This window comes from Tachypleus tridentatus, chromosome 10 (genome assembly GCF_004210375.1).
Source record: "Tachypleus tridentatus isolate NWPU-2018 chromosome 10, ASM421037v1, whole genome shotgun sequence".
Lineage (NCBI taxonomy): Eukaryota > Metazoa > Arthropoda > Merostomata > Xiphosura > Limulidae > Tachypleus > Tachypleus tridentatus.
Genome location: NC_134834.1, coordinates 112,583,527 through 112,715,421, shown reverse-complemented (window position 1 = coordinate 112,715,421; position 131,895 = coordinate 112,583,527). Strand labels below are relative to the sequence as shown.

At 32.2% G+C, this 131,895-nt stretch overlaps 1 protein-coding gene and 1 long non-coding RNA gene across 2 annotated transcripts; one reads left to right on the top strand and one right to left on the bottom strand.

Moving 5' to 3' along the window:
* Nucleotides 1-37,894: 37,894 nt before the first annotated feature.
* LOC143228447 (regulating synaptic membrane exocytosis protein 2-like) lies at nt 37,895-87,775 on the top strand. The gene is made up of 15 exons (XM_076459706.1): nt 37,895-37,982; nt 39,038-39,158; nt 39,376-39,473; nt 42,202-42,266; nt 47,047-47,216; nt 51,483-51,576; nt 57,446-57,707; nt 58,750-58,821; nt 69,195-69,341; nt 69,688-69,774; nt 79,005-79,109; nt 82,873-83,010; nt 83,597-83,707; nt 84,597-84,739; nt 86,560-87,775. Exons 1-15 carry the CDS (start codon nt 37,895-37,897, stop codon nt 86,716-86,718), a joined length of 1,860 nt encoding a protein of 619 aa, XP_076315821.1. The 3' UTR covers nt 86,719-87,775.
* A 90-nt stretch (nt 87,776-87,865) lies between these two features.
* On the bottom strand, nt 87,866-104,124 carry LOC143230106 (uncharacterized). Its single transcript, XR_013016240.1, has 3 exons — nt 103,059-104,124; nt 93,832-96,272; nt 87,866-88,806 (listed from the first exon to the last, which is right to left on the bottom strand). It is a non-coding gene; the product is annotated as an uncharacterized LOC143230106 (long non-coding RNA).
* Nucleotides 104,125-131,895: the final 27,771 nt, after the last annotated feature.

Sequence of the window (131,895 nt, the reverse complement as noted above, 5' to 3'; positions counted from 1 at the left end):
GATGTGTTACACATCATCAGAGTGAACTATTGAAGATATCTCCATCACGCACAACCTGAAATATTGAAGATGTAAGCTACATCATCAGATTGAACTATTAAGATATCTTACACGTTATCAAACTGAAATATTGAAGATGTGCGCACATCATCAGAGTGAACTATTGAAGATATCTTACACGTTATCAAACTGAAATATTGAGATGTTGTACATCATCAGAGTGAACTATTGAAGATATCTTACACGTTATCAACTGAAATATTGAGATGTGTTACACATCATCAGAGTGAACTATTGAAGATATCTTACACGTTATCAAACTGAAATATGAAGATGTGTTACACATCATCAGAGAAGTGAACTATTGAAGATATCTTTACACGTTATCAAACTGAAAAATATTGAGATGTGTTACACATCATCAGAGTGAACTATTGAAGATATCTTACACGTTATCAAACTGAAATATTTGAAGATGTGTTACACATCATCAGAGTGAACTATTGAAGATATCTTACACGTTATCAAACTGAAATATTGAAGATGTGTTACACATCATCAGAGTGAACTATTGAAGATATCTTACACGTTATCAAACTGAAATATTGAGATGTGTTACACATCATCAGAGTGAACTATTGAAGATATCTTACACGTTATCAAACTGAAATATTGAGATGTGTTACACATCATCAGAGTGAACTATTGAAGATATCTTACACGTTATCAAACTGAAATATTGAAGATGTGTTACACATCATCAGAGTGAACTATTGAAGATATCTTACACGTTATCAAACTGAAATATTGAAGATGTGTTACACATCATCAGAGTGAACTATTGAAGATATCTTACACGTTATCAAACTGAAATATTGAAGATGTGTTACATAATCATCAGAGTGAACTATTGAAGATATCTTACACGTTATCAAACTGAAATATTGAAGATGTGTTACACATCATCAGAGTGAACTATTGAAGATATCTTACACGTTATCAAACTGAAATATTGAAGATGTGTTACACATCATCAGAGTGAACTATTGAAGATATCTTACACGTTATCAAACTGAAATATTGAAGATGTGTTACACATCATCAGAGTGAACTATTGAAGATATCATACACGTTATCAAACTGAAATATTGAGATGTGTTACACATCATCAGAGTGAACTATTGAAGATATCTTACACGTTATCAAACTGAAATATTGAAGATGTGTTACACATCATCAGAGTGAACTATTGAAGATATCTTACACGTTATCAAACTGAAATATTGAAGATGTGTTACACATCATCAGAGTGAACTATTGAAGATATCTTACACGTTATCAAACTGAAATATTGAAGATGTGTTACACATCATCAGAGTGAACTATTGAAGATATCTTACACGTTATCAAACTGAAATATTGAAGATGTGTTACACATCATCAGAGTGAACTATTGAAGATATCTTACACGTTATCAAACTGAAATATTGAGATGTGTTACACATCATCAGAGTGAACTATTGAAGATATCTTACACGTTATCAAACTGAAATATTGAAGATGTGTTACACATCATCAGAGTGAACTATTGAAGATATCTTACACGTTATCAAACTGAAATATTGAAGATGTGTTACACATCATCAGAGTGAACTATTGAAGATATCTTACACGTTATCAAACTGAAATATTGAAGATGTGTTACACATCATCAGAGTGAACTATTGAAGATATCTTACACGTTATCAAACTGAAATATTGAAGATGTGTTACACATCATCAGAGTGAACTATTGAAGATATCTTACACGTTATCAAACTGAAATATTGAAGATGTGTTACACATCATCAGAGTGAACTATTGAAGATATCTTACACGTTATCAAACTGAAATATTGAAGATGTGTTACACATCATCAGAGTGAACTATTGAAGATATCTTACACGTTATCAAACTGAAATATTGAAGATGTGTTACACATCATCAGAGTGAACTATTGAAGATATCTTACACGTTATCAAACTGAAATATTGAAGATGTGTTACACATCATCAGAGTGAACTATTGAAGATATCTTACACGTTATCAAACTGAAATATTGAGATGTGTTACACATCATCAGAGTGAACTATTGAAGATATCTTACACGTTATCAAACTGAAATATTGAAGATGTGTTACACATCATCAGAGTGAACTATTGAAGATATCTTACACGTTATCAAACTGAAATATTGAAGATGTGTTACACATCATCAGAGTGAACTATTGAAGATATCTTACACGTTATCAAACTGAAATATTGAGATGTGTTACACATCATCAGAGTGAACTATTGAAGATATCTTACACGTTATCAAACTGAAATATTGAGATGTGTTACAACACCTCACAGATTGAACTATTTAAGATATCTTACACGTTATCAAACTGAAATATTGAAGATGTGTTACACATCATCAGAGTGAACTATTGAAGATATCTTACACGTTATCAAACTGAAATATTGAAGATGTGTTACACATCATCAGAGTGAACTATTGAAGATATCTTACACGTTATCAAACTGAAATATTGAGATGTGTTACACATCATCAGAGTGAACTATTGAAGATATCTTACACGTTATCAAACTGAAATATTGAAGATGTGTTACACATCATCAGAGTGAACTATTGAAGATATCTTACACGTTATCAAACTGAAATATTGAAGATGTGTTACACATCATCAGAGTGAACTATTGAAGATATCTTACACGTTATCAAACTGAAATATTGAAGATGTGTTACACATCATCAGAGTGAACTATTGAAGATATCTTACACGTTATCAAACTGAAATATTGAAGATGTGTTACACATCATCAGAGTGAACTATTGAAGATATCTTACACGTTATCAAACTGAAATATTGAAGATGTGTTACACATCATCAGAGTGAACTATTGAAGATATCTTACACGTTATCAAACTGAAATATTGAAGATGTGTTACATCATCAGAGTGAACTATTGAAGATATCTTACACGTTATCAAACTGAAATATTGAAGATGTGTTACACATCATCAGAGTGAACTATTGAAGATATCTTACACGTTATCAAACTGAAATATTGAAGATGTGTTACACATCATCAGAGTGAACTATTGAAGATATCTTACACGTTATCAAACTGAAATATTGAAGATGTGTTACACATCATCAGAGTGAACTATTGAAGATATCTTACACGTTATCAAACTGAAATATTGAAGATGTGTTACACATCATCAGAGTGAACTATTGAAGATATCTTACACGTTATCAAACTGAAATATTGAAGATGTGTTACACATCATCAGAGTGAACTATTGAAGATATCTTACACGTTATCAAACTGAAATATTGAAGATGTGTTACACATCATCAGAGTGAACTATTGAAGATATCTTACACGTTATGAAACTGAAATATTGAAGATGTGTTACACATCATCAGAGTGAACTATTGAAGATATCTTACACGTTATGAAACTGAAATATTGAAGATGTGTTACACATCATCAGAGTGAACTATTGAAGATATCTTACACGTTATCAAACTGAAATATTGAAGATGTGTTACACATCATCAGAGTGAACTATTGAAGATATCTTACACGTTATCAAACTGAAATATTGAGATGTGTTACACATCATCAGAGTGAACTATTGAAGATATCTTACACGTTATCAAACTGAAATATTGAAGATGTGTTACACATCATCAGAGTGAACTATTGAAGATATCTTACACGTTATCAAACTGAAATATTGAAGATGTGTTACACATCATCAGAGTGAACTATTGAAGATATCTTACACGTTATCAAACTGAAATATTGAGATGTGTTACACATCATCAGAGTGAACTATTGAAGATATCTTACACGTTATCAAACTGAAATATTGAAGATGTGTTACACATCATCAGAGTGAACTATTGAAGATATCTTACACGTTATCAAACTGAAATATTGAAGATGTGTTACACATCATCAGAGTGAACTATTGAAGATATCTTACACGTTATCAAACTGAAATATTGAAGATGTGTTACACATCATCAGAGTGAACTATTGAAGATATCTTACACGTTATCAAACTGAAATATTGAGATGTGTTACACATCATCAGAGTGAACTATTGAAGATATCTTACACGTTATCAAACTGAAATATTGAAGATGTGTTACACATCATCAGAGTGAACTATTGAAGATATCTTACACGTTATCAAACTGAAATATTGAGATGTGTTACACATCATCAGAGTGAACTATTGAAGATATCTTACACGTTATCAAACTGAAATATTGAGATGTGTTACACATCATCAGAGTGAACTATTGAAGATATCTTACACGTTATGAAACTGAAATATTGAAGATGTGTTACACATCATCAGAGTGAACTATTGAAGATATCTTACACGTTATCAAACTGAAATATTGAGATGTGTTACACATCATCAGAGTGAACTATTGAAGATATCTTACACGTTATCAAACTGAAATATTGAAGATGTGTTACACATCATCAGAGTGAACTATTGAAGATATCTTACACGTTATCAAACTGAAATATTGAAGATGTGTTACACATCATCAGAGTGAACTATTGAAGATATCTTACACGTTATCAAACTGAAATATTGAAGATGTGTTACACATCATCAGAGTGAACTATTGAAGATATCTTACACGTTATCAAACTGAAATATTGAGATGTGTTACACATCATCAGAGTGAACTATTGAAGATATCTTACACGTTATCAAACTGAAATATTGAAGATGTGTTACACATCATCAGAGTGAACTATTGAAGATATCTTACACGTTATCAAACTGAAATATTGAAGATGTGTTACACATCATCAGAGTGAACTATTGAAGATATCTTACACGTTATCAAACTGAAATATTGAGATGTGTTACACATCATCAGAGTGAACTATTGAAGATATCTTACACGTTATCAAACTGAAATATTGAAGATGTGTTACACATCATCAGAGTGAACTATTGAAGATATCTTACACGTTATCAAACTGAAATATTGAGATGTGTTACACATCATCAGAGTGAACTATTGAAGATATCTTACACGTTATCAAACTGAAATATTGAAGATGTGTTACACATCATCAGAGTGAACTATTGAAGATATCTTACACGTTATCAAACTGAAATATTGAAGATGTGTTACACATCATCAGAGTGAACTATTGAAGATATCTTACACGTTATCAAACTGAAATATTGAGATGTGTTACACATCATCAGAGTGAACTATTGAAGATATCTTACACGTTATCAAACTGAAATATTGAAGATGTGTTACACATCATCAGAGTGAACTATTGAAGATATCTTACACGTTATCAAACTGAAATATTGAAGATGTGTTACACATCATCAGAGTGAACTATTGAAGATATCTTACACGTTATCAAACTGAAATATTGAAGATGTGTTACACATCATCAGAGTGAACTATTGAAGATATCTTACACGTTATCAAACTGAAATATTGAGATGTGTTACACATCATCAGAGTGAACTATTGAAGATATCTTACACGTTATCAAACTGAAATATTGAGATGTGTTACACATCATCAGAGTGAACTATTGAAGATATCTTACACGTTATCAAACTGAAATATTGAAGATGTGTTACACATCATCAGAGTGAACTATTGAAGATATCTTACACGTTATCAAACTGAAATATTGAGATGTGTTACACATCATCAGAGTGAACTATTGAAGATATCTTACACGTTATCAAACTGAAATATTGAAGATGTGTTACACATCATCAGAGTGAACTATTGAAGATATCTTACACGTTATCAAACTGAAATATTGAAGATGTGTTACACATCATCAGAGTGAACTATTGAAGATATCTTACACGTTATCAAACTGAAATATTGAAGATGTGTTACACATCATCAGAGTGAACTATTGAAGATATCTTACACGTTATCAAACTGAAATATTGAGATGTGTTACACATCATCAGAGTGAACTATTGAAGATATCTTACACGTTATCAAACTGAAATATTGAGATGTGTTACACATCATCAGAGTGAACTATTGAAGATATCTTACACGTTATCAAACTGAAATATTGAAGATGTGTTACACATCATCAGAGTGAACTATTGAAGATATCTTACACGTTATCAAACTGAAATATTGAAGATGTGTTACACATCATCAGAGTGAACTATTGAAGATATCTTACACGTTATCAAACTGAAATATTGATGTGTTACACATCATCAGAGTGAACTATTGAAGATATCTTACACGTTATCAAACTGAAATATTGAAGATGTGTTACACATCATCAGAGTGAACTATTGAAGATATCTTACACGTTATCAAACTGAAATATTGAGATGTGTTACACATCATCAGAGTGAACTATTGAAGATATCTTACACGTTATCAAACTGAAATATTGAGATGTGTTACACATCATCAGAGTGAACTATTGAAGATATCTTACACGTTATCAAACTGAAATATTGAAGATGTGTTACACATCATCAGAGTGAACTATTGAAGATATCTTACACGTTATCAAACTGAAATATTGAAGATGTGTTACACATCATCAGAGTGAACTATTGAAGATATCTTACACGTTATCAAACTGAAATATTGAGATGTGTTACACATCATCAGAGTGAACTATTGAAGATATCTTACACGTTATCAAACTGAAATATTGAAGATGTGTTACACATCATCAGAGTGAACTATTGAAGATATCTTACACGTTATCAAACTGAAATATTGAAGATGTGTTACACATCATCAGAGTGAACTATTGAAGATATCTTACACGTTATCAAACTGAAATATTGAGATGTGTTACACATCATCAGAGTGAACTATTGAAGATATCTTACACGTTATCAAACTGAAATATTGAAGATGTGTTACACATCATCAGAGTGAACTATTGAAGATATCTTACACGTTATCAAACTGAAATATTGAAGATGTGTTACACATCATCAGAGTGAACTATTGAAGATATCTTACACGTTATCAAACTGAAATATTGAGATGTGTTACACATCATCAGAGTGAACTATTGAAGATATCTTACACGTTATCAAACTGAAATATTGAAGATGTGTTACACATCATCAGAGTGAACTATTGAAGATATCTTACACGTTATCAAACTGAAATATTGAAGATGTGTTACACATCATCAGAGTGAACTATTGAAGATATCTTACACGTTATCAAACTGAAATATTGAGATGTGTTACACATCATCAGAGTGAACTATTGAAGATATCTTACACGTTATCAAACTGAAATATTGAAGATGTGTTACACATCATCAGAGTGAACTATTGAAGATATCTTACACGTTATCAAACTGAAATATTGAGATGTGTTACACATCATCAGAGTGAACTATTGAAGATATCTTACACGTTATCAAACTGAAATATTGAAGATGTGTTACACATCATCAGAGTGAACTATTGAAGATATCTTACACGTTATCAAACTGAAATATTGAAGATGTGTTACACATCATCAGAGTGAACTATTGAAGATATCTTACACGTTATCAAACTGAAATATTGAAGATGTGTTACACATCATCAGAGTGAACTATTGAAGATATCTTACACGTTATCAAACTGAAATATTGAAGATGTGTTACACATCATCAGAGTGAACTATTGAAGATATCTTACACGTTATCAAACTGAAATATTGAGATGTGTTACACATCATCAGAGTGAACTATTGAAGATATCTTACACGTTATCAAACTGAAATATTGAAGATGTGTTACACATCATCAGAGTGAACTATTGAAGATATCTTACACGTTATCAAACTGAAATATTGAGATGTGTTACACATCATCAGAGTGAACTATTGAAGATATCTTACACGTTATCAAACTGAAATATTGAAGATGTGTTACACATCATCAGAGTGAACTATTGAAGATATCTTACACGTTATCAAACTGAAATATTGAAGATGTGTTACACATCATCAGAGTGAACTATTGAAGATATCTTACACGTTATCAAACTGAAATATTGAAGATGTGTTACACATCATCAGAGTGAACTATTGAAGATATCTTACACGTTATCAAACTGAAATATTGAGATGTGTTACACATCATCAGAGTGAACTATTGAAGATATCTTACACGTTATCAAACTGAAATATTGAAGATGTGTTACACATCATCAGAGTGAACTATTGAAGATATCTTACACGTTATCAAACTGAAATATTGAAGATGTGTTACACATCATCAGAGTGAACTATTGAAGATATCTTACACGTTATCAAACTGAAATATTGAGATGTGTTCATCATCAGAGTGAACTATTGAAGATATCTTACACGTTATCAAACTGAAATATTGAGATGTGTTACACATCATCAGAGTGAACTATTGAAGATATCTTACACGTTATCAAACTGAAATATTGAAGATGTGTTACACATCATCAGAGTGAACTATTGAAGATATCTTACACGTTATCAAACTGAAATATTGAAGATGTGTTACACATCATCAGAGTGAACTATTGAAGATATCTTACACGTTATCAAACTGAAATATTGAGATGTGTTACACATCATCAGAGTGAACTATTGAAGATATCTTACACGTTATCAAACTGAAATATTGAGATGTGTTACACATCATCAGAGTGAACTATTGAAGATATCTTACACGTTATCAAACTGAAATATTGAAGATGTGTTACACATCATCAGAGTGAACTATTGAAGATATCTTACACGTTATCAAACTGAAATATTGAAGATGTGTTACACATCATCAGAGTGAACTATTGAAGATATCTTACACGTTATCAAACTGAAATATTGAAGATGTGTTACACATCATCAGAGTGAACTATTGAAGATATCTTACACGTTATCAAACTGAAATATTGAGATGTGTTACACATCATCAGAGTGAACTATTGAAGATATCTTACACGTTATCAAACTGAAATATTGAAGATGTGTTACACATCATCAGAGTGAACTATTGAAGATATCTTACACGTTATCAAACTGAAATATTGAGATGTGTTACACATCATCAGAGTGAACTATTGAAGATATCTTACACGTTATCAAACTGAAATATTGAGATGTGTTACACATCATCAGAGTGAACTATTGAAGATATCTTACACGTTATCAAACTGAAATATTGAAGATGTGTTACACATCATCAGAGTGAACTATTGAAGATATCTTACACGTTATCAAACTGAAATATTGAGATGTGTTACACATCATCAGAGTGAACTATTGAAGATATCTTACACGTTATCAAACTGAAATATTGAAGATGTGTTACACATCATCAGAGTGAACTATTGAAGATATCTTACACGTTATCAAACTGAAATATTGAGATGTGTTACACATCATCAGAGTGAACTATTGAAGATATCTTACACGTTATCAAACTGAAATATTGAGATGTGTTACACATCATCAGAGTGAACTATTGAAGATATCTTACACGTTATCAAACTGAAATATTGAGATGTGTTACACATCATCAGAGTGAACTATTGAAGATATCTTACACGTTATCAAACTGAAATATTGAAGATGTGTTACACATCATCAGAGTGAACTATTGAAGATATCTTACACGTTATCAAACTGAAATATTGAGATGTGTTACATCATCAGAGTGAACTATTGAAGATATCTTACACGTTATCAAACTGAAATATTGAAGATGTGTTACACATCATCAGAGTGAACTATTGAAGATATCTTACACGTTATCAAACTGAAATATTGAAGATGTGTTACACATCATCAGAGTGAACTATTGAAGATATCTTACACGTTATCAAACTGAAATATTGAAGATGTGTTACACATCATCAGAGTGAACTATTGAAGATATCTTACACGTTATCAAACTGAAATATTGAGATGTGTTACACATCATCAGAGTGAACTATTGAAGATATCTTACACGTTATCAAACTGAAATATTGAAGATGTGTTACACATCATCAGAGTGAACTATTGAAGATATCTTACACGTTATCAAACTGAAATATTGAAGATGTGTTACACATCATCAGAGTGAACTATTGAAGATATCTTACACGTTATCAAACTGAAATATTGAAGATGTGTTACACATCATCAGAGTGAACTATTGAAGATATCTTACACGTTATCAAACTGAAATATTGAAGATGTGTTACACATCATCAGAGTGAACTATTGAAGATATCTTACACGTTATCAAACTGAAATATTGAGATGTGTTACACATCATCAGAGTGAACTATTGAAGATATCTTACACGTTATCAAACTGAAATATTGAGATGTGTTACACATCATCAGAGTGAACTATTGAAGATATCTTACACGTTATCAAACTGAAATATTGAGATGTGTTACACATCATCAGAGTGAACTATTGAAGATATCTTACACGTTATCAAACTGAAATATTGAAGATGTGTTACACATCATCAGAGTGAACTATTGAAGATATCTTACACGTTATCAAACTGAAATATTGAATGATGTGTTACACATCATCAGAGTGAACTATTGAAGATATCTTACACGTTATCAAACTGAAATATTGAGATGTGTTACACATCATCAGAGTGAACTATTGAAGATATCTTACACGTTATCAAACTGAAATATTGAAGATGTGTTACACATCATCAGAGTGAACTATTGAAGATATCTTACACGTTATCAAACTGAAATATTGAAGATGTGTTACACATCATCAGAGTGAACTATTGAAGATATCTTACACGTTATCAAACTGAAATATTGAAGATGTGTTACACATCATCAGAGTGAACTATTGAAGATATCTTACACGTTATCAAACTGAAATATTGAAGATGTGTTACACATCATCAGAGTGAACTATTGAAGATATCTTACACGTTATCAAACTGAAATATTGAGATGTGTTACACATCATCAGAGTGAACTATTGAAGATATCTTACACGTTATCAAACTGAAATATTGAAGATGTGTTACACATCATCAGAGTGAACTATTGAAGATATCTTACACGTTATCAAACTGAAATATTGAAGATGTGTTACACATCATCAGAGTGAACTATTGAAGATATCTTACACGTTATCAAACTGAAATATTGAGATGTGTTACACATCATCAGAGTGAACTATTGAAGATATCTTACACGTTATCAAACTGAAATATTGAGATGTGTTACACATCATCAGAGTGAACTATTGAAGATATCTTACACGTTATCAAACTGAAATATTGAAGATGTGTTACACATCATCAGAGTGAACTATTGAAGATATCTTACACGTTATCAAACTGAAATATTGAGATGTGTTACACATCATCAGAGTGAACTATTGAAGATATCTTACACGTTATCAAACTGAAATATTGAGATGTGTTACACATCATCAGAGTGAACTATTGAAGATATCTTACACGTTATCAAACTGAAATATTGAAGATGTGTTACACATCATCAGAGTGAACTATTGAAGATATCTTACACGTTATCAAACTGAAATATTGAGATGTGTTACACATCATCAGAGTGAACTATTGAAGATATCTTACACGTTATCAAACTGAAATATTGAGATGTGTTACACATCATCAGAGTGAACTATTGAAGATATCTTACACGTTATCAAACTGAAATATTGAAGATGTGTTACACATCATCAGAGTGAACTATTGAAGATATCTTACACGTTATCAAACTGAAATATTGAGATGTGTTACACATCATCAGAGTGAACTATTGAAGATATCTTACACGTTATCAAACTGAAATATTGAAGATGTGTTACACATCATCAGAGTGAACTATTGAAGATATCTTACACGTTATCAAACTGAAATATTGAGATGTGTTACACATCATCAGAGTGAACTATTGAAGATATCTTACACGTTATCAAACTGAAATATTGAAGATGTGTTACACATCATCAGAGTGAACTATTGAAGATATCTTACACGTTATCAAACTGAAATATTGAGATGTGTTACACATCATCAGAGTGAACTATTGAAGATATCTTACACGTTATCAAACTGAAATATTGAAGATGTGTTACACATCATCAGAGTGAACTATTGAAGATATCTTACACGTTATCAAACTGAAATATTGAAGATGTGTTACACATCATCAGAGTGAACTATTGAAGATATCTTACACGTTATCAAACTGAAATATTGAGATGTGTTACACATCATCAGAGTGAACTATTGAAGATATCTTACACGTTATCAAACTGAAATATTGAAGATGTGTTACACATCATCAGAGTGAACTATTGAAGATATCTTACACGTTATCAAACTGAAATATTGAGATGTGTTACACATCATCAGAGTGAACTATTGAAGATATCTTACACGTTATCAAACTGAAATATTGAAGATGTGTTACACATCATCAGAGTGAACTATTGAAGATATCTTACACGTTATCAAACTGAAATATTGAAGATGTGTTACACATCATCAGAGTGAACTATTGAAGATATCTTACACGTTATCAAACTGAAATATTGAGATGTGTTACACATCATCAGAGTGAACTATTGAAGATATCTTACACGTTATCAAACTGAAATATTGAGATGTGTTACACATCATCAGAGTGAACTATTGAAGATATCTTACACGTTATCAAACTGAAATATTGAAGATGTGTTACACATCATCAGAGTGAACTATTGAAGATATCTTACACGTTATCAAACTGAAATATTGAGATGTGTTACACATCATCAGAGTGAACTATTGAAGATATCTTACACGTTATCAAACTGAAATATTGAAGATGTGTTACACATCATCAGAGTGAACTATTGAAGATATCTTACACGTTATCAAACTGAAATATTGAAGATGTGTTACATCATCAGAGTGAACTATTGAAGATATCTTACACGTTATCAAACTGAAATATTGAAGATGTGTTACACATCATCAGAGTGAACTATTGAAGATATCTTACACGTTATCAAACTGAAATATTGAAGATGTGTTACACATCATCAGAGTGAACTATTGAAGATATCTTACACGTTATCAAACTGAAATATTGAAGATGTGTTACACATCATCAGAGTGAACTATTGAAGATATCTTACACGTTATCAAACTGAAATATTGAGATGTGTTACACATCATCAGAGTGAACTATTGAAGATATCTTACACGTTATCAAACTGAAATATTGAAGATGTGTTACACATCATCAGAGTGAACTATTGAAGATATCTTACACGTTATCAAACTGAAATATTGAGATGTGTTACACATCATCAGAGTGAACTATTGAAGATATCTTACACGTTATCAAACTGAAATATTGAGATGTGTTACACATCATCAGAGTGAACTATTGAAGATATCTTACACGTTATCAAACTGAAATATTGAGATGTGTTACACATCATCAGAGTGAACTATTGAAGATATCTTACACGTTATCAAACTGAAATATTGAGATGTGTTACACATCATCAGAGTGAACTATTGAAGATATCTTACACGTTATCAAACTGAAATATTGAAGATGTGTTACACATCATCAGAGTGAACTATTGAAGATATCTTACACGTTATCAAACTGAAATATTGAGATGTGTTACACATCATCAGAGTGAACTATTGAAGATATCTTACACGTTATCAAACTGAAATATTGAGATGTGTTACACATCATCAGAGTGAACTATTGAAGATATCTTACACGTTATCAAACTGAAATATTGAAGATGTGTTACACATCATCAGAGTGAACTATTGAAGATATCTTACACGTTATCAAACTGAAATATTGAGATGTGTTACACATCATCAGAGTGAACTATTGAAGATATCTTACACGTTATCAAACTGAAATATTGAAGATGTGTTACACATCATCAGAGTGAACTATTGAAGATATCTTACACGTTATCAAACTGAAATATTGAAGATGTGTTACACATCATCAGAGTGAACTATTGAAGATATCTTACACGTTATCAAACTGAAATATTGAGATGTGTTACACATCATCAGAGTGAACTATTGAAGATATCTTACACGTTATCAAACTGAAATATTGAGATGTGTTACACATCATCAGAGTGAACTATTGAAGATATCTTACACGTTATCAAACTGAAATATTGAAGATGTGTTACACATCATCAGAGTGAACTATTGAAGATATCTTACACGTTATCAAACTGAAATATTGAAGATGTGTTACACATCATCAGAGTGAACTATTGAAGATATCTTACACGTTATCAAACTGAAATATTGAAGATGTGTTACACATCATCAGAGTGAACTATTGAAGATATCTTACACGTTATCAAACTGAAATATTGAAGATGTGTTACACATCATCAGAGTGAACTATTGAAGATATCTTACACGTTATCAAACTGAAATATTGAGATGTGTTACACATCATCAGAGTGAACTATTGAAGATATCTTACACGTTATCAAACTGAAATATTGAGATGTGTTACACATCATCAGAGTGAACTATTGAAGATATCTTACACGTTATCAAACTGAAATATTGAGATGTGTTACACATCATCAGAGTGAACTATTGAAGATATCTTACACGTTATCAAACTGAAATATTGAAGATGTGTTACACATCATCAGAGTGAACTATTGAAGATATCTTACACGTTATCAAACTGAAATATTGAGATGTGTTACACATCATCAGAGTGAACTATTGAAGATATCTTACACGTTATCAAACTGAAATATTGAAGATGTGTTACACATCATCAGAGTGAACTATTGAAGATATCTTACACGTTATCAAACTGAAATATTGAGATGTGTTACACATCATCAGAGTGAACTATTGAAGATATCTTACACGTTATCAAACTGAAATATTGAGATGTGTTACACATCATCAGAGTGAACTATTGAAGATATCTTACACGTTATCAAACTGAAATATTGAGATGTGTTACACATCATCAGAGTGAACTATTGAAGATATCTTACACGTTATCAAACTGAAATATTGAGATGTGTTACACATCATCAGAGTGAACTATTGAAGATATCTTACACGTTATCAAACTGAAATATTGAAGATGTGTTACACATCATCAGAGTGAACTATTGAAGATATCTTACACGTTATCAAACTGAAATATTGAAGATGTGTTACACATCATCAGAGTGAACTATTGAAGATATCTTACACGTTATCAAACTGAAATATTGAAGATGTTTACACATCATCAGAGTGAACTATTGAAGATATCTTACACGTTATCAAACTGAAATATTGAGATGTGTTACACATCATCAGAGTGAACTATTGAAGATATCTTACACGTTATCAAACTGAAATATTGAGATGTGTTACACATCATCAGAGTGAACTATTGAAGATATCTTACACGTTATCAAACTGAAATATTGAAGATGTGTTACACATCATCAGAGTGAACTATTGAAGATATCTTACACGTTATCAAACTGAAATATTGAGATGTGTTACACATCATCAGAGTGAACTATTGAAGATATCTTACACGTTATCAAACTGAAATATTGAAGATGTGTTACACATCATCAGAGTGAACTATTGAAGATATCTTACACGTTATCAAACTGAAATATTGAAGATGTGTTACACATCATCAGAGTGAACTATTGAAGATATCTTACACGTTATCAAACTGAAATATTGAAGATGTGTTACACATCATCAGAGTGAACTATTGAAGATATCTTACACGTTATCAAACTGAAATATTGAAGATGTGTTACACATCATCAGAGTGAACTATTGAAGATATCTTACACGTTATCAAACTGAAATATTGAGATGTGTTACACATCATCAGAGTGAACTATTGAAGATATCTTACACGTTATCAAACTGAAATATTGAAGATGTGTTACACATCATCAGAGTGAACTATTGAAGATATCTTACACGTTATCAAACTGAAATATTGAAGATGTGTTACACATCATCAGAGTGAACTATTGAAGATATCTTACACGTTATCAAACTGAAATATTGAGATGTGTTACACATCATCAGAGTGAACTATTGAAGATATCTTACACGTTATCAAACTGAAATATTGAAGATGTGTTACACATCATCAGAGTGAACTATTGAAGATATCTTACACGTTATCAAACTGAAATATTGAAGATGTGTTACACATCATCAGAGTGAACTATTGAAGATATCTTACACGTTATCAAACTGAAATATTGAGATGTGTTACACATCATCAGAGTGAACTATTGAAGATATCTTACACGTTATCAAACTGAAATATTGAAGATGTGTTACACATCATCAGAGTGAACTATTGAAGATATCTTACACGTTATCAAACTGAAATATTGAAGATGTGTTACACATCATCAGAGTGAACTATTGAAGATATCTTACACGTTATCAAACTGAAATATTGAGATGTGTTACACATCATCAGAGTGAACTATTGAAGATATCTTACACGTTATCAAACTGAAATATTGAGATGTGTTACACATCATCAGAGTGAACTATTGAAGATATCTTACACGTTATCAAACTGAAATATTGAGATGTGTTACACATCATCAGAGTGAACTATTGAAGATATCTTACACGTTATCAAACTGAAATATTGAAGATGTGTTACACATCATCAGAGTGAACTATTGAAGATATCTTACACGTTATCAAACTGAAATATTGAAGATGTGTTACACATCATCAGAGTGAACTATTGAAGATATCTTACACGTTATCAAACTGAAATATTGAGATGTGTTACACATCATCAGAGTGAACTATTGAAGATATCTTACACGTTATCAAACTGAAATATTGAAGATGTGTTACACATCATCAGAGTGAACTATTGAAGATATCTTACACGTTATCAAACTGAAATATTGAGATGTGTTACACATCATCAGAGTGAACTATTGAAGATATCTTACACGTTATCAAACTGAAATATTGAAGATGTGTTACACATCATCAGAGTGAACTATTGAAGATATCTTACACGTTATCAAACTGAAATATTGAAGATGTGTTACACATCATCAGAGTGAACTATTGAAGATATCTTACACGTTATCAAACTGAAATATTGAAGATGTGTTACACATCATCAGAGTGAACTATTGAAGATATCTTACACGTTATCAAACTGAAATATTGAGATGTGTTACACATCATCAGAGTGAACTATTGAAGATATCTTACACGTTATCAAACTGAAATATTGAAGATGTGTTACACATCATCAGAGTGAACTATTGAAGATATCTTACACGTTATCAAACTGAAATATTGAAGATGTGTTACACATCATCAGAGTGAACTATTGAAGATATCTTACACGTTATCAAACTGAAATATTGAGATGTGTTACACATCATCAGAGTGAACTATTGAAGATATCTTACACGTTATCAAACTGAAATATTGAGATGTGTTACACATCATCAGAGTGAACTATTGAAGATATCTTACACGTTATCAAACTGAAATATTGAAGATGTGTTACACATCATCAGAGTGAACTATTGAAGATATCTTACACGTTATCAAACTGAAATATTGAAGATGTGTTACACATCATCAGAGTGAACTATTGAAGATATCTTACACGTTATCAAACTGAAATATTGAAGATGTGTTACACATCATCAGAGTGAACTATTGAAGATATCTTACACGTTATCAAACTGAAATATTGAAGATGTGTTACACATCATCAGAGTGAACTATTGAAGATATCTTACACGTTATCAAACTGAAATATTGAAGATGTGTTACACATCATCAGAGTGAACTATTGAAGATATCTTACACGTTATCAAACTGAAATATTGAGATGTGTTACACATCATCAGAGTGAACTATTGAAGATATCTTACACGTTATCAAACTGAAATATTGAAGATGTGTTACACATCATCAGAGTGAACTATTGAAGATATCTTACACGTTATCAAACTGAAATATTGAGATGTGTTACACATCATCAGAGTGAACTATTGAAGATATCTTACACGTTATCAAACTGAAATATTGAGATGTGTTACACATCATCAGAGTGAACTATTGAAGATATCTTACACGTTATCAAACTGAAATATTGAAGATGTGTTACACATCATCAGAGTGAACTATTGAAGATATCTTACACGTTATCAAACTGAAATATTGAAGATGTGTTACACATCATCAGAGTGAACTATTGAAGATATCTTACACGTTATCAAACTGAAATATTGAAGATGTGTTACACATCATCAGAGTGAACTATTGAAGATATCTTACACGTTATCAAACTGAAATATTGAGATGTGTTACACATCATCAGAGTGAACTATTGAAGATATCTTACACGTTATCAAACTGAAATATTGAGATGTGTTACACATCATCAGAGTGAACTATTGAAGATATCTTACACGTTATCAAACTGAAATATTGAAGATGTGTTACACATCATCAGAGTGAACTATTGAAGATATCTTACACGTTATCAAACTGAAATATTGAGATGTGTTACACATCATCAGAGTGAACTATTGAAGATATCTTACACGTTATCAAACTGAAATATTGAAGATGTGTTACACATCATCAGAGTGAACTATTGAAGATATCTTACACGTTATCAAACTGAAATATTGAAGATGTGTTACACATCATCAGAGTGAACTATTGAAGATATCTTACACGTTATCAAACTGAAATATTGAAGATGTGTTACACATCATCAGAGTGAACTATTGAAGATATCTTACACGTTATCAAACTGAAATATTGAGATGTGTTACACATCATCAGAGTGAACTATTGAAGATATCTTACACGTTATCAAACTGAAATATTGAGATGTGTTACACATCATCAGAGTGAACTATTGAAGATATCTTACACGTTATCAAACTGAAATATTGAAGATGTGTTACACATCATCAGAGTGAACTATTGAAGATATCTTACACGTTATCAAACTGAAATATTGAGATGTGTTACACATCATCAGAGTGAACTATTGAAGATATCTTACACGTTATCAAACTGAAATATTGAAGATGTGTTACACATCATCAGAGTGAACTATTGAAGATATCTTACACGTTATCAAACTGAAATATTGAAGATGTGTTACACATCATCAGAGTGAACTATTGAAGATATCTTACACGTTATCAAACTGAAATATTGAAGATGTGTTACACATCATCAGAGTGAACTATTGAAGATATCTTACACGTTATCAAACTGAAATATTGAAGATGTGTTACACATCATCAGAGTGAACTATTGAAGATATCTTACACGTTATCAAACTGAAATATTGAAGATGTGTTACACATCATCAGAGTGAACTATTGAAGATATCTTACACGTTATCAAACTGAAATATTGAAGATGTGTTACACATCATCAGAGTGAACTATTGAAGATATCTTACACGTTATCAAACTGAAATATTGAAGATGTGTTACACATCATCAGAGTGAACTATTGAAGATATCTTACACGTTATCAAACTGAAATATTGAAGATGTGTTACACATCATCAGAGTGAACTATTGAAGATATCTTACACGTTATCAAACTGAAATATTGAGATGTGTTACACATCATCAGAGTGAACTATTGAAGATATCTTACACGTTATCAAACTGAAATATTGAGATGTGTTACACATCATCAGAGTGAACTATTGAAGATATCTTACACGTTATCAAACTGAAATATTGAGATGTGTTACACATCATCAGAGTGAACTATTGAAGATATCTTACACGTTATCAAACTGAAATATTGAAGATGTGTTACACATCATCAGAGTGAACTATTGAAGATATCTTACACGTTATCAAACTGAAATATTGAAGATGTGTTACACATCATCAGAGTGAACTATTGAAGATATCTTACACGTTATCAAACTGAAATATTGAGATGTGTTACACATCATCAGAGTGAACTATTGAAGATATCTTACACGTTATCAAACTGAAATATTGAGATGTGTTACACATCATCAGAGTGAACTATTGAAGATATCTTACACGTTATCAAACTGAAATATTGAGATGTGTTACACATCATCAGAGTGAACTATTGAAGATATCTTACACGTTATCAAACTGAAATATTGAGATGTGTTACACATCATCAGAGTGAACTATTGAAGATATCTTACACGTTATCAAACTGAAATATTGAGATGTGTTACACATCATCAGAGTGAACTATTGAAGATATCTTACACGTTATCAAACTGAAATATTGAGATGTGTTACACATCATCAGAGTGAACTATTGAAGATATCTTACACGTTATCAAACTGAAATATTGAGATGTGTTACACATCATCAGAGTGAACTATTGAAGATATCTTACACGTTATCAAACTGAAATATTGAAGATGTGTTACACATCATCAGAGTGAACTATTGAAGATATCTTACACGTTATCAAACTGAAATATTGAGATGTGTTACACATCATCAGAGTGAACTATTGAAGATATCTTACACGTTATCAAACTGAAATATTGAGATGTGTTACACATCATCAGAGTGAACTATTGAAGATATCTTACACGTTATCAAACTGAAATATTGAAGATGTGTTACACATCATCAGAGTGAACTATTGAAGATATCTTACACGTTATCAAACTGAAATATTGAAGATGTGTTACACATCATCAGAGTGAACTATTGAAGATATCTTACACGTTATCAAACTGAAATATTGAGATGTGTTACACATCATCAGAGTGAACTATTGAAGATATCTTACACGTTATCAAACTGAAATATTGAAGATGTGTTACACATCATCAGAGTGAACTATTGAAGATATCTTACACGTTATCAAACTGAAATATTGAAGATGTGTTACACATCATCAGAGTGAACTATTGAAGATATCTTACACGTTATCAAACTGAAATATTGAGATGTGTTACACATCATCAGAGTGAACTATTGAAGATATCTTACACGTTATCAAACTGAAATATTGAGATGTGTTACACATCATCAGAGTGAACTATTGAAGATATCTTACACGTTATCAAACTGAAATATTGAAGATGTGTTACACATCATCAGAGTGAACTATTGAAGATATCTTACACGTTATCAAACTGAAATATTGAGATGTGTTACACATCATCAGAGTGAACTATTGAAGATATCTTACACGTTATCAAACTGAAATATTGAGATGTGTTACACATCATCAGAGTGAACTATTGAAGATATCTTACACGTTATCAAACTGAAATATTGAGATGTGTTACACATCATCAGAGTGAACTATTGAAGATATCTTACACGTTATCAAACTGAAATGTTGAAGATGTGTTACACATCATCAGAGTGAACTATTGAAGATATCTTACACGTTATCAAACTGAAATATTGAGATGTGTTACACATCATCAGAGTGAACTATTGAAGATATCTTACACGTTATCAAACTGAAATATTGAAGATGTGTTACACATCATCAGAGTGAACTATTGAAGATATCTTACACGTTATCAAACTGAAATATTGAGATGTGTTACACATCATCAGAGTGAACTATTGAAGATATCTTACACGTTATCAAACTGAAATATTGAGATGTGTTACACATCATCAGAGTGAACTATTGAAGATATCTTACACGTTATCAAACTGAAATATTGAAGATGTGTTACACATCATCAGAGTGAACTATTGAAGATATCTTACACGTTATCAAACTGAAATATTGAAGATGTGTTACACATCATCAGAGTGAACTATTGAAGATATCTTACACGTTATCAAACTGAAATATTGAAGATGTGTTACACATCATCAGAGTGAACTATTGAAGATATCTTACACGTTATCAAACTGAAATATTGAAGATGTGTTACACATCATCAGAGTGAACTATTGAAGATATCTTACACGTTATCAAACTGAAATATTGAGATGTGTTACACATCATCAGAGTGAACTATTGAAGATATCTTACACGTTATCAAACTGAAATATTGAGATGTGTTACACATCATCAGAGTGAACTATTGAAGATATCTTACACGTTATCAAACTGAAATATTGAAGATGTGTTACACATCATCAGAGTGAACTATTGAAGATATCTTACACGTTATCAAACTGAAATATTGAGATGTGTTACACATCATCAGAGTGAACTATTGAAGATATCTTACACGTTATCAAACTGAAATATTGAAGATGTGTTACACATCATCAGAGTGAACTATTGAAGATATCTTACACGTTATCAAACTGAAATATTGAAGATGTGTTACACATCATCAGAGTGAACTATTGAAGATATCTTACACGTTATCAAACTGAAATATTGAAGATGTGTTACACATCATCAGAGTGAACTATTGAAGATATCTTACACGTTATCAAACTGAAATATTGAAGATGTGTTACACATCATCAGAGTGAACTATTGAAGATATCTTACACGTTATCAAACTGAAATATTGAAGATGTGTTACACATCATCAGAGTGAACTATTGAAGATATCTTACACGTTATCAAACTGAAATATTGAGATGTGTTACACATCATCAGAGTGAACTATTGAAGATATCTTACACGTTATCAAACTGAAATATTGAAGATGTGTTACACATCATCAGAGTGAACTATTGAAGATATCTTACACGTTATCAAACTGAAATATTGAAGATGTGTTACACATCATCAGAGTGAACTATTGAAGATATCTTACACGTTATCAAACTGAAATATTGAGATGTGTTACACATCATCAGAGTGAACTATTGAAGATATCTTACACGTTATCAAACTGAAATATTGAGATGTGTTACACATCATCAGAGTGAACTATTGAAGATATCTTACACGTTATCAAACTGAAATATTGAGATGTGTTACACATCATCAGAGTGAACTATTGAAGATATCTTACACGTTATCAAACTGAAATATTGAAGATGTGTTACACATCATCAGAGTGAACTATTGAAGATATCTTACACGTTATCAAACTGAAATATTGAAGATGTGTTACACATCATCAGAGTGAACTATTGAAGATATCTTACACGTTATCAAACTGAAATATTGAAGATGTGTTACACATCATCAGAGTGAACTATTGAAGATATCTTACACGTTATCAAACTGAAATATTGAAGATGTGTTACACATCATCAGAGTGAACTATTGAAGATATCTTACACGTTATCAAACTGAAATATTGAGATGTGTTACACATCATCAGAGTGAACTATTGAAGATATCTTACACGTTATCAAACTGAAATATTGAAGATGTGTTACACATCATCAGAGTGAACTATTGAAGATATCTTACACGTTATCAAACTGAAATATTGAAGATGTGTTACACATCATCAGAGTGAACTATTGAAGATATCTTACACGTTATCAAACTGAAATATTGAGATGTGTTACACATCATCAGAGTGAACTATTGAAGATATCTTACACGTTATCAAACTGAAATATTGAAGATGTGTTACACATCATCAGAGTGAACTATTGAAGATATCTTACACGTTATCAAACTGAAATATTGAGATGTGTTACACATCATCAGAGTGAACTATTGAAGATATCTTACACGTTATCAAACTGAAATATTGAGATGTGTTACACATCATCAGAGTGAACTATTGAAGATATCTTACACGTTATCAAACTGAAATATTGAAGATGTGTTACACATCATCAGAGTGAACTATTGAAGATATCTTACACGTTATCAAACTGAAATATTGAAGATGTGTTACACATCATCAGAGTGAACTATTGAAGATATCTTACACGTTATCAAACTGAAATATTGAGATGTGTTACACATCATCAGAGTGAACTATTGAAGATATCTTACACGTTATCAAACTGAAATATTGAAGATGTGTTACACATCATCAGAGTGAACTATTGAAGATATCTTACACGTTATCAAACTGAAATATTGAAGATGTGTTACACATCATCAGAGTGAACTATTGAAGATATCTTACACGTTATCAAACTGAAATATTGAGATGTGTTACACATCATCAGAGTGAACTATTGAAGATATCTTACACGTTATCAAACTGAAATATTGAGATGTGTTACACATCATCAGAGTGAACTATTGAAGATATCTTACACGTTATGAAACTGAAATGTTGAAGATGTGTTACACATCATCAGAGTGAACTATTGAAGATATCTTACACGTTATCAAACTGAAATATTGAGATGTGTTACACATCATCAGAGTGAACTATTGAAGATATCTTACACGTTATCAAACTGAAATTTTGAGATGTGTTACACATCATCAGAGTGAACTATTGAAGATATCTTACACGTTATCAAACTGAAATATTGAGATGTGTTACACATCATCAGAGTGAACTATTGAAGATATCTTACACGTTATGAAACTGAAATGTTGAAGATGTGTTACACATCATCAGAGTGAACTATTGAAGATATCTTACACGTTATCAAACTGAAATATTGAGATGTGTTACACATCATCAGAGTGAACTATTGAAGATATCTTACACATTATGAAACTGAAATGTTGAAGATGTGTTACACATCATCAGAGTGAACTATTGAAGATATCTTACACGTTATCAAACTGAAATATTGAGATGTGTTACACATCATCAGAGTGAACTATTGAAGATATCTTACACGTTATCAAACTGAAATTTTGAGATGTGTTACACATCATCAGAGTGAACTATTGAAGATATCTTACACGTTATCAAACTGAAATATTGAAGATGTGTTACACATCATCAGAGTGAACTATTGAAGATATCTTACACGTTATCAAACTGAAATATTGAAGATGTGTTACACATCATCAGAGTGAACTATTGAAGATATCTTACACGTTATCAAACTGAAATTTTGAAGATGTGTTACACATCATCAGAGTGAATTATTGAAGATATCATACACGTTATCAAACTGAAATATTGAACATGTGTTACACATCATCATAGTGAACTATTGAAGATATCATACACGTTATCAAACTGAAATATTGAGATGTGTTACACATCATCAAAGTGAACTATTGAAGATATCTTACACGTTATCAAACTGAAATATTGAGATGTGTTACACTTCACAGATTGAACTATTTAAGATATCTTACACGTTATCAAACTGAAATATTGAAGATGTGTTACACATCATCAGAGTGAACTATTGAAGAAATCTTTCACGTTATCAAACTGAAATATTGAGATGTGTTACACATCATCAGAGTGAACTATTGAAGATGTCTTACACGTTATCAAACTGAAATATTGAAGATGTGTTACACATCATCAGAGTGAACTATTGAAGATGTCTTACACGTTATCAAACTGAAATATTGAAGATGTGTTACACATCATCAGAGTGAACTATTGAAGATATCTTACACGTTATGAAACTGAAATGTTGAAGATGTGTTACACTTCACAGAGTGAACTATTGAAGATATCTTACACGTTATGAAACTGAAATATTGAAGATGTGTTACACATCATCAGAGTGAACTATTGAAGATATCATACACGTTATCAAACTGAAATATTGAAGATGTGTTACACATCATCAGAGTGAACTATTGAAGATATCATACACGTTATCAAACTGAAATATTGAGATGTGTTACACATCATCAGAGTGAACTATTGAAGATATCATACATGTTATCAAACTGAAATATTGAAGATGTGTTATACATCAACAGAGTGAACTATTGAAGATATCTTACACGTTATGAAACTGAAATGTTGAAGATGTGTTACACATCATCAGAGTGAACTATTGAAGATATCTTACACGTTATCAAACTGAAATATTGAGATGTGTTACACATCATCAGAGTGAACTATTGAAGATATCTTACACGTTATCAAACTGAAATATTGAGATGTGTTATACATCATCAGAGTGAACTATTGAAGATATCTTACACGTTATGAAACTGAAATATTGAGATGTGTTACACATCATCAGAGTAAACTATTGAAGATATCTTACACGTTATGAAACTGAAATGTTGAAGATGTGTTACACATCATCAGAGTGAACTATTGAAGATATCTTACACGTTATGAAACTGAAATGTTGAAGATGTGTTACACATCATCAGAGTGAACTATTGAAGATATCTTACACGTTATCAAACTGAAATATTGAGATGTGTTACACATCATCAGAGTGAACTATTGAAGATATCTTACACGTTATCAAACTGAAATATTGAAGATGTGTTACACATCATCAGAGTGAACTATTGAAGATATCTTACACGTTATCAAACTGAAATATTGAGATGTGTTACACATCATCAGAGTGAACTATTGAAGATTTCTTACACGTTATCAAACTGAAATATTGAAGATGTGTTACACATCATCAGAGTGAACTATTGAAGATATCTTACACGTTATCAAACTGAAATATTGAAGATGTGTTACACATCATCAGAGTGAATTATTGAAGATATCATACACGTTATCAAACTGAAATATTGAGATGTGTTACACATCATCAGAGTGAACTATTGAAGATATCTTACACGTTATCAAACTGAAATATTGAGATGTGTTACACATCATCAGAGTGAACTATTGAAGATATCTTACACGTTATGAAACTGAAATGTTGAAGATGTGTTACACATCATCAGAGTGAACTATTGAAGATATCTTACACGTTATCAAAGTGAAATATTGAGATGTGTTACACATCATAAGAGTGAACTATTGAAGATATCTTACACGTTATCAAACTGAAATTTTGAGATGTGTTACACATCATCAGAGTGAACTATTGAAGATATCTTACACGTTATCAAACTGAAATATTGAGATGTGTTACACATCATCAGAGTGAACTATTGAAGATATCTTACACGTTATCAAACTGAAATATTGAGATGTGTTACACATCATCAGAGTGAACTATTGAAGATATCTTACACGTTATCAAACTGAAATATTGAAGATGTGTTACACATCATCAGAGTGAACTATTGAAGATATCTTACACGTTATCAAACTGAAATATTGAGATGTGTTACACATCATCAGAGTGAACTATTGAAGATTTCTTACACGTTATCAAACTGAAATATTGAAGATGTGTTACACATCATCAGAGTGAACTATTGAAGATATCTTACTTGTTATCAAACTGAAATATTGATGATGTGTTACACATCATCAGAGTGAATTATTGAAGATATCATACACGTTATCAAACTGAAATATTGAGATGTGTTACACATCATCAGAGTGAACTATTGAAGATATCTTACACGTTATCAAACTGAAATATTGAGATGTGTTACACATCATCAGAGTGAACTATTGAAGATATCTTACACGTTATGAAACTGAAATGTTGAAGATGTGTTACACATCATCAGAGTGAACTATTGAAGATATCTTACACGTTATCAAACTGAAATATTGAGATGTGTTACACATCATCAGAGTGAACTATTGAAGATATCTTACACGTTATCAAACTGAAATATTGAGATGTGTTACACATCATCAGAGTGAACTATTGAAGATATCTTACACGTTATCAAACTGAAATATTGAGATGTGTTACACATCATCAGAGTGAACTATTGAAGATATCTTACACGTTATCAAACTGAAATATTGAGATGTGTTACACATCATCAGAGTGAACTATTGAAGATATCTTACACGTTATCAAACTGAAATATTGAGATGTGTTACACATCATCAGAGTGAACTATTGAAGATATCTTACACGTTATCAAACTGAAATATTGAAGATGTGTTACACATCATCAGAGTGAACTATTGAAGATATCTTACACGTTATCAAACTGAAATATTGAAGATGTGTTACACATCATCAGAGTGAACTATTGAAGATATCTTACACGTTATCAAACTGAAATATTGAAGATGTGTTACACATCATCAGAGTGAACTATTGAAGATATCATACACGTTATCAAACTGAAATATTGAAGATGTGTTACACATCATCAGAGTGAACTATTGAAGATATCATACACGTTATCAAACTGAAATATTGAGATGTGTTACACATCATCAGAGTGAACTATTGAAGATATCTTACACGTTATCAAACTGAAATATTGAGATGTGTTACACATCATCAGAGTGAACTATTGAAGATATCTTACACGTTATCAAACTGAAATATTGAGATGTGTTACACATCATCAGAGTGAACTATTGAAGATATCTTACACGTTATCAAACTGAAATATTGAGATGTGTTACACATCATCAGAGTGAACTATTGAAGATATCTTACACGTTATCAAACTGAAATATTGAAGATGTGTTACACATCATCAGAGTGAACTATTGAAGATATCTTACACGTTATCAAACTGAAATATTGAGATGTGTTACACATCATCAGAGTGAACTATTGAAGATGTCTTACACATCATCAGTAAAATGTTTAAAATGTATCACACATCAGTTGTGTACCTTTAAAGATCTGTTACACATTATTAGAATGAAGTATTGAAGATTGTTATACATCATAAGATTGAACTATTGAAGATATGAATTGTATAACATTTTCTGTTAGATTTGATAAATGTGGTCAACCATTAGGGTATGAGCTACCTTTTGGTTCTGTTGGTTTGTCAGTTTCTTGAACCATTAGTGTATTAACTATTTTTGTACTTCGAACCATATGCATGTCAAAACTACAGTTTACATTAATATTTTATATCTTACAAAATCTCTTGGCTAGAGTACCTTTTATTAAATCGCCTTAATCAGCCATATGTATAAGGTAAACATTTTTCATCTGCTTTAAAACAAATAAAGAGGATAATATGTGTCGATACTGAAGATATTATACACTTGATTTGTGTAATTATGCTCTAGGAACAGTTTTTATTTGTGAAAATGTCCAAACAGACACCAGGTGTCGGTATACATACCAGACTGTTATATTATTTAACTCTCAAGAGATATAAACAACTTTTGTAACGTTAGGTAAATACGTGTTATACAAACTATAAAACAACTGGAATAATGTTAAGGAATTACATTTATTTCATGTTCATGTTTCCTTTGTGTGAATGATATTATTTATTAGTTTTATTTAGTTTTGTATCTTATCAGTGAGAATGTTATATTAATTTTATTTAGTTTTCGTGTCTTATCAGTAAGAATGATATATATATTAGTTTTACTTAGTTTTTGTGTCTTTTCAGTAAGAATGGTGTTGTACATTAGTTTTATTTAGTTTCGGTGTGTTATCAGTAAGAATGATGTTATATACCAGTTTTTATTTAGTATTTGTGTCTTAGATGTAAGGACGATATATATATTAGTTTTATTTAGTTTCCTGTCTTATCAATAAGAATGATATATATATTAGTTTTATTTAGTTTCCGTGTCTTATCAGTAAGAATGATGTCATATATTAGTTTTATTTAGTTTCCGTGTCTTATCAGTAAGAATGATATATATATTAGTTATATTTAGTTTCCGTGTCTTATCAGTAAGAATGATATATATATCAGTTTTATTTAGTTTCCTTGTCATATCAGAAGAATTACGTCATATATTAGTTTTATTTAGTTTTCGTGTCTTTTAGTAAGAATGGTGTTGTACATTAGTTTTATTTAGTTTCGGTGTGTTATCAGTAGGAATGATGTTATATACTAGTTTTATTTAGTTTTTTGTGTCTTAGCGGTAAGAATGATACTATGGATTAGTTTTTATTTAGTTTTCGTGTATTAGCGGTAAGATTGATCTTATAGCTTAGTTTTTATTTTGTGTTTGTGTTTTAGCGGTACAAATGATATTATGGATTAGCGTTTATTTGATGTTTGTGTGTCAATGGTGAGAAAGGTATTACGGGTTAACCCTCATTTACTGTTTGTGTTTTTGAATGATGCACTTGTGAAACGTTAAGGTAACTGGTGCCCTTGTTCATATATTATCTTATTGTACTATATGTATGTATCACACTGTCTTTGTTTGTTTATTTGTTTGAGATCAAAGCCACAGTTGACTCCTTGCTGTGTCCACCGTGAGGAATCGAACACCTGATTTTAGCGCTTTAAGTTCGTAAATTTACCGCTGCCCGGCCGGTAGACGTTATACAAGACAACGTACGAGTTAATGCAAAGTTCATGTTGCGCTCAGTTTCTGACTTGAATCTTATTCCATCTACCAGAATTCATCGAAACTGTCTCAGCCATTTCTTCATAACAATTTTCCCCCCAGTGGCATAGTCGTATGTCTGCGGACTTACAACGCTACAATGCGGGTTTCGATACCCTTGGTGGGCAGAGCACAAAAACTCATCATGTAGCTTTGTGCTTAACTTCAAACAAACAAATGTAACAACTTATAACACTCGGCAAACAGACAACTCTGCTTTGTAGACATTGATAAAATTATTGGATACATTGTTCTTAGAAGAAACTTTTGTCAAATGTCAGATTGATTGATCTATGGAGAATATACGATATTGTTTAATAAACATTTGTAACTTGGAGTTCCAATTTGATCTGACTCCTAATTTGATCTAAATTCACTTCTACATTGGTCTCGATAAGAAATAATTTTAATTTGGTAACTGCTGGTTTCTCTTCTAGTTCAGCATAGTTACAACTTTCACATTGTATTTCCTGTCTGTTTTATTGTTAGTGGTGGAAATGCAGTTTCTGTCGACGACGCCAGGGTCAGGATCGTTTAGGTTTAGAACCACCACCAGGGTCTGGAATGCAGCGTGTTCCATCTGTTCGGAGAATGGTAAACGAAATATTATAATTTACGTTATGTTGTGAAGTAAAATAAATAAATCAAGTTTCTTTTGTTTTACTAATTTAATAACAAGATAAAGTCTATCGAACTAGTCAATTGCAGATTTAAAGGTTGTTTAGAATTGTTATTATTTAAGTCACTGGAGTGACTTCTCTATCCAGTTGGCTCGCTATGACCTGTCTCTCACCCAGATTCTTTATACATTACATGAAACAGTTTGTATTTTGTGACACTTCTGACTCTTTTAGACTCAGAGAATGGGACAGTTGAGAAGAGAGGAATCAGTTCTTGTTCCGGAACTGTCAGTTGATCTGGAAGAAAAAATTGACTTAGAAGGTGGGCCTCCAAGGAGCCTGAAGAAAGGGCAAAGTGGTAAAATTGTTGGCGAATCAGAGAGGAGCTTTAGTTTGAGGGACATCATTCTATTGGAATAAAACCAAATGATAAGAACAGAGAAAAGAACCACGTAATCCATCTGAGAACTTGTCACGACTCCAGGTCGCCAGTCGATAGACAGAAGTCTCTTGAAAGTTCCAGCAAAATCCGAAAATCATCAACACCTGAAAGAAGTGTTAGCTCTCATGAGGATGAACACCTGTCTTTGGACGCTGCTTCAGAAAGAAGATATTCCTTTGAATATCGAAGAAATCCAACTGGACAGGGGCTGTACAGCAACACCTACAGTGGTAACCCTCACCAACACAGAAATAACTTCCATTATTCTTCCGTGTCTCTAGATGAATGTGTTCATGATGACCTTGAAATAAAACAAAACAAGTTAGGATCACAAAGCGATCGCGATTTCAGAGACAGAAATACTGTATAGAAGAGCCAGATTCAGGTCCTACTATAAACAGGCCCGGTATTCAAACTCAAAGGGATGTAAAACCTACCTTAACGTCCCGGAGAATCTTTGGTGGCTCAGTAGAAGCAATAAATAAGTGTACTAGTTATGTAACTGATTACTCAAACGAAACACCCACATCTACAGGTGTTTCTAGTGTACCTGGACAACAGAACTCAGACAGTTCACATCCTGATGGCATCGGTGCAAAACTTTCACCTCTGAATAACCGTGAACCCGAAGATTATGACCCCTATTACGCTTTTGAGCGGCTTACAGAGCGTAAAACTACGAAGAAAATACAGAAGTCCAGAAGACACACCATAGATCTTGATAAGAACTATGAAGTAAACCCAACCAGAACTCCAAATAGTTCTTCTGATGAATACGTGTACGTGAATAAACCTCACTCGCTAGATGACCATGAAGTGTACTCTTATTCGACCCTAAGAAGAAGCATTCCGAGTGTCTTTGTGCACACTGTGCCCGACATCGACCCACCGTCACAACCTTACCTTCAAAGTAAAGATCCTCCCAGACGAAACAGCACAGGTAGAGCCTTGCCTCATGTACCCGCGCCCGATAACCTTCTGGGGATCCATTCGTTCCCTTCGGAGTGCAACTTCACCATCCATTCTCTAGATCTTCCACGTGACGAGAAGGGTAGAACTGAACGTCGAGCTTCGGCGCCAGAGAGAGACAACATTGAACTTGTTACTGCCGACGTAAACTGTGAATGTAAGACTATTTTCATTCTGAAGACAAAAACAAAGAGTCAAACATGTTATTTAAAGATTAACAATAATCCAAATAGTTACATACAATTAAGTAATACAGCGTTAACATCAATACGCAATAAACAGGTATTACAAGCATGAAAATGTACGAGAAAGATAGAAAATAAATAAATCTGTAGAAGTTTGGTTTCTTTTGAATTTTGTACAAAGCTACTCGAGGGCTATCTGTGCGCGCTATCCCTAATTTAGTAGTGTAAGACTAGAGGGAAGGCAGCTCGCCATCACCACCAACTCTTGGGCTACTCTTTTACCATCAAATAGTGCGATTGACCGTCACATTATAACGCTCCCACTGCTATAAGGGCGAGCATGTTTGGTGCGACGGAGATTCGAACCCGCGACCCTCAGATTACGAGTCGAACGCCTTAACCCACCTAGCCATGCTGGGCCAAATCGGTAGGTGGCAGAAGATGAGGGGGGAACACCACATGTCGTAGATTGTAGTTACACTAACTTCGTGTATAATTTAAAACTGAACTAAATATCAGAGAAACAATTGGAAACAAAATAACAAAGGTATCATATTAAATAAGTCCAGCTCTAGCAATAATAAAGTATAAAATATGTAACTATAGTGTAATTACAAATAGTTTAACTATAGTGTAATTATAAGTAGTTTAACTATAGTGTAATTATATGTAGTTTAACCATAGTGTAATTATATGTAGTTTAACCATAATGTAATTATATGTAGTTAAACTATAGTGTAATTATATGTAGTTCAACCATAGTGTAATTATATGTAGTTTAACCATAGTGTAATTATATGTAGTTTAACCATAATGTAATTATACGTAGTTAAACTATAGTGTAATTATATGTAGTTTAACCATAGTGTAATTATATGTAGTTTAACCATAGTGTAATTATATGTAGTTAAACCGTAGTGTAATTATATGTAGTTTAACTATAGTGTAATTATATGTAGTTAAACCGTAGTGTAATTATATGTAGTTCAACCATAGTGTAATTATATGTAGTTTAACTATAGTGTAATTATATGTAGTTTAACCGTAGTGTAATTATATGTAGTTTAACCGTAGTGTAATTATATGTAGTTTAACTGCAGTGTAATCATATGTAGTTAAACTATGGTGTAATTATATGTAGTTCAACCATAGTGTAATTATATGTAGTTTAACTATAGTGTAATTATATGTAGTTTAACCATAGCGTAATTATATGTAGTGTAACCATAGTGTAATTATATGTAGTTTAACTATAGTGTAATTATATGTAGTTTAAACATAGCGTAATTATATGTAGTTTAACTATAGTGTAATTATATGTAGTTAAACCGTAGTGTAATTATATGTAGTTTAACCATAGTGTAATTATATGTAGTTTAACCATAATGTAATTATATGTAGTTAAACTATAGTGTAATTATATGTAGTTCAACCATAGTGTAATTATATGTAGTTTAACCATAGTGTAATTATATGTAGTTTAACCATAATGTAATTATACGTAGTTAAACTATGGTGTAATTATATGTAGTTCAACCATAGTGTAATTATATGTAGTTTAACTATAGTGTAATTATATGTAGTTTAACCGTAGTGTAATTATATGTAGTTTAACCGTAGTGTAATTATATGTAGTTTAACCGCAGTGTAATCATATGTAGTTAAACTATGGTGTAATTATATGTAGTTCAACCATAGTGTAATTATATGTAGTTTAACTATAGTGTAATTATATGTAGTTTAACCATAGGGTAATTATATGTAGTGTAACCATAGTGTAATTATATGTAGTTTAACTATAGTGTAATTATATGTAGTTTAAACATAGCGTAATTATATGTAGTTTAACCGTAGTGTAATTATATGTAGTTTAACCGCAGTGTAATCATATGTAGTTAAACTATAGTGTAATTACACGTAGTTTAACTATAGTGTAATTATAGGTAGTTTAAGCCCAGATTAGATTATTGGTATGTAAATAATTAACCAGGTATTCCATTCCTCTTGGTGGGCGCAGCAGATAGTCCGATGAGCCATTGCTATAAGAAAACACACAAACACAGATATAAATAATTATGTGGGTGCATAAATCCTAAACACTATTTTTGTTACTTTGGAAGATGTCGCCTCAAACATATATTGAGATTGTTTTTAGAGTAATTCCCTGTTTTTAATAACTCTTTACTATGCAAAATTTTAACTATTTATCCATTTTAATTGTAAATAGATCTTTTATATAAATTATTGTGCTTATTTTATAATTAACAGATGTTTTTGATTAACCTGGTGGAGAACGTCCTGTATTACTGCAATATACTTAAATAGGAAGGTTTTTCATTATCACTGGTTACTGTGTTCTGCAATATTATGGAATATGGAAGAATTGCATTAGTTCCAGTTAGTGTTTTATTCTGGAATTTAGGAAAGTTTTCATTATATCAAGTTAGTTTGTCCTGTTTTATTCTGGAATTTAGGAAAGTTTTTATTATCTCAAGTTAGTTTGTCCTGTTTTATTCTGAAATTTAGGAAAGTTTTCATTATCTCAAGTTAGTTTGTCCTGTTTTATTCTGGAATTTAGGAAAGTTTTCATTATCGTTGGTTAGTGTTTATTTATTATTATTTAGAAATATAGGAAGGTTTTTTATCTCTGTTTAGTGTGTTCTGTGTTATTTAGGAGTATAAGAAGGTTTTCTTTATATCTTTAGTGTATTATGTATTATGCAGGAATATAGGAAGATTTTCTTTATATCTTTAATGTATTCTGTATTATGCAGGAATATAGGAAGGTTTTCTTTATATCTTTAGTGTATTCTGTATTATGCAGGAATATAGGAAGGTTTTCTTTGTATCTTTAGTGTATTTTGTATTATGCAGGAATATAGGAAGGTTTTCTTTGTATCTTTAGTGTATTCTGTATTATGTAGGAATATAGGAAGGCTTTCTTTGTATCATTTTAAAGTGTTCTGTGTTATCTGGGAATATAGGAAGGTTTTCTTTAAATCTGTATATTTAGGAATATAGGAAGGTATTATATAAACGTTTGTGTGTTCTGTATTACTTTAGTATGCAGAGGGATCTGAAACCTAATAAATCGAATATTTAACGTATTGCTGGATCTCTGTTTGGAGTGTATTTCACAACAACCAATATGTTTGTTTTCAGCACAGCATGTATTTCGACAGAAGAAAGTTCTTCTTAACAGAGATCAGAGAGATACCGAAGCAGGAAGTAAGTTTATTGATAGATCTATCTTAGTTCATCAATACACTTAATATATACATTACTTCTCACTTTAGTAACCAGTATATAATCATTGCTTTTTATGTCTTGTATTGTCTACTTTGAAATTTCCATTTTAATTCATGCTGAAAACATTTACTTTATTTCAGAACACCATAAACAATATATTAATTGTCTCTCCAGCTACCGTAAACAATATATTAATTGTCTCTCCAGCTACCGTAAACAATATATTAATTGTCTCTTCAGCTACCATAAACAATATATTAATTGTCTCTCCAGCTACCGTAAACAAGATATTAATTCTCTCTCCAGCTATAGTGAACAATATATTAATTGTCTCTTCAGCTACCATAAACAATATGTTAATTGTCTCTCCAGCTACCATAAACAATATATTAATTGTCTCTTCAGCTACCATAAACAATATATTAATTGTCTCTCCAGCTACCATAAACAATATATTAATTGTCTCTCCAGCTATAGTAAATAATATATTAATTGTGTCTCCAGCTATAGTGAACAATATATTAATTCTCTCTCCAGCTATATTGAACAATATATTAATTGTCTCTTCAGCTACCGTGAACAATATATTAATTGTCTCTTCAGCTACCGTAAACAATATATTAATTGTCTCTTCAGCTACCGTAATCAATATATTAATTGTCTCTCCAGCTACCGTAAACAATATGTTAATTGTCTCTCCAGCTACCGTAAACAATATATTAATTGTCTCTTCAGCTACCGTAAACAATATATTAATTGTCTCTTCAGCTACCATAAACAATATGTTAATTGTCTCTCCAGCTACCATAAACAATATATTAATTGTCTCTCCAGCTACCGTAAACAATATATTAATTGTCTCTTCAGCTACCATAAACAATATATTAATTTTCTCTCCAGCTACCATAAACAATATATTAATTGTCTCTCCAGCTATAGTGAACAATATATTAATTGTCTCTTCAGCTACCATAAACAATATGTTAATTGTCTCTCCAGCTACCATAAACAATATATTAATTGTCTCTTCAGCTACCATAAACAATATGTTAATTGTCTCTCCAGCTACCGTAAACAAGATATTAATTCTCTCTCCAGCTATAGTGAACAATATATTAATTGTCTCTCCAGCTACCATAAACAATATATTAATTCTCTCTCCAGCTATATTGAACAATATATTAATTGTCTCTTCAGCTACCGTAAACAAGATATTAATTCTCTCTCCAGCTATAGTGAACAATATATTAATTATCTCTCCCTTTTTGTAATTTCTTCTCTTCATGTTTTATAAATGGCGATTATAATGAATTCAGTTTTAATTTGTTGTGACTTTCTCTTTTTGTGTTTTTTTTCCACTTCTTCGCTGATTTTGTACACCATCTTAGTGTATGTATTCAGCTGTGTGTTGTAAACCTAGTACACCTGATCTATGTTTAACATTTCACTTACCTTGTCTGCCCGACGTAAAGGTCGTGGTTTTGGAATGAGTTTGACAGGTGGGAAGTCTACTGACAGTGCTAGAAAGTATCCCACCGTAGCTTGGACACGACCTGGAGGTCTTGCTGACCTAAAAGGGATATACAAAGGTTAGCATAAAACAAAGCGACTAAGTTTTTATTTTCGATTTCTTGAAAATAGACTTAAATTTAAACTATTTCATAGAGCTACTGTTCGTTTTATTTAGAAGAATAGAAATTTTTAAAGATGTGTATTATTTTACTTTCGTGACAAAATACGTAACTCTCACTAGTATTTTGTATGTGACTTCCGAAAATTTTAACGTTTTTGTGAAGGTTAAAGCATAGGATAGTGTTTTTGCTAGTTAATAATTATTAATATAAACCATTCGGATATTTGTCACTCATCAACTCGACAGCAAATCTATTAAGTTGTCCAGAAATAAATGTCGGTATTCTCACGATGACATTTAGAAGCAGAATATTGAGTAACTTATCGTTGGTTGGTTGGTTGGTTTAATCAGATATTTTTCGCTTACAAGGTGTCTTAATTGTCTACTGTTTCAACTCTACTCCGAGTAAGTTTCGTAACCCCTATGGCATCATGGATATGAAGGACTTACGTCTGATTTTCCTCTACGACTTCAAACTTGGACGAAAAACTACCAAAACTACAGAGGAACATCAAACAAGTATTCGGCCATGGATCTGTTACTGAACTCAACATGGAGATGAAAGTCTTGAAGACCACGAAAGTTGTGGACGGAAGCCATCCTTAGATAAAAACACGTTAAGGGAAGTAGTTGAGACAAACTCCTCGCACAACAGTACGTGAGCTTGGAGAAACGCTAGGCACGTGCAAATCAAACATTGTCAACCATCTTAGTGCGACTGCAAAGATGGAAAAGCTGGATGTATGGGTTCTGCTAACTGAATATTAACAAAATCAGCGTTATGAGGCTTCTGTGCTATTACAGAACCGAAACGATACATTTTCTAAACGCATGTGCGATGAAAAGTGGATTCAGTACGACAATCAGAAACGATCCTTAACAAAATTAGCGTTATGAGACTTAACCGAAACGATCCAATTTTTAAACGCATGTGCGATGAAAAGTGGATTCAGTGGATTCAGTACGACAATCAGAAACGATCTGCACAATGACGCGATCGCAAAACAGCCCCAATCCCCAGGTTTTACCAAAAAAGCTCATGGACTGCGGCTGGCATCGTTTACTACAACGTTTTGAATCCATGGGAAACAATCACAGCAAACAAATACTGTTAAGAACTGATTGAAATGAATTGAAAGTTGTGTAAGAAACAACCAGATCTGGTTAATCCCTATTCTTCCTCATGACAATGATCCTCCTCACGTGTCAAGGATGACGCTCCAAAGATTGAACGAATCGAGGTTCTGCCTCATCCACCTTACTCTCCAAATCTTTTTACCATACAGATTTTCATTTTTTCAAGTACTTCGACAAATTATTGAGCTTTAAAAACCAGGCAGCTGCAGAAGAAGCTTTTAGGGAGTTCATTGACCATAGAAACTCTGATTTTTACAGCAGAGGCATAAACAACATTATTGGCAAAAGTGGGTTGAAGCAAATGGTGCTTAGTTTGATTAAAGCATGTTTTAAAACATCGCAGTTCAAAAACAACACTTATTTCTGGACAACCTGATAGTATTACAAAAATAAATAACAATTTTTCGTAGTATCTATTCAATTTTATTTGCCCATAGGAGACAGGATATTGGAATGGGGTGGAGTCACTTTGGTAGACAGGACATTTGAGGAAGTGTCGGACATTATCGAAAGAACCGGTGATAATGTGGAAGTGGTAATTGAACAGGATAATGGAAAGTAAGATTATTTGTAGACTAAGAAGGTAATTTTCTGACAAGTAATAATGATCACTAGACAGTTTCTGGTCCATTGATGTTCCTACACGTGATACGTTTTGTTATAATAATTAAGCTGTTTGTATATAGATGTTTCTTTGTTGAACTAGTTTGTTATTTCAAAGGCTCTTTAAGATGGGCAGTATCACAGAATCTCAGTTGCAACATACTCATTTCAGAGCCAATGAAAATCAAAGTCGTTCACCCCATTCTTCCCATCACACTGTCACTTGGAGCTCCATTTCTCCAAGGAGTCCAACTCTTTCTCTTCTACCAGGTATGTTCTAACATTTTCCCTTTTCATAGATGTGTAATTATGTGAAACATTATCTCATTAGGTGAAAGAACGTGTGTTATGCTCACTAATTTGAAAAGAAAGTTATTATGCTGTAGATGAAACAAAATTTCGGTAATGTTCTTGAAGAAATGGCATGACAGATAAGAATGTACTTGTGCCTATCACAAGCCAGGGTGCCATCAATATTGTATGGATTTCCAACAACACTATTGACTGAGATGCAGTTTAATGGTCCCTGACATGCTTCACTGTAGATATTATAAGTTGCTAATGGTGTTATTCTCTCATCTACCTTTGAAGAAACTATATGATTGTTACCAAACAATTTAAATTTAGTTTCATCTGTAAAAACACCCACCTCAGGCTTTGCTAGTCGTGTTTTGGGACTCTATTTTGGTTTGATTATTTCTGTTAAAAAGTTAATTTTACATACAAGACCATTTAAATATTATTAAAACTGATCTAATATTTAATTGTTATTTACGTATCATAACAAAAGTGTTAACAGTTAATTATTTTAAAAGTAATAGTTATGACAAATTTCCATACGTAACGTTATGTATGGAGTTCAATTTTTGTAGTTTGGTTTCAATTTCGTGCAAAGCTACTCGAGGGCTATCTGTGCTAGCCGTCCCTAATTTAGCAGTGTAAGATTAGATGGAAGGCAGCTAGTCACTAGCTCCCACCACCAACTCTTGGGCTACTCTTTTACCAACGAATAGTGGGATTGACCGTCACATTATAACGCCCCCATGCCTGAAAGTGCAAGTATGTTTGGTGTGACTGAGAATCAAACCCGCGACCCCCTGATTACTTGTCGAGTGACTTAACCACCTAGCCATGCCGGGCCAATTTTTGTAGTACCGTTGATGTAATTTTTCTCATAACCCCGACACGTGGATTGTTACGTAATAGCGCCTGATGGTTTGCAGAAAGTTCAAGGCCTCAGTTGAACACACTATATATACAGGTCATTAATTAAGCGCAAAAATAAAATTAATTCAGAAAACGTGAAGTTAGTGAAAGTGGACTCAGACAGTGCGATTGTTTGTTTAGCCATACATGGCAATATTTTAAAGTAAGTTTCATATTTTGAAACAGATAAGTAAAATAATTTGTTTTATCAAAAGATGTTTTAAAGTAACTTAACTCACCTGTGTGAACTTTGATGAAAATGAGACAATTCTTTAAAGTACTAGATACAATTGTGGTAACCCATGGGGTAGCATAAATGAATTTATCGCAGATCACGTGGTAAGAAACAGAATAGAGAAATATAATTTTTGTTGTCAGTTGCACTCTAAACTTATTTAATCAGCCTGTGTGGACTGTTGATGATAAAAGAGAATTATTTATTGTTTTATGTAAAACTGTGTTATTCCATAGAGTAAATCATTTTTGTTCGTACATTTGGCTTGTTTTGAATATGTTATTTCGAAGAAAAGTTGATTGTATGCTGTCCGATTTTTTTTCGAATATGTCACCAACAAATCATATGCACCTACTTTTTGTTTTTTTAATTTCGCGCAAAGTTACTTAAGGGCTATCTGCGCTAGCCGTCCTTAATTATGTAGTGTAAGACTAGAGGGAAAGCAGCTAGTCATCACCACCTACTAACTCTTGGGCTACTCTTTGAACAACAAATAATGGGATTGATCGTCACCTTATAACACTTCCACGTCTGATAGGGCGAACATGTTTGGTGTGACGGGGATTCGAACCCTCGATCCCCAGATTGGGAGTCCAGCGCGTTAACCATTTGGCCATGCCTGGCATACTGAATGTGGCCTTGTTATAACATTAACATGTTTATATTAAACTTTTACATGGTGTAAACCACATGACTTTATCTCACCTTAACATGGTACAAACCACATGACTTTATCTCACCTTAACATTGTGCAAACCACATGACTTTATCTCACCTTAACATGGTGTAAACCACATGACTTTATCTCACCTTAACATGGTACAAACCACATGACTTTATCTCACCTTAACATGGTGTAAACCACATGACTTTATCTCACCTTAACATGGTGTAAACCACATGACTTTATCTCACCTTAACATTGTGCAAACCACATGACTTTATCTCACCTTACTCTCATTAATAACGTTGAAAGAATTATTCAAGAAACCAGATAACCGAAACGTTTTAAGTGATTCATATTCCAGCTTCAGAGATAAAGATTGTTTGAAGTGCCATATAACCGAAGGTCGCCTATATCGGTATGTGTATATGTATGATTAGTCCAATATCCAGGAAAGTTTCTGTGTGCTTAGTCTTAGAATTGTGTAGGTTTGAAAGAACTACAGAGGTGCAGGTGTAAAATTAGTTGAGGTTTTTTAACCATCTAAAAATGTTTTTTTCGTTTGTAATTTGAATTGTACTTTATAAGTAGCACCACTAATTTCTTTAAGTATTTTTAGAAACTGTTTGCACAATTGTGACTTTAACACCTTTTTCTGAAAGTTACAAGATCTCTTATACGTAATAATTATTGATATATTTAATTATATGTACTCATATATAATTCATTGGTAGATCCCAGTAATATCCCGGATGTACAACCTAACTCATATATAATTCATTGGTAGATCCCAGTAATATCCCGGATGTACAACCTAACTCATATATAATTCATTGGTAGATCCCAGTAATATCCCGGATGTACAACCTAACTCATATATAATTCATTGGTAGATCCCAGTAATATCCCGGATGTACAACCTATATCTCCGACCCGACGAAAGCTGCCAAGGACACCGGTGGGTATCAAATTATATATCTTCCATTTTCTATATTGCTACCAGTCAATAAATGATATTTTATTCATACCTTGACAAGGTTATTAGGATTCAAAATCTCCCCCCTCCCTCCCCTAAACGGGAGTCACGAGACTGTCACTGCTAATTTCTTGAGGTTTACCTCACAGGATATTCAGTAGTCCAGGATCTAGCCACAGCTTGTGTTTGGAGTTATTGGAAGTTATTTTGTTATGCATAAAAATCACCGTACATTGAAACCTCGTTAAGTATGTCAAATAAAAAGAATAGTTGCTGTTGGCGGACTGTCTTCTTCCTGTCAGTACCTTAATCCTAGGTTTCCTGCATCTGACCGTTTAGTCCACGTGTCCAAACGATATCTCTCAGGTTCAAAAGTTCGGTTTACATTTCAGTCTTTTATCTTGAGTAACCCATAAAATACACAAACAGATAATACCGTATAGCCTCTAAGTTAAATCCACTTGTGTCTTTAGGTGACAAACAAGGACATAAGTGGATAGTTAGGTGACCCTATTCGGTACAGGTGAACTACATTTATTTCCATACGTGAGAATCGTTGGCTAACAGATACCAATCAGAAAAGGTTTTTCCATGGCAGTAAAGTAATTCATACTATAGATCCTGTTGTATGTACGTCGTCTGCACTGATAACCAGTTGGTGTTGTATGTACATGTCCTCCACTGTTAGCCAGAAAACCTACACATTAGAGGGCACTATAGCCCTTGGGCAAATAACTTATATCTTCTTAAAACTGGGGCAGTACTAGGAGTTCCAAAATATATTACATAATTTATAGAATTAGCAATGAACAGCTGTAACAGTTTTGAAGCACGTGTACTATTTTATAATCAATAAATAGTGAAGACAATGGTGTACTTTACAGAATTAAACATTTCTACTGAGACCTATCTATTAATTAAACACTGTTTACTGAATCCAATCCATTATTAAACTGTTTACTGAGATCGATCCACTAATTAAACACTGTTTACTGAGACAAATCCACGAATTAATCTATGTTTACTGAGAGTGATCCACCAATTAAACTGTTTACTGAGACTGATACATAAAATACTGTTTAAAGAGACCAATCCACAAATTAATCTATGTTTACTGAGAGTGTTCCACTAATTAAACACTCTTTACTGAGACAAATTCACAAATTAAACTGTTTACTGATACTGAGCCACGAATTAAACACTCGCTACTGAGAGTGATCCACCAATTAAACTGTCTACTAAGAGTGATCCACTGACTAAATACTGTTTACTGAGTCCATTTCATTAATTAAACACTGTTTCCTGAGCCTGGTCCACAAATTAAACTGTTTACGGAAACAAATCCACTAATTAAACTGTTTACTAAGAAAAATCCACTAAACTGTTTACTGTGAGTAATCCAATAATAAAACACTGTTTACTGAGAGTGATCCACTAATTAAATATTGTTTACTGAGACTAATCCACTAATTAAACACTGTTTACTGAGACTAATCCACAAATTAACCACTCTTTCATGAGACCGATCCACTAATTAAACATTGTTTACTGAGACTGATTTACTAATTACATGCTGTTTACTGAGCCCGATCCACTAATTAAACATTGTTTACTGAGACTGATTTACTAATTACATGCTGTTTACTGAGCCCGATCCACTAATTAAACACTGTTTACTGAGACTAATCCACAAATTAACCACTCTTTCATGAGACCGATCCACTAATTAAACATTGTTCACTGAGACTGATTTACTAATTACATGCTGTTTACTGAGCCCGATCCACTAATTAAACATTGTTTACTGAGACTGATTTACTAATTACATGCTGTTTACTGAGCCCGATCCACTAATTAAACATTGTTTACTGAGACTAATCCACTAATTAACCACTGTTTACTGAGACTAATCCACTAATTAAACACTGTTTACTGAAACTAATCCACAAATTAACCACTCTTTCATGAGACCGATCCACTAATTAAACATTGTTTACTGAGACTGATTTACTAATTACACGCTGTTTACTGAGCCCGATCCACTAATTGAACACTGTTTACTGAGACCAATCCACTAATTGAACACTGTTTACTGAGACCAATCCACTCTTCTCATTATAAACCAATGTCAACGTTTTCTAGGTCTTTTTTGTACGTATATAGATGAATTTAAAACTGAAACTTTATGTAAAGCTGACTAAAACCCGGGAGTGAGAATCATTTATGTGGGTCAGGTATGTGATTTGCATAGTTATGCTGTAGCAACATGGATCAGATATTTGATTGATATATTTATGATGTGGCAACATGGATAAGGTATGTGTATGAAACACTTTATTTGTGGCTCATCGTATAAGGTATGTTGGTGAAACATGTTTGATGTGGCTACGTGGATTAGATATTGTCGTACATAGCCTGGTACTCATAGCAAATTGGATAACTCTGTTGACCAACATAGCCTAGAAGTCAGTACAACTTGGATAACTCTGTTGACAAACATAGCCTACACTTGTATATTTATCTTGACCGATATAACCTGCAAGTCTGTACAACTTGTTTATCTGTGTTGACGAACCTGGTCTAGGAGTTAATATAACTTGGATGACTCAATTGACCAACATGGCCTAGAAGTCAGTGCAACTTGGACACATCTATAAACGAGCATAGATTAGAAGTCAGTACATCTTAGATACTTATATTGACCAACATAACCCAGAATTCAGTAATACTTGGACACTTCCGTTGATCAACCTAGTCTAAAAATTAGTACGACTTGAATACGTCTGTTCAAATCATTGACTGATTCGAGTTTTAGTGGACAAAGAGATAATAATACCCTCTATTAAGAATGTCAAGGATCGAATCCCGATCATGTCAACACATATAATTTCATTGAGATTACATGAGATCTGCTAATGTATAAAGTAACACAGTTACAACAGAAAGTGTTCGTACCACTGCGTCGTGATTAGTTTTTCCTCATAACTTGAAAAGAATCACGATTAGGATAATGAAAGTATAGTATATTATAAATATTATACTAACACACATCTACATAAATTTTTATGTAAATTGAACGACAAATAAACTGCTTATAAACAAATAACCAAACATAGGAGGAGCAGAAAGTGTTCGTGCGTCTACTTTAATGGTCAGTTGTGTAGCCTTTCAGGTGAATTACTTGGCACAATTTCTCCTTATAGCCCTCTATCATCGTTTTACAGTACTAGAATGGTATTTTCTTCCATTCTTCTTTACAGAAGGCCTCTAACTCTTGCAAGTTTTTCGGATGATGCTAATGAACCCTGGTCTTCAACTCATGCCAAACGTTTACAATTGGGTTGAGATCGGGTGACTGCGATGGCCACTCCAGAACGCTTATATGGTTCCTCTGCAACCAGAATTGCACATATTTCGATGTGTGCTTAGGGTCATTGTCGTGCTGGAAGATCCAACGACACCCAAGCCACAAGTTCCGAGCATCATTCTTGATATAAGTGCCTAATATATCAACGTACTCTTCTTTTTTAATGATTCTGTTGACGCGGTGAAGGCTGCCTACACCAGAAGAGCTGAAGGAACCCCACAGCATAATCAAGCCACCTCCGTGTTTATCTGTAGGGACGGTGTTCTTTGGAAGATTTCGTTCCCCCTTCTTACGGAAAATATAGCGAACATCATTATGACCGTAAAACTCGATTTTGGCCTCGTCTGATCAAAGAATACTCTTCCAATAGGTAAAGGGTTTATCTACATGCTTTCTTACATACCTCGATTGTGCTTCTAAATATGGAGTTTTACAAGGACGGCATGCTTTGAACCCAGAAGAGCGTAACATGTTCGTAACTGTAGAGGTGCTTACTTCAACCCCAGTTTCCCTTACCAGTTTCTGTATGTCATTACGGGTTAAACGAGGGTTCCTACTAACTTTTGTGAGAACCTTCCTGTTGGTTCTCTCTGGAATTTTGGTGGGGCGTCCGGAACGAGGGAGGTTAGCAGTTGATCCTGTAAGCTTAAACTTGGAAATTATGCTTTGAACAGTATATTTCGGCACATTAAGTTGTGTAGCAATACCGGAAAGAGACACACGAGACTTATATTTTACAATAATTCGGTTTTTTAAATCACTGGGCAGTCGTTTCCTGTTCGCCATGATGACCAAGCACATAATCACGGAGACAACGCTAAGTTGCTGGAAGTACATTTTTTGCTGTTTAAATTCCAATAATTATGAACCCAGTGTCTAGTTCTGGAATGGTACAATGTAGCTTATTTGCCAAACTAAACAAACTTTTTACGGGAATATCAGTTTTTTTACACGTTCTGAACTGTACGAACACTTTCTGCTCCTCCTATTTTTGGTTATTTGTTTATAAACAGTTTATTTGTCTTTTAATTTACATAAAAGTTTATGTAGATGTGTGTTAGTGTAATATTTATAATATAGTGTACGTCTATTAGCCTAATCATGATACTTTTTAAGTTATAAGCAAAAAGCCGCTCTGTACGCAGGGGTACGAACACTTCCTGTCGTAAATGTAGGTGTCAGTAATAACTTTAATGGTAATTATATTTATGTTATCGTGTATGTTACTAACTACAACAAATGAAGTTCCGAATATATTATATCCTGCTAAGTTTGTATCTTTATGTCATCCGGGTAACCTTTGTTATGTTTTTATTTTGTTATTCAATTGGTGATTAATATTTCCTTATTGTATGATTCTGGTTTTCGTTCTACTAATTCTTCTTCGCACCTTAGACTCAAACTCCAAAACCACTTTCATTGGGAGAAATAGCGATTCGTCTGTGGTTTGATCACAGCCGAACTGATCTGCAAGTTACCTTACTCTCCGCTAAAGGTCTTCGTCGCAGGAAAACGCCTGGAAACTTAGCCAGTACTTTTGCCAAGTTGAGACTTGTTCCGCAGTCGTATGTCTTCTTTTTCATGTTTTAGTGTTGTATTCTCAGCTAAAGTTTGATGTTTCACATAAAGCAGAGTTTAATGTAGTAAGCAGAGAGAAATACTTTCATTACATCAACAATTGTCCACTCTGATCCGCAGTATTAGGCTTAACGTCCGATCAAAATTAAGTTCCATGATGATCAGCGTCAGGTAGCATTACATATAAAATATAGCGAGGTTATAACTACATGCAAACTAGAGCAAGAATATATCTAGAACTAAAGTAAGGAAAGGTTGTTACCACACGTAAACTGTAGCAAGATTATAACCAAACCTAAAGTAAGGAAAGGTTATTACCACACGTAAACTGTAGCAAGATTATAACCAAACCTAAAGTGAGGAAAGGTTATTACCACACATAAACTGTAGCAAGATTATAACCAAACCTAAATTAGAGAAGATCATAAAACATATAAACCATAGCAAGGATGTAAATACAAATAAACTATAACAAAGATATAACCACAAATAAATTATAACAAAGAGAGAAATACAAATAAACTATAACAAAGATATAACCACAAATAAATTATAACAAAGAGGGAAATACAAATAAACTATAGCAAAGATATAACCACAAATAAATTATAACAAAGAGAGAAATACAAATAAACTATGCAAAGATATAACCACAAATAAATTATAACAAAGAGAGAAATACAAATAAACTATAGCAAAGATATAACCACAAATAAATTATAACAAAGAGAGAAATACAAATAAACTATAGCAAAGATATAACCACAAATAAATTATAACAAAGAGAGAAATACAAATAAACTACAGCAAAGATATAACCACAAATAAATTATAACAAAGAGAGAAATACAAATAAACTATAGCAAAGATATAACCACAAATAAATTATAACAAAGAGAGAAATACAAATAAACTATAGCAAAGATATAACCACAAATAAATTATGACAAGGAAATAACTACAAATAAACTGTAGCAAGGATATAGTCACAAATTAACTAAAGCAAGGGTACAACTACAAATAAAGTATAACAAGTACATAACTACAAATAAACTACAGCTAACTTACGCTTATTTGGAATAGTAATACATTAACGTATGTAACATAATAAATTGGAGACTTGTTTGAAATAACAGTAATACGTGATCGTCTTAAGAATGAAGGATGTTTTTTATTTATATTTGATTACATAAAGTTTAGTCTACGTTTCTTATTTGTTCGTTAAGGTAATATTCTGAAGCTGTTACTATAGTACTGGTTTTGTATTGTAATGTTCATTAAGTATCCCCACCAGGTGAGAGACTTACAACATAAACTTTTGGACTTGTTCTATTTGTTATTAACAGAAGTACTCATCTATTGGACGGGAGAAATAAAAACTCTTTTGTAAAAAAGAATCGAAAATTATGCTTTATTTTTTAGCACAATCAACATTAAAAGTGCAGTAAAAACAGATAATGACAGCAGTACTGTAAAGAATGACGTATTGTTTTAATGACAGCAGTACTGTAAAGAATGACGTATTGTTTTAATGACAGCAGTACTGTAAAGAATGACGTATTGTTTTAATGACAGCAGTACTGAAAAGAATGACGTATTGTTTTAATGGCAGCAGTACTGTAAAAATGACGTATTGTTTTAATGACAGCAGTACTGTAAAGAATGACGTATTGTTTTAATGACAGCAGTACTGTAAAGAATGACGTATTGTTTTAATGACAGCAGTACTGAAAAGAATGACGTATTGTTTTAATGGCAGCAGTACTGTAAAAATGACGTATTGTTTTAATGACAGCAGTACTGTAAAGAATGACGTATTGTTTTAATGACAGCAGTACTGTAAAGAATGACGTATTGTTTTAATGACAGCAGTACTGTAAAGAATGACGTATTGTTTTAATGACAGCAGTACTGTAAAGAATGACGTATTGTTTTAATGACAGCAGTACTGTAAAGAATGACGTATTGTTTTAATGACAGCAGTACTGTAAAGAATGACGTATTGTTTTAATGACAGCAGTACTGTAAAGAATGACGTATTGTTTTAATGACAGCAGTACTGTAAAGAATGACGTATTGTTTTAATGACAGCAGTACTGTAAAGAATGACGTATTGTTTTAATGACAGCAGTACTGTAAAGAATGACGTATTGTTTTAATGACAGCAGTACTGTAAAGAATGACGTATTGTTTTAATGACAGCAGTACTGAAAAGAATGACGTATTGTTTTAATGGCAGCAGTACTGTAAAAATGACGTATTGTTTTAATGACAGCAGTACTGTAAAGAATGACGTATTGTTTTAATGACAGCAGTACTGTAAAGAATGACGTATTGTTTTAATGACAGCAGTACTGAAAAGAATGACGTATTGTTTTAATGGCAGCAGTACTGTAAAAATGACGTATTGTTTTTAATAATTCTATCAATATAAAGTAAATAGGATGAAGTCTGGTGCTGGTTGATTAATAAAGGTAGATGATACAAGGAACACATATTGACGTTTAGTTATATAGATAGTTCTATAATTTTACTGTACTACAATAATAAAGTGTTTCAGTTTTTAATACAGCTTACTTGTTTATTTGTACAGATAAGCTCACTCAAGTGAGAATATGGAATATTGTATTAAATTTGGGTTTGTTTAAATTGTTTAAATTTGTTTAAATTGTTTAAAATTGGTTAAATTTGTTTAAAATTGGTTAAATTTGTTTAAAGTTGTTTAAAATTGTTTAAATTATTTAAAATTGTTTAAATTGTTTAAATTTGTTTAATTTGTTTAAAATTGTTTAGATTTAAAATTGTTTAAATTTGTTTAAAATTGCTTAAGTTGTTTAAAATTGTTTAAATTTGTTTAAATTGTTTAAATTTGTTTAAATTGTTTAATTTGTTTAAATTTGTTTAATTTGTTTAAATTTGTTTAAATTGTTTAAAATTGTTTAAATTGTTTAAATTAGTAAACAAGCTCATTCAATTTAATTTTCTGGAATTTGGGATCAGTCATAGACTTCTCTGGAAGTTAGGAATCATGTCCATCTTGCTAAATTGTCACCTGTTTATCGTAAATAAAGCAAAGGTTGATTTGTTCATTTTCTTAGAGCATCAGTTCTTCGCCTGGAATAAGAAGTGATTACAGTGTTTGATTTGAGGGACAATGTCCATACCTTGTTGTTTGTCAGACAAATATTTAACTAGTGACAAAGACTTCAGACTTATGTGTCTTTCACCCAATCGTCTTATTTTCTTTTGTGTATATATATAATTGTAATAAATGTCTAAAATAGTTTAGGCGTGCGACTCGTAATCTGAGGGTCGCAGGTTCGCATCCCCGTCGCGCCAAACGTGCTCGCCCTTTCAGCCATGGGGCCGTTATAATGTGACGGTGAATCCCACTATTCGTTGGTAAAAGAGTAGCCCAAGAGTTGACGGTTGGTGGTGATGACTAGCTGCCTTCCCTCTAGTGTTACACTGCTACATTAGGGACGGCTTGCACAGATAGCCCTCGAGTAGGTTTGTGCGAAATTCAAAAACAAACAAACACAACAGTAATGTGTCATTCACGTTTTTAAAATGGCTGTTCTGTTCCTTGGTGTTTCGAACAAGCTCTGACTCAGTAACAAGATCCTACAGCTATACTTGAATAACCGATGACTCAGTAACAAGATCCTACAGCTATACTTGAATAACCGATGACTCAGTAACAAGATCCTACAGCTATACTTGAATAACCGATATTTTCATCGGTTTAACAATAGCCTTATCGTCTTTGTCATCCAAGTTGAAACTATAGTAGGCCTAGTGTGACAACCACGTTCTTTAATACGACACAAAGAGTACTTTTTCCAATGTGTGTTGACAACGATTAAATCCTTGTTATTTATTTTTCATGAAAATTAAAATGTTCAAATGTGCGAATTTCTTGGTAAAAGGCTTATATGTACGCTACTAGTTGTTTTTTTGTTCTGATAAATATTAGTTTAATGGTGTTCCGTAGTCCTCCGCTATTACAGCGTTAAGTCTACTGATTTACAACGCCAAAATCAGCTGTTCGATTCGCCTTGCTGGACTCAGCAGATAGTCCAATGTGGCTTTGCTATAAGAAAAACACACACGCTCCCGTAACTGTAGAATATTAAGTCTGTTGATTGCTTATAACTCACAGAAGTTAATTAGGCAAAAAATGTATTCTAGGCTTCTTTTTTTTTTGTATAACCGCTTAATTTTAGTAATTTTGTATTATACTAAATTCACAGTGGTTTCGGCACAAAAGTGACTCAATTGGCTGAATCAAGCACGAGCCCAAAATGGAATCAGACTTTTGTTTTTCCTTCAGTCTCTTCTGAGGAGGTATGTAATGTATAGATTATGAAATATAAAACTATTCTCAAAATTGTATACTTTAAACATGTGCGTTGTTGGTTATAAAAGAACTAACTTTAAATTTCAATATGAAATCTGTTTTTTTATTTATCGTTATTTTGCCTCAGGATTTTCTGGCTATATTTAATGGAACTTTAAACAAAAATAACACATCTTACTTTAAAATGTTAGGATAAACGTGTCGAGATATATTCTGAGTAGTTGGTTGTTCATTTTGAATTTTTCACAAACAAAGATAATGCAGGATACCGTCACTTAGTGATAGTAAAACCACTGTATTTCTTTTACTACAAATTTCATAAGTTAACTTAATTTGCAATAGACGCTAATACAACAATTTCCTTTAGTTTCTAACTTCTCTCCCACTTATTACACATTTTCGTATGTATATTCCTTCATCAAAACACAAATTCATTATTCACAAAACTGAACAGTCAGATTGATTAATAAACTTGCTCTTCAATAATCAATCATCCACTTTAACATAAATAACATTTTGTATTACTCATATCGTTTCTTAATTTTTCAAAGAAGTTTTAACTATTGAAAACTTGTGACTGTTTGTCCATACCATTATATGGTATTGACCCATCACTTTAGTTCAAACCTCCCTCTGGCCAAACAAACAATAAAGATAACTAAATTAAAAAAAAAAAAACAGATAGTTCTGGACTGTGAAGTCCCTTTAATAATCCTCTTACATAAAGAAACACACTATTGTCAAGGTACACGTTCGTAAAACAAAACAGGAGAAGACTATAAAGAGTTGTTGAAGTTACAAAGTCGTTTTTATCTAACATGTTCAATCTATGTATAACTACCAATAAATATCTCTTGGAATAACATTAATATTTGTAAATATAACAAAATAAAATATTTTATTAATTACTTGCTACATATAATTTATTCAGTCACCAAATGTTTGTTGTTTTCTTGTAAGTGGCGCATGATGTAAAGATGGGATAACTTGTAAGTGACGCATGATGTAAAGATGAGATGGCTTGTAAGTGGCGCATGATGTAAAGATGGGATGACTTGTAAGTGGTGTATAATGTAAAGATGGGATGACTTGTAAGTGTTGTATGATGTAAAGATGAGATGACTTGTAAGTGGCGCATGATGTAAAGATGGGATCACTTGTAAGTGGCGCATGATGTAAAGATGGGATGACTTGTAAGTGGCGTATGATGTAAAGATGGGATGACTTGTAAGTGTTGTATGATGTAAAGATGGGATGACTTGTAAGTGTTGTATGATGTAAAGATGAGATGACTTGTAAGTGTTGTATGATGTAAAGATGAGATGACTTGTAAGTGTTGTATGATTTAAAGATGGGATGACTTGTAAGTGTTGTATGATGTAAAGATGGGATGACTTGTAAGTGTTGTATGATGTAAAGATGAGATGACCTTGTAAGTGTTGTATGATGTAAAGATGAGATGACCTTGTAAGTGTTGTATGATGTAAAGATGGGATGACCTGTAAGTGGCGCATGATGTAAAAGATGGGATGACTTGTAAGTGTTGTATGATGTAAAGATGGGATGACTTGTAAGTGTTGTATGATGTAAAGATGGGATGACTTGTAAGTGTTGTATGATGTAAAGATGAGATGACTTGTAAGTGTTGTATGATGTAAAGATGGGATGACTTGTAAGTGTTGTATGATGTAAAGATGGGATGACTTGTAAGTGTTGTATGATGTAAAGATGAGATGACTTGTAAGTGTTGTATGATGTAAAGATGGGATGACTTGTAAGTGGCGCATGATGTAAAGATGGGATGACTTGTAAGTGTTGTATGATGTAAAGATGAGATGACCTTGTAAGTGTTGTATGATGTAAAGATGAGATGACCTGTAAGTGGCGTATGATGTAAAGATGGGATGACTTGTAAGTGTTGTATGATGTAAAGATGGGATGACTTGTAAGTGTTGTATGATGTAAAGATGAGATGACTTGTAAGTGTTGTATGATGTAAAGATGAGATGACTTGTAAGTGTTGTATGATGTAAAGATGGGATGACTTGTAAGTGTTGTATGATGTAAAGATGGGATGACTTGTAAGTGTTGTATGATGTAAAGATGAGATGACCTTGTAAGTGTTGTATGATGTAAAGATGAGATGACTTGTAAGTGTTGTATGATGTAAAAGATGGGATGACTTGTAAGTGGCGCATGATGTAAAGATGGGATGACTTGTAAGTGTTGTATGATGTAAAAGATGGGATGACCTTGTAAGTGTTGTATGATGTAAAGATGGGATGACTTGTAAGTGTTGTATGATGTAAAAGATAGAGATGACTTATGTAAGTGTTGTATGATGTAAAGATGGGATGACTTGTAAGTGTTGTATGATGTAAAGATGAAAATGACCTTGTAAGTGTTGTATGATGTAAAGATGAGATGACTTGTAAGTGTTGTATGATGTAAAGATGGGATGACTTGTAAGTGTTGTATGATGTAAAGATGGGATGACTTGTAAGTGTTGTATGATGTAAAGATGAGATGACTTGTAAGTGTTGTATGATGTAAAGATGAGATGACTTGTAAGTGTTGTATGATGTAAAGATGGGATGACTTGTAAGTGGCGCATGATGTAAAGATGGGATGACTTGTAAGTGTTGTATGATGTAAAGATGGGATGACTTGTAAGTGTTGTATGATGTAAAGATGGGATGACTTGTAAGTGTTGTATGATGTAAAGATGAGATGACTTGTAAGTGTTGTATGATGTAAAAGATGGGATGACCTTGTAAGTGTTGTATGATGTAAAGATGGGATGACTTGTAAGTGTTGTATGATGTAAAGATGAGATGACTTGTAAGTGTTGTATGATGTAAAGATGGGATGACTTGTAAGTGGCGCATGATGTAAAGATGGGATGACTTGTAAGTGTTGTATGATGTAAAGATGAGATGACTTGTAAGTGTTGTATGATGTAAAGATGAGATGACTTGTAAGTGGCGTATGATGTAAAGATGGGATGACTTGTAAGTGTTGTATGATGTAAAGATGGGATGACTTGTAAGTGTTGTATGATGTAAAGATGAGATGACTTGTAAGTGTTGTATGATGTAAAGATGAGATGACTTGTAAGTGTTGTATGATGTAAAGATGGGATGACTTGTAAGTGTTGTATGATGTAAAGATGGGATGACTTGTAAGTGTTGTATGATGTAAAGATGAGATGACTTGTAAGTGTTGTATGATGTAAAGATGAGATGACCTTGTAAGTGTTGTATGATGTAAAGATGGGATGACCTGTAAGTGGCGCATGATGTAAAGATGGGATGACTTGTAAGTGTTGTATGATGTAAAAGATGGGATGACTTGTAAGTGTTGTATGATGTAAAAGATGGGATGACCTGTAAGTGTTGTATGATGTAAAAGATGAGATGACCTTGTAAGTGTTGTATGATGTAAAAGATGGGATGACTTGTAAGTGTTGTATGATGTAAAGATGAAATGACTTGTAAGTGTTGTATGATGTAAAGATGAGATGACTTGTAAGTGTTGTATGATGTAAAGATGGGATGACTTGTAAGTGTTGTATGATGTAAAGATGGGATGACTTGTAAGTGTTGTATGATGTAAAGATGAGATGACTTGTAAGTGTTGTATGATGTAAAGATGAGATGACTTGTAAGTGTTGTATGATGTAAAGATGGGATGACTTGTAAGTGGTGTATAATGTAAAGATGGGATGACTTGTAAGTGTTGTATGATGTAAAGATGAGATGACTTGTAAGTGGCGCATGATGTAAAGATGGGATCACTTGTAAGTGGCGCATGATGTAAAGATGAGATGACTTGTAAGTGTTGTATGATGTAAAGATGAGATGACTTGTAAGTGTTGTATGATGTAAAGATGGGATGACTTGTAAGTGTTGTATGATGTAAAGATGGGATGACTTGTAAGTGGCGCATGATGTAAAGATGGGATGACTTGTAAGTGTTGTATGATGTAAAGATGGGATGACTTGTAAGTGTTGTATGATGTAAAGATGGGATGACTTTTTACCATCTATCAACATTTGTGTTATTCCCAAGTGTCACTGAAACCTTCAATTTTATATTTGAAAAATACTAAATAACATTCCCATCAACAAGGAAACCGGAAACCCCACAACGTTCTCTATTAACAATCTATAACTAACTACATAAGTGTGCAGCATTCTATTTCTCATCACCAAGGAAACGTTCAACATTATAGTTGAACATTACCAAAGAACAATCTCATCACCACGTAAACTCCCAATGTTATATTTGAACAATAGAAAATAACATTAACAGTTAAACCCACATAATTATGTTACAACAATATTAAACTGCATTCTTGTAATTAAGAAAACAATCAACGTTATATATGAGTAATACGAACTTGACAACATTTCAATCACTAATAAATCACATAACACTGTTTGAGAACTTTATCAAACACTAAACAACCAATCTATCAATTTTCTCTTTTAATACAATACTGACAACATTCCATTCAGAAATAACTTGCACAGTGTTCTTATTTAAAACACCTACTAAACAATGAAGTAAAAGCACTTTAAAGTCATGTTTGAGATGAAAGACATGTAAGTAAAGATTACTTAGTTCTAAACACAGAATAAGTTTTCCTGTTTGTAAGTCTACAGTTTGTCCGGCAGAAAACTATCTGACATTTCATAATTTAATTCAATTGTGCAAAAACATTATTTCAAATATTTGTTTTATTTTTGTGTGGGTTAAGAGAGATCTAGGAATTGATAGTGAAATTTACAAAGATAATTAAATCATGACTTGCTTCGTCACTTGGCATTTCTCATTGAGCTATTCTATGGTATTTCGCTCAGACTGCGAATTCGATGAAAACTGTAGCGAAAATGAGGTCCGTACTTTCCAGTAGTGTGCACCTTATTAGAATGACAGACAAGTCTAACTATTCGTCCAGCAATATTAGCCTAAGTGCTGTTGGCGGTGTGTACTGTTCACTGGCTGTTCTCCATTAACCGAGCTATTTTAAAATTAAGTGTGCACATAGCTTTTTATTGTCACTTTGAAACGAATAAACAAGCTTGTCATAAATGTGTATTTATGGTTTAATGTCTAATTACACCATTATAATATTTAAAACTAAGTGTGTGTATTTACTATTTTCAGAAACATAATCGTGTAAATTAAGTTTGTAAGTTTATCTACAGGAAATAATAAAGAGATGATAACCCTGAAACTCATGTTCCCCCCATTTGGAATAATAAAGAGATCATAACCCTGAAACTCGTGTTCCTCCCATTTGGAATAATAAAGAGATGATAATCCTGAAACTCGTGTTCCTCCCATTTGGAATAATAAAGAGATGATAACCCTGAAACTCGTGTTCCTCCCATTTGGAATAATAAAGAGATGATAACCCTGAAACTCGTGTTCCTCCCATTTGGAATAATAAAGAGATGATAACCCTGAAACTCGTGTTCCTCCCATTTGGAATAATAAAGAGATGATAACCCTGAAACTCGTGTTCCTCCCATTTGGAATAATAAAGAGATGATAACCCTGAAACTCGCGTTCTTCCCATTTGGAATAATAAAGATATGATAACCCTGAAACTCGTGTTCCTCCCATTTGAAATGATAAAGAAATGATAACCTTGAAACTCGTGTTCCTCCCATTTGGAATAATAAAGAGATGATAACTCTGAAACTCGTGTTCCTCCTATTTGGTTACTTGTGTCTGTTTTCTCTTTTTTTCTGCTTGACAAAAAATGAAAAGTTCTTGCTTTATCAGATTGGGGTAAGAAAAGTGTACATTAGTTCAGATATCTTTGTAATGTTTTCACCCCATTAGCTACTGGATAAATCTCTGGAGATTACAGTTTGGGATGAGAGTCCTGCTGAAAATAAGACACTTATCGGTGGAACAGAAATACAGTTTCAAAAAACTGACATCCAAGACTGTCCGGAGTGGTATCCCCTAACGAGTTGTCAGCCCCCACCATTATCACCGTCGCTAATTCAGAAGATTCAACACAGCAGCGTATCTGGTCATGACTTAATAGCACGTAAGGCCGTAAATCAAGCCGGGCAAGAAAGTTTACATACGTTCTCAGGTAAGCTAAAATGAAAGTGAGACCTGAACATGGTAATTTGATGGAGATCGGGAAACATGACCCCAAGAATATGTTACATGTACCAACGGCTCGTTTGGGTTGAGAATTTTTTTTTTTTTACCTAGATGTCAACCCAAACGAGCCGTTTTTACATATATATTTTTCTCTACAAGTGGGTTTTCTCGACATCACTGATGTTACATGTGCCGGTTGATGTGTGAAAACCTTAAAATTATTAAAATCTATTAACTTACTCTTTAGTTGTAGGCTGGTGCCTCCTTAACTTACGCTTTAGTTGTAGGCTGGTGCCTCCTTAACTTACTCTTCAGTTGTAGGCTGGTGCCTCCTTAACTTACTCTTTAGATGTAGGCTGGTGCCTTCTTAACTTACTCTTTAGTTGTAGGCTGGTGCCTCCTTAACTTACTCTTTAGTTGTAGGCTGGTGCCTCCTTAACTTACTCTTCAGTTGTAGGCTGGTGCCTCCTTAACTTACTCTTTAGTTGTAGGCTGGTGCCTCCTTAACTTATTCTTTAGTTGTAGGTTGGTGTCTCCTTAACTTACCCTTTAGTTGTAGGCTGGTGCCTCCTTAACTTACTCTTCAGTTGTAGGCTGGTGCCTCCTTAACTTACTCTTCAGTTGTATGCTGGTGCCTCCTCAACTTACTCTTTAGTTGTAGGCTGGTGCCTTCTTAACTTACTCTTTAGTTGTAGGCTGGTGCCTCCTTAACTTACTCTTCAGTTGTAGGCTGGTGCCTCCTTCCATTTTTGAGATTCCGAAATTATAACTAACACTCATTTAAATTACAACTAACATTCATTTAAATTACAACTAACACTCATTTAAATTATAGCTAACACTCATTCAAAGTACTTTCTGGTGTTTTGTTTTTATTACATTGTTAAATCTAGTGAAGTTTACAACGTATATTTGTTGTTATTATTCAAAAGTTTTCAGTTAATGCACTTATGTCGCTTGATGAATTACATTTTAATAATAATATTTTTGGTTATCTTTGGTTTTGTAAGTACTTAAAATAATTACAGATGACAAAGAAGACCAATATAAAGACGAAGAGAAAGACGGAATTCCTAAAAGTTCGTCAATGGATTTTACTTGTAAGTACAATTAACTTCAGCTTTTAATTCTTAATAGTAATGTTAAAACAATCACGCCACTGGTATGTGTTTTCTTATAGCAAAGCCACATCGGGTTATTGGGAAGTCGAACTTCTGATTTTAACGTTGTAAATCCGTAGACTTGCCGCAGTACCAGCAAGAGACACCACTGGTATTTCAGTAATAAGTTTGAGATTTTATAGTGTTAACATCTCGGTTTTGATTCCTAGTTTAGATGCATCACAATATTGCAAATTTCTACTTAAACAAAGACAAATATGAAAATAGTATATTATTTAAAACAAGAAAATTGCTAAATATTATATTTCATTCGTTATGTTTTGATTTAAATCACTTTAAACACTGCAATAATTTTATTTTATTATTAAACAAGCACCCTATGTTTACTGTTTTGGAAATTAAACTTCAAGATGAAAATGAAGTAATTTCTGTCACAACTTAGAATCGAAGTCATCTGATTTAAGGTAAAAAAACATAATATTGAAAAACTGGAGTATTATGACATAGGCTTAGCACTTATGGATCTCTATCATTAAAGATAAATAATATAAAAATATGACATCGAGAAGAAAATGTAAGAAAAGTTTAAGAAACTTTAAAAATATACTACTTGTTATTTATTCCAGAATTTGCAGTCAGAATTAATAGTCAATAATATTGTAGGCTTAATTAGTATTAATGTTTCTGATATAGGGAATGAATCATAATGGAGATTGTAGTTTCTAAACAAAATCCAGTATTACAATAGAAATATATTTTAACAACTAGTTTTTTAACTATAAGCACTCGAAAATACGTAAAAATATCTTTGATTGTACCAGATATCAGAACTATATACTAATTAATATTATGAATGAAATTTAAAATTAATATTACAAACCAAAATGCAAGTTCTATGTAACAAGAAACGGTGATATAGTATTTATTAATATTAATAATCTGATATATAAATTATTTATTATTGAAAATGAGAAATTTAGCTAATATACTTATAATATATAATCATTAAATAAAAATCATGTTAATTAATTAGTATAAGGATTCAGAGTTATAAAAATAATAAGAAACAAAAAATAGACTTATTAAGAATAAGGATGATAAACAACTTAATGTTATGAATCAGAAAGATGATGGTTAAGAATCATGATACATAATCTAAGGTTAAGGTTCAGAAAGATTAACAACTTACTGTTAATAACCACAAAGATAAGTAACTTACTGTTAATAACCACAAAGATAAGTAACTTACTGTTAATAACCACAAAGATAAGTAACTTACTGTTAATAACCAGAATGATAAGTAACTTACTGTTAAGAACCAAAATGATAAATAGCTTACTGTTAAGAACCAGAATGATAAATAACTTACTGTTAAGAACCACAGAGATAAATAACTTAATGGTAAGAACCAGAATGATAAATAACTTTGTTAAGAACCACAAAGATAAGTAACTTACTGTAAAGAAAACAAAGATAAATAACTTACTGTTAAGAACCAGAATGATAAATAACTTACTGTTAAGAACCACAAAGGTAAATAAGTTACTGTTAAGAACCACAAAGATAAGTAACTTACTGTTAAGAACCGCAAAGATAAATAACTTACTGTTAATAACCACAAAGATAAGTAACTTACTGTTAAAAACCAGAATGATAAGTAACTTACTGTTAAGAACCAGAATGATAAATAGCTTACTGTTAAGAACCACAAAGATAAATAACTTAATGGTAAGAACCAGAATGATAAATAACTTTGTTAAGAACCACAAAGATAAGTAACTTACTGTTAAGAAAACAAAGATAAATAACTTACTGTTAAGAACCACAGAGATAAATAACTTAATGGTAAGAACCAGAATGATAAATAACTTACTTTTAAGAACCACAAAGGTAAATAAGTTACTGTTAAGAACCACAAAGATAAATAACTTACTGTTAAGAACCAGAATGATAAGTAACTTACTGTTAAGAACCACAAAGGTAAATAAGTTACTGTTAAGAACCACAAAGATAAATAACTTACTGTTAAGAACCAGAATGATAAATAACTTACTGTTAAGAACCACAAAGATAAGTAACTTACTGTTAAGAACCAGAATGATAAATAACTTACTGTTAAGAACCAGAATGATAAATAACTTACTGGTAAGAACCAGAATGATAAATAACTTACTGGTAAGAACCAGAATGATAAATAAGTTACTGTTAAGAACCACAAATGTAAATAAGTTACTGTTAAGAACCACAAAGATAAATAACTTACTGTTAAGAACCGCAAAGATAAATAACTTACTGTTAATAACCAGAATGATAAGTAACTTACTGTTAAGAACCAGAATGATAAATAACTTACTGTTAAGAACCACAAAGATAAGTAACTTACTGTTAAGAACCACAAAGATAAATAACTTAATGGTAAGAACCAGAATGATAAATAACTTACTGTTAAGAACCACAAATGTAAATAAGTTACTGTTAAGAACCACAAAGATAAATAACTTACTGTTAAGAACCGCAAAGATAAATAACTTACTGTTAATAACCAGAATGATAAGTAACTTACTGTTAAGAACCAGAATGATAAATAACTTACTGTTAAGAACCACAAAGATAAGTAACTTACTGTTAAGAACCACAAAGATAAATAACTTAATGGTAAGAACCAGAATGATAAATAACTTACTGTTAAGAACCACAAATGTAAATAAGTTACTGTTAAGAACCACAAAGATAAATAACTTACTGTTAAGAACCGCAAAGATAAATAACTTACTGTTAATAACCAGAATGATAAGTAACTTACTGTTAAGAACCAGAATGATAAATAACTTACTGTTAAGAACCACAAAGATAAGTAACTTACTGTTAAGAACCACAAAGATAAATAACTTAATGGTAAGAACCAGAATGATAAATAACTTACTTTTAAGAACTACAAAGGTAAATAAGTTACTGTTAAGAACCAGAATGATAAATAACTTACTGTTAAGAACCACAAAGATAAGTAACTTACTGTTGAGAACCACAAAGATAAATAACTTATTGTTAAGAACCAGAATGATAAATAACTTACTGGTAAGAACCACAAAGATAAATAACTTACTGTTAAGAACCACAAAGATAAATAACTTACTGTTAAGAACCAGAATGATAAGTAACTTACTGTTAAGAACCACAAAGATAAATAACTTACTGTTAAGAACCACAAAGATAAATAACTTACTGATAAGAACCAGAATGATAAATAACTTACTGTTAAGAATCAGAATGATAAATAATATATTTTTAATATAGTTGTAAAAACGGCTCGTTTGGGTTGAGAAAATTTTTTTACGTGAAGGAGCGAACAACGTTAACCTAACGATAGCAGAAGAAGGTCGAAACGTTGTTCGCTTCTCTACATAGTGTTTTCTCTACCCTCACCAGCCATTTTGCATATATTGGGTTGAGGAATAATTCGTGAGAGTTTTTTCAAGTTAAAAAATATATATTCATAAATGAAACACTTTCGCAAAATATTTCATGTCATTTGGTAGATAATTTTTTGCTCTAATAGATGCTGTGTTTGATTTTCATATGTCTTTAATTTTCGCTTTCATTTTCAGATCATTAAATGGAATGTCAAGTGGACAAAATCGAGCATTTTCGACACCATCTGCTTTTCGCATTTAATTTCTTGCAATTTCGTTTAAAACAATGCGTACTATATACCTAGGTATTACATGAAATAAAGTATCATAATAAATGTTTTGGGTGTAATGTGTTCATGCATTGAAGTATTGTATAGTCTTGCATGTAATGCTTGAATGAAATTATTTAAAAACGCTCACGAATTATTCCTCAACCTAATATAATAAATAACATACTGTCAATTAAGAATAAGAATAGTAAATAAATTAGTGATGGATCATGCATGACTAGATGGTTATGGCATTCAGCTCGTAACCTGAGGGTTACAGATTCGAATCCCCGTTACACCAAACATGATCGCCCTTTCAGCCGTGAGGGCGTTATAAGTGACGGTCAGTCCCACTATTTGTTAATAAAAGAGTAGCCCAAGAGTTGGCACGGGTGATAATGACTAGTTGCCTTCTTTATAGTCTTACACTACAAAATTAGGGCAAGTAAGTGTAGGTAGCCCTCGTGTAGCTTTGCGCGAATTTTCAAAAACAAACTTAATGTTAAAATTAGAAGAAAATAAGAATTTGAATGATAAATAACTTTTGATTAAAAATCAGAAAGATAGATAATATACAATTAGTTAAGGTTCCAAAAAGTAAACACGTTTATGTTAAGAATCAGAAAGATATATAATATACAATTAGTTAAGGTTCCAAAAAATAAATACGTTTATGTTAAGAATCAGAATGATAAATAATTTAAGTATCAGATTAAAAGATAAACTGCAATTTTTTGCAGCACTCAGAATGCACAGAATATTCTTTTATTCAGAATTAATTCCGAATTAAATTACATTTTAAGTTCGTTTTCAACGATAGACCTGATCTAGATTAAATACTTTGGGATTATGAGAATATAAAGTAAATTTTGGTCTTTGATAGGTAAAAATTATATTTAATTAAAATCGTGGCATAACTTGAATAAATATGAAAATGTATTCACAACACACGATGAATTGAATAAATATTAAAATGTATTCATAACACACGATGAATTGAATAAATATGAAAATGTATTCATAACACACGATGAATTGAATAAATATGAAAAGGTATTCATACCACACGATGATTTGAAAACGCTAAATATTTTCATTATAATTTTAGGTGAAAATATAAGATAAAACTTCACTTATTTTAATCATAACATAATATAAAACTTGTAACCATATTTATAAATATCGTAAAGTATTTTTAAGGCAAAATAAATCAACCTTTTTCTCTGTACATTTTTATCAGTTGATATTGTCTTCTGAACTAAATTAATTGAATTTAATAGACATTAGTATATAAACGTAAGCCTTTCCAATCCTAGTTACTTAGATATACGCACTCACATATAAACTTGTGAAAACAAATGAATAAGCCGAATTATAAAATTTTAAGAAAGTGAGAAAAGACATTTTATATAACATGAGATTGTCAGTATAATCATACATTATTAACATTGTTTGTATTATTGATCATACAGTCTACAGAGATTGTTAGTACAATCATACATTGTTAATATTGTTTGTATTATTGATACTAACATTCTAAACAGATTGTTAGTATAATCATACATTGTTAACATTGTTTGTATTATTGATCGTACATTCTACAGAGATTGTTAGTATAATCATACATTGTTAACATTGTTTGTATTATTAATCGTACATTCTTTTGAGATTGTTAGTATAAGAATACATTGTTAACATTGTTTGAATTATTGATCGTACAGTCTACAGAGATTGTTAGTATAATCATACATTGTTAACATTATTTGAATTATTGATCGTACATTCTACAGAGATTGTTAGTATAATCATACATTGTTAACATTGTTTGTATAATTAATCGTACATTCTACAGAGATTGTTAGTATAATCATACATTATTAACATTGTTTGTATTATTGATCATACAGTCTACAGAGATTGTTAGTACAATCATACATTGTTAATATTGTTTGTATTATTGGTACTAACATTCTAAACAGATTGTTAGTATAATCATACATTGTTAACATTGTTTGTATTATTGATCGTACATTCTACAGAGATTGTTAGTATAATCATACATTGTTAACATTGTTTGTATTATTAATCGTACATTCTTTTGAGATTGTTAGTATAAGAATACATTGTTAACATTGTTTGAATTATTGATCGTACAGTCTACAGAGATTGTTAGTATAATCATACATTGTTAACATTGTTTGAATTATTGATCGTACATTCTACAGAGATTGTTAGTATAATCATACATTGTTAACATTGTTTGTATAATTAATCGTACATTCTACAGAGATTGTTAGTACAATCATACATTGTTGACATTGTTTGTATTATTGATCGTACAGTCTACAGAGATTGTTAGTATAATCATACATTGTTGACATTGTTTGTATTATTGATCGTACATTCTACAGAGATTGTTAGTATAATCCATACATTGTTAACATTGTTTGTATTATTGATCATACAGTCTACAGAGATTGTTAGTATAATCACACATTGTTAACATTTTTTCTATTATTGATCGTACATTCTACAGAGATTGTTAGTATCTTCATACATTGTTAACATTGTTTGTATTATTGATCGTACATTCTACAGAGATTGTTAGTATAATCATACATTGTTAACATTGTTTGTATTATTGATCGTACATTCTACAGAGATTGTTAGTATAATCATACATTGTTAACATTATTTGAATTTTGATCGTACATTCTACAGAGATTGTTAGTATAATCATACATTGTTGACAGTGTTTGTATTATTGATCGTACATTCTATAGAGATTGTTAGTATAAGAATACATTGTTAACATTGTTTGTATTATTGATCGTACATTCTACAGAGATTGTTAGTATAATCATACATTGTTAACATTGTTTGTATTATTGATCGTACATTCTACAGATATTGTTAGTATAATCATACATTGTTAACATTGTTTGTATTTTTATCGTACATTCTACAGAGATTGTTAGTATAATAATACATTGTTTGTATTATTGATCGTACATTCTACAGAGATTGTTAGTATAATCATGCATTGTTAACATTGTTTGTATTTTTATCGTACATTCTACAGAGATTGTTAGTATAATAATACATTGTTTGTATTATTGATCGTACATTCTACAGAGATTGTTAGTATAATCATACATTGTTAACATTGTTTGTATTATTGATCGTACATTCTACAGAGATTGTTAGTATAATCATACATTGTTAACATTATTTGAATTTTTGATCGTACATTCTACAGAGATTGTTAGTATAATCATACATTGTTGACAGTGTTTGTATTATTGATCGTACATTCTATAGAGATTGTTAGTATAAGAATACATTGTTAACATTGTTTGTATTATTGATCGTACATTCTACAGAGATTGTTAGTATAATCATACATTGTTAACATTGTTTGTATTATTGATCGTACATTCTACAGATATTGTTAGTATAATCATACATTGTTAACATTGTTTGTATTTTTATCGTACATTCTACAGAGATTGTTAGTATAATAATACATTGTTTGTATTATTGATCGTACATTCTACAGAGATTGTTAGTATAATCATGCATTGTTAACATTGTTTGTATTTTTATCGTACATTCTACAGAGATTGTTAGTATAATAATACATTGTTTGTATTATTGATCGTACATTCTACAGAGATTGTTAGTATAATCATACATTGTTGAAATTGTTTGTATTATTGATCGCACATTCTACAGAGATTGTTAGTATAATCATACATTGTTAACATTGTTTGTATTATTAATCGTACATTCTACAGAGATTGTTAGTATAATCATACATTGTTGACATTGTTTGTATTATTGATCGTACATTCTACAGAGATTGTTAGTATAATAATAAATTGTTAACATTGTTTGTGTTATTGATCGTACATTCTACAGAGATTGTTAGTATAATTATACATTGCTAACATTGTATTATTGATCGTACATTCTACAGAGATTGTTAGTATAATCATACATTGTTGACATTGTTTGTATTATTTATCGTACATTCTACAGAGATTGTTAGTATAATCATACATTGTTAACATTGTTTGTATTATTGATCATACAGTCTACAGAGATTGTTAGTATAATCACACATTGTTAACATTTTTTGTATTATTCATCGTACATTCTACAGAGATTGTTAGTATATTCATACATTGCTAACATTGTTTGTATTATTGATCGTACATTCTACAGATATTCTTAGTATAATCATACATTGTTAACATTGTTTGTATTATTGATCATACAGTCTACAGAGATTGTTAGTATAATCATACATTGTTAGCATTGTTTGTATTATTGATCGTACATTCTACAGAGATTGTTAGTATAATCATGCATTGTTAACATTGTTTGTATTTTTATCGTACATTCTACAGAGATTGTTAGTATAATAATACATTGTTTGTATTATTGATCGTACATTCTACAGAGATTGTTAGTATAATCATACATTGTTCACATTGTTTGCATTATTGATCGTACATTCTACATATATTGTTAGTATAATCATACATTGTTAACATTATTTGTATTATTGATCATACATTCTACAGAGATTGTTAGTACAATCATACATTGTTAACATTGTTTGTATTATTGATCGTACATTCTACAGAGATTGTTAGTATAATCATACATTGTTAACATTGTTTGTATTATTGATCGTACATTCTACACAGATTGTTAGTATAATCATACATTGTTAACATTGTTTGTATTATTGATCGTACATTCTACAGAGATTGTTAGTATAATCATACATTGTTAACATTGTTTGTATTATTGATCGTACATTCTACAGAGATTATTAGTATAATCATACATTGTTGACATTGTTTGTATTATTGATTGTACATTCTACAGAGATTGTTAGTATAATCATACATTGTTAACATTGTTTGTATTATTGATCGTACATTCTACAGATATTGTTAGTATAATCATACATTGTTAACATTGTTTGTATTATTGATCGTACATTCTACAGAGATTGTTAGTATAATCATGCATTGTTAACATTGTGTGTATTTTTTATCGTACATTCTACAGAGATTGTTAGTATAATTATACATTGTTAACATTGTTTGTATTATTGATCGTACATTCTACAGAGATTGTTTGTATTTATTGTATAGAACATTACAAATAATATTGTAATATTTAAATCTTTACATCTAACAGTGTGTAGAACATTACAAGTGTCGGTTTTCCTCCCTCTATAATATTTAAATGTTTACATCCAACAGTTTGTAGAACATTACAAGTGTCGTTTCTCCTCCCTCTGTAATATTTAAATGCTTACATCCAACAGTGTGTAGAACATTACAAGTGTCGTTTCTCCTCCCTCTTAATAGTTAAATGTTTACATCCAGCAGTTTGTAGAGCATTACAAGTGTCGTTTCTCCTCTCTCTGTAATATTTAAATATTTACATCCAACATTGTGTAGAACATTACAAGTGTCGTTTCTCCTCACTCTATAATATTTAAATGTTTACATCCAACAGTGTTTAGAACATTACAAGTGTCGTTCTCCTCCCTCTGTTATATTTAAATGTTTACATCCAACATTTTCTAGTGCGTTACAAGTGCTGTTTATTTATTTACGAATCTCGCATTTATATTTTGAGAAGTTTCGACGCCATATTGAACTGTAAATGATTACCTCTACTGAAAATCGTTTAATGGTTATTATTTACAATTGTTCTCAGGACCATACCTCGTAACTTTACCAAGATATAGTTACTTCATTTAGACAGTTACAACTCTTCTAGTAGGAGGTTTTATTACCAGAGGAAGATATAAAAGTTTGCCACTTTAAGTTTGTTTTGAATTTCGCGCGAATAGCGGGATTTACTTTCACATTATAACGTCCTCACTGTTGAAAGGACGTGAATGTTTACTAGAAAAGTGACTGAAATCCTCGACCCTCTGATTACGAGTCTAACGTCTTAACCACAGTTAAATAATTATATATTTAAATTAAAGAACGAGCCTCTTACTGGTCAGACGAAAAGTAATGAACATTGTTGGCATTGTATTTTCTAAAGACATCTGTTATGGGTATTAAAACTTTAAAATAAAGTACAAGTTAACAAAGAAGATATTAACTGAAGATAACCTAATAATGTCGAATCATTGTTTTATATTTTATTTTAATTATAGTTTTCATCCTCATACCAGCCGTGTTGAGAGACATTGTTACTTCAAGTGGGTTTCTCGTCGTCATGAATTTTAACATTGTGGTTGAATAACGCGAGTTTTTTAACAAGCGATTTTGAATTAATGGCCAGACTTTTTGAAATCGCTGAAATTGTGGTAAAATCTTAAGTGAAATACGCTGCTTGATTTCCATTAGAAAAATATCGTTTACGTAGTTCTTAGTAATTGCTTTTGTTTAACAATAGTTTTTCACGCTGAAAAGTAAATATAAAATGTTGTTTTTTTTGGGAACTTAATAGATGAGCTCTAAGGTGAATACCGCACTAGTAATAAAACTAAGGTGAATACCGCACTAGTAATAAAGCTAAGGTGAATACCGCACTAGTAATAAAGCTAAGGTGAATACTGCACTAGTAATAAAACTCTTAAAATGTTTCAATTGATTCTTTTTAATCTCGTTTAATTTGCGGTTTTAAGTTTTACCTTCTGAAGATGCGTGGGATCAAATACAACAGAGACCAACAGATGGTGGTAGCGGATACTGTGTTGAAGCAGCCAACGCAACCCGATTACTTGCGAATAAGAAAACTTCGGTACAGTTGACGACTCGAGACGACTCTCCTGGTAACTTAATCTCAAATATCCGTCTATAAATTTAAAATTAATTGTATTATTATCGCATGGTTCGTGAAGCGAAGTTAACAATACAAGTGTGTGGTAAATTTGAGAGAAAACGAAAATTATGTGAAGATAATATAACAGTGGTTATCGAACATTTTAGTATAACACACTTAAGCCTAATTTCTTTAAAAAACTACTGTTGATTTGTAATATGTAAGAGTATTATAAAGTGCCAGTTAGTATAGAATATACATATGTGTTTAAAGCTGTTGGAATTTTTCAGAAACTGATCATTTTTATAATGAATATTTTTATGTAAGAGAGAAAAATATTTTGAATTTTTATACAGATTTCCACGTTAAACCTAAAATTAAGGATCAAGAAAGAAACACCAGTGTTCATTCCAATAAGTCATGTACATCGGATAGTGAGAAAGGTAGCTTCTTATTATTGACTCCATGTCAGTTAGCCATAATTTTATTATTTAACTCTTGTCAGTTGGCCCTAATATTATCATTAAAACAATGCCACGTAAGGGTCCTTGTTATTATTAAACTCTTGTCAGTAGGTTCTAATCTTATTATTAAAACCATGTCATGTAAGACTCCTGGTTATTATTATACTCATGTCAGTAGGCCCTAATATTATCATTACATCCATGTCACGTAAGGCTCCTAGTTATTATTAAATCCATGTCACCTAAGGCTCCTTGTTATTATTAAATCCATATCACGTAAGGCTCCTTGTTATTATTAAATCCATGTCAGCAGGCTCCTGTATCTGCAAATACTGTTATAACGTACAAGCTTTGGCGCCCCCTGAACTATATGTTTTATTACATTATCTTTCTTTAGAATGTAGTGATGGGTGGGAAGTTTCGCCAAATTATTGAACTTTGAACTTTACACTGGCCAGAGCCACACGACATCGTTACAACCCATGTCGCCAAGTCTACTCATACTCTGACGATCATGTATTTTGACAGTATTCTGCAGGATACCCTGAGCGTAGTTTCCATTACAAAAAGCTACGTCTTAGCTGTCAACCCAAAGTACAACAAACACCCTGCTTGCTTTATATAATCCGTCTTTTGTACGAAGTCAAAGGCATCACAGAGTCAATTTCAACCGTCCAATTGCACAGAAATATTCATAAACGCTGTTTCAGGCACATTGACCATTATGTTTTCGTATGTAATAGCATCAGTAAACGTTTCACTCTCCACCCGCGTGAATTATGCCACTTTTGAACGAATTTGTCGTGAAAGTAACTTGTGCTACTTTTCAAGACGGACATCCATCTTGAATACCTTGTTACTGGTGCCTCACGTGGACTGCTTTTTCTCTTATTTCTTCTGTGTATTTTAAAGTTTCATTCATTGTGCTTGTCAAAAAACAAGTCGATGGTTTTGCAGGTTTGACAACGGGCTTTGTTGCATGAACTAAACTTTCAAATAGAATTCCTCTCATTATCAGTTTAAACTCAGTTGTCTCCTTCCAAAAGAGCAAAACAAGGATATCCTTCAGAGTTCTGTTTTGTTGTTTTTTTTGAAGGAGACAACTTAAACTTCTGGAAATATATGTTTCGGACGATCGTTAAACAGAAGGAAATGAAAATGTTTTTTTGTTTTTTTCAGAATTCGCCAAACGTTTCTGATTTTAAACTGGTAGATAATAATGCAGTCTATTTAAAAGTTTAATATTACTTTGATTTAGTATTTTTACCGCTGAGTGTTGTTAGCCTTTTGAATCTGTCAGTTGATTTCAGTATCTTCATATCCTCTTTGTAACATGGTTAGTTTTAGATCCTAAGTGTGTTTTCTGTTCATCTCAGCATATTTTCTTTAGTCTAAAAGCTTGACTGTAGGTAATGTTTCATTTAGTGTAAAAGGGGTGACAACTGTTATAATGAAGGTATTGCGGTCTGTCTGTAGGTGTTTTTGTGCAAGTCAGTTTATAGTGAAGGTATTGCAGTCTGTCTGTAGGTGATTTTGTGTAAGTCAGTTTATAGTGAAGGTATTGCAGTCTGTCTGTAGGTGTTTTTGTTCAAGTCAGTTTATAATGAAGGTATTGCAGTCTGTCTGTAGGTGTTTTTGTTCAAGTCAGTTTATAGTGAAGGTATTGCAGTCTGTCTGTAGGTGTTTTTGTTCAAGTCAGTTTATAATGAAGGTATTGCAGTCTGTCTGTGGGTGTTTTTGTTCAAGTCAGTTTATAGTGAAGGTATTGCAGTCTGTCTGTAGGTGTTTTTGTTCAAGTCAGTTTATAATGAAGGTATTGCGGTCTGTCTGTAGGTGTTTTTGTGCAAGTCCGTTTATAGTGAAGGTATTGCAGTCTGTCTGTAGGTGTTTTTGTGTAAGTCAGTTTATAGTGAAGGTATTGCACTCTGTCTGTAGGTGTTTTTGTTCAAGTTAGTTTATAATGAAGGTATTGCAGTCTGTCTGTAGGTGTTTTTGTGCAAGTCAGTTTATAGTGAAGGTATTGCAGTCTGTCTGTAGGTGTTTTTGTGCAATTCAGTTTATAATGAAGGTATTGCAGTCTGTCTGTGGTGTTTTGTTCAAGTCAGTTTATAGTGAAGGTATTGCAGTCTGTCTGTAGGTGTTTTGTTCAAGTCAGTTTATAGTGAAGGTATTGCGGTCTGTCTGTAGGTGTTTTTTGTCAAGTCAGTTTATAGTGACTGGTATTTCAGTCTGTCTGTAGGTGTTTTTTGTCAAGTCAGTTTATAGTGAAGGTATTGCAGTCCGTCTGTAGGTGTTTTGTTCAAGTCAGTTTATAGTGAAGGTATTGCGGTCTGTTGTAGTGTTTTTGTTCAAGTCAGTTTATAATGAAGGTATTGCAGTCTGTCTGTAGGTGTTTTTGTTCAAGTCAGTTTATAGTGAAGGTATTGCAGTCTGTCTGTAGATGTTTTGTGCAAGTCAGTTTATAGTGAAGGTATTGCAGTCTGTCTGTAGGTGTTTTGTGCAAGTCAGTTTTATAGTGAAGGCATTGCAGTCTGTCTGTAGGTGTTTTGTCTCAAGTCAGTTTATAGTGAAGGTATTGCGGTCTGACTGTAGGTGATTTGTGCAAGTCAGTTTATAGTGAAGGTATTGCAGTCTGTCTGCAGGTGTTTTGTGTCTCGTCAGTTTATAGTGAAGGTATTGCAGTCTGTCTGTAGGTGTTTTGTTCAAGTCAGTTTATAGTGAAGATATTGCAGTCTGTCTGTAGATGTTTTGTGCAAGTCAGTTTATAGTGAAGGTATTGCAGTCTGTCTGTAGGTGTTTTGTGCAAGTCAGTTTATAGTGAAGGTATTGCAGTCTGTCTGTAGGTGTTTTGTTCAAGTCAGTTTATAGTGAAGGTATTGCGGTCTGACTGTAGGTGTTTTTTGTTCAAGTCAGTTTATAGTGAAGGTATTGCAGTCTGTCTGTAGGTGTTTTTGTCTCAAGTCAGTTTATAGTGAAGGTATTGCAGTCTGTCTGTAGGTGTTTTGTCTCAAGTCAGTTTATAGTGACGGTATTTCAGTCTGTCTGTAGGTGTTTTTGTTCAAGTCAGTTTATAATGAAGGTATTGCAGTCTGTCTGTAGGTGTTTTTTGTTCAAGTCAGTTTATAGTGAAGGTATTGCAGTCTGTCTGTAGGTGTTTTGTCCGTCAGTTTATAGTGAAGGCATTGCAGTCTGTGTGTAGGTGTTTTGTTCAAGTCAGTTTATAGTGAAGATATTGCAGTCTGTCTGTAGATGTTTTGTGCAAGTCAGTTTATAGTGAAGGTATTGCAGTCTGTCTGTAGGTGTTTTGTGCAAGTCAGTTTATAGTGAAGGTATTGCAGTCTGTCTGTAGGTGTTTTTTGTCTCGTCAGTTTATAGTGAAGGTATTGCGGTCTGACTGTAGGTGTTTTGCGCAAGTCAGTTTATAGTGAAGGTATTGCAGTCTGTCTGTAGGTGTTTTTTTGTTCAAGTCAGTTTATAGTGAAGGTATTGCAGTCTGTCCAGGTGTTTTGTCTCAAGTCAGTTTATAGTGAAGGCATTGCAGTCTGTCTGTAGGTGTTTTGTTCAAGTCAGTTTATAGTGAAGGTATTGTGGTCTGTCCAGGTGTTTTTTGTTCAAGTCAGTTTATAGTGATGGTATTGCGGTCTGTCTGTAGGTGTTTTTGTTCAAGTCAGTTTATAATGAAGGTATTACAGTCTATCTGTAGGTGTTTTTGTTCAAGTCAGTTTATAGTGAAGGTATTGCAGTCTGTCTGTTAGTGCTTTTGTTCAAGTCAGTTTATAGTGAAGATATTGCAGTCTGTCTGTAGGTGTTTTTGTGCAAGTCAGTTTATAGTGAAGGTATTGCAGTCTGTCTGTAGGTGTTTTTGTTCAAGTCAGTTTATAGTGAAGGTATTGCGGTCTGACTGTAGGTGTTTTGTGCAAGTCAGTTTATAGTGAAGGTATTGCAGTCTGTCTGTAGGTGTTTTTGTTCAAGTCAGTTTATAGTGAAGGTATTGCGGTCTGTCTGTAGGTGTTTTTGTGCAAGTCAGTTTGTGAAATTTATATTTTTAGAAAAACTGTGACGTCAGACAAGTTGATCTACATGGGCAAGTAATCACAGATGAACATGACTGTTTTGTTAAAAGGAGTTTGAACCCACGTGTTTTACTAACATCATGAATATATTTATGAAAAGTTTTGGATGTGCCCATCGCGAGTGATGAAACTTGGTTTTAGCGGTGTGAGTCCATTTAAGAAAGAGATATTTTTATTCTGAACACGTATAATTTGTACACACACAACAAGAGAAGGACTGTGCTGTTTTATTAAGTCACTGCTGCACTGTGCTGTTTTATTAAGTGACTGCTGCACTGTGCAGTTTTATTAAGTGACTTCTGCGCTGTACTGTTTTATTAAGTGACTGCTACACTGTGCTGTTTTATTAAGTGACTGCTGCGCTGTGCTGTTTTATTATGACTGCTGCGCTGTGCTGTTTTATTAAGTGATCGCTGCGCTGTGCTGTTTTATTAAGTGACTTCTGCGCTGTAATTGTTTTATTAAGTGACTGCTGCACTGTGCTGTTTTATTATGATCTGCTGCGCTGTGCTGTTTTATTAAGTGACTGCTGCGCTGTGCTGTTTTATTAAGTGACTGCTGCACTGTACTGTTTTATTAAGTGACTGCTGCGCTGTGCTGTTTTATTAAGTGACTGCTGCAAGTACTGTTTTATTAAGTGACTTCTGCGCTGTACTGTTTTATTAAGTGACTGCTGCACTGTGCTGTTTTATTAAGTGACTTCTGCGCTGTACTGTTTTATTAAGTGACTGCTGTGCTGTGCTGTTTTATTAAGTGACTGCTGCACTGTGCTGTTTTATTAAGTGACTGCTGCACTGTGCAGTTTTATTAAGGCGACTTCTGCGCTGTACTGTTTTATTTAGTGACTGTTACACTGCGCTGTTTTATTAAGTGACTGCTGCACTGTGCAGTTTTATTAAGTGACTTCTGCGCTGTACTGTTTTATTAAGTGACTGCTACACTGTGCTTTTTTATTAAGTCACTGCTGCGCTGTGCTGTTTTATTAAGTGACCGCTGCGCTGTGCTGTTTTATTAATGACTTCTGCGCTGTACTGTTTTATTAAGTGACTGCTGCACTGTGCTGTTTTATTAAGTGACTGCTGCGCTGTGCTGTTTTATTAAGTGACTTCTGCACTGTGCTGTTTTATTAAGTGACTTCTGGAGTGTGCTGTTTTATTAAGTGACTGCTGCACTGTACTGTTTTATTAAGTGACTGCTGCGCTGTGCTGTTTTATTAAGTGACTGCTGCACTGTACTGTTTTATTAAGTGACTTCTGCGCTGTACTGTTTTATTAAGTGACTGCTACACTGTGCTGTTTTATTAGTGATCGCTGCGCTGTGCTGTTTTATTATGACTGCCGCGCTGTGCTGTTTTATTAAGTGACTTCTGCGCTGTAATTGTTTTATTAAGTGACTGCTGCACTGTGCTGTTTTATTAAGTGATCGCTGCGCTGTGCTGTTTTATTAAGTGATCGCTGCGCTGTGCTGTTTTATTAAGTGACTGCTGCACTGTACTGTTTTATTATGATCGCTGCGCTGTGCTGTTTTATTAAGTGATCGCTGCGCTGTGCTGTTTTATTAAGTGACTTCTGCGCTGTACTTGTTTTATTAAGTGACTGCTGCACTGTGCTGTTTTATTAAGTGATCGCTGCGCTGTGCTGTTTTATTATGATCGCTGCGCTGTGCTGTTTTATTAAGTGACTGCTGCATTGTACTGTTTTATTAAGTGATCGCTGCGCTGTGCTGTTTTATTAAGTGACTGCTGCAAGTACTGTTTTATTAAGTGACTTCTGCGCTGTAATTGTTTTATTAAGTGACTGCTGCACTGTGCTGTTTTATTAAGTGACTTCTGCGCTGTACTTGTTTTATTAAGTGACTGCTGTGCTGTGCTGTTTTATTAAGTGACTGCTGCACTGTGCTGTTTTATTATGACTGCTGCACTGTGCAGTTTTATTAAGTGACTTCTGCGCTGTAATTGTTTTATTTAGTGACTGTTACACTGCGCTGTTTTATTATGACTGCTGCACTGTGCAGTTTTATTAAGTGACTTCTGCGCTGTACTGTTTTATTAAGTGACTGCTACACTGTGCTTTTTTTTTAAGTCACTGCTGCGCTGTGCTGTTTTATTAAGTGATCGCTGCGCTGTGCTGTTTTATTAAGTGACTTCTGCGCTGTAATTGTTTTATTAAGTGACTGCTGCACTGTGCTGTTTTATTAAGTGATCTGCTGCGCTGTGCTGTTTTATTAAGTGACTTCTGCACTGTGCTGTTTTATTAAGTGACTTCTGCAGTGTGCTGTTTTATTAAGTGACTGCTGCACTGTACCTGTTTTATTAAGTGATCGCTGCGCTGTGCTGTTTTATTAAGTGACTGCTGCACTGTACTGTTTTATTAAGTGACTTCTGCGCTGTAATTGTTTTATTAAGTGACTGCTACACTGTGCTGTTTTATTAAGTGACTGCTGCGCTGTGCTGTTTTATTAAGTGACTGCTGCGCGCTGTGCTGTTTTATTAAGTGACTTCTGCGCTGTAAATTGTTTTATTAAGTGACTGCTGCACTGTGCTGTTTTATTAAGTGATCGCTGCGCTGTGCTGTTTTATTAAGTGATCGCTGCGCTGTGCTGTTTTATTAAGTGACTGCTGCACTGTACTGTTTTATTAAGTGATCTGCTGCGCTGTGCTGTTTTATTAAGTGACTGCTGCAAGTACTGTTTTATTAAGTGACTTTTTGCGCTGTAAAATTGTTTTATTAAGTGACTGCTGCACTGTGCTGTTTTATTAAGTGACTTCTGCGCTGTACTGTTTTATTAAGTGACTGCTGTGCTGTGCTGTTTTATTAAGTGACTGCTGCACTGTGCTGTTTTATTAAGTGACTGCTGCACTGTGCAGTTTTATTAAGTGACTTCTGCGCTGTACTGTTTTATTTAGTGACTGTTACACTGCGCTGTTTTATTATGACTGCTGCACTGTACAGTTTTATTAAGTGACTTCTGCGCTGTAATTGTTTTATTAAGTGACTGCTACACTGTGCTTTTTTATTAAGTCACTGCTGCGCTGTGCTGTTTTATTAAGTGACTGCTGCGCTGTGCTGTTTTATTAAGTGACTGCTGCGCTGTGCTGTTTTATTAAGTGACTTCTGCGCTGTACTGTTTTATTAAGTGACTGCTGCACTGTGCTGTTTTATTAAGTGACTGCTGCGCTGTGCTGTTTTATTAAGTGACTTCTGCGCTGTAATTGTTTTATTAAGTGACTGCTGCACTGTGCTGTTTTATTAAGTGACTGCTGCGCTGTGCTGTTTTATTAAGTGACTTCTGCACTGTGCTGTTTTATTAAGTGACTTCTGCAGTGTGCTGTTTTATTAAGTGACTGCTGCACTGTACTGTTTTATTAAGTGACTGCTGCGCTGTGCTGTTTTATTAAGTGACTGCTGCACTGTACTGTTTTATTAAGTGACTTCTGCGCTGTACTGTTTTATTAAGTGACTGCTACACTGTGCTGTTTTATTAAGTGACTGCCGCGCTGTGCTGTTTTATTAAGTGACTGCCGCGCTGTGCTGTTTTATTAAGTGACTTCTGCGCTGTACTGTTTTATTAAGTGACTGCTGCACTGTGCTGTTTTATTATGACTGCTGCGCTGTGCTGTTTTATTAAGTGATCGCTGCGCTGTGCTGTTTTATTAAGTGACTGCTGCACTGTACTGTTTTATTAAGTGACTGCTGCGCTGTGCTGTTTTATTAAGTGACTGCTGCAAGTACTGTTTTATTAAGTGACTTTGCGCTGTACTGTTTTATTAAGTGATCGCTGCGCTGTGCTGTTTTATTAAGTGACTCTGCGTTGTAAATTGTTTTATTAAGTGACTGCTGTGCTGTGCTGTTTTATTAAGTGACTGCTGCACTGTGCTGTTTTATTAAGTGACTGCTGCACTGTGCAGTTTTATTAAGTGACTTCTGCGCTGTACTGTTTTATTTAGTGACTGTTACACTGCGCTGTTTTATTAAGTGACTGCTGCACTGTGCAGTTTTATTAAGTGACTTCTGCGCTGTACTGTTTTATTAAGTGACTGCTACACTGTGCTTTTTTATTAAGTCACTGCTGCGCTGTGCTGTTTTATTAAGTGACTGCTGCGCTGTGCTGTTTTATTAAGTGACTTCTGCGCTGTACTGTTTTATTAAGTGACTGCTGCACTGTGCTGTTTTATTAAGTGACTGCTGCGCTGTGCTGTTTTATTAAGTGACTTCTGCACTGTGCTGTTTTATTAAGTGACTTCTGCAGTGTGCTGTTTTATTAAGTGACTGCTGCACTGTACTGTTTTATTAAGTGACTGCTGCGCTGTGCTGTTTTATTAAGTGACTGCTGCGCTGTGCTGTTTTATTAAGTGATTGCTGCACTGTACTGTTTTATTAAGTGACTTCTGCGCTGTACTGTTTTATTAAGTGACTGCTGCACTGTGCTGTTTTATTAAGTGACTGCTGCGCTGTGCTGTTTTATTAAGTGACTGCTGCGCTGTGCTGTTTTATTAAGTGACTACTACCCTGTAAAACAACAACACATGTGGTTCCCATTGTCCAAGGAATAAGTCTATAGGCCCGGCATGGCCAGGTGGGTTAAGGCGTTCGACTCGTAATCTGAGAGTCGCGGGTTCGAATCCCCGTCGCACTAAACATTCTCGCCCTTTCAGCCGTGAGGGTGTTATAATGTAACGATCAATCCCAGCATTCCTTGGTTAAAGAGTAGCCCAAACGTTGGCGGTGGGTGGTGATAACTATCCACCTTCCCTCTAGCCTTACACTGCTAAATTAGGGATTGCTAGCGCAGATACTCCTCGTGTAGGTTTGCGCGAAATTCAAAAACGAATAAACAATAAATCTGTTTGTATGAAATAATCAGATATGGATTTCATAATACCAACAATTAAAAATAGAAATAAGTCGCTTCTCTACTTTGTTTCTGGAAACTACACAATGGGCTATGTAAGCTATGCGCCTTATCGCTTAGCCAATATGAGTAAATTAACATCAAAATAAAAAACTCATAAACTGATTTATAATGATAATAAAAAATCGAATCTCGTTTTGCACTTGCTGTAGGTACTACAGTGAATAACATAATTTATGATTGTTAGTTGTATGAAATGAATCATCTTCATTTCGTTTTACTCAGCCGAAAACCTGGCAGGACCAACTCACAAGAGTACAACAAGAGAGACGAAACTTCTTGGAGCGTTGAGTCAAGGAAGTGACATAGACGATAAGTCTGTGGCGTTAGGTATGATGACAGGTTTACTGAACGTGTCTGGTTTGTGGATGTTAGATGTGCTGTAATTTCAATAACAACAACTGTTCCTGTTACTCTCAGAATTTCGTTTCTGTCTCATTCTTTGGTAGAAAAACTGAACTAAACTTTAAACTAAATGGTCTATAAAATAATCTGGTATGTGTGAAGACTTAGGTTAACATACAGTGATATTGTGAAACTTAGCAATTATATCATCGGTATATCCTTAACATGCTGCCAGAAGACTGGTAAACCTGTGTAGACACTGGTAGTTTAGTAGGTTATTCTGTAACAATGTGTATGTATCTGAGATTGTCGTTGTATTTAGTATGAGGTCCAAGTGACCAATATTTATGTATTTCGTGAATAATCTGTATGATATATCTGTAACAACATGACAAGGGGATGTACTTGGAGTCCGTACAAATATCTGTAATAATATAACAAAGGGATGTACTTGGAGTCCGTACAAATATCTGTAACAACATAACAAGGGGATGTACTTGGAGCCCGTACAAATATCTATAACAACATAACAAGGGGATGTACTTGGAGTCCGTACAAATATCTGTAACAACATGACAAGGGGATGTACTTGGAGTCCGTACAAATATCTGTAATAATATAACAAAGGGATGTACTTGGAGTCCGTACAAATATCTGTAACAACATAACAAGGGGATGTACTTGGAGTCCGTACAAATATCTATAACAACATAACAAGGGGATGTACTTCGAGTCCTTACAAATATTTGTAACAACATAACAAGGGGATGTACTTGGAGTCCATACAAATATCTGTAATAACATAACAAGGGGATGTACTTGGAGTCCATACAAATATCTGTAACAATATAACAAAGGGATGTACTTGGAGTCCTTACAAATATCTGTAACAACATAACAAGGGGATGTACTTGGAGTCCGTACAAATATCTGTAATAACATAACAAGGGGATGTACTTGGAGTCCATACAAATATCTGTAACAATATAACAAAGGGATGTACTTGGAGTCCTTACAAATATCTGTAACAACATAACAAGGGGATGTACTTGGAGTCCGTACAAATATCTGTAATAACATAACAAGGGGATGTACTTGGAGTCCGTACAAATATCTGTAATAATATAACAAAGGGATGTACTTGGAGTCCGTACAAATATCTGTAACAACATAACAAGGGGATGTACTTGGAGTCCGTACAAATATCTGTAATAACATAACAAGGGGATGTACTTGAGTCCATACAAATATCTGTAACAATATAACAAAGGGATGTACTTCGAGTCCTTACAAATATTTGTAACAACATAACAAGGGGATGTACTTGGAGTCCGTACAAATATCTGTAATAACATAACAAGGGGATGTACTTGGAGTCCATACAAATATCTGTAACAATATAACAAAGGGATGTACTTGGAGTCCTTACAAATATCTGTAACAACATAACAAGGGGATGTACTTGGAGTCCGTACAAATATCTGTAATAACATAACAAGGGGATGTACTTGAGTCCGTACAAATATCTGTAATAATATAACAAAGGGATGTACTTGGAGTCCGTACAAATATCTGTAACAACATAACAAGGGGATGTACTTGGAGTCCGTACAAATATCTGTAATAACATAACAAGGGGATGTACTTGAGTCCATACAAATATCTGTAACAATATAACAAAGGGATGTACTTGGAGTCCTTACAAATATCTGTAACAACATAACAAGGGGATGTACTTGGAGTCCATACAAATATCTGTAACAATATAACAAAGGGATGTACTTGGAGTCCTTACAAATATCTGTAACAACATAACAAGGGATGTACTTGGAGTCCGTACAAATATCTGTAACAACATGACAAGGGGATGTACTTGAGTCCGTACAAATATCTGTAATAATATAACAAAGGGATGTACTTGGAGTCCGTACAAATATCTGTAACAACATAACAAGGGATGTACTTGGAGTCCGTACAAATATCTATAACAACATAACAAGGGGATGTACTTCGAGTCCTTACAAATATTTGTAACAACATAACAAGGGGATGTACTTGGAGTCCATACAAATATCTGTAACAATATAACAAAGGGATGTACTTGGAGTCCTTACAAATATCTGTAACAACATAACAAGGGGATGTACTTGGAGTCCGTACAAATATCTGTAATAACATAACAAGGGGATGTACTTGGAGTCCATACAAATATCTGTAACAATATAACAAAGGGATGTACTTGGAGTCCTTACAAATATCTGTAACAACATAACAAGGGGATGTACTTGGAGTCCGTACAAATATCTGTAATAACATAACAAGGGGATGTACTTGAGTCCGTACAAATATCTGTAATAATATAACAAAGGGATGTACTTGGAGTCCGTACAAATATCTGTAACAACATAACAAGGAGATGTACTTGGAGTCCGTACAAATATCTGTAATAACATAACAAGGGGATGTACTTGGAGTCCATACAAATATCTGTAACAATATAACAAAGGGATGTACTTCGAGTCCTTACAAATATTTGTAACAACATAACAAGGGGATGTACTTGGAGTCCGTACAAATATCTGTAATAACATATCAAGGGGATGTACTTGGAGTCCATACAAATATCTGTAACAATATAACAAAGGGATGTACTTGGAGTCCTTACAAATATCTGTAACAACATAACAAGGGGATGTACTTGGAGTCCGTACAAATATCTGTAATAACATAACAAGGGGATGTACTTGGAGTCCGTACAAATATCTGTAATAATATAACAAAGGGATGTACTTGGAGTCCGTACAAATATCTGTAACAACATAACAAGGGGATGTACTTGGAGTCCGTACAAATATCTATAACAACATAACAAGGGGATGTACTTGGAGTCCGTTTCCAGGTAATGGAGACATATTAAGGGGGAACTGTGAATTGAATACAAATACATACATCTATATCCTCTATGAATAAAACGTTTCTCAGTTGGGGGCACCGTGGACACTCATTCTGTCATAAATATTATAGCACGACATTAATTCAGCTAGCGAGGATGTCACCTTTATACCCCACGGATTGTGAACACGCAGACCCATACTCCGACCCTGAGCGAGATCGGCCCACATTTAACAATAACTTTTCATGAAACAAACATTAAGAACAAACTAAAAATAACATTATTATTAGTTCGAAGATATAACGTTTGGGTCAAGGATATCAGAACAGTTGTCCAAGTGCCTCCAGTGAGTCTCACGCCGCTCGAGACGTTCCGATTGCGTAACTTTGTTAACAAGGCACGAGCTATTAATAGTTTTGTTTTTTTCCACGTCGGTCCACCCTTCACTATGAGCACCGATTACATATTTACTGAAAGAAAGAAGTAAAACTGTGTGATGTAGACTTAATTAAAGGATTTCTATAGCAGCTTTTAATACAAGGTAGGATTTAGTCATGTGAGGCTAATATCTACAGGGTGTTCGGAAAGTCACTGTGCAGTTTTGTAATCATATTTTATTCAGTCTATTTCAAGCCAGCAACTGATAGCGGTGTTTAGAAACAAAATACGAAGGATCCAGGCCTGTAATTGTAATTGTCATTCATATTTACCTCCTGTATTCTATATTGAAACATGTCTGTTAATAAATATATAAGTGCACAGTGACTTTTCGAACACCCTGTACTTGGGTATTTTAATATATTAGGTAATATTTCACCAGAAATAGAAAGTAATAATAACATTCTTCATCAGCAGACTGTAAACTCGCATCAACTAGTATTTCCAGCCCTGACCTGACCCCAGAAAATGAAATCCCCATCATGACCATTGGACCCACAGGAATCAAAAGAGGGGCTGGGCAGGTTTTTCCACCAAACACGAAGCTAGATGGAGGCAAGTCGTGCATGGTATTCTCAAATAACAGTCTCATAAGTATCTCAAATAACAGTGTCATAAATATCTTAACTGTGGAGAAAACTGTAGACAATACGTTTTGAACAATAACACAGTATAGTATGTAACACTTTTTGTTTTTCTTACATTTTCAAGTTGTTCTGCCTAGCAACGTTGATGTGACGTATAATGTTGAAAGCACTTGGAAAGGAACAATAACCAATTACAGTATTCTGAAGTGGAAATACTGAGTTAACCAAGCATATTTCGTTTCTTTGGTATTTTATGTTAAGTGGAAGCTTACTTAAATGGACGGCAACTGCTTATTGTGGAAATATGAGTGTACAGGACGACGATTAGAAGATCTTCCGCCTGAAGACGAAAAGCGGAACGAATACATTGTTGTTAAACGTAACCCTAAATAAAAAGTGTGTATACATTAACCACAAACCACTTGTGTAGCTACTGTACATTTTAATAACGTTCTCTGCTCAGTGTGTTTTATTTAATTACTTCATAATAATTTTCAAGTTTCAAACGATGCTATGGAACCCTTCAAATTTAAATATTCTTCTGTCAATTTCAGTTGAGACGCTAGGAGAAATAAAATTGGGATTTCTGTTGACCAAGGGTCAGTTAGAAGTAGAAGTCTTCTGTGCCTGCCAGTTGCCACTTTCATCCTTAGGTCAACCACCAGGTAATATGATAGAGGTCTAAGTTCCATATTAGGTGGTTATCTGGTTTAAGGATCAGTCAGTCTTGAACGTCGTAAAATATTTTCTGATTTTCTTAATTATAAAACTCATTGGAATAATTATATTTGAAAAACGTCTTAACAGTTTATGGCATTTTTACTGTTATCTTAAAGTTAACCTCAATGATATTGTAGTTACTCATTCGGTGAGTAGTAAGGAAGGGGTTGTACTTCTGGTGAACAGTGTGGCACATAAGAGATCTAGATAGTGAAGGTTTATTGTAAAGTGACAAGCTGAACAAAGGGTCAATTACGCTGAACCCATCACAGGATTCTAACCACGAATTTTAGTTTTGTAAGCCTTCGTTCTGGTCAATAGGCCATTACGAAAATGTGCTACAACTTAATTTCTTGGCATGTGGTAAATTAAAAGCTACAGGAGGGCTATCTGTGCTAGCCGTCCCTAATTTAGCAGCGTAAGACGAGAGGAAAGGCAGCTAGTCATTACCACCCACTGCCAACTTTTAGGTTATTCTTTTGTCAACTAATAGTGGGTTTGACCGTCACTTATAACGCCCTCACGAGCATATTTGATTCGAACCCGCGACCCTCAGATTATGAGTCGAGCGCCTTAACGAACTGGCCATCCTGAGCCACCCTAAAGTGTAGTAAACGTTGTTATAGCTGCATAAAAATAAGTAATTAAGGTTCTAATCATTGGCCATCTTTAACTGTTGGAAGATGAATTGATGAAGTGCTTGTTACAACTGTATTATGTGTTAGTAACTCGTGTGAACTATACTTTTAAACTAGTATTCAAAATTATACTAAACAGTAGTTTACCAAACAACTTGTACTTTTGAAAGTTTCACAACATTATCTGTTGTTACAGATACGTACATTAAAACCTACCTGAAGGAAGGAGAAAAACAGATGCAGAAACGTAAAACTCGAATTGTTCGCAGTACTTCAAGTCCGCAGTATCGTCAGACATTAAAATATAGTATGTCAGACATTCAGGGGCGCCATCTATTGGTAAGATATTTTAAAAATAATATTAAATGTTTTTTTAATAAAATGTTTAAAATAATGCCCCTCGCTAGTACAGTGGTATGTCTACGGATTTACAACGCTAAAATCATGGGTTTGATTCCCTTCGGTGGGCTCAGCAGATAGTCCGATGTGGTTTTGCTATAAGAAAACACACAGTTTAAAATAATATGTATATGCAACGTGTTACATGTCATTGTCATATAGTTGAGTATGTACTTATTATGTACGAGACAATAAGTTGCATTTAATATGAGAGCTTTCTTGCAAGTTTGGCCATACTGCTTTTATTTAATCATAATAGAATGTATCCATACGTTTTGATTTATGTCCTTCAAAATTATATAGCTATAGAAATTAGCAAATACATTATTTCGTTTTCCGTAAATGTTTTCTTGAATCAAAATATAGAGGGAGCTACTGGTAGCTCATAAGGCTGTGATACAGCGTGATGATACGATTGATCACTACACATTTTTATCGTTTTGTTATTAATAAAGAACACACTAAACATGTATGCACACGAACATACACTTGCAATAATCCTTCACGTTATACAGAAGTTTAGTTGTCTGGAGAGAAGTTTAAAGCTACGTATGGGATATCTGCGTTTGTAGCATTGTGAATCCGCAGGAAAAAACAAAAAAACAACAACCGCTGTGCCATTGGGGGGCTTGTACGAAGGTCAAAGGTTGCATAACACAGTGCTTGTTCCGTAAAGTCATATTTCTTTGGTCCAATTTCTGTCCTTCAGTAGCAACAGCATAATACTATCAAGAAGCACATATGCTTGTAAAAGTTAGTATGAGTTAAGAATTTATCTTCCTTGAATACGTTTATTTCGAATTATCGTCAAAGGGTAACCTGAGGACCGTAAGATACTGTTTTAGGACTGATCTGATTTATAAGTGCAATATCTATATGATTCTAGATCCTCGAGTTCTCTTGTGGTGATGTTGTGGAAACCATCTGTTTGTTCCAGCAATTAATCAAAGTTCAGCTATGAATTGAAAGCTATCTAGCAGTCCAATGGTTTTTTGTTTTTTTTTATAATTATTCTGTTATCTACATGAATAGGTGTGTGTGTGTGTGTGCTACTTGTTTTTCTTTGGTTGTCTTCACTCATTTTGCTTGTTGGGAATCCACTGGGTATCTATGTACCTCAGTACCACAAAATAAGTTATCAATTTACAGTTTGGTATCGTCATCAAAGGATCTATTTGTTGGAGAGTAAAATTATCAATATTCATCCTTTTTTCCAGAGTTTAAAAAAGTGATCAGCCTAAAAGGGCACTTTTAAAGCCCCTGTATAAATTACGTTGCAAGAGTGAAGATAACGAAGTAATCAGAGAATATGATGTGGACTAGGAAGTTTTTGGAAGTCACAGTGAGAGTTACATTTGCATTTTTAATCAGTCCCGAAACTGTAAGGATGACATGTGGCTATAGAAAATCCCACATGCCACTATATAACCTTTTAAAATGGGGTTTAATAGGTTTCATAAGAAATTAGAGTAGAATATTTTTATAAATATCTTTTGATTTGACGATCCTGCTTCAGTCTTGATATTAAGGCTTCTTAACCCTGAGGCACACTGATTGGTACTGTTTTTTATTTATCAATATTCTAAGAATTTTCTACAGGTGGAAGTTGCTAAAAAGTCAGAGGAGACTGAGGCTTCAGTTTTATTGGCTAAAACTTCTATCAAAGTGACCAACTAGAAATGAAGAAAAGACAACTAAATTTAAATATCTGTTACTTGGCTGAGGATATTTTTATACATGGTATATCTTTTCTTCTTTAGGTTATGGTATGGGAAAGACAAAAAGGCTTTGATCACAATCACCCAATGGGAACTGTAGAAATTGAACTCGGTCGTCTGGATCTGTCCAAGTCAATGATCTGTTGGTATCCTCTCTATCCTCTTCCCAGCCATGAGCCAGATTCTTGTGTGTCTCCATAATTACTCACATTACTTCAACAGCTGGTATTGTTGAAAAGAATTCCTGGGGGCTTACTCATAACAAAGTTCTTTTATTTCCATGAATCATACCAGTGGAGTCTTTCAAGAAATCTGGAGGCCAACTAATGATTCATAATGTTCCAAGTAATAGGTATAGGTTATAATATTTCATGACATAAATGAATGCTTTAACTGAAACATTGAAATGGTACACATGGAACATCTGACTGTATTGTTGCACGAACTTAGAATTATAATATTTTATAACTGAATGGTACATAAATGACCTTGAAGATAACCTTGAACATCTTTGCTCATTCTTTAATGTACACAGTCCCTCAGTGAAAACACACAGAATAAGAAACAGCCATTAACTACAAAAATAAACCATCGAAAGTTACTTGATTTCTATATTTCGTACATTTTGAGAAAAGTTGTATACAGAATATTCCGTGGGAGAAATTGTTTACAAAATCTCTCTACAACATATTGCCCAATGGTGTCTCTTTAGTTTGTAATATAATATTAGAATGGTGGTTGTGTTGTTGTAAATCATTCTAATTGACAGTTATTCTTGTTCCTCTTCATTCAAACATATTTAACAAGATTTGGGTCAGCTGCTCGTGGATTTTATAATCTCTGATAACTGGCCCTGGTAGCAACCTAAATGTTTGGTAACTGGGATTTGAACCTGCAACACTAGGTAGTTACAGTGTTGATTAAAAGACAATGAAAGATAAGAAAGACCACAGATATGGGTAAATTAGAGATAAGTGAAGTGTTTTATTGTACAATGTACTTTTCATAGTTATGACTAGACATTAGTGTTGCATTGTGACACATTTCCAAGAGGTTCTAACCATCAAGTTATTGTTTGGTCAACGTTTTCAATTTTTTCAAGTATAACTCCATTACGTGAAGAAAACAAAACTACATAAAGAAAAGTAAAATAAAATCACTGAATTTTTCTGAATGTTCTTACTTGTGTTTTAATTTAAAATAAAGTTGAAAATATGTACCTATTTTGTGAAAAGTTCTTATAACCTGTGTTTTTTTTGGAGACTACTTCTTGCCAGAATGTTTAAATTCTACAAAGGCAAAAATAAAAATATTTATAGATCATTATGTTGCAGTAACAAACAAAATGTTTGAACATAATACATTTATTAATGATAATTATGATTTATGCCTTGCTATGTCACATCAACAACTTAATACATTTTGTACATCTACAAGACGTACTAAATTACCCATAAAAACTAAATGGTAATGATGTTCTTTAAATAATAGAACACAAACAAAACTTGTTCATTACAAACATCACCTAAAAAAATGATTAATTTCCAAATAACAAAAAATAATAATAATGAAAAATCAAATATTTGGCTGGAAACATATCAAATAAAAACATCAGATGAATAAACTTAACAAAATGAGTCTTTACAAGCTGGTAAGGTCCTCTACTGTTTCTTACTTCTCTGCATCTGCTCAAGATTTTTGGATAACTTTCTGCAGCAGTACTGGATGAAGGCAGATCTGAGCTGTGAAAGAAGTCTGTGTGTCAAGAAATGTCTGTAGCATGTTCTACTCATGCTCAATTGGATTTAGGTCTGATGACTTAGTAGGCCAGTCCAACAGCACCAACAGAAAAATAGCAGGATCTCATCAACCTAGCATTTTGCTGTCATGGATCCTCCATCCACCATGCAGAGATCTGCATGCCCCTACGTGATTGATCCACCCAAACACATCAAAGCAGACAATGTTACAGACTGATTACTGTTCCTCTTGAAGTCTCACACATCAACCACATCCTGTACATGAGCTCAGTAGAGTACAACACACATGCTCCAAGGGCTTGGTGAGGTTTCTAAGGGTTAATCTCTATGTATATTGGTTGTCTACTGCCCCTTCACCTTTTCTGCAACCCCAGCTTCCAAATGTATTATCCTTGTCTGATACCTGTACCACAATCTATTGACTACAGATTCCACCCCCCCAAGACCTGGGTGTGGCCCTCTTGTAACATTGTGACAACTTTACAGACTTCATTTCTGGTTAATTTGTTTCTATCAGCTTGTACACTCACTGCAAACATTAAAACCAGCAAACAAACTATACAAATCTAACATTATCTCAACAAAATTATCTTTTCTAATTAATGAAGACCAGCAATTTACTTTACATATTTGGGTCATTTCTCACAAAAGCCTATTAAATAAGGAATCATTGATGTATAAACCACCAAACCCTGACTAGAATTAGTGTAATTCTGTATAATAAGTTTAAACAAACCTTATTAATATTTAGAAGTAATGTAGTTAATAGAATACACACATTAAAAAAAACATTATCAATATTTGGGAGTAACATAGTTAATGGAGTGTGTATGTTTTTCTTATAACAAAGCTACATGGGTTATCTGCTAAATCCAAATAGGGGAATCAAACCCCCAATTTTAGCATTATAAATCCTAAGACTTACAGCTGTGTCCAGCAAGGGACGTAGTTAATGGAATACACAAATTTAAACAAACCTCATTAATATTTGGGAGCATTGTAGTTACTGGAATATGCAAGTTTAGACAAACCTTATTAATCTTTGTGAATAATGTAGTTAGTTGAATACACAAGTTTAGACAAACCTTATTAATATTTGGGAGTAACACAGTTAATGGAATACCCATGTTTAAAGAAACCTTATTAGTAGTTGGGAGTAATACAGTTAATGGAATACCCATGTTTAAACAAACCTTATTAGTAGTTGGGAGTAACACAGTTAATGGAATACCCATGTTTAAACAAACCTTATTAGTAGTTGGGAGTAATACAGTTAATGGAATACCCATGTTTAAAGAAACCTTATTAGTAGTTGGGAGTAACACAGTTAATGGAATACCCATGTTTAAACAAACCTTATTAGTAGTTCGGAGTAACACAGTTAATGGAATACCCATGTTTAAAGAAACCTTATTAGTAGTTGGGAGTAATACAGTTAATGGAATACCCATGTTTAAACAAACCTTATTAGTAGTTCGGAGTAACACAGTTAATGGAATACCCATGTTTAAAGAAACCTTATTAGTAGTTGGGAGTAATACAGTTAATGGAATACCCATGTTTAAAGAAACCTTATTAGTAGTTGGGAGTAATACAGTTAATGGAATACCCATGTTTAAACAAACCTTATTAGTAGTTGGGAGTAACACAGTTAATGGAATACCCATGTTTAAACAAACCTTATTAGTAGTTGGGAGTAACACAGTTAATGGAATACCCATGTTTAAACAAACCTTATTAGTAGTTGGGAGTAACACAGTTAATGGAATACCCATGTTTAAACAAACCTTAGTAGTTGGGAGCAACACAGATAATGGAATACCCATGTTTAAACAAACCTTATTAATATTTGGGAGTAATGCAGTTAATGGAACACACAAGTTTAGACAAACCTAATATATATTTGGGAGTAATGTAGTTTATGGAATACCTATGTTTAAACAAACCTTAGTAGTTGGGAGTAATGCAGTTAATGGAATACACGAATTTGAACAAACCTTATTAATATTTGAGAGTAACATAGTTAATGGAATACACAATTTGAACAAACCTTATTAATATTTGAGAGTAACATAGTTAATGGAACACACAAGTTTGAACAAACCTTATTAATATTTGAGAGTAACATAGTTAATGGAACACACGAATTTGAACAAACCTTATTAATATTTGAGAGTAACATAGTTAATGGAACACACGAATTTGAACAAACCTTATTAATATTTGAGAGTAACATAGTTAATAGAACACACAAGTTTGAACAAACCTTATTAATATTTGGGAGTAACATAGTTAATGGAACACACAGTTTTAAACAAACCTCATTAATATTTGGGAGAAATGAGTAATTAGCTGTATTTTTTTTCTTCTCCACATGTATTCTGTTGAAGGGCATACTTGAATGGAGTACGTTCATAACTTAAAACTCTTATACCATTATAGAATCCTGAAAGTTATTTAATATTAGTATTATACATTTGGAGTTATTATATTAAATAATAACTAGATATAGTAATTCTGGTACATAAAAGTAAGGAAGTAAAACTTTTAGTTTGGTAGTTTAAATTAGACTTGTACATTAAAATAGGCTCAGGATGTGTAACCATATATTAGGCTTGGATATATTTCAACTTACTGATAAGTTGTAAAACACAATAACTGCATTGTTTTATTAAATAACTAGAATCTAAAACTAGTTTATTGTCTCTTTGTTTTATGAATTAACCTAGATTCATTAGTTAAAATTCTGCTTATAGATACAGGTTGGTTATAATATAAATCAGGCAAAATATATACGCATTATTATTAATGTTACATATATTGATAATTCTTGTAAATTATTTAGTTCTATATAATTAAAGGGAAACTTTACTACTTTAATGTGAAGGCAAAGTAGTGATAAAAATTAATATAATTGTTTACTAATAGCAAAGAGAATTTGTTATAGACCATCCAATGATGTTGATGAAATTAGTAAGAAACATTACAGTGATATTAAGATGTCAGCTGTTAATGAAGTTATAATTATGTGTGGTCTTAATTTCATTCATATAGATTGGGAAATGATAGTCAAACCATGAGGAAAAAAACGTTTTTGGAAACTGTTCATGATAGCCTTCTTCAACTAATGAATGAACCTACTAGAAATATTGCTATTTTAGATTTACTGTTAACTTAAAATATAGAAGTTACTGATAAGAGTAATATGGGAACATATTGGGTACAAGTGGTAATTTCTCTATTACATCGATGTTTACATTTGGACATAAGTAATAGTGATATTTTGGTTACAAATTTACAAAATGCAGAGTCTGAATGGGTGAGATATGAAACATCTGTTGTGAATTAGACAGCCGATAATTTAGAGCCACTGATGTGATGTGGAAATTTTTAAAGATAAAAATATTTAAAGATTCAAGGTAAACATATTCCTTATAGAAAGAAAATGACAGGTGTAAGTGAAAACCCAGGTTGGCTCACAAAGAACATAACAGATAAAATTATAGAAAAGTATTATAAATTTAAATTGACTGGTATGACAGGAGATTTAGAAGATATAGAATAAAGTTAGTGAAACAGTAACTTAGGACATCAAAAATGATGTATGAGGAAAGGTTGACCAGAAATGTACATATTAACAGTAAGGATTTCTTTAAATATATTAATGATAAATAAAATGTTAAATAGGAAGTAGGACCCTTGAGGGATGGTAAAGGTTGACTAGAAATGTACAAATTAACAGTAAGGATTTCTTTAAATATATTAATGATAAATACAATGTTAAATAGGAAGTAAAACCCTTGAGGGATGGTAAAGGTTGACTAGAAATGTACAAATTAACAGTTAGGATTTCTTTAAATATATTAATGATAAATACAATGTTAAATAGGAAGTAAGACCCTTGAGGGATGGTAAAGGTTGACTAGAAATGTACAAATTAACAGTGAGGATTTCTTTAAATATATTAATGATAAATAAAATGTTAAATAGGGAGTAGGACCCTTGAGGGATGGTAAAGGTTGATTAGAAATGTACAAATTAACAGTAAGGATTTCTTTAAATATATTAATGATAAATACAATGTTAAATAGGAAGTAAGACCCTTGAGGGATGGTAAAGGTTGACTAGAAATGTACAAATTAACAGTGAGGATTTCTTTAAATATATTAATGATAAATAAAATGTTAAATAGGGAGTAGGACCCTTGAGGGATGGTAAAGGTTGACTATAAATGTACAAATTAACAGTAAGGATTTCTTTAAATATACTAATGATAAATAAAATGTTAAATAGGAAGTAGGAACCTTCAGGGATGGTAAAGGTTGACTAGAAATGCACAAATTAACAGTAAGGATTTCTTTAAATATATTAATGATAAATAAAATGTTAAATAGGAAGTAGGACTCTTGAGGGATGGTAAAGGTTGACTAGAAATGTACAAATTAACAGTAAGGATTTCTTTAAATATATTAATGATAAATACAATGTTAAATAGGGAGTAGGACCCTTGAGGGATGGTAAAGGTTGACTAGAAATGTACAAATTAACAGTAAGGATTTCTTTAAATACATTAATGATAAATAAAATGTTAAATAGGAAGTAGGAACCTTGAGGGATGGTAAAGGTTGACTAGAAATGTACAAATTAACAGTAAGGATTTCTTTAAATATATTAATGATAAATAAAATGTTAAATAGGAAATAGGACCATTGAGGGATGGTAAAGGTTGACTAGAAATGTACAAATTAACAGTAAGGATTTCTTTAAATATATTAATGATAAATACAATGTTAAATAGGAAGTAGGACCCTTGAGGGATGGTAAAAGTTGACTTGTATCTGATGATTATTAACTGTGTTATTAAATTTTACCTTCAATGTTTACTAACAAAGATTTGAGCATTTTTTCACATTTTGAACAGTTGGATAAATGGAAACAAGATCACTGCATTAATTCTGAGTTAGTTAAGAAAAAATCAGGAAGTTTACAAAATGACAAGGCTCTTGGACTAGGTACTACTTCCATTAAGGTTTTGAAGATTGGATATGTGAGCCACTTACTACTATTTTTAGAGCCATTAGTTTTATGACAATTGTGTGAAACAGTTTGTAAAGTCTTTGAAATAAATGCTTTGTAAGTTTAGAATTTTATCTGATAGTCAACATGGTTTCACTAAGGGAAAGTATTGCCTTACAAATCTTTTGATATTATTTTAAAAAGTTATTGTTTATCCAAATGAGAGTAATGGTATAGATAAAACAGTTTATTCTAATCTTTATTAGTATAAATGTATAAAATAGACACAGAAAGCCATCTTGATTTTCAATGTTGCTCCACAGAAATACCTTAAATTACAGTTATTGCTATTAACTGAATGTCCTTCCCTACTAATATTTCAAGTAATATTCACCTTATTTCATGTTTACACTAAAATTTATAATGAAAAATATTTCTAAATTTGGAAATCTAAATTGTAATTTACCAGTTACAATTAAAAGTTTAGATGTTAAATAATGACATGCCTTTTGAAAATCTTAATTCCTGTGTGTATTACCTGCATGCTGACAGATTGTATTTTCATGTGATTCACCATACAAGTCACTTCACTGTCTTCACCTTCAGCAATTTCTTCGACACCATATTTAGTGACTACGTACAGGACAGCACCAAACAACACAGTATTTAGTGGCTACATATAGGACAGTATCGAACGGCAAATATTTAGTTGCTACGTACAGGACAATACCAAACAACACAGTATTTAGTTGCTACATACAGGACAGCACCAAACAACACAGTATTTAGTGGCTACATATAGGACAGTACCGAACGACACAATATTTAGTTGCTATGTACAGGACAATACCAAATGACACAATATTTATTAGCTACATATAGGACAGTATTGAACAACATTATTTTGTAGCTGTGTAGAGGAAAGTATAGAGTGAATTATGGCTTCTTCCTCTACATTAATGCATAACAGCTTCTTTGAAAGAGGTCAAACATCATGAACTATTGGAAGGTCACCAGTAACATTTTGAGTGAAATAAGTTCAGGGAACAATTACTACTAAACAGGTATTAAACTACAACTATTTATGTCAAGGCCTTATGATAGAGAGCAATCTTTTGGTATGTAAAATATGTCACATAATTTTCATATACAGTAATGATTTTGTTCTGAAAGTTTACAGAATGCGAAATATTTATATTTGGAAAGTACTCAAGTTGTAAAACAACTGAATATTTATCTAAAATCAGCATGTCAGTGCTTTTAGTATATTGTAAAAGTTGGTATTATTGGTATTTATGTTTCCTTATTATAAATAGAATTATATATGTTAAATAAAATTAATTAATTACATTTGGGACTTTTCGTTAATGTTCTGTAGAACAGTGTGTAATGTTTGTGTAAAATAAATATTATTCCTTGCATCAGTGGTTTTTGTTCACTTGGAAACCCACAATCTTTAAAGCATTCTGAAACTCTATAGATTTTCAAATATGAATGTGTTTACTCTGCAATACTACAGTGAATTTAATTATTTAATATTTTCCTTGCTTTTAAAAAGCATTATTTTCTATAAAATAAACAATCTTACATTACAATAACCATTATCTCCATGTGATGAGACGTGAAGTTATTCAGACGTCTCTAGTGTTAACGTAGCACTGTTGGACGATGAAGAAAAGAGATGTTAACGTAGCACTGTTGGATGATGAAGAAAGGAGATGTTAATGTAGCACTGTAGGACGATGAAGAAAGGAGATGTTAATGTAGCACTGTAGGACGATGAAGAAAGGAGATGTTAATGTAGCACTGTAGGACGGTGAAGAAAGGAGATGTTAATGTAGCACTGTAGGACGATGAAGAAAGGAGATGTTAATGTAGCACTGTAGGACGATGAAGAAAGGAGATGTTAACGTAGCACTGTAGGACGATGAAGAAAGGAGATGTTAATGTAGCACTGTAGGACGATGAAGAAAGGAAGTGTTGACGTAGTACTGTTGTGCACTCTTGACAGTGTTACCATACTGTAGTTCCAATTTATATGCTATGGCAAATTTCTTTTTATAAATTATTTTAATCTATTACATGAAGATTTACAGCTCACCTGCTAACAACTAAACAAATTTGTATACAACATATAATAATGGACATTAAAAAATTAACATAATTTCCTAGACTTAGTATTTGTTTAGCCTTAATAAAATTGTATGCACTATAGATTTTGAAATTTAAACAGTTTTAACTTTTGATTATGTTTTGAATCTCACATTTACGTAGAAATTTAAGAAGTTATCGTATTTTCATCTTGTAGTAAAATCAGTTACAATTTTAAAAACGTATCCTGTAAATGAATAAACTATACATGTTACCCTGTATAGATACAAGGAAAAAACAAAATTCACTTTACCAATGTGATAGAAAATTTCAAAATAATATTTGTAGTCTCCTATACAACAGTATCTTTTCATGCAACATGTGTGAAAATTCTTCAGTTTGAAAAACTAACAACTTTCAAAAAAAAATGTTCTACTCACGACTTATCCATCTTTGAGTGTGTTCAACATGGAACACAAGGGTTAAAAAAACATGAATAGCACACAAAAGTAATACCACAAGTTAAAAAGTTTTAAATGAAATTCAAAACAGATTAAATGTCTATAAATTTTTAGCCAAATGTTTAGTGCATAAAAAAAGCAATCTTAAGTGTATACAAGATAGTATGTCCAAATGTTTCCAATTAAAATATCAGCCTTGTTATGTCAAAATGCACATTTCTAAATGTTTGCATCATGAGAAGGAGCTTTAGTACAGAAAATTAAATGTTCAAAATAGTCTCATAAAATTTGAAGATAAACTTCTCGCTAGCTTTCCATCCATCCTATAAACTCAAGTTATATATAAAAACATTTCATGAACTACTATCAGTCGCTTTTTGTCTCTTTTTCTTACCCAGTTTGTAGTGTTTGCGTGACTTCAGATGATCTAAAAAGACAGAAACATTTTCAGAAGTAATTAATAAACCATTATTCTGTTAAATGTCAACATTGAAAATCACATTTCTTCACAAAATTCAAAACACTACAAATCAGTGGTATTACAGTTTTCATTCTGTTCATATACACTTGTAATTATCAACCATGTAACTTAAGATAAAACTTGACTAGTTGAACATTACTACAAATTAAAGTTTCTAAGAAACACACAAACATTATTTAACGAAAACCAAATTAAATAAGACTGGATGTCTGTTTTTTCATCCACTACCAACATATCAATTACTGTTATGTTTCTAAAAATAAACTATTTGTGTACCACATTCAAAGAAACGATCACTCTTTGCACTATGTTACAGTGCAAAACATAATTTATGTTTTTCACTTGGTTTTCTCAAAAGCAGTTTTGACTTGTTTATGAGTTATAAGAGTCAAAGATAAAAATTTTATTCCAACAGATTAGAAACTACTATAAAATAATTACAACTTATTACAAGTACTTTTGATAATTTAAACATAGCCAATTAATTATGCATAAAGTATAGACACATATGCTTCAAGCTAATGAGAAATTAAACAAGTATAACTTAAAAATAAGAAAAATACATTCAATCAAACAGAAATTACAAAATCTTCATTCAAAATACACTGAGTAACAAGATAACATTATATTATGACTTACAGAATACACAAAGTAACAAGATAACATTATATTATAACTAACAAAATCTTCATTCTAATCAAAATACACTAAATAACAAGATAACATTATATTATAACTTACAAAATCTTCATTCTAATCAAAATACACTAAATAACAAGATAACATTATAACTTACAAAATCTTCATTCTAATCAAAATACACTAAATAACAAGATAACATTATATTATAACTTACAAAATCTTCATTCTAATCAAAATACACTAAATAACAAGATAACATTATATTATAACTTACAAAATCTTCATTCTAATCAAAATACACTAAATAACAAGATAACATTATATTATAACTTACAAAAACTTCATTCTAATCAAAATACACTAAATAACAAGATAACATTATATTATAACTTACAGAATCTTCATTGTAATCAAAATACACCAAGTAACAAGATAACATTATAACTTACAAAATCTTCATTCTAATCAAAATACACTAAATAACAAGATAACATTATAACTTACAAAATCTTCATTCTAATCAAAATACACTAAATAACAAGATAACATTATAACTAACAAAATCTTCATTCTAATCAAAATACACTAAATAACAAGATAACATTATATTATAACTTACAAAATCTTCATTCTAATCAAAATACACTAAATAACAAGATAACATTATATTATAACTTACAAAATCTTCATTCTAATCAAAATACACTAAATAACAAGATAACATTATATTATAACTTACAAAATCTTCATTCTAATCAAAATACACTAAATAACAAGATAACATTATATTATAACTTACAGAATCTTCATTCTAATCAAAATACACCAAGTAACAAAATAACATTATAACTTACAAAAGCTTCATTCTAATCAAAATACACTAAATAACAAGATAACATTATATTATAACTTACAAAAGCTTCATTCTAATCAAAATACACTAAATAACAAGATAACATTATATTATAACTTACAGAATCTTCATTCTAATCAAAATACACCAAGTAACGAGATAACATTATAACTTACAAAATCTTCATTCTAATCAAAATATACTAAACAACAAGATAACATTATATTATAACTTACAAAATCTTCATTCTAATCAAAATACACTAAATAACAAGATAACATTATATTATAACTTACAAAATCTTCATTCTAATCAAAATACACTAAATAACAAGATAACATTATATTATAACTTACAAAATCTTCATTCTAATCAAAATACACTAAATAACAAGATAACATTATATTATAACTAACAAAATCTTCATTCTAATCAAAATACACTAAATAACAAGATAACATTACATTATAACTTACAAAATCTTCATTCTAATCAAAATACACTAAATAACAAGATAACATTATAACTTACAAAATCTTCATTCTAATCAAAATACACCAAGTAACGAGATAACATTATAACTTACAAAATCTTCATTGTAATCAAAATACACTAAACAACAAGATAACATTATAACTTACAAAATCTTCATTGTAATCAAAATACACCAAGTAACAAGATAACATTATAACTTACAAAATCTTCATTCTAATCAAAATACACTAAATAACAAGATAACATTATATTATAACTAACAAAATCTTCTTTCTAATCAAAATACACTAAATAACAAGATAACATTATATTATAACTTACAAAATCTTCATTCTAAAAAAAATACACTAAATAACAAGATAACATTATATTATAACTAACAAAATCTTCATTCTAATCAAAATACACTAAATAACAAGATAACATTATATTATAACTTACAGAATCTTCATTCTAATCAAAATACACCAAGTACAAAATAACATTATAACTTACAAAAGCTTCATTCTAATCAAAATACACTAAATAACAAGATAACATTATATTATAACTTACAGAATCTTCATTCTAATCAAAATACACCAAGTAACGAGATAACATTATAACTAACAAAATCTTCATTCTAATCAAAATACACTAAATAACAAGATAACATTATATTATAACTTACAAAATCTTCATTCTAATCAAAATACACTAAATAACAAGATAACATTATATTATAACTTACAAAATCTTCATTCTAATCAAAATACACTAAATAACAAGATAACATTATATTATAACTTACAAAATCTTCATTCTAATCAAAATACACTAAATAACAAGATAACATTATATTATAACTTACAGAATCTTCATTCTAATCAAAATACACCAAGTAACAAAATAACATTATAACTTACAAAAGCTTCATTCTAATCAAAATACACTAAATAACAAGATAACATATTATAACTTACAAAAGCTTCATTCTAATCAAAATACACTAAATAACAAGATAACATTATATTATAACTTACAGAATCTTCATTCTAATCAAAATACACCAAGTAACGAGATAACATTATAACTTACAAAATCTTCATTCTAATCAAAATATACTAAACAACAAGATAACATTATATTATAACTTACAAAATCTTCATTCTAATCAAAATACACTAAATAACAAGATAACATTATATTATAACTTACAAAATCTTCATTCTAATCAAAATACACTAAATAACAAGATAACATTATATTATAACTTACAAAATCTTCATTCTAATCAAAATACACTAAATAACAAGATAACATTATATTATAACTAACAAAATCTTCATTCTAATCAAAATACACTAAATAACAAGATAACATTACATTATAACTTACAAAATCTTCATTCTAATCAAAATACACTAAATAACAAGATAACATTATAACTTACAAAATCTTCATTCTAATCAAAATACACCAAGTAACGAGATAACATTATAACTTACAAAATCTTCATTGTAATCAAAATACACTAAACAACAAGATAACATTATAACTTACAAAATCTTCATTCTAATCAAAATACACCAAGTAACAAGATAACATTATAACTTACAAAATCTTCATTCTAATCAAAATACACTAAATAACAAGATAACATTATATTATAACTAACAAAATCTTCTTTCTAATCAAAATACACTAAATAACAAGATAACATTATATTATAACTTACAAAATCTTCATTCTAAAAAAAATACACTAAATAACAAGATAACATTATATTATAACTAACAAAATCTTCATTCTAATCAAAATACACTAAATAACAAGATAACATTATATTATAACTTACAGAATCTTCATTCTAATCAAAATACACCAAGTACAAAATAACATTATAACTTACAAAAGCTTCATTCTAATCAAAATACACTAAATAACAAGATAACATTATATTATAACTTACAGAATCTTCATTCTAATCAAAATACACCAAGTAACGAGATAACATTATAACTTACAAAATCTTCATTCTAATCAAAATACACTAAACAACAAGATAACATTATATTACAACTAACAAAATCTTCATTCTAATCAAAATACACTAAATAACAAGATAACATTATATTATAACTTACAAAATCTTCATTCTAATCAAAATACACTAAATAACAAGATAACATTATATTATAACTTACAGAATCTTCATTCTAATCAAAATACACCAAGTAACGAGATAACATTATAACTTACAAAATCTTCATTCTAATCAAAATACACTAAATAACAAGATAACATTATATTATAACTTACAAAATCTTCATTCTAATCAAAATACACTAAATAACAAGATAACATTATAACTTACAAAAATAACAAGATAACATTATATTATACCTTACAAAATCTTCATTCTAATCAAAATACACTAAATAACAAGATAACATTATATTATAACTTACAAAATCTTCATTCTAATCAAAATACACTAAATAACAAGATAACATTATATTATAACTAATAAAATCTTCATTCTAATCAAAATACACCAAGTAACAAGATAACATTATAACATACAAAATCTTCATTCTAATCAAAATACACTAAATAACAAGATAACATTATATTATAACTTACAAAATCTTCATTCTAATAAAAATACACTAAATAACAAGATAACGTTATATTATAACTAACAAAATCTTCATTCTAATCAAAATACACTAAATAACAAGATAACATTATATTATAACTTACAAAATCTTCATTCTAATCAAAATACACTAAATAACAAGATAACATTATATTATAACTTACAGAATCTTCATTCTAATCAAAATACACCAAGTAACAAAATAACATTATAACTTACAAAAGCTTCATTCTAATCAAAATACACTAAATAACAAGATAACATTATATTATAACTTACAAAAGCTTCATTCTAATCAAAATACACTAAATAACAAGATAACATTATATTATAACTTACAGAATCTTCATTCTAATCAAAATACACCAAGTAACGAGATAACATTATAACTTACAAAATCTTCATTCTAATCAAAATATACTAAACATCAAGATAACATTATAACTTACAAAATCTTCATTGTAATCAAAATACACCAAGTAACAAGATAACATTATAACTTACAAAATCTTCATTCTAATCAAAATACACTAAATAACAAGATAACATTATATTATAACTAACAAAATCTTCATTCTAATCAAAATACACCAAGTAACAAGATAACATTATAACTTACAAAATCTTCATTCTAATCAAAATACACTAAATAACAAGATAACATTATATTATAACTTACAAAATCTTCATTCTAATAAAAATACACTAAATAACAAGATAACATTATATTATAACTAACAAAATCTTCATTCTAATCAAAATACACTAAATAACAAGATAACATTATATTATAACTTACAAAATCTTCATTCTAATAAAAATACACTAAATAACAAGATAACATTATATTATAACTTACAGAATCTTCATTCTAATCAAAATACACCAAGTAACAAGATAACATTATAACTTACAAAATCTTCATTCTAATCAAAATACACTAAATAACAAGATAACATTATATTATAACTAACAAAATCTTCATTCTAATCAAAATACACCAAGTAACAAGATAACATTATAACTTACAAAATCTTCATTCTAATCAAAATACACTAAATAACAAGATAACATTATATTATAACTTACAAAATCTTCATTCTAATAAAAATACACTAAATAACAAGATAACATTATATTATAACTAACAAAATCTTCATTCTAATAAAAATACACTAAATAACAAGATAACATTATATTATAACTTACAGAATCTTCATTCTAATCAAAATACACCAAGTAACAAAATAACATTATAACTTACAAAATCTTCATTCTAATCAAAATACACTAAATAACAAGATAACATTATAACTTACAAAAATAACAAGATAACATTATATTATAACTTACAAAATCTTCATTCTAATCAAAATACACTAAATAACAAGATAACATTATATTATAACTTACAAAATCTTCATTCTAATAAAAATACACTAAATAACAAGATAACATTATATTATAACTAACAAAATCTTCATTCTAATCAAAATACACTAAATAACAAGATAACATTATATTATAACTTACAAAATCTTCATTCTAATAAAAATACACTAAATAACAAGATAACATTATATTATAACTTACAGAATCTTCATTCTAATCAAAATACACCAAGTAACAAAATAACATTATAACTTACAAAATCTTCATTCTAATCAAAATACACTAAATAACAAGATAACATTATAACTTACAAAAATAACAAGATAACATTATATTATACCTTACAAAATCTTCATTCTAATCAAAATACACTAAATAACAAGATAACATTATATTATAACTTACAAAATCTTCATTCTAATCAAAATACACTAAATAACAAGATAACATTATATTATAACTAACAAAATCTTCATTCTAATCAAAATACACCAAGTAACAAAATAACATTATAACTTACAAAATCTTCATTCTAATCAAAATACACTAAATAACAAGATAACATTATATTATAACTTTTTACAAAGTTAATTACTTACAGCTCTGACTCCACAGCTGTGACTGTATTCACTTTGATTGATGTTACTCAAACAGTTTACTTAAACTAAAATTTTAATTTTATAAAAAAAACAGAAACATTAAAACTTACACTCCCATGCCACACTTCCCACAATTCTTCTCTCACAAATTTCACAGAAATATGTTTCTAAAATGTTAACTTGACCTTTTTCATGAGATAAAGGTTTGATGGATGGTGTCTGACCCTGTCAAAAAAAAAAAGTTCCACTATAATTAAGAGATGTAATATAAAAATTGTACAATCTCATTTTATGTCAAAATAACACACACACACTTCTACCCAAACTACAAAAAAACAACACACACACACTTCTATCCCAACTACAGAAAATAACACACACACTTCTACCCCAACTACAAAAAAACAACACACACACACTTCTATCCCAACTACAAAAAAACAACACACACACACTTCTATCCCAACTACAGAAAATAACACACACACTTCTATCCCAACTACAGAAAACACACACACACTTCTACCCCAACTACAAAAAAACAACACACACGCACATACCTTCCTCACCCACTGGTCTTCTCATCATATCTGTACTGTGTGTTATCACCATGTTTTTATACTCCTCAACTGCTGATCTTCTCATCAAATCAATAATGTGTGTTATCATTATGTTATTATACTCCTCAACTGCTGGTCTTCTCATCAAATCAGTACTTTGTGTTATCACTATGTCTTGTACTCCTCAACTGCTGGTCTTCTCATCAAATCAGTACTGTGTGTTATCACTATGTCTTGTACTCCTCAACTACTGGTCTTTCCATCAAATCAGTACTCTCTGTTATCATTATGTTTTTATACTCCTCATACACTGATCTTCTCATTAAATCAGTACTGTGTGTTATCATTATGTTTTTATTCTCCTAAACTACTGGTCTTCTCATGAAATCAGTACCCTTTCTTATTACTATGTTATTATATTCCTAAACCGCTGCTCTTCTCATCAAATCAGTAATCTGTGTTATTACTATGTTTTATACTCCTCAACCACTGGTCTTCTCATCAAATCAGTAGTCTGTGTTATCACTATGTTTTCATACTTCTTAACCACTGGTCTTCTCATCAAATTTGTACTCTGTTATCACTATGTTTTTATACTCCTCAACTGCTGATCTTCCCATCAAATCTGTACTTTATGTTATCACTATGTTATTATACTCTTCAACCACTGGTCTTCTCATGAAATAAGTACTTTGTGTAATCATTATGTTTTTACACTCCTCAACTACTTGTATTCTCATGAAATAAGTACTCTGTGTTATCATTATGTTTTTCTACTCCTCAACTGTGGTCTTCTCATCAAATCAGTATTGTGTGTTATCTATATATTTTTCTACTCCTCAATGGCTGGTCTTTTCATCAAACCACTACTGTATGTTATGATTATCTTTCTATACTCCTCAACTGCTGGTCTTCTCATCAAATCAATACTTTCTGTTATCACTATGTTTTTGTACTCCTCAACTGCTGGTCTTTCCATCAAATCAGTACTCTCTGTTATCATTATGTTTTTATACTCCTCAAACACTAATCATCTCATCAAATCAGTATCGTGTGTTATCATTATGTTTTTATTCTCCTAAACTACTGGTCTTCTCATCAAATCAGTACTCTCTGTTATCATTATGTTTTTATACTCCTCAAACACTAATCATCTCATCAAATCAGTATTGTGTGTTATCTATATATTTTTATACTCCTCAATTGCTCTTATTTTCATCAAACCACTACTGTGTGTTATCATTACGTTTTTATACTCCTCAACTGCTGGTATTCTCATCAAATGATTACTGTGGGTTATCACTATGTTTTTATACTCCTCAACTGCAGTTCTTCTCATCCAATCAATACTGTGTGTTATCATTATGTTTTTATACTCCTAAACTGCTGGTCTTCTTATCAAATCACTACTGTGTGTTATCCCTGTGTTTTTCTACTCCTCAACTGCTGGTCTTCTCATCAAATCAGTACTGTGTGTTATCACTATGTAATTATATTCCTAAACTACTGGTCTTCTCATCCAATCAATAATGTGTGATATCACTATGCTTTTACACTCCTCAACCACTGTTCTTCTCATCAAATCAGTACTCTGTATTATCATTATGTTTCCTTATACTCCTCAAATGCTGGTCTTCTCATCAAATCAGTACCCTTTCTTTTTACTATGTTATTATATTCCGCAACCGCTGCTCTTCTCATCAAATCAGTACTGTGTGTTCTCACTATGTTTTTATACTCCTCAACCACTGGTCTTCTCATCAAATCAGTAATCTGTATTATTACTATGTTTTATATTCCTCAACCACTGGTCTTCTCATCAAATCAGTAGTCTGTGTTATCAGTATGTTTTTATACTCCTCAACTGCTTGAATTCCCATCAAATCCGTACTCTGTTATCACTATGTTTTTATACTCCTCAACTCCTGGTCTTCTCATGAAATAAGTACTTTGTGTAATCATTATGTTTTTACACACCTCAACTACTTGTATTCTCATGAAATAAGTACTCTGTGTTATCATTATGTTTTTATACTCCTAATCTGCTGGTCTTCTTATCAAATCAATACTGTGTGTTATCACTATGTTTTTCTACTCCTCAACTGTGGTCTTCTGATCAAATCAGTATTGTGTGTTATCTATATATTTTTCTACTCCTCAACGGCTGGTGTTTTCATCAAACCACTACTGTGTGTTATGATTATCTTTCTATACTTCTGAACTGCTGGTCTTCTCATGAAATAAGTACTTTGTGTTATCACTGTGTTTTATACTCCTCAACCACTGGTCTTCTCATCAAATCAGTACTCTGTGTTATAACTAGGTTATTATACTCCTCAACCACTGGTCTTCTTATCAAATCAGTACTCTGTGTTATCACTATGTTTTATACTCCTCAACCACTGTTCTTCTGCTCAAATCAGTACTCTCTGTTTTCATTATGTTTTTATACTCCTCAAACACTGACCTTCTCATCAAATCAGTACTCTGTGTTATAACTAGGTTATTATACTCCTCAACCACTGGTCTTCTCATCAAATCAGTACTCTGTCTTATCCTTATGTTTTTGTACTACTCAACTGCTGGTCCTCTTATCAAATCAATTCTGTGTGTTATCATTATGTTTTCATACTCCTCAACCACTGGTCACCTTATGAAAGAAGAACTCTGTGTTATTATTCTGTTTTTATACTCCTCAACCACTGGTCTTCTCATCAAATCAGTAATCTGTATTATTACTATGTTTTATATTCCTCAACCACTGGTCTTCTCATCAAATCAGTAGTCTGTGTTATCAGTATGTTTTTATACTCCTCAACTGCTTGAATTCCCATCAAATCCGTACTCTGTTATCACTATGTTTTTATACTCCTCAACTCCTGGTCTTCTCATGAAATAAGTACTTTGTGTAATCATTATGTTTTTACACACCTCAACTACTTGTATTCTCATGAAATCAGTACTCTGTGTTATCATTATGTTTTTATACTCCTAAACTGCTGGTCTTCTTATCAAATCAGTAATGTGTTTTATCACTATGTTTTTCTACTACTAAACTGGTGGTCTTCTCAACAAATCAGTATTGTGTGTTATCTATATATTTTTATAGTCCTAAACGCCCGATCTTTTCATCAAACCACTACTGTGTGTTATCATTATCTTTCTATACTCCTCAACTGCTGGTCTTCTCGTCAAATTATTACTGTGTGTTATCATTATATTTTTATACTCCTCAACTGCTGATCTTCTCATCAAATCTGTACTTTGTGTTATCACTATGTTATTATACTTCTCAACCACTGCTCTTCTGATCAAATCAGTAGTCTGTGTTATCACTATGGTTTTCTACTCCTCAACGGATGGTCTTTTCATCAAAGCACTACTGTGTGTTATCACTCTATTTTTATACTCCTCAACTGCTGGTCTTCTTATCAAATCAGTACTGTGTGTTATCACTATGGTTTTCTACTCCTCAACGGATGGTCTTTTCATCAAAGCACTACTGTGTGTTATCATTATGTTTCTATACTCATTAACAGCTGGTATTCTCATCATATCAGTACTCTGTCTTATCATTATGTTTTTGTACTACTCAACTGCTGGTCTTCTATTCAAATCAGTACTCTGTGTTATCACTATGTTTTATACTCCTCAAACACTGTTCTTCTGCTCAAATCAGTACTCTCTGTTTTCATTATGTTTATATACTCCTCAAACACTGATCTTCTCATCAAATCAGTACTCTGTATTATCACTATGTTATTATACTCCTTAACCACTGGTCTACTCATCCAACAAGTTCTGTGTGTTATCAATATATTTTTATACTCCTCAACGGCTGCTCTTTTAATCAAACCACTACAGTGTGTTATCATTATGTTTCTATACTACTCAACTGCTGGTATTCTCATCAAATTATTACTGTGTGTTATCATTATGTTTCTATACAACTCAACTACTGGTCTTCTCATAAAATCTGTACTTTGTGTTATCACTATGTTATTATACTCCTCAACCACTGGTCTTCCCATCAAATCAGTACACTGTATTATCATTATGTTTTTCAACTCCTCAAATGCTAATCTTCTCATCAAATCAGTCCTGTGTGTTATCACTATGTTTTTATACACCTCAACTGCTGGTCCTCTCATCAAATCAGTACTGTGTGTTATCACCATGTCATTATACTACTCAACTGCTGTTCTTCTCATCAAATCTGTACTTTGTGTTATAACTATGTTATTATACTCCTCAACAACTGCTATTCTCATCAAATTAGTATTGTGTGTTATCTATATATTTTTATATTCCTCAACGGCTGGTCTTCTCATCAAACCACTACAGTGTGTTATCATTATGTTTCTATACTCCGCAACTGCTGGTATTCTCATCAACTTATTACTGTGTGTTATCATTATCTTTCTATGCTCCTCAACCACTAGTCTTCTCATCAAATCAGTATTGTGTGTTATCTATATATTTTTATACTCGTCAACCACTGGTCTTCTCATCAAATCAGTATTGTGTGTTATCTATATATTTTTATACTCCTCAACCACTGGTCCTCTCATCAAATCAATACTGTGTGTTATCACTATGTTTTTCTACTCCTCAATTGTGTGTTATCTATATATTTTTATACTCCTCAACCACTGGTCTTCTCATCAAATCAGTACTCTGTATTATCACTATGTTTTTCTACTCCTCAATTGTGTGTTATCAAATCAGTACTCTGTTTTATCACTATGTTTTTCTACTCCCTCAATTGTGTTTATCTATATTTTTCTACTCCTCAATTGTGTGTTATCTATATATTTTTCTACTAATCGTTATGTTTTTACACACCTCAACTACTTGTATTCTCATGAAATAAGTACTCTGTGTTATCATTATGTTTTGATACTCCTAATCTGCTGGTCTTCTTATCAAATCAATACTGTGTGTTATCACTATGTTTTTCTACTCCTCAATTGTGTGTTATCTATATATTTTTATACTCCTCAACCACTGGTCTTCTCATCAAATCAGTACTCTGTATTATCACTATGTTATTACACTCCTTAACCACTGGTCCTCTTATCAAATCAATTCTGTGTGTTATCATTATGTTTTTATACTCCTCAACCACTGGTCACCTTATGAAAGAAGAACTCTGTGTTATTATTCTGTTTTTATACTCCTCAACTGCTGGTCTTCTCACAAAATAAGTACTCTGTGTTATCATTATGTTTTTATACTCCTAAACTACTGGTCTTCTTATCAAATCAGTAATGTGTTTTATCACTATGTTTTTCTACTACTAAACTGCTGGTCTTCTCATCAAACCACTACTGTGTGTTATCATTATCTTTCTATACTCCTCAACTGCTGGTCTTCTCGTCAAATTATTACTGTGTTATCATTATATTTTTATACTCCTCAACTGCTTGAATTCCCATCAAATCCGTACTCTGTTATCACTATGTATTTATACTCCTCAACTGCTGGTCTTCTCATGAAATAAGTACTTTGTGTAATCATTATGTTTTTACACACCTCAACTACTTGTATTCTCATGAAATAAGTACTCTGTGTTATCATTATGTTTTGATACTCCTAATCTGCTGGTCTTCTTATCAAATCAATACTGTTTGTTATCACTATGTTTTTCTACTCCTCAATTGTGTGTTATCTATATATTTTTCTACTCCTCAATTGTGTGTTATCTATATATTCTTCTACTAATCATTATGTTTTTACACACCTCAACTACTTGTATTCTCATGAAATCAGTACTCTGTGTTATCATTATGTTTTGATACTCCTAATCTGCTGGTCTTCTTATCAAATCAATACTGTGTGTTATCACTATGTTTTTCTACTCCTCAATTGTGTGTTATCTATATATTTTTCTACTCCTCAACCACTGGTCTTCTCATCAAATCAGTACTCTGTATTATCACTATGTTTTTCTACTCCTCAATTGTGGTCTTCTCATCAAATCAGTATTGTGTGTTATCTATATATTTTTCTACTCCTCAACGGCTGGTGTTTTCATCAAACCACTACTGTGTCTTATGATTATCTTTCTATACTCCTGAACTGCTGGTCTTCTCATGAAATAAGTACTTTGTGTTATCATTATGAGTTTATACTCCTCAACTACTTCTCCACTCATCAAATCAGTAGACTGTGTTATCACTATGTTTTATACTCCTCAACCACTGGTCTTCTCATCAAATCAGTACTCTGTGTTTTCACTAGGTTATTATACTCCTCAACCACTGGTCTTCTCATCAAATCAGTACTCTGTATAATCACAATGTTTTTATACTCCTCAACTGCTAGTCGATACATCAAATCAATACTGTGTGATATCACTATGCTTTTCCACTCCTCCACCAATGGTCTTCTCATCAAATCAGTAGTCTGTGTTGTCACTATGTTTTATACCCATCAAACACTGGTCTTCTCATGAAATCAGTACTATGTGTTATCACTATATTTTTATACACCTCAACTGCTGGTCTTCTCATCAAGACACTACTGTGTATTTTCACTATGTTTTTGTACTCCTCAACGGCTGGTCTTCTAATCAAACCACTACAGTGTGTTATCATTATGTTTTTATACTCCTCAACCACTGATTTTCTCATCAAATTAATACTGTGTGTTATCATTATGTTTTTATACTCCTCAACCACTGGTCTTCTCATCAAATCAGTACTATGTGTTATCATTATGTTTTTTATACTCCTCAAATGCTGGTCGTCTCATCAAATCAGTCGTCTCTGTTGTCACTATGTTTTATACTCCTCATCCTATGGTCTTCTCATCAAATCAGTAATCTGTGTTATCACTATGTTTTTATACTCCTCAACCACTGGTCTTTTCATCGAATATGTACTTTGTGTTATCACTATATTTTTATACTCCTCAACCACTGGTCTTCTCATCAAATCAGTATTGTGTGTTATCTATATATTTTTATACTCGTCAACCACTGGTCTTCTCATCAAATCAGTATTGTGTGTTATCTATATTTTTTTTACTCCTTAACCACTGGTCCTCTTTTCAATTCAATTCTGTGTGTTATCATTATGTTTTTATACTCCTCAACCACTGGTCACCTTATGAAAGAAGAACTCTGTGTTATTATTCTGTTTTTATACTCCTCAACTACTGGTCTTCTCACAAAATAAGTACTCTGTGTTATCATTATGTTTTTATACTCCTAAACTGCTGGTCTTCTTATCAAATCAGTAATGTGTTTTATCACTATGTTTTTCTACTACTAAACTGCTGGTCTTCTCATCAAATCAGTATTGTGTGTTATCTATATATTTTTATAGTCCTAAACGCCCGATTTTTTCATCAAACCACTACTGTGTGTTATCATTATCTTTCTATACTCCTCAACTGCTGGTCTTCTCGTCAAATTACTACTGTGTGTTATCAGTATATTTTTATACTCCTCAACTGCTGAACTTCTCATCAAATCTGTACTTTGTGTTATCACTATGTTATTATACTTCTCAACCACTGCTCTTCTGATCAAATCAGTAGTCTGTGTTATCACTATGGTTTTCTACTCCTCAACGGATGGTCTTTTCATCAAAGCACTACTGTGTGTTATCACTCTATTTTTATACTCCTCAACTGCTGGTCTTCTTATCAAATCAGTACTGTGTGTTATCACTATGGTTTTCTACTCCTCAACGGATGGTCTTTTCATCAAAGCACTACTGTGTGTTATCATTATGTTTCTATACTCATTAACAGCTGGTATTCTCATCATATCAGTACTCTGTCTTATCATTATGTTTTTGTACTACTCAACTGCTGGTCTTCTATTCAAATCAGTACTCTGTGTTATCACTATGTTTTATACTCCTCAAACACTGTTCTTCTGCTCAAATCAGTACTCTCTGTTTTCATTATGTTTATATACTCCTCAAACACTGATCTTCTCATCAAATCAGTACTCTGTATTATCACTATGTTATTATACTCCTTAACCACTGGTCTACTCATCCAACAAGTTCTGTGTGTTATCAATATATTTTTATACTCCTCAACGGCTGCTCTTTTAATCAAACCACTACAGTGTGTTATCATTATGTTTCTATACTACTCAACTGCTGGTATTCTCATCAAATTATTACTGTGTGTTATCATTATGTTTCTATACAACTCAACTACTGGTCTTCTCATAAAATCTGTACTTTGTGTTATCACTATGTTATTATACTCCTCAACCACTGGTCTTCCCATCAAATCAGTACACTGTATTATCATTATGTTTTTCAACTCCTCAAATGCTAATCTTCTCATCAAATCAGTCCTGTGTGTTATCACTATGTTTTTATACACCTCAACTGCTAGTCCTCTCATCAAATCAGTACTGTGTGTTATCACCATGTCATTATACTACTCAACTGCTGTTCTTCTCATCAAATCTGTACTTTGTGTTATAACTATGTTATTATACTCCTCAACAACTGCTATTCTCATCAAATTAGTATTGTGTGTTATCTATATATTTTTATATTCCTCAACGGCTGGTCTTCTCATCAAACCACTACAGTGTGTTATCATTATGTTTCTATACTCCGCAACTGCTGGTATTCTCATCAACTTATTACTGTGTGTTATCATTATCTTTCTATGCTCCTCAACCACTAGTCTTCTCATCAAATCAGTATTGTGTGTTATCTATATATTTTTATACTCGTCAACCACTGGTCTTCTCATCAAATCAGTATTGTGTGTTATCTATATATTTTTATACTCCTCAACCACTGGTCCTCTCATCAAATCAATACTGTGTGTTATCACTATGTTTTTCTACTCCTCAATTGTGTGTTATCTATATATTTTTATACTCCTCAACCACTGGTCTTCTCATCAAATCAGTACTCTGTATTATCACTATGTTTTTCTACTCCTCAATTGTGTGTTATCAAATCAGTACTCTGTTTTATCACTATGTTTTTCTACTCCTCAATTGTGTGTTATCTATATATTTTTCTACTCCTCAATTGTGTGTTATCTATATATTTTTCTACTAATCGTTATGTTTTTACACACCTCAACTACTTGTATTCTCATGAAATAAGTACTCTGTGTTATCATTATGTTTTGATACTCCTAATCTGCTGGTCTTCTTATCAAATCAATACTGTGTGTTATCACTATGTTTTTCTACTCCTCAATTGTGTGTTATCTATATATTTTTATACTCCTCAACCACTGGTCTTCTCATCAAATCAGTACTCTGTATTATCACTATGTTATTACACTCCTTAACCACTGGTCCTCTTATCAAATCAATTCTGTGTGTTATCATTATGTTTTTATACTCCTCAACCACTGGTCACCTTATGAAAGAAGAACTCTGTGTTATTATTCTGTTTTTATACTCCTCAACTGCTGGTCTTCTCACAAAATAAGTACTCTGTGTTATCATTATGTTTTTATACTCCTAAACTACTGGTCTTCTTATCAAATCAGTAATGTGTTTTATCACTATGTTTTTCTACTACTAAACTGCTGGTCTTCTCATCAAACCACTACTGTGTGTTATCATTATCTTTCTATACTCCTCAACTGCTGGTCTTCTCGTCAAATTATTACTGTGTTATCATTATATTTTTATACTCCTCAACTGCTTGAATTCCCATCAAATCCGTACTCTGTTATCACTATGTATTTATACTCCTCAACTGCTGGTCTTCTCATGAAATAAGTACTTTGTGTAATCATTATGTTTTTACACACCTCAACTACTTGTATTCTCATGAAATAAGTACTCTGTGTTATCATTATGTTTTGATACTCCTAATCTGCTGGTCTTCTTATCAAATCAATACTGTTTGTTATCACTATGTTTTTCTACTCCTCAATTGTGTGTTATCTATATATTTTTCTACTCCTCAATTGTGTGTTATCTATATATTCTTCTACTAATCATTATGTTTTTACACACCTCAACTACTTGTATTCTCATGAAATCAGTACTCTGTGTTATCATTATGTTTTGATACTCCTAATCTGCTGGTCTTCTTATCAAATCAATACTGTGTGTTATCACTATGTTTTTCTACTCCTCAATTGTGTGTTATCTATATATTTTTCTACTCCTCAACCACTGGTCTTCTCATCAAATCAGTACTCTGTATTATCACTATGTTTTTCTACTCCTCAATTGTGGTCTTCTCATCAAATCAGTATTGTGTGTTATCTATATATTTTTCTACTCCTCAACGGCTGGTGTTTTCATCAAACCACTACTGTGTCTTATGATTATCTTTCTATACTCCTGAACTGCTGGTCTTCTCATGAAATAAGTACTTTGTGTTATCATTATGAGTTTATACTCCTCAACTACTTCTCCACTCATCAAATCAGTAGACTGTGTTATCACTATGTTTTATACTCCTCAACCACTGGTCTTCTCATCAAATCAGTACTCTGTGTTTTCACTAGGTTATTATACTCCTCAACCACTGGTCTTCTCATCAAATCAGTACTCTGTATAATCACAATGTTTTTATACTCCTCAACTGCTAGTCGATACATCAAATCAATACTGTGTGATATCACTATGCTTTTCCACTCCTCCACCAATGGTCTTCTCATCAAATCAGTAGTCTGTGTTGTCACTATGTTTTATACCCATCAAACACTGGTCTTCTCATGAAATCAGTACTATGTGTTATCACTATATTTTTATACACCTCAACTGCTGGTCTTCTCATCAAGACACTACTGTGTATTTTCACTATGTTTTTGTACTCCTCAACGGCTGGTCTTCTAATCAAACCACTACAGTGTGTTATCATTATGTTTTTATACTCCTCAACCACTGATTTTCTCATCAAATTAATACTGTGTGTTATCATTATGTTTTTATACTCCTCAACCACTGGTCTTCTCATCAAATCAGTACTATGTGTTATCATTATGTTTTTTATACTCCTCAAATGCTGGTCGTCTCATCAAATCAGTCGTCTCTGTTGTCACTATGTTTTTATACTCCTCATCCTATGGTCTTCTCATCAAATCAGTAATCTGTGTTATCACTATGTTTTTATACTCCTCAACCACTGGTCTTTTCATCGAATATGTACTTTGTGTTATCACTATATTTTTATACTCCTCAACCACTGGTCTTCTCATCAAATCAGTATTGTGTGTTATCTATATATTTTTATACTCGTCAACCACTGGTCTTCTCATCAAATCAGTATTGTGTGTTATCTATATATTTTTTTACTCCTTAACCACTGGTCCTCTTTTCAATTCAATTCTGTGTGTTATCATTATGTTTTTATACTCCTCAACCACTGGTCACCTTATGAAAGAAGAACTCTGTGTTATTATTCTGTTTTTATACTCCTCAACTACTGGTCTTCTCACAAAATAAGTACTCTGTGTTATCATTATGTTTTTATACTCCTAAACTGCTGGTCTTCTTATCAAATCAGTAATGTGTTTTATCACTATGTTTTTCTACTACTAAACTGCTGGTCTTCTCATCAAATCAGTATTGTGTGTTATCTATATATTTTTATAGTCCTAAACGCCCGATTTTTTCATCAAACCACTACTGTGTGTTATCATTATCTTTCTATACTCCTCAACTGCTGGTCTTCTCGTCAAATTACTACTGTGTGTTATCAGTATATTTTTATACTCCTCAACTGCTGAACTTCTCATCAAATCTGTACTTTGTGTTATCACTATGTTATTATACTTCTCAACCACTGCTCTTCTGATCAAATCAGTAGTCTGTGTTATCTCTGTTTTTATACTCCTCAACCACTGGTCTTTTCATCAAATAAATACTGTGTGTTATCACTCTATTTTTATACTCCTCAACTGCTGGTCTTCTTATCAAATCAGTACTGTGTGTTATCACTATGGTTTTCTACTCCTCAACGGCTGGTCTTTTCATCAAACACTACTGTGTGTTATCATTATGTTTCTATACTCATTAACTGCTGGTATTCTCATCATATCAGTACTCTGTCTTATCATTATGTTTTTGTACTACTCAACTGCTGGTCTTCTATTCAAATCAGTACTCTGTGTTATCAATATGTTTTATACTCCTCAAACACTGTTCTTCTGCTCAAATCAGTACTCTCTGTTTTCATTATGTTTATATACTCCTCAAACACTGATCTTCTCATCAAATCAGTACTCTGTATTATCACTATGTTATTATACTCCTTAACCACTGGTCTACTCATCCAACAAGTTCTGTGTGTTATCACTATATTTTTATACTCCTCAACGGCTGCTCTTTTAATCAAACCACTACAGTGTGTTATCATTATGTTTCTATACTCCTCAACTGCTGGTATTCTCATCAAATTATTACTGTGTGTTATCATTATGTTTTTATACTATCCTCAACCACTGGTCTTCTCATCAAATCTGTACTTTGTGTTATCACTATGTTATTATACTCCTCAACCACTGGTCTTCTCCATCAAATCAGTACACTGTATTATCATTATGTTTTTCAACTCCTCAAATGCTAATCTTCTCATCAAATCAGTCCTGTGTGTTATCACTATGTTTTATACACCTCAACTGCTGGTCCTCTCATCAAATCAGTACTGTGTGTTATCACCATGTCATTATACTACTCAACTGCTGTTCTTCTCTATCAAATCTGTACTTTGTGTTATAACTATGTTATTATACTCCTCAACAACTGCTATTCTCATCAAATTAGTATTGTGTGTTATCTATATATTTTTTATATTCCTCAACGGCTGGTCTTCTCATCAAACCAGTACAGTGTGTTATCATTATGTTTTATACTCCTCAACTGCTGGTATTCTCATCAACTTATTACTGTGTGTTATCATTATCTTTTATACTCCTCAACCACTAGTCTTCTCATCAAATCAGTATTGTGTGTTATCTATATATTTTTATACTCCTCAACCACTGGTCTTCTCATCAAATCAGTACTGTGTGTTATCTATATATTTTTATACTCCTCAACCACTGGTCCTCTCATCAAATCAATACTGTGTTATTATCACTATGTTTTTCTACTCCTCAATTGTGTGTTATCTATATATTTTATACTCCTCAACCACTGGTCTTCTCATCAAATCAGTACTCTGTATTATCACTATGTTTTTCTACTCCTCAATTGTGTGTTATCAAATCAGTACTCTGTTTTATCACTATGTTTTTCTACTCCTCAATTGTGTGTTATCTATATATTTTTCTACTCCCTCAATTCTGTGTTATCTATATATTTTTCTACTAATCGTTATGTTTTACACACCTCAACTACTTGTATTCTCATCAAATAAGTACTCTGTGTTATCATTATGTTTTGATACTCCTAATCTGCTGGTCTTCTTATCAAATCAATACTGTGTGTTATCACTATGTTTTTTTCTACTCCTCAATTGTGTGTTATCTATATATTTTTATACTCCTCAACCACTGGTCTTCTATCAAATCAGTACTCTGTATTATCACTATGTTATTACACTCCTTAACCACTGGTCCTCTTATCAAATCAATTCTGTGTGTTATCATTATGTTTTTATACTCCTCAACCACTGGTCACCTTATCAAAGAAGAACTCTGTGTTATTATTCTGTTTTATACTCCTCAACTGCTGGTCTTCTCACAAAATAAGTACTCTGTGTTATCATTATGTTTTATACTCCTAAACTACTGGTCTTCTTATCAAATCAGTAATGTGTTTTATCACTATGTTTTTCTACTACTAAACTGCTGGTCTTCTCATCAAACCACTACTGTGTGTTATCATTATCTTTCTATACTCCTCAACTGCTGGTCTTCTCATCAAATTATTACTGTGTTATCATTATATTTTTATACTCCTCAACTGCTTGAATTCTCATCAAATCAGTACTGTGTTATCACTATGTATTTATACTCCTCAACTGCTGGTCTTCTCATCAAATAAGTACTTTGTGTTATCATTATGTTTTTATACACCTCAACTACTTGTATTCTCATCAAATAAGTACTCTGTGTTATCATTATGTTTTGATACTCCTAACTGCTGGTCTTCTTATCAAATCAATACTGTTTGTTATCACTATGTTTTTCTACTCCCTCAATTGTGTGTTATCTATATATTTTCTACTCCTCAATTGTGTGTTATCTATATATTCTTCTACTAATCATTATGTTTTTACACACCTCAACTACTTGTATTCTCATCAAATCAGTACTCTGTGTTATCATTATGTTTTGATACTCCTAATCTGCTGGTCTTCTTATCAAATCAATACTGTGTGTTATCACTATGTTTTCTACTCCTCAATTGTGTGTTATCTATATATTTTTATACTCCTCAACCACTGGTCTTCTCATCAAATCAGTACTCTGTATTATCACTATGTTTTTCTACTCCTCAATTGTGGTCTTCTCATCAAATCAGTATTGTGTGTTATCTATATATTTTTCTACTCCTCAACGGCTGGTCTTTTCATCAAACACTACTGTGTGTTATCATTATGTTTCTATACTCATTAACTGCTGGTATTCTCATCATATCAGTACTCTGTCTTATCATTATGTTTTTATACTACCTCAACTGCTGGTCTTCTATCAAATCAGTACTCTGTGTTATCAATATGTTTTATACTCCTCAAACACTGTTCTTCTCATCTCAAATCAGTACTCTGTGTTATCATTATGTTTATATACTCCTCAAACACTGATCTTCTCATCAAATCAGTACTCTGTATTATCACTATGTTATATACTCCTTAACCACTGGTCTACTCATCCAACAAGTTCTGTGTGTTATCACTATATTTTTATACTCCTCAACTGCTGCTCTTCTCATCAAATCAGTACTATGTGTTATCTCTATATTTTTATACTCCTCAACGGCTGGTCTTCTAATCAAACCACTACAGTGTGTTATCATTATGTTTCTATACTCCTCAACTGCTGGTATTCTCATCAAATTATTACTGTGTGTTATCATTATGTTTTTATACTCCTTATCTACTGGAGTTCTAATCAAATCTGTACTTTATGTTATCACTATGCTTTTACACTCCTCAACCACTGGTCTTCTCATCAAATCAGTACTCTGTATTATCATTATGTTTTTCAACTCCTCAAATGCTAATCTTCTCATCAAATCAGTCCTATGTGTTATCACTATGTTTTTATACACCTCAACTGCTGGTCCTCTCATCAAATCAGTACTGTGTGTTATCACCATGTCATTATACAACTCAACTGCTGTTCTTCTCATCAAATCTGTACTTTGTGTTATCACTATGTTATTATACTCCTCAACAACTGCTATTCTCATCAAATTAGTATTGTGTGTTATCTATATATTTTTATATTCCTCAACGGCTGGTCTTTCATCAAAGCCACAACTGTGTGTTATCATTATGTTTCTATACTCAGCAACTGCTGGTATTCTCATCAAATTATTACTGTGTGTTATCATTATGTTTTTATACTCCTCAACCACTGGTCTTCTCACCAATCAGTACTATGTGTTAACATTATGTTTTTTATTCTCCTCAAATTGCTGGTCGTCTCATCAAATCAGTAGTCTGTGTTATCACTATGTTTTTATACTCCTCAACCTATGGTCTTCTCATCAAATAAGTACTGTGTGTAATCATTATGTTTTTCTTCTCTTAAACAACTTGTTTTCTCATCAAATCAGTACTCTCTGTTATCATCATGTTTTTATACTCCTCAAATGCTGGTCTTCTCATCAAATCAGTACTGTGTGTTATCTATATATTTTAAAAACTCCTCAACCACTGGTCTTCTCATCAAATCAGTACTGTGTGTTATCATTATGTTTTTATTCCCCTAAACTACTGGTCTTCTCATCAAATCAGTACTCTGTGTTATCACTATATTTTTGTACTCCTCAACTGCTTCTCTTCCCATCAAATCCGTACTCTGTTATCACTATGTTTTTATACTCCTCAAATGCTGATCTTCTCACCAAATCTGTACTTTGTGTTTTCCCTATGTTATTATACTCCTCAACCACTGGTCTTCTCATCAAATCAGTACTCTGGGTTATCATTATATTCTGGAACTACTCAACTGCTGGTCTTCTCATCAAATCAGTACTCTGTATTATCATTATGTTTTTATACTCCTCAACTGCTGGTCTTTCCATTAAATCAGTACTCTCTGTTATCATTATGTTTTTATACTCCTCATACACTGATCTTCTCATCAATACAGTACTCTGTATTATAACTATGTTATTATACTCTTTAACCACTGTCCTCTCATCAAATCAGTACTCTGTGTTATCATTATGTTTTTGTATTCCTCAACTACTGCTCTTCTCATCAAATAAGTACTATGTGTTATCATTATGTTTTCATACTCCTAAACTGGTCTACTTATCAAATCAGTACTGTGTGTTATCACTATGTAACTATACTCCTCAACTGCTGGTCTTCTCATCAAATCAGTACTCTGTATAATCACAATCTTTATATACTCCTCACCTACTAGTCTATTCATTAAATCAATACTGTGTGATATCACTATGCTTTTACACTCCTCAACCACTATTCTTCTCATCAAATCAGTACTCTGTATTATCATTATGTTTTTTATACTCCTCAAATGCTGGCCTTCTCATCAAATCTGTACTCTGTGTTATCACTATATTATTATACTCCTCAACCACTGGTCTTCTCATCAAATCAGTAGTCTGTGTTATCACTATGTTTTATATTCCTCAACTGCTTGTCTTCTCATCAAATCAGTACTGTGTGTTATCACTATGTTTTTATACACCTCAACTGCTAGTCCTCTCATCAAATCAGTACTGTGTGTTATCACCATGTTATTATACTCCTCAACTGCTGGACTTCTAATCAAATCAGTACTGTGTGTTTTTAGTATAATTTTATACTCCTCAACCACTGGTCTTCTCATCAAATCAGTACTATGTGTTATCATTATGTTTTTTATACTCCTCAAATGCTAGTCGTCTCATCAAATCAGTAGTCTGTGTTATCACTATGTTTTTATACTCCTCAACCTATAATCTTCTCATCAAATAAGTACTGTGTGTTATCATTGTTTTTATTCCCTTAAACAACTGGTTTTCTCATCAAATCAGTACTGTCTGTCATCATCATATTTTTATACTCCTCAACTGCTGATCTTCTAATCAAATCTGTACTTTGTGCTATCACTATGCTTTTACACTCCTCAACCACTGGACTTCTCATCATATCAGTACTCTGTATTATCATTATGTTTTTTATACTCCTCAAATGCTGGTCTTCTCAACAAATCAGTACTTTGTGTTATCACTATATTATTATAATCCTCAACTGCTGGTCTTCTCATCAAATCAGTACTGTGTGTTATCATTATGTTTTTATTCCCATAAACTACTGGTCTTCTCATCAAATCAGTACTCTGTGTTATCACTATATTTTTGTACTCCTCAACTGCTTCTCTTCCCATCAAATCCGTACTCTGTTATCACTATGTTTTTATACTCCTCAAATGCTGATCTTCTCACCAAATCTGTACTTTGTGTTTTCACTATGTTATTATACTCCTCAACCACTGGTCTTCTCATCAAATCAGTACTCTGCGTTATCATTATATTTTTCAACTAATCAACTGCTGGTCTTCTCATCAAATCAGTACTCTGTATTATCATTATGTTTTTATACTCCTCATACACTGATCTTCTCATCAATACAGTACTCTGTATTATCACTATGTTATTATACTCTTTAACCACTGATCCTCTCATCAAATCAGTACTGTGTTATCATTATCTTTTTATATTACTTAACTTTTGATCCTCTCATCAAATAAGTACTCTGTGTTGTAATTATGTTTTTGTATTCCTCAACTACTGCTCTTCTCATCAAATAAGTACTCTGTGTTATCATTATGTTTTCATATACCTAAATTGCTGGTCTACTTATCAAATCAGTACTGTGTGTTATCACTATGTAACTATACTCCTCAACTGCTGGTCTTCTCATCAAATCAGTACTCTGTATAATCACAATCTTTATATACTCCTCACCTGTTAGTCTATTGATTAAATCAATACTGTGTGATATCACTATGCTTTTACACTCCTCAACCACTATTCTTCTCATCAAATCAGTACTCTGTATTATCACTATATTATTATACTCCTCAAATGCTGGTCTTCTCATCAAATCTCTACTCTGTGTTATCACTATATTATTATACTCCTCAACCACTGGTCTTCTCATCAAATCAGTAGTCTGTGTTATCACTATGTTTTATATTTCTCAACTGCTAGTCCTCTCATCAAATCAGTACTGTGTGTAATCACCATGTTATTATACTCCTCAACTGCTGGACTTCTAATCAAATCAGTACTGTGTGTTTTCAGTATAATTTTATACTCCTCAACCACTGGTCCTCTCATCAAATCAGTAGTGTGTGTTATCACCATATTATTATAATCCTAAACTGCTGGTCTTCTCATCAAATCAGTAGTCTGTGTTATCACTATGTTTTATACTTCTCAACCACTGGTCTTCTCATCAAATCAGAAGTCTGTGTTATCACTATATTTTTATACTCCTCAACCACTGGTCTTCTCATCAAATCAGTACTGTGTGTTATCATTATGTTTTTGTACTCCTCAACTGCTGGTCTTCTCATCAAATCTCTACTCTGTGTTATCACTATATTATTATACTCCTCAACCACTGGTCTTCTCATCAAATCAGTAGTCTGTGTTATCACTATGTTTTATACTTCTCAACCATAATCAGTGATGACGAGAAACCCACTTGTTGTTGATAATGATACTCGTTTGGTTTGAGAAAACACTTCATAGAAGAGCTTTAACAACGTTTCGACCTTCTGGTCATCGTCAGGTTCACAAAGAAAGTGTTTTCTCAGCCCAAACGAGCCGTTTTTGCATATAAACTTCTCAACCACTGGTCTTCTCATCAAATCAGTACTGTGTGTTATCATTATGTTTTTGTACTCCTCAACTGCTGGTCTTCTCATCAAATAATTATTGTGTGTTATCTATATATTTTAAAAACTCCTCAATCACTGGTCTTCTCATCAAATGAGTACTGTGTGTTATCATTATGTTATTATACTTCTCCACCACTGGTCTTTTCATCAGATAAGTACTGTGTGTTATAACTATATTTTTATATTCCTCAAATGCTGGTCTTCTTATCAAATCAGTATTGTGTGTTATCACTATGGTTTTCTACTCCTCAACGGCTGGTCTTTTCATCAAAGCACTACTGTGTGTTATCATTATGTTTCTATACTCCTCAACTGCTGGTATTATGATCAAATTATTACTGTGTGTTATCATTATGTTTTTATACTCCTCAACCACTGGTTTTCTCATGAAATCAGTACTCTGTGTTATCATTATGTTTTTATACTCCTTAACTACTACTCTTCTCATCAAATAAGTACTCTGTGTTATCATTATTTTTTTATATTCCTAAACTGCTGGTCTTCTCATCAAATCAGTACTGTGTGTTATCACTATGTAATTATACTCCTAAACTGCTGTTCTTCTCATCAAATCAGTACTCTGTATTATGACAATATTTTTATATTCTTCAACTACTAGTCTATTCATCAAATCAATACTGTGTGATATCACTATGCTTTTACACTCCTCAACCACTGGTCTTCTCATCAAATCAGTAGTCTGTGTTATCATTATGTTTTTATACTACTCAAAAACTGCTATTCTCATCAAATCAGTAGTCTGTGTTATCACTGTGTTTTTATACTCCTCAACCACTGGTCTTTTCATCAGATAAGTACTGTGTGTTATAACTATATTTTTATACCCCTCAACTGCTGGTCTTCTTATCAAATCAGTACTGTGTGTTATCACTATGGTTTTCTACTCCTCAACGGCTGGTTTTTCATCAAAGCACTACTGTGTGTTATCATTATGTTTCTATACTCCTAAACTGCTGGTATTCTCATCAAATTATTACTGTGTGTTATCATTATGTTTTTATACTCCTCAACCACTTGTCTTCTCATCAAATCAGTACTTTGTGTTATCACTATGTTATTATACTCCTCAACCACTGGTCTTCTCATCAAATCAGTACTCTGTGTTATCATTATGTTTTTGTAATACTCAACTGCTGATCTTCCCATGAAATCAGTACTCTGTGTTATCATTATGTTTTTATACTCCTCAACTACTACTCTTCTCATCAAATAAGTACTCTGTGTTATTATTATGTTTTTATATTCCTAAACTGCTGATCTTCTTATCAAATCAGTACTGTGTGTTATCCCTCTGTTTTTATACTCCTCAACTGCTGGTCTTCCCATCATATCAGTACTGTGGGTTATCACTATGTAATTATACTCCTAAACTGCTGTTCTTCTTATCAAATCATTACTTTAGGTTATCACTATGTTTTATACTCCTGAACCACTGGTCTTCTCATCAAATCAGTAGTTTGTGTTATCATTATGTTTTTATACTACTCAAAAATTAATCTTCTCATAAAATCAGTACTCTGTATTATCATTATGTTTTTATACTCCTTAAATGCTGCTATTCTCATCAAATAAGAACTGTGTGTTATCACTATGTTTTTATACACCTGAACTGTTGGTCTTCTCATCAAATCAGTAGTCTGTTTTATCACAATCTTTATATACTCCTCACCTGCTAATCTATTCATTAAATAAATACTGTGTGATATCACTATGCTTTTACACTACTCAACCACTAGTCTTCTCATCAAATCAGTACACTGTATTATCATTATGTTTTTTATTCTCCTCAAACGCTGGTCTGCTCATCAAATCTGTACTCTGTGTTATCACTATGTTATTATATTCCTCAATGCAGGTCTTCTCATCAAATCACTACTGTGTGTTATCACAATGTTTTTTATACTCCTCAACTGCTATTCTATTCATCAAATAAATACTGTGTGATATCACTATGCTTTTACACTCCTCGACCACTGGTCGTCTCATCAAATCAGTACTCTGTATTATATTTATGTTTTATATACTCCTCAAATGCTGGACATCTCAACAAATCAGTACTCTGTGTTATCACTATGTTATTATATTCCTCAACTGCTTGTCTTCTCATCAAATCAGTACTGTGTGTTATCACTATGTTTTTATACACCTCAACTGCTAGTCCTCTCATCAAATCAGTAGTGTGTGTTATCACCATATTATTATAATCCTAAACTGCTGGTCTTCTCATCAAATCAGTAGTCTGTGTTATCACTATGTTTTATACTTCTCAACCGCTGGTCTTCTCATCAAATCAGAAGACTGTGTTATCACTATATTTTTATACTCCTCAACCACTGGTCTTCTCATCAAATCAGTACTGTGTGTTATCATTATGTTTTTGTACTCCTCAACTGCTGGTCTTCTCATCAAATAATTATTGTGTGTTATCTATATATTTTAAAAACTCCTCAACCACTGGTCTTCTCATCAAATCAGTACTGTGTGTTATCATTATGTTTTTATTCTCCTAAACTACTGGTCTTCTTATCAAATGAGTACTGTGTGTTATCTATATATTTTTATACTCCTCAACGCCCGGTCTTTTCATCAAACCACTACTGTGTGTTATCATTTTCTTTCTATACTCCTCAACTGCATGTCTTCTCGTCAAATTATTATTGTGTGTTATCATTTTATTTTTATGCTCCTCAACTGCTGATATTCTCATCAAATCTGTACTTTGTGTTATCACTATGTTATTATACTTCTCCACCACTGGACTTTTCATCAGATAAGTACTGTGTGTTATAACTATATTTTTATATTCCTCAAATTGCTGGTCGTCTCATCAAATCAGTAGTCTGTGTTATCACTATGTTTTTATACTCCTCAACCTATGGTCTTCTCATCAAATAAGTACTGTGTGTTATCATTATGTTTTTCTTCTCTTAAACAACTGGTTTTCTCATCAAATCAGTACTTCTCTGTTATCATCATATGTTTTATACTCCTCAAATGCTGCTCTTCTCATCAAATCAGTACTGTGTGTTATCTATATATTTTAAAAACTCCTCAACCACTGGTCTTCTCATCAAATCAGTACTGTGTGTTATCATTATGTTTTTATTCCCCTAAACTACTGGTCTTCTCATCAAATCAGTACTCTGTGTTATCACTATATTTTTGTACTCCTCAACTGCTTTCTTCTTCCATCAAATCTGTACTGTGTTATCACTATGTTTTATACTCCTCAAATGCTGATCTTCTCTCATCAAATCTGTACTTTGTGTTTTCCCTATGTTCATTATACTCCTCAACCACTGGTCTTCTATCAAATCAGTACTCTGTGTTATCATTATATTCTGGAACTACTCAACTGCTGGTCTTCTCATCAAATCAGTACTCTGTATTATCATTATGTTTTTATACTCCTCAACTGCTGGTCTTTCCATTAAATCAGTACTCTCTGTTATCATTATGTTTTTATACTCCTCATACACTGATCTTCTCATCAATACAGTACTCTGTATTATAACTATGTTATTATACTCTTTAACCACTGGTCCTCTCATCAAATCAGTACTCTGTGTTATCATTATGTTTTTGTATTCCTCAACTACTGCTCTTCTCATCAAATAAGTACTATGTGTTATCATTATGTTTTCATACTCCTAAACTCCTGGTCTACTTATCAAATCAGTACTGTGTGTTATCACTATGTAACTATACTCCTCAACTGCTGGTCTTCTCATCAAATCAGTACTCTGTATAATCACAATCTTTATATACTCCTCACCTACTAGTCTATTCATTAAATCAATACTGTGTGATATCACTATGCTTTTACACTCCTCAACCACTATTCTTCTCATCAAATCAGTACTCTGTATTATCATTATGTTTTTTATACTCCTCAAATGCTGGCCTTCTCATCAAATCTGTACTCTGTGTTATCACTATATTATTATACTCCTCAACCACTGGTCTTCTCATCAAATCAGTAGTCTGTGTTATCACTATGTTTTATATTCCTCAACTGCTTGTCTTCTCATCAAATAAGTACTGTGTGTTATCACTATGTTTTTATACACCTCAACTGCTAGTCCTCTCATCAAATCAGTACTGTGTGTTATCACCATGTTATTATACTCCTCAACTGCTGGACTTCTAATCAAATCAGTACTGTGTGTTTTTAGTATAATTTTGTACTCCTCAACCACTGGTCTTCTCATCAAATCAGTAGTCTGTGTTATCACTATATTTTTATACTCCTCAACCACTGGTCTTCTTATCAAATCAGTACTGTGTGTTATCACTATGGTTTTCTACTCCTCAACGGCTGGTCTTTTCATCAAAGCACTACTGTGTGTTATCATTATGTTTCTATATTCCTCAACTGCTGGTATTCTCATCAAATTATTACTGTGTGTTATCATTATGTTTTTATACTCCTCAACCACTGGTCTTCTCATCAAATCAGTACTATGTGTTAACATTATGTTTTTTATTCTCCTCAAATTGCTGGTCGTCTCATCAAATCAGTACTGTGTGTTATCTATATATTTTAAAAACTCCTCAACCACTGGTCTTCTCATCAAATCAGTACTGTGTGTTATCATTATGTTTTTATTCCCCTAAACTACTGGTCTTCTATCAAATCAGTACTGTGTGTTATCACTATATTTTTGTACTCCTCAACTGCTTCTTCTTCCCATCAAATCTGTAATTTGTTATCACTATGTTTTTATACTCCTCAAATGCTGATCTTCTCATCAAATCTGTACTTTGTGTTTTCTCCTATGTTATTATACCCCTCAACCACTGGTCTTCTATCAAATCAGTACTTGTGTTATCATTATATTCTTAACTACTCAACTGCTGGTCTTCTCATCAAATCAGTACTTGTATTATCATTATGTTTTATACTCCTCAACTGCTGGTCTTTCCATTAAATCAGTACTCTGTGTTATCATTATGTTTTATACTCCTCATACACTGATCTTCTCATCAAACCATACTCTGTATTATCACTATGTTATTATACTTTAACCACTGTCCTCTCATCAAATCAGTACTCTGTGTTATCATTATGTTTTGTATATTCTCAACTACTGCTCTTCTCATCAAATAAGTACTATGTGTTATCATTATGTTTTCATACTCCTAAACTCCTGGTCTTCTTATCAAATCAGTACTGTGTGTTATCACTATGTAACTATACTCTCAACTGCTGGTCTTCTCTCATCAAATCAGTACTCTGTATAATCACAATCTTTATATACTCCTCACCTACTAGTCTATTCATTAAATCAATACTGTGTGATATCACTATGTTTTACACTCCTCAACCACTATTCTTCTCATCAAATCAGTACTCTGTATTATCATTATGTTTTTTATACTCCTCAAATGCTGGCCTTCTCATCAAATCTGTACTCTGTGTTATCACTATATTATTATACTCCTCAACCACTGGTCTTCTCATCAAATCAGTAGTCTGTGTTATCACTATGTTTTATATTCCTCAACTGCTTGTCTTCTCATCAAATCAGTACTGTGTGTTATCACTATGTTTTATACACCTCAACTGCTAGTCTTCTCATCAAATCAGTACTGTGTGTTATCACCATGTTATTATACTCCTCAACTGCTGGACTTCTAATCAAATCAGTACTGTGTGTTTTTAGTATAATTTTATACTCCTCAACCACTGGTCTTCTCATCAAATCAGTAGTCTGTGTTATCACTATATTTTTATACTCCTCAACCACTGGTCTTCTTATCAAATCAGTACTGTGTGTTATCACTATGGTTTTCTACTCCTCAACCACTGGTCTTCTCATCAAATCAGTACTATGTGTTATCATTATGTTTTTTATACTCCTCAAATGCTGGTCGTCTCATCAAATCAGTAGTCTGTGTTATCACTATGTTTTTATACTCCTCAACCTATAATCTTCTCATCAAATAGTACTGTGTGTTATCATTGTTTTATTCCTTAAACAACTGGTTTTCACATCAAATCAGTACTCTCTGTCATCATCATATTTTTATACTCCTCAACTGCTGATCTTCTCATCAAATCTGTACTTTGTGTTATCACTATGCTTTTACACTCCTCAACCACTGGTCTTCTCATCAAATCAGTACTCTGTATTATCATTATGTTTTTATACTCCTCAAATGCTGGTCTTCTCATCAAATCAGTACTTTGTGTTATCACTATATTATATAATCCTCAACTGCTTGTCTTCTCATCAAATCAGTACTGTGTTATCATTATGTTTTATTCCCATAAACTACTGGTCTTCTCATCAAATCAGTACTCTGTGTTATCACTATATTTTGTATACTCCTCAACTGCTTCTTTCCCATCAAATCAGTACTTGTTATCACTATATGTTTTATACTCCTCAAATGCTGATCTTCATCAAATCAGTACTTTGTGTTATCACTATGTTATTATACTCCTCAACCACTGGTCTTCTCATCAAATCAGTACTCTGTGTTATCATTATATTTTTCTCAACTAATCAACTGCTGGTCTTCTCATCAAATCAGTACTCTTGTATTATCATTATGTTTTATACTCCTCAACACTGGTCTTCTCATCAATCAGTACTCTGTGTTATCACTATGTTTTATACTCTTTAAACACTGATCCTCTCATCAAATCAGTACTGTGTTATCATTATTTTTTATATTACTCAACTTTTGATCCTCTCATCAAATAAGTACTCTGTGTTATAATTATGTTTTTATATTCCTCAACCACTGCTCTTCTCTCATCAAATAAGTACTCTGTGTTATCATTATGTTTTCATATACCTAAACTGCTGGTCTTCTTATCAAATCAGTACTGTGTGGTTATCACTTATGTAACTATACTCCTCAACTGCTGGTCTTCTATCAAATCAGTACTCTGTATAATCACAATTTTATATACTTCCTCACATGTTAGTCTATTGATTAAATCAATACTGTGTGATATCACTATGTTTTACACTCCTCAACCACTATTCTTCTCATCAAATCAGTACTCTGTATTATCACTATATTATTATACTCCTCAAATGCTGGTCTTCTCATCAAATCAGTACTCTGTGTTATCACTATATTATTATACTCCTCAACCACTGGTCTTCTCATCAAATCAGTAGTCTGTGTTATCACTATGTTTTATATTTCTCAACTGCTAGTCCTCTCATCAAATCAGTACTGTGTGTTATCACTATGTTTTATACTCCTCAACTGCTGGACTTCTAATCAAATCAGTACTGTGTGTTATCAGTATATTTTATACTCCTCAACCACTGGTCTTCTCATCAAATCAGTACTGTGTGTTATCACTATATTATTATAATCCTAAACTGCTGGTCTTCTCATCAAATCAGTAGTCTGTGTTATCACTATGTTTTATACTTCTCAACCACTGGTCTTCTCATCAAATCAGTAGTCTGTGTTATCACTATATTTTTATACTCCTCAACCACTGGTCTTCTCATCAAATCAGTACTGTGTGTTATCATTATGTTTTATATACTCCTCAACTGCTGGTCTTCTCATCAAATCTCTACTCTGTGTTATCATCACTATATTTTATACTCCTCAACCACTGGTCTTCTCATCAAATCAGTAGTCTGTGTTATCACTTATGTTTTATATTTCTCAACTGCTGGTCCTCTCATCAAATCAGTACTGTGTGTTATCACTATATTTTTTTATACTCCTCAACTGCTGGTCTTAATCATCAAATCAGTACTGTGTGTTATCAGTATGTTTTATACTTCCTCAACCACTGGTCCTCTCATCAAATCAGTACTGTGTGTTACCATTATTATAATCCCTAAACTGCTGGTCTTCTCATCAAATCAGTAGTCTGTGTTATCACTATGTTTTATACTTCTCAACCACTGGTCTTCTCATCAAATCAGTACTGTGTGTTATCATTATGTTTTTGTACTCCTCAACTGCTGGTCTTCTCATCAAATCAGTATTGTGTGTTATCTATATTTTAAACTCCTCAACCACTGGTCTTCTCATCAAATCAGTACTGTGTGTTATCATTATGTTTTATATTCCTCAACCACTGGTCTTCTCATCAAATAAGTACTGTGTGTTATAACTATATTTTTATATTCCTCAAATGCTGGTCTTCTTATCAAATCAGTATTGTGTGTTATCATCACTATGTTTTCAACTCCTCAACTGCTGGTCTTTTCATCAAATCAGTACTGTGTGTTATCATTATGTTTTATACTCCTCAACTGCTGGTCTTCTCATCAAATCAGTACTGTGTGTTATCATTATGTTTTTATACTCCTCAACCACTGGTTTTCATCAAATCAGTACTCTGTGTTATCATTATGTTTTTATACCCTAACCACTACTGGTCTTCATCAAATCAGTACTCTGTGTTATCATTATTTTTTTATATTCCTCAACTGCTGGTCTTCTCATCAAATCAGTACTGTGTTATCACTATGTTTTATACTCCCTAAACTGCTGGTCTTCTCATCAAATCAGTACTCTGTGTTATGACAATATTTTTATATTCCTCAACTACTACTCTATTCATCAAATCAATACTGTGTGATATCACTATGCTTTTACACTCCTCAACCACTGGTCTTCTCATCAAATCAGTAGTCTGTGTTATCATTATGTTTTTATACTACTCAAAAACTGCTATTCTCATCAAATCAGTAGTCTGTGTTATCACTATGTTTTTATACTCCTCAACCACTGGTCTTCTCATCAAATCAGTACTGTGTGTTATCACTATATTTTTATACCCCTCAACTGCTGGTCTTCTTATCAAATCAGTACTGTGTGTTATCACTATGGTTTTCTACTCCTCAACGGCTGGTTTTTTCATCAAATCACTACTGTGTTATCATTATGTTTCTATACTCCTAAACTGCTGGTCTTCTCATCAAATTATTACTGTGTGTTATCATTATGTTTTTATACTCCTCAACCACTTGTCTTCTCATCAAATCTGTACTTTGTGTTATCACTATGTTATTATACTCCTCAACCACTGGTCTTCTCATCAAATCAGTACTCTGTGTTATCATTATGTTTTTGTAATACTCAACTGCTGATCTTCCCATGAAATCAGTACTCTGTGTTATCATTATGTTTTTATACTCCTCAACTACTACTCTTCTCATCAAATAAGTACTCTGTGTTATCATTATGTTTTTTATATTCCTAAACTGCTGATCTTCTTATCAAATCAGTACTGTGTGTTATCCCTCTGTTTTTATACTCCTCAACTGCTGGTCTTCTCATCAAATCAGTACTGTGGGTTATCACTATGTTTTATACTCCTGAACCACTGGTCTTCTCATCAAATCAGTTGTTTGTGTTATCATTATGTTTT

What these genes read in the sequence shown, in the direction of transcription:
- LOC143228447 (XM_076459706.1), top strand. Translation starts at nt 37,895, where the DNA reads ATGGATATGAAGGACTTACGTCTGATTTTCCTCTACGACTTCAAACTT. An exon ending in AACTCTTTCTCTTCTACCAG is followed by an intron (nt 39,474 to 42,201) that starts GTATGTTCTAAC and finishes ATTCATTGGTAG; the next exon opens with ATCCCAGTAATATCCCGGAT. An exon ending in GACTCGAGACGACTCTCCTG is followed by an intron (nt 69,342 to 69,687) that starts GTAACTTAATCT and finishes ATTTTTATACAG; the next exon opens with ATTTCCACGTTAAACCTAAA.